Source organism: Juglans regia, chromosome 8 (genome assembly GCF_001411555.2).
Source record: "Juglans regia cultivar Chandler chromosome 8, Walnut 2.0, whole genome shotgun sequence".
NCBI classification, from domain to species: Eukaryota; Viridiplantae; Streptophyta; class Magnoliopsida; order Fagales; family Juglandaceae; genus Juglans; species Juglans regia.
In genome coordinates, this window is record NC_049908.1 from 19,972,381 (window position 1) to 20,099,899 (window position 127,519).

General features: G+C 36.7%; 5 protein-coding genes, 1 long non-coding RNA gene and 2 other non-coding genes across 9 annotated transcripts; 3 read left to right on the forward strand and 5 right to left on the reverse strand.

The window, feature by feature from the left end:
- Positions 1–13,389: 13,389 nt before the first annotated feature.
- LOC118349316 lies at positions 13,390–14,070 on the forward strand. Its single transcript, XR_004802290.1, has 4 exons — positions 13,390–13,428; positions 13,521–13,586; positions 13,785–13,854; positions 13,976–14,070. It is a non-coding gene; the product is annotated as an uncharacterized LOC118349316 (long non-coding RNA).
- Positions 14,071–24,100: 10,030 nt separating this feature from the next.
- On the reverse strand, positions 24,101–30,731 carry LOC108980734 (AAA-ATPase ASD, mitochondrial-like). The gene is made up of 4 exons (XM_035692804.1): positions 30,562–30,731; positions 27,258–27,260; positions 24,402–25,472; positions 24,101–24,200 (listed from the first exon to the last, which is right to left on the reverse strand). Exons 1-4 carry the CDS (start codon positions 30,729–30,731, stop codon positions 24,101–24,103), a joined length of 1,344 nt encoding a protein of 447 aa, XP_035548697.1.
- A 24,922-nt stretch (positions 30,732–55,653) lies between these two features.
- On the reverse strand, positions 55,654–59,228 carry LOC118349289 (sugar transport protein 10-like). Its single transcript, XM_035693423.1, has 4 exons — positions 58,972–59,228; positions 57,850–58,175; positions 56,693–57,322; positions 55,654–56,296 (listed from the first exon to the last, which is right to left on the reverse strand). Exons 1-4 carry the CDS (start codon positions 59,108–59,110, stop codon positions 55,847–55,849), a joined length of 1,545 nt encoding a protein of 514 aa, XP_035549316.1. The 5' UTR covers positions 59,111–59,228; the 3' UTR covers positions 55,654–55,846.
- A 10,945-nt stretch (positions 59,229–70,173) lies between these two features.
- On the reverse strand, positions 70,174–71,821 carry LOC108991277 (probable protein phosphatase 2C 72). Its single transcript, XM_035693556.1, has 5 exons — positions 71,648–71,821; positions 71,124–71,456; positions 70,892–71,006; positions 70,484–70,707; positions 70,174–70,347 (listed from the first exon to the last, which is right to left on the reverse strand). Exons 1-5 carry the CDS (start codon positions 71,819–71,821, stop codon positions 70,174–70,176), a joined length of 1,020 nt encoding a protein of 339 aa, XP_035549449.1.
- A 1,638-nt stretch (positions 71,822–73,459) lies between these two features.
- Positions 73,460–95,413, reverse strand: LOC108991377 (transcription factor IIIB 60 kDa subunit-like). 2 transcript variants are annotated; one of them, XM_018965608.2, is made up of 22 exons: positions 95,312–95,413; positions 95,083–95,206; positions 94,731–94,794; positions 92,016–92,113; positions 91,815–91,896; positions 90,456–90,531; positions 89,546–89,631; positions 89,387–89,463; positions 87,646–87,708; positions 87,350–87,462; positions 81,265–81,344; positions 81,097–81,183; positions 78,524–78,604; positions 77,507–77,656; positions 77,266–77,421; positions 76,892–76,955; positions 76,660–76,781; positions 75,898–75,978; positions 75,653–75,778; positions 74,924–75,004; positions 74,547–74,600; positions 73,460–74,002 (listed from the first exon to the last, which is right to left on the reverse strand). In XM_018965608.2, exons 4-22 carry the CDS (start codon positions 92,075–92,077, stop codon positions 73,757–73,759), a joined length of 1,887 nt encoding a protein of 628 aa, XP_018821153.1. In that variant the 5' UTR covers positions 92,078–92,113; positions 94,731–94,794; positions 95,083–95,206; positions 95,312–95,413; the 3' UTR covers positions 73,460–73,756. The 2 variants fall into 2 exon arrangements, with proteins under 2 accessions (XP_018821153.1, XP_018821161.1); XM_018965616.2 differs by lacking the exon at positions 95,083–95,206.
- A 16,051-nt stretch (positions 95,414–111,464) lies between these two features.
- Positions 111,465–111,571, forward strand: LOC118349354. Its single transcript, XR_004802324.1, has one exon. It is a non-coding gene; the product is annotated as a small nucleolar RNA R71 (small nucleolar RNA).
- An 8,497-nt stretch (positions 111,572–120,068) lies between these two features.
- Positions 120,069–120,175, forward strand: LOC118349348. Its single transcript, XR_004802318.1, has one exon. It is a non-coding gene; the product is annotated as a small nucleolar RNA R71 (small nucleolar RNA).
- Positions 120,176–124,473: 4,298 nt separating this feature from the next.
- Positions 124,474–124,866, reverse strand: LOC108991295. The gene has a single exon (XM_018965477.1). The coding sequence runs from the start codon at positions 124,864–124,866 to the stop codon at positions 124,474–124,476; it is 393 nt and encodes a 130-aa protein (XP_018821022.1).
- Between the last annotated feature and the right edge of the window lie 2,653 nt (positions 124,867–127,519).

A 127,519-nucleotide genomic window follows, 5' to 3' on the forward strand; every position in this document is an offset into this window, starting at 1 on the left:
ACACTTGGTTGATAGAAAACCCAGAAGTTGTTATGTTATATCAAAATGGAAAAGGTCTTTTACCAGTGAAAGTTTCAATGGACACAACTCAATATAGCATGCTATGCAGCTCATAGCCTCATAGAAGATCAAACCTAATAAATTTCACTGAGATGATGGCCTGACCCGAATCCACCCACGAACTCTGTAGTGCTTGTGTCCACGAAACCACCACCTGTTCAATACCAGAGCCACTCATTAAGAAAAATTTTAAAACTTATTGAATAAATCTGAAGAATGTCTGAAGAAATTCACCAGGAATGTTCGGAGGACTGAGTTGAAGAACCGACGATACTTCTCACGGAGACCACAAACCTCTCTCTCACCCACGACGCCGCGACTCAAAGATTTGTAGGCTGTGACAACGGCTAAAAAAACAAAGGGACGGCGACCCAAAAACGCATGACGGCGACGAAAGCTTCCTCAAGCAAGCCGACGAAAGATTCTTCACGTAAGCTCCCTCTCTGGTTTTGCTCTAAAGCTTGGTTTCGCTCTACAACAAGAGGACGGCTACCGCAACTACAGGACAACGACCCAAAGACGCACGACGGGGACGAAAGCTTCCTCAAGCAAGTCGAAAGCTTCCTCAACCTTGCTCCCTGGTCGATTTTTCTGAAGCTTGATGTCGCACCTTGAGCAAGCTTCCTCAGTAAGCTACAGAGAAATCAATTTCCCTCTTTTTTATTTTTTTTAATAATATTACCTGATGACATGGCAGTATCCCACATCAGCAGATTCCGCGGCGGAGACGCAGCTCGGTTGTATCTAGACTTATTGATGTGGTCCACAAATAAATGATAGTCGTATATGGTAGAGGGCCCCACTTAAAAAAAAAAAGTAGAAGAAGACCAGAAGGTGGTGGAGCCCCCACTCCCCAACGCCAAATTGAATCGTGGGTATCGGGGAATTGCCCCATATCGAACCGTTTTAAACGGAACAAAAAAGGAAGGTTTTTTTTTTTTGGATTGGGTTGAGAATTTGGGTCGAGCAGGTCAAAACCACACCTTAAAATAGATGAATGAGGCGTAAGAAAGAAAGAAATTACAATAAGTCAAATATGCTATTTGATAATAATTAATTTATACAATAAACTAACGATGTTAGAGAATATGTCATATTATCGTACATATGTTAAAATATTATGAATATATTCTATCGTAAATATAGTAATATTCTAACCAAAACTATGCTACAAGGGTATTACTTTTGATGACAAGATCCAACGTTGTTGTATTTATTTGGCTTCTAAGTGTAACAATTGCATGGATGGTCTGTGAACAGTTCTAATAATGTACTCTCTAATTGTACTCTTTTTGAAGAGGGTTGGCACCATTTTTCCAAAGCTTTTGGCTTCACCAATATTGTCTCTCACAATTGGAAAGAAAATACTTCTTAGTGGTTGTCTTCTTTTTTTAGAGGCACGGATCAATTCCATTTTACTGTGTTTGGGTGTCCAACTAGTTTGAGATATTCTGAGCAATTCTCATCTAGATGAAAATAGTCTTTCATCCAAATGAAAAAGGCTACGTGTGTAAACTCTACTTTCGAATGAAGGATAAATACGCAACACTTTTTTGCACCCCATCGTCCTTCGCACATGTCAAAGAATGCCTTTGTAGGAGGGAGTAAGGCTTCGTTTGGAACTTAAAATATCTCAACTCATTATTACAATTTTTTCAAATCTCAACACAAAATATAATAAATAAATTAATTTTTTTAAATTTTAAAATAATAATAATAATAAATAATAATATTCTAACGATATTTTATCATTTCAATTGAACTCAATTCATCATTCAAATACATCCTAAGAGTGCACGAGGGAAAACTCTTCAATGCCAATCGGCATCACTCCGTAATCGACTGGCCGACCTTATCCTCTTTCTGTTTTGGGACACTTTTTTTTTTTTTTTTCTAATCAAGCATATAATATATAAAAGTAAAATTTACAGAGTTTGAGGAGGGTCCTTTCCACTATCAATATACAAAAACCAACTAGGAATATTATCTATAGGTATGCTACCAAAAACAAGATTGGTAGCTGCCCATTGTGCAACAGAGTGCGCACATCGATTTTGGGATCGATGAATCTTGACAAATTTCCAATTTTGATGAAGATTTGATAAGTGCTGGATGTCCTTAATGAAAGTTGATATGTTCCAAAATGTAGAGATATTTGGGCATACGATGGAAGAGATTATAGATTGAGAATCCCCTTCAATGATTGCTAAATCTTGAGTTGATGCCATATTAGCTGCTAACAGCGCTGCTTTTGCTTCAGCAATTAGAGGGATAGTAGTTTGTATCTTTTCTGTTAAGATTCCCAGAATATCTCCATTGTGGTTTCTTTGAATTGCTGAGATTACTGAAAATTGATCCCGTATTGCTGCATCAAAAGAATAGCTTTGATAGTTTAGAGGAGGAGGATTCCAATTTTCTTCTTTTCTTTGTTGATCAATTTTTCCTTTCCATGCAGTTATATAATCTTCATAGATGCCTTTGATCTGAATGCTTGCTTCTTCAATTGATAGAGATGTGTGATTATGAACGATATCATTTCTTTTTCTCCAAATGAAATCTATCATTATGACTGCAAATAATTGGAAGTGATGCCGCTCCTCTTTTTTAAGTCTCAGTTCTCTATCCGGATAGATGATCATTTTGATCCAGTCTGATATAGAATCTATAGGCAAGTTTGCAAAGTTAAGAGGCCAGCTGCTTTGTTGCCATAGTATTCTATTGAATGGACATTCAACAAACAGATGCATTAATGTTTCTTTCTCAAAGCTACAGAAGACACATTCTTCAGTTTCCTGGTTTGATATGACTTCACCAATTCTTGTTCTGGTAGGAAGAATATTTGATAGAAGTTTCCAAAGCAGTAACTTATGACGATCATGGATTTTAAGACTCCACATAGGCTTGAATAGTACCATTGAAGAATGTTGTTGAAGTGAATCTTGATCTTGTATTATAGCTTGGTATGCTGTTTTGACTGAATATTGTCCATTGTGATTTAACACCCAAACCACTTTATCCTGCTCATATGCTCGTATTGGTATTGGTACTTTTTGAATTTCTAAAATGCTTTGATGATCAAAAAGAGCTTGCATTTTTGGAATATCCCAAATCCTTGAGTTATGTATGATAAAATCAGAAACTGTAAGATTTGGAAATTCTAAATCCATACCTCGTAATGGCTTTGGTTTGAAGTTGATCAGTGTAGGAATCCATGGATCCGACCAAATATTTACTGATTCTCCATTATAGATTTGGAAACATCGGCCTTTCATAAGTAATTCTTTAGATTTGAGAATTCCCTTCCACATAGATGAGTCTGTTGCTTTCTGCGAAGCTTCCCAAAATGTTGTGTGCTTCAGATATTTTGCAGTTAACATAGACTTCCATAAATTATCTATCTGTTCACTTAGTTCCCAACCTGTTTTTGCAAGCATAGCTTGATTCATCTTTTCCATCAATCTGATTCCAAGACCACCTGCTTTCTTCGGTTGACAAATAGATTTCCAGGATTTCAATGTCAAGTTATGCGTTTTGTCTTTCGGAAAACCCCACCAAAAATTTTTGAATGCTGTATCAAGAGATTTACAGACCGACTTGGGTATCAAGAATGTATTCATATGGTAAGTTGGTATCGTACTCACTACAGATTTAATTAACATGGTTCTGCCTGCTTGAGCTAGTAATTTTGACTTCCATCCTTCCAATTTTTTACCCACTTTGCCCAGCATTTCACTGTAGTTTTCTTTTTTTTTTCCGAGTAAAGGAAGTGGGTAATCCTAAATATTTCATTCTGGCTGATGATGCTTTGAAAGGTAGCCACAGAGAAATAGAAGTTTTTGTTACCTGATTTGTATTTCTGGTGACAAACATTGAAGACTTGCTCAAATTTACTTTCTGCCCTGACCAACTTTGATATTTTGTAAGACATTCTGAGATATTTCGAGCATTTTTTTCTGTAGCCTTAGCAAAAATGATTGTGTCATCTGCAAATAATAAGTGGGATATTATAGGACTGTTTCTACTGATTCGAATCCCTTCCAGTTTATGTTGTGCTTCAGCCTTTAATAAGATCCTAGAAAGTGCTTCAGTAATCAGTATAAAGAGAAAAGGTGAGATTGGATCTCCTTGTCTAATGCCTCTCTGAGATTTGAAGAAACCTCTTGGTGATCCGTTGATGAGAATAGAGAATGACACTGTTGTTATACATTCCTTTATCAGATTTATCCATTTGTAGTTGAAGCCCAGATTTAGCATAACTGTAAAGAGAAAATCCCACTCCACTTGATCGAAAGCCTTTTCCATATCAAGTTTAATAGCCATCAAACCAGATTTACCCGTTTTTTTTTTGAGGTGATGGAATAGTTCGTGGGCTATGATGGTATTTTCCTTAATGTTTCTACCTGGGACGAGAGCAATGGTATTTTCCTTAATTTTTTGGATTATTTGGACAGTTTGTCTTTGGGATGAGAGCAATGTTGGTATGATTGATCTGTTTTAAGAGCTTTCCACTGATAAAGAAATTCTGAACTGCCAATATAACATCTTGTTTCACAATATTCCAATAGTGCTTGTAGAATAAGGCTGTCATTCCATCTGGCCCGGGAGCTTTGTTGCTGGGAATTTGTTTTAGAGCCTCTAATATTTCCTCTTCAACTGGTATTGCACTTAGAGATTCATTCTCTATATCCGATACTTGCTTTTCAAAGAGATTATCCAGTTGTTCCGGTATGTTTGGATTTGAAGAGGAATATAAAGATTTAAAGTGATTGATAAAAGAAGTCTCTATAACAGTAGAATCCATTGACCAATTACCTGGCGCCAACTTGATTGAGTCGATAGCATTCCTTCTTCTCCGGATGGTGGTTGTTAGATGATAAAATTTGGTATTTAGATCCGTCGATGTAAGCCATGTGAGTCTAGACTTTTGCTTCCATAAGATTTCTTCATATTCTCTTTGCTTGTGAATTCTATGTTGCAAAAACCTTTCTTTTTCTTGATTAGAAGGATTCATATCGGCTTCCTGTACTTCAAGAAGTTCACTTTCAAGTTGATGTATGTTGTGGTTGATCCTCCCAAAGTGATCTTTGTTCCAGATCTTGAGAGCTTCCTTGGTTGTCTTGATTTTCTTGCATAGAATATAAGATGGATTGCCGAAGTGATGTTTATTCCATGCTTCACTGATTATTTGATGACTTAAAGGTTCTCGAGTCCAGAATTCTTCAAACTTGAAAAAGGGAGCTTGACGAATATTAGCTGTAGTGTATAACAGAATTGGATGGTGATCTGATGCTGAGGATGCAAGATGTTGTAAAGTAGCATCTGAAAACAGTAATCTCCATTCTTGATTTGCAATGACTCTGTCTAATCTCTCTCGAATGAGCGCTTGACCTTGTCTATTATTTGTCCATGTAAATTTTGGTCCCATATAGCCAATGTCTATAAGACCATTCCTGTCCATAAGAGCTTTGAGGCCCTTATTAGGATTATAATAGACAGGTCTACCTCCAGATTTTTCATTTTGATCAACGAGATCGTTAAAATCTCCCATGCAAATCCAAGGCCCTGGAAAAGTTTGATATAGTGAGTCCAAATGATTCCAAAAGCCAGCTTTATTGTTCCATTGAGCTGGCGCATATACAAAGGTTATCATCCAAGGTTGATGAGTAGGATCAGAGTAAACTAAAACAGAAATTGCATTAATATTTATATTTACAGGTTCGATTTCTACACCCGGTCGCCACAAAAGAAGCAGTCCACCTTTTTTACACACTGCTGGGTAATGAACAAAAAGATTGAAACCTAAACTATGTACAATAGAAATGGTGCGTTCATCCGACACCAAGGTTTCTGACAAAAAGATTACATCCGGGTTATATTTCCTAATATTAGCCCTTAGGTTCCTGATTGCTTTGGGTCGGGCTAATCCCCTGCAATTCCATGCCATTGTCCTCACTTGTTCTGTGGAGGCATTTTTAAGCTTGCCTCGCTAGCTAATTTGGATTTTCCTTTCGGATGAGTTGGTGGTCTACTATAAGGATTGAGTTTTTCTTTTCCTTTAGATTTTTTTTCTTTGCCTAGAGAACCAGACTGTAACTCCAGAAGAGCAAGAGCCATTGAAGTATCCTCAGAGTGTGTCTTTGGATCTGTTTGTTCCGCTTTGAGAAGACGCTGTGATTTTCTTTTTGGAGCTTCAGAAGATTCAACTTGATGCTGTCTTTTGGAAGAAATATTGACTTGAGAATGACGATGAGTATTAGTGGTACATGCAGCTGATTTCTCACTGAGTTCACATTGAATACTTAAGTCTTGTATCAGTCGAGATTTCTCTTGTTTTGGAACATCCATAGCCTTTCCAGACTTAGTATCAGAAGGAAGTTTAGCAGTGAAATTATAATGAGCTGTTGGAACGGAAGTATTGAGTAGAGGAACAACTGAGGCCGATTGAAAATACGCATTATCATTCTTAGGCTGATTGAAGTTGCTGGCTTTGGGAAGCTGCTGAGGCCGAATGAAATTGCTGGCGTTGGAAAATTGATGAGGCCGATTGAAGATAAGGTCCTGAGAGCCCATGAACAAATTGCTTGCGTCGGCGTTGGAAAGTTGCTGAGGGCCCATGAACAAAGGCCTTGACTCAATAAGTGGGTCAGATATAATTGCGGGCCCTTTACCCAAACCGAGCCCAAGTCCAATGCCAATATCCATATAATCTTGCGGTTTAATAAAAGGCTGCATTGTCGAATAAGTCTGCTGCCATTGAGTTCTCCATGTCGGTTGGGGATGAGATGATCCTATGGCTGTGATGGATGAAGCCGAACCTGCTGCTGCCGTGCTTAAATTTGGTACCCAAGAATTAAATTCCTCTGCCACCTGCTCCTTCAAACTTGAAGACAAAAGGGATATTTTACTTGGATCTGCGGTGATGTTGCTAGATTCGGCAGATGGCTGAACAGTGAAGAAGTTAATGGTTCTTGGTGAGGAAATTAATGAGTGTTGATCACTGTAGTTGTAAGGACGAACTGCAGTATTTCTCATGGAAGTTCCGCCCGGCTGAAGAAATTGCGATGGACCAAACAAAGTTTGCAAACTCAAATTATTGGAAGGAATTTCGTGAATTTGATCTCTGCTAAGGCCAATTGGTTCTTTGAAAATAATCCCTTTTTGTTGGCTTGTATTGAGTGATTTCTTTCCTTTGTTAAGCTTGACCGAAGTATCATTTTTGTTTAAATCCTCTGTTTCTTCAAGTTGCCCATCACCCGTTTGACGAAATGCTTGTGTGTTGTCAAGAGTATTTTGAAATTCTGCTCTTATCCATGGACCATGCGGAAGCTTTGTTGGGGGTGAATTAATGAATCCACAAAAGATTTGTGAGTGACCAAGCCTCCCACATGCATAACAAAAATCAGACAATTTCTCATATTTGATTGCAATCCATATTTCCCCATTTTCAGTCCTCGGCATTGTAAATCCTTGCTGAAGTGGCTCTGAAATATCTAACTCAACTTTAATTCTGATATACTTTCTGAAGGCTAGACCATATAGAGGATCTTCTTCCACTTTAATAAGATTGCCGAGAGAGTTTCCTATTGCCGTGGCATTGTTGAGTGTGATATGATCAAGTGGTAAACCATGTATTTGCACATTGAAAGTGGCATGGTTTAGACTGATTTCAGAGAGTGTAGCACTCGGAGACCATGGTTTAAGAATTAACAAATGCCCTCTAATATTCCAAGGGGCTTGATTAAGCACTCTTAGTTTATCATGGGAAGTTCGAAATGTGAATATAAACTTGTTTATATCCATCTCTTCTATTAAGAAATGTTGGATGAAATTCCAAGAGGCTTTAATACCAGATGATATTGCATACTTATTCAAAGGTCTGTCGGCTACTAACCTTCCTATCAGGATTTTGTCTGATGTTGCCTGTGCTATTTCTGGTGCAGGTTGTAGTTTGAGATCATGCCATGATAAAGCTTTGGTCTGGAGGATCAGCGATTCAATATCCATTTGGTTAAATCTTTTGGTAGTTGCTAGAGAAGAAGTAGAAATGTATTCTGATTGTAGTTGGAAGTTCTCTTGAATGTAACTTGTTTGCATGTAAAGGAGCAACAATAAGTGCAGAAAAGTGAGACCACCTCCTAGAGCGAGAAGCTCTGACTTCTCTCTAGCCGGTTGTTTTGGGACACTTGGTTAGCTAGAAAAGATTTTAATAACCAGCCTCAGGGCCAGGCCCAGGCCCACAAAAGTTTTTCAGTTTTTGAAGGCACCAGAAAACGGCGTCGTATTTTTTTTTACCTTTTCAGCTCTTTCCCCCGATATTCCCTCCCCACGCACAGAATTTTTCCTCCCCTATGGGTTTCTGCAAAGAAAAATTGTAGGTACATGTTTCATATCTTCTACTCTACTTAAAAATATATTAAAAATATATGATTTTATTATTTTATTTTTATGTTTTATATTAAATTAAAATATAAAATATAAAGATATAAAAATAAAATTACATATTTTTTAAATAGAATAATGGAGCTTGTGTAGCGCATCCCTTCTGCAAAACCAAAAAAAGCAACTCCACTCCAAAGTAACTGGCCCCACGTACCCACTCTCAGATTTCTTTCCCACATCAGTTTCCTTTCTACTGACCTCTCTCTGTGCAGATCTTTCTTCCCCTCCCTCTTATACGAAATTGTTTGATCGTGGGTGTTTTCTGTAGTGCGGAAACTGGCATGGGTATTCAAAGTATTAAAGTTGATGTAATTTTCATAATTACTGCTATGCATGTTCTGTTTTATGTTTTGTTATATTTAGCTTGTTATATTTAATTTACATGTATCAGGACTCATATTCTCATTTAATGCCTTGTGTGTATCAGCTTGACTATATATATTCTGTAACCAAGAAGTTTAAAGGACAAGAAATTTCCATAATCAATCCTACAGATTAGAGGATTGAGTTTTCCCTTCATTTTCTTTATTTTTTGCTCTTCATTTTCATTTTAACTCCAACAATTGGTATCAGAGCTTGTTTGATCTGAAAAAGGGCGATATGACAGCACCTAGTTCTTCTCCTACTGTTCCAATATTCAGTGGAGAAAACTATGACTATTGGAGTATCAAAATGAGGACTCTCTCTTCATGTCACTTGATCTTTGGGATGTGGTAGAAAATGGGGTCACTGTTATTGTAGAAGGAACATCCGAAACAAACCAAAACAAGAAAGACAAACAAAGAGATGCTAAAGCTTTGTTTACTCTACAGCAAGCTGTCAGTGAAGCTATCTTTCCAAGATTGATGAGGGCCACTACTTCAAAGCAAGCCTGGGAGATCCTACAACAAGAGTTTCAAGGTAATCTCAAAGTTAAAACCATTAAGCTTCAAAGTTTAAGAAGAGAACTCGAGAATCTGAAAATGAAAGAGTTTGAAAATGTAAAAGACTATTGTTCTAGGCTTATTGAGATCATAAATCAGATGAGAGTTTATGGAGAAGAAATAATAGATGCAAGAATAGTTCAAAAAATTCTTATTAGTCTCACAGAGAAATATGACCATATAGTTGCTGCTATTGAAGAGACTAGAGAGCTTTCTACTCTTTCTGTTACTGAATTAATGGGATCCTTATATGCCCATGAACAAAGAATTGATAGAAGAGGTGAAGGTTCCTTAGAGAATGCATTTCAGTCTAAGGTTAACTTGAAACATCAGAAACCAAGAGATTTAAAAAAAAAAAATACAAAATTGGAACAAAAGGAGAAGAAAGTTCTCAAAGAAAAGGAAACTCGAAAGGAGATTTTCCTCCTTGTGGTATTTGTAAAAAGAACAATCACCTTGAAAATGATTGTTACCATCAAGGGAAGCCTCAATGCACTAATTGCAAGAAGTTTGACCATGTTGAAAAAGATTGCAGATTCAAGAATAAAAATCAGCAAGCCAACTACACAGAAGAAAAAGAGGAGCAATTGTTCTATGCATGTCAAGCCACTGTTGACCAGAAAAGTGAAGAATGGTTCCTTGATAGTGGCTACAGCAATCACATGACTCCAAATGAAGGTATGTTTTCAAAGATTGATAGATCTGTCAAAGTAAAAGTGAAGCTTGGAAATGGTGATTTAGTAGAATCAAAACGAAAAGGCACAATCACCTTGGAAACTAAGAAAGGAACCAGATTTATTAATAATGTTCTTTTAGTTCCAAGTCTTGATGAAAGTTTATTGAGTGTTGGTCAAATGATGCAAAATGGATGATACTCTTTATTGTTTGAGAAAGAAGTGTGTACCATTTGTGATCTAAAACATCGTAAGCAGGTTGTGCCAGAAATTAAAATGGGAAATTGTAGGAATTTTCCCATACAATGGCAGTATCAAAAAGCTATGGTTGCTAAGCTTGATGATACAACTCTTTGGCATCGAAGGTTTGGTCACTATAATCTTAATGCCTTGAGAGTTTTGAATCAAAAGAATATGATCAGTAATCTGCCGCTACTTGATTCTAATATGTCTGTATGTGAGGGTTGCATGTTAGAAAAGCAACACAAACAACCTTTTCCTAAAGGTGAAGCATGGAGAGCTAAAAAGGTATTGAAACTTGTTCACACTGATGTGTGTGATCCAATGAGAACTCCTTCTTAGAGTCAAAACAGGCACTTTATACTGTTTATTGATAATTTCTCAAGAATGACATGGGTTTACTTTTTTAAAGAAAAGTCTGAAGTTTTTGGCATCTTTAAGAAGTACAAACTTCTGGTTGAAAACCAAAGTAGCAGCAAGATAAAGACATTGAGAAGTGATAGAGGAACATAATTCAACTCAAAAATATTTTATGAGTTTTGTGAAGAAGAAGGGCTTGAACATCAGCTTACAGTTGCCTATACTCCTCAACAGAATAGAGTTTCAGAAAGAAAGAATAGGACTGTGATGGAAATGGCAAGATCCATGATGCTTGAGAAGGGACTTCCAAAAAGATTTTGGGCAGAGGTTGTTAACACATCAGTCTATTTGCTCAATAGATGCCCAACAAAGGCTGTGCCAAATCAAACTCCAATAGAAGCTTGGAGTGGTCAAAAACCTACTGCAGGTCATTTAAAGATTTTTGGGCGTATGTGTTATATTCATGTACTACCACAGAAGAGGCACAAGCTTGAAGAGAAATATGAAAAATGAGTCTTTCTGAGTTACAGCTCTCAGTCCAAGGGATATAGAATCTATAATTTAGATTCAAAGCAACTTGTAACTAGTCGAGATGTTGAATTCAATGAAAATGCTAGCTGGAACTAGGATGAAGAAAAGATAAATACTGAATCTGTTTCTATACCAGAAGTGTTGGAAACAATGCCATTAAATTCTGAAGATCATAATGGAAGAAGAGAAGCAATAGAAGATGAAGAAAATGTTTGTCCAGTGGTAACACCAAGAGCTGAACCAGTATCTCCTTCACTTGCAATGTCCTCACCTGAATCCCCACCAAGAAGGTTAAGACCTTTGGCTGAAATTTATGAATCATGCAACTTTGTTTCAGTTGACCCTCAAAGTTTTGATGAAGCTGTGAAAGACAAAGTTTGGATTGATGCAATGGAGGAGGAGATTAGAATGATTGAAAAGAACAAAACATGGGAGTTGGTGGACTTTCCTGACAAAAAAGATATTATTGGGGTTAAGTGGATCTACAAAAAGAAGCTTAACTCTGATGGTTGTTTGAAGAAATGCAAAGCAAGACTTGTGGCTAAAGGCTATTCACAACAGCCTGGTATTGACTATAATGAGACCTTTGCACCAGTTGCAAGGTTGGATACCATTCGAACCATTTGTGCACTTGCAGCTCAAAATAGTCGGAAGATTTTTCAACTTGATGTCAAATCTGCCTTCTTGAATGGAGTTTTAGAAGAAGAAATATATGTTGATCAGCCAGAGGGTTTCATAAAAGAAAAAGGCAAGGTGCTTCGATTAAGGAAAGATCTATATGGGCTTAAACAAGCTCCAAGGGCCTAGTATGGCAGAATTGACAGTTATTTCAATGAAAAAGAATTCAGTAAAAGTAAGAGTGAGCCTACACTCTATGTCAAAGCCAAAAGTGGAGGTATTTTGCTTGTTTCTCTATATGTTGATGATTTAATTTTTATTAGAAATAATATAGAGATGATGGAAGAATTCAAAAGAGATATGATGAGCACTTTTGAGATGAGTGACTTGGGACTTATGCACTATTTTCTTGGAATGGAAGTTCATCAAGAAGGTGTGATTTTTATTTCTATTCTGAAGATATGTTGAAAAAGTTTCAAATGTTTGGATGCAAACCTATGGCTACACCTCTTATTGCTAATGAGAAACTCAGAAAGGAAGATGGAGCAAAGAAGGTTGATGCAGACACTTATAGAAGTCTAATTGGCAGTTGAATAGAATTTCTCTTGGCAGTTTGTTGTATCTAACTGCTACTCGACTAGATTTGATGTTTGCTTCTAGTTCGCTGTCCAGGTTTATGCAAAGTCCAAGTCAAATTCATCTTGGAGCAGCTAAGAGGGTTCTTAGATATGTGCAAGGAACCATGGACTTGGGAATTTGGTACAAGCCATGCTCACAGCCCAAGTTAACAAGTTTACAGATAGTGATTGGGCAGGATCACTTGATGACATGAGAAGCACCTCAGGTTTTTGTTTCAATTTGGGAACAGGAGTTTTTTCAAGGGGTTTCAAGGAAGCAACCAACAGTTGCTCAATCAACAGTTGAAGCTGAGTATGTGGCTGTTGTAGGGGCTGTTAGTCAAGCTATTTGGCTAAAGAAAATTCTGGAGGACATGGGTGAGAACCAACAAGCACTAGTTGATGTATTTTGTGACAACAAGTCAGCCGTAGCTATGATTAAGAATCCTGTTTATCATAGTAGAACAAAGCACATTTCAATCAAGTATTATTTTTTGAGGGAAGCTGAAGCAAATGGTGAAGTTTAATCTGAAATATTGTACCAGTGAAGAACAGATGACTGATATATTTACTAAAGCACTTCCTAGAGTCAAGTTTCAATTTCTTCGAATGATGCTTGGTATTTCTGAAAAATACATCAAGGATGAGTACTAAAGTTGATGTAATTTTCATAATTACTGCTATGCATGTTCTGTTTTATGCTTTGCTATATTTAGCTTGTTATATTTAATTTACATGTATCGGGACTCATATTCCCATTTAATGCCTTGTGTGTATCTGTGTGACTATATATATTCTGTAACCAAGAAGTTTAAAGGACAAGGAATTTCCAGAATCAATCATACAGATTAGAGGATTGAGTTTTCCCTTCATTTTCTCTGTTTTTTGCTCTTCATTTTCATTTTAACTCCAACACAAAGTTAGTGTTGCCGTCGAGTTTCTCCTCACCGGAAGTGTTGAACGGTGGTAAGGTTTTCTTTCATCCACTCTTTGTTCTTACGCACACACTGCGATTTCTCTCCCTCTTTCATGAAATTTTTGTGATTTTGTGTGTGTAGTCCATGGGTCCTCTTGAATCGGTGTCGCCTTCAAGCACCATCATCGGAACCACTGGTTGAACGCTGGTAAGCCACTCTCCATTCAAGTTCCTCTTTAAGTTTCGGATCTCTTTTTTTTTTCTCCTAGTTTCGGATTATAGATTATACATTCTAACCATTACCCATTGAAACTTCCTTGCACTCTTTGTTTTCACCCTCACGCACACATGGATTCCCGCATTACTCACGCACTCCTCTTATTTTCCCTCACGAACTCCTTCACAGATCACTCCACCAAGCCTTGTCGTGCCATCGCAACAACTTGCGTCGTCGTAAGTGGATCCTCCATGTACCGGTAAGGCCCACGTTTCTTTATCCCTCTATGTTCATTATTCCACCTAAATTATGGTATCTGATTTTTTATGTAATTTTAATTATGCTATTACTTGTTGGATTGTTGTTGGATATGTTGGAAGTCTCAAAGTTGTGGAGTTGTTGAGGGAGAAGACTTGATGAGTGCTGCTGTTGGGGTGGAGGAGTATGATTGTTTGGATGGTTATGTGTTGTTGAAATTTTTTAATGAATAATATTAGTTTTGTCTTTTAGCCGTCTCTTTTTGTTTGTTTCTTACGTTCGGTTTTGAAAGACTATCTTTGACTCATTCAACCCCATACTTGAGATTTTATCCTAGTCAAATTGATTTTAACAGATGAAAAATTAGCCGTTTTGTATCTCGGCAGTTTCTAAACTCTAGGAGCATATTTTAGAATGCACTTCTGCTTGTAGGTTCCGTAATGCTTGTTATTCAGAAGACTAAGTCACCAACGTTCAATTTTTGCCTTTTAAAAAAAATTCTTTATAAAGGTGGCAGGGGTTGCACGACGAAAGTGAGAAGAAAAATAAAATGAAAAAGAGGCTTGAAGCTGTCTTTCAAACTTGCTACGTATAGAGAGAAAAGAAAAAATAAGATAGTGTCTTGAGATATTAAGAGTTTTCAGACAAAAGAGAAGTGTTATTTTTAGAGGAGTTTTGAGCTCAATATCTTGTGCAGAGTTTATTCGAGCTATACGATAATAAGTTGAGCTGTTGTATTCTAGATAAAACAAGTCAAAAGAAGATCTGCTGCACCGATTCAATTGAAACTTTACATACAACAGAGGGCTTGAATCTCCTTAAAGAGAGCGATATTTATGTGCCTTAGTCAAAACTGGTTTCGTTTGGATTTTTCATTTTATTGTAATTTTTCATTTTGTTACTGTGAATTTCTCTAACAATTTTAAGGAGATTCAAACATGCAGCTTTCAAACGAAAAATCTACGGAAAACGTTGGAGATCTCAACAAGCCCTTCCGCTTGAAGGGAGCTCATTTCAAAAGTTGGAAGTGCAAGGTACTTTTCTATCTAAACCTTCTCAACGTCTCCTATGTTCTCATAGCAAACAATCCAAACAAGATCACTACCGAGAACATGACTGAAGCACAAGCCAAAGCTCATGAAGATAAGATTGAAAAATATACCAAAGATGAGCATAACTGTCGATGTTACCTTTTAAATTGTCTTACGGATCAATTTTATGATTTCTACAATACAACTTATTCCTCTGCGAAGAAAATTTTGAAAGCTTTACAGAATAAATATGATACAGAAGAAGCTGGAGCGAAGAAATATGCAGCAAGTCGCTTCTTTCGATATCATATGGTAGATGGAAAGTCTGTCGTAGAACAGGCACAGGATTTTCAAATGGTTGTAGCTGAAGTTCGATCCGAAGGCATCAAGATTGGAGACAATTTAATTGTCTGTGGCATCATTCACAAGCAACACCTTCGTGGAGGGAGTTTCAGAAGTCGATGCGCCACAAACAAAAGGAGACATCTCTAGAGGCCTTAATTACGTGTATTCGAGTAGAGGAGGAAGCTAGAGGCCAAGATGATTTGATGGTTCAAAATGGAAATGAGAATTCCATGATGAAGGTAAATTTAATTTCTGAAAATGGTGGCTTGCCCAAATGTCAGATTTCAAAAAATAATATTTGAAGCCGCAAAGAAAAAATTTCAAAAAATTTTGTAGACCTCACAAAAAAGATTTTTCAAATCAAAAGGATAAGAACCAAGGATCCTTTTCACAAATTCAAACTTGTTTTTTCTATGGCAAAAGTGGGCACTTTGCTCGAATTTGTAAATTTCGAAAGCGAGGAAATAATCCTCGAGAACGTGTAACTGAGGAGCCAATTATGGCAATGATTATAGATGTTAACATGGTTCAATTTGTTGAAGGGTGGTGGGCATATTCCTGTGCCAATAGGCACGTCTGCTATGATAAAGATTGGTTCAAAAAGTATACTCCCTTTGGAGAAGAAAAATCTATTATGCTTGGTGATTCAAGCAAAACAAAAGTCCTTAGGAGTGGTGAGATTGAGTTGAAATTCACATCTGGACGTATATTGACGCTCAAAGATGTGCTCTATACACCGCCTATGAGGAAGAATTTGATGTCAAGCTTTTTGCTCAATAAAGCTGGCTTCAAGCAAATTATGGAATCTGATCAATATAAATGGAGTTTTTGTGGGCAAGGGATATGTTTGTGATGGAATATTTAAATTGAACGTTGATAATAAAGTATCGAATGTTTCTGTTTATATGCTTTCTTCTTAAAATTTTTGGCATGCACGTTTATGTCATATTAATAGTAGATATGTTGCAATCACGAGTAGTTTAGAATTAATTCCCATACTGAAAAAAGATTTTAAAAAATGTGAAGTTTGTAGTCAAGCAAAAATTACAAAACGACCTCATAAAAGTGTTGAAAAGAATACCAAATTGTTAGATCTAATTCACAACGACCTCCACGAGTAAATTTGAAGGAATTTTTACTCGTGGAGGAAATAGATATTTTATCAATTTTATTGATGATTTTTCAAAATACACGTATGTTTATTTATTAAAAAATAAAAGTGATGCTTTTGAAAAGTTCAAAGAATTCCTCCACGAAATTGAAAATTAATTTGGTAGAAAAATAGAAAGATTTATAAGTGATAGAGGTCGAGAGTATGATTCAAATGAGTTTAATTATTTTATTCAGTCATTGGAATTATTCATGAAACTACTGCACCATATTCACCTGCTTCAAACGGTGTGGCTGAAAGGAAAAATAGAACTTTAATTGAATTGACGAATGTCATGCTTCTTGATTCAGGTGCTCCCTCAAGTTTTTAGGGTAAAGCAATTTTGATTGTTTGTCATGTTTTAAATAGTGTGCCTTATAAAAATTCAAAAACTACACATTTTGAATTATGGAGGGGTATAAGCCAAGCTTGAGATATTTTAAAGTTTGGGGCTGTTTGACATTTGTGAGACTCATAGATCCTAAAAGGCTCAAATTGGGTGTTAGAACTACCACCTGTGTTTGTCTTGGATATGCAAAAAATAGCACAGCCTATAGATTTTTTAATATTGAAAATAAAGTGATTTTTGAATCAGGCAATGCAATTTTTCATGAAGAAAAATTTCCTTTTAAATCCAAAAATAGTGGGAGTCAAGAATTTAGACAAAATATTTTTTCTGAAACTAGTTCTTCTACTCCTCTAGAAAATGAAGAAAAATTTGAATTAAAGAGTAAGAGAACTAGAATTGAAAAAGATTTTGGTTCCGACTATTATATTTATAATATTGAAGAAAACCCAAATACTCTACGAGAAGCTTTATCTTCGCCTGATTCTGTATTTTGGAAAGAGGCTGTGAATGATGAGATGGATTCACTAATTTCTAATAAAACTTGGAAATTAGTTGAGTTACCACCAGGTTGCAAAACCATAGGGTGTAAATGGGTCATTAGAAAAAAATTTAGACCGGATGGGACTGTTGAAAAGTTCAAGGCTAGGCTTGTCGCAAAAGGTTTTAAACAAAAAGTTGACTTTGATTTTTTCAACACTTTTTCTCCAATTACTAGAATAACATCTATTAGATTATTGATTGTCATTGCAGTAATCTATAATTTAAAAATTCATCAAATGGATGTTAAAACAACCTTTTTGAATGGGAACCTAAACAAAGAAATTTATGTGGATCAATCTGAAGGCTTTGTGGAGCCTATCCAAGAAAGCAAAGTGTGTAAGTTGACAAAATCCCTATATGGCTTAAAACAGGCCCCTAAACAATGGCATGAGAAATTTGACTCTTATATGATTGAAAATGACTAAAAGTCAAATGAAAGTGATAAATATATTTATCATAAATCTTGGGATAATTTTCATATTATTATTAATATTTGGTTCTAATTTGCATGTTATAGATGAAACAAAAAGCATGCTTAGAAACCATTTTGATATGAAAGATCTTGGCGAGGCTAATTTTATTTTGGGTATGAAAATCACCAAAACATGTGATGGTATTTTTCTTGATCAATCGCATTACGTAGAAAAATTATTAAAGAAATTTAATTATGTTGGATGCAAGATGTTGTTACCCCTTTTGATCCTAGTATTCATTTATTTTCTATTGAAGATGATAATGATGTGATTAATCAAAAGGAACATGCTAGCATGATTGGTAGTTTACATTATGCGACTGATTGTACTAGACCTGACATTACTTATGCAGTAGGAGTACTTAGTAGATTTACTACCAAGCCAGGAAGAGACCATTGGTATGCAATGGATCGGATAATGAAATATTTATCAGATACAAAATATTATGGCTTGTTTTATAGAAAATACCCTGCTATACTCGAAGGCTTCAGTGATGATGATTGGAATACCTTGTCAAGTGATTCCCTTTCAACTACTGGTTATATTTTTACCTTGGGTGGTGGTGCTGTATGTTGAAAGTCTAGAAAACAAATTATTATTGCTAACTCAACTATGAAAGCCGAGCTTTTCGCTTTAGCTTCAGCGAGTGAGGAAGCAAACTGGTTGAGAGATCTACTACATGAGATTCCACTGTGAGAAAAACCAGTTCCACCCATATTAATTCATTGTGATAGTACTGCTACTATTGGTAGAGTACAAAATCATTATTACAATAGTAAATCCATACCAATAAGAAGAAAATACAGTACTGTGAGATCCTATTTGAGTAGTGGTGTCATTAACGTGAATTATGTTAGATCATGTGATAATCTAACAGATCCACTGACCAAGGCCTTAACAAGAGAAAGAGTCCGGAATACATCGAGGGGAATGTGATTAAAGTCCATTCAGTCATGAACCACATATGAGGATACCCAACCCAGAGATCAGAGATCCTGAGAATTGGGTTCAATGAGAAGAACGAATCATTTGGTGGTCGTAAGAAATGCACAATTTATTTTAATTGAGAATTTTTCCATTCCTATGGTGTAAGTGCATTAATTCTGTAATGATTGAGATGATGAGTTGTTTTAAATACTCTTAATGAAAATCTGTAGCTCTTATGAGTAGAGTGTCAAAATTACAAGAGCACTCTTGACATATTTCATCTATGTGAGTGTGGGAGTAAGGCCGCTCTCTATGAGAATTGGACTTGTTCTCAAATACACTCATGAAACTGGGAATAGCACAAGGCCGTAATGTGCTAGCTAATAAAGCTCATGTCAATACCTGGACTGTTATGTGTGAGTAGTAATTTTTTATTTCCCTTTAGAAGTTATAGTTCAAGTCTGAGACTACTACTAACTTTGGAGTAAAAATTATTGTTTCACTAAGTGAGGATTCAATGCAGAGCATACCTTCATGATGCATAATAATCATTCTTTATCTAGAAATTATCTCTCTTATATATTTATTTTACCATTAACAAATAGTGGGGGAATGTTGATATTTTTTAATGAATAATATTAGTTTTGTCTTTTAGCCGTCTCTTTTTGTTTGTTTCTTACGTTCAGTTTTGAAAGACTTTCTTTGACTCATTCAACCCCGTACTTGAGATTCTTATCCTAGTCAAATTGGTTTTAAATGAAAAACTAGCCGTTTTGTATCTCGTCAATTTCTAAAATCTAGGAGCATATTTTGGAATGCACTTCTACTAGTAGGTTCCGTAATGCTTGTTATTCAGAAGACTAAGTCCCCAACGTTCAATTTTTGCCTTTTAAAAAAAAATTCTTTATAAAGGTGGTAGGGGTTGCACGACGAAAGTGAGAAGAAAAATAAAATAAAAATTGAAGCCGTCTTTCAAACTTGCTACGTATAGAGAGAAAAGAAAAAATAAGATAGTGTCTTGAGATATTAAGAGTTTCCAGATAAAAGAGAGGTGTTATTTTTAGAGGAGCTTTGAGCTCAATATCTTGTGCAGAGTTTATTCGAGTTATAAGACGATCAGTTGGGCTGTTGTATCCTAGAAGAGACAAGTCAAGAGAAGACCTGCTGCACCGGTTCAATTGAAACTTTACATACAGCAGAGGGCTTGAATCTCCTTAAAGAGAGAGAAATTTCCATGCCTCAGTCCAAGCTGGTTTCATTTGAATTTTTCATTTCATTGTAATTTTTTATTTTATTACTGTGAATTTCTCTAACATGTGTGACTGTTTTGGGCTAGTAATTGGGGTTGTTTAGTGTTACTAGTTGAGTTGAGTTGAGTTATTATTAAGTTGTACGGGTTGTTAAGGGGCGGTTGGGTGGAGATTACTTAGGTCTCATTTGTTTTCGTAGATGAGATTAGATGAGTTGAGATTAAAGTTAAAAAGTTGAATAAAGTACTGTTAGAATATATTTTTTAATATTATTTTTGTTTTGGGATTTGAAAAAGTTGAATTGTTTATTTTATTTAGATTGAAAGTTGAAAAAATTGTAATGATTAGATAAGATGAGATGAGATAAGATGAGATGTTTTCTGAAAACAAATGAGCCCTAGTGCTACTGGAGTGAAAATATTGATGGTTTGAAGATGGACTGTTGAGATTTACCTTACATTGAATTCTAGATTAAAAAGGGACTAGTTTGGGGTTTTATTAAATAAGCTTAGTGGCATACATGTTTGGATTATTAACTATGTGGTAAATGTTTGTTGTTTTAGGTTGTGATACTTTTAGAGGTTGGACCCAAGGCATATCTCATGCACAGCAAGAGTCAGGTAAGTGGGATTCCTATACTAAACTTTGCATAAAAGAAATAAAATGAGGTTGATTTTGAAAATATGTATGCTTGCTTTGAAAAGAAACCTAAAAACAACCTCAGTTGTGTGTTTTACATATTCATGGAATCTGTATATGAATGAAGTATTTTTTTGTCATGACTGATGTAGATATGACTTATTTTGTTGCATTCTGTTTCTGAATTGTGCGAAAAAGAGCGAATAAGAGATTCTAAAAAGTTTGTTTTGATTAAAGGAAAATGTTTTGGATTATGTTATTTTGAATATGTGAAACGATCTAAAGCTACTCAGTACTCTGTTTTGATATGATGTGCTATCTAAAAACCTTGGCATGAATTTCTGATTTTGTATCTTAATATGATTTGGTTTCGATGTTGCCTTTGTTCGTTCTCTGTTAAGGCCCGCAACCTGTATAATAGTGGTATATGGCCCCGCCACGGGTATAATAGTGACATACGGCCCCGCCAAGAGTATAATGGTAGTTTATAACCCTACCACAGAAGTTAAACATGGTATCTATCCTGATGTGATGCTCTGATATCTTACTAAGATGAGATCTCAGTCTGTGATATGCCAAGAGATTTTGAAATAAGAAAGTTTTTTGAAAGCTTTGCTTTGACTTTTTATAACATGTTTTTGATTATGCATTCTAAAAACAAATATTTTGATTCTGCATTTATGAAAGTAAATGTTTTTGTTCCACATTCTGAACTTGATAAATGCTCATGTTTACATACTAGTATATGTTTCTTGCTTACTGATTTGTTGACAACTTACCTCTTTATCTTCACAATATTTCAGATGACTTTGATGATTCAGTTGAGAATCAGTAATGGAGTACATGGGCAAGATTAGCTGAGAATAGTAGTTGGTTACCTCGAGGTTCCAGTTCTGGTGGTGGATATATTATTTAGTAGACGCATTTCAGTATGTTTTGGATGATTGTGGGGACTTATGTAAATCCTATTTTATTTTATTATGTTCAATGAGATATGTGGAGATGTTAATTTAGTTTATTTGATTTATGGTATTGCTGATCTGATATGTGGTTATGTGTAGTTAAATGATTTGGAAGTATTGATGTTTGATTTAGAGTTGTTGGAAATATATATATTGAATCCGTTGGAAAATCTATTAGCACTGGGAAAGTGATTACCAAGTGACAAAAGTTAACTTTCTGGACCTCTGGAGTTGGGCGTTACAATCATCTATAGATGACTAAATTATCTCATTCCCCTCCTCAAGCCTAGTATTTTTATGTCCTTGTAAATCTTCATATTCCTCGTTCCATCATCCAAACTAAGGACCTTTGCTTGTTAAATGGTTGCCCCCTCTGAAAGGATCCATTAAAATCAACCTTAATGGTGCTTCTAAAGATGATCTTGGGCTCTCTGGTTTTAGAGGGTCCTTCAATCTTAGATTTGCTCTATTATTGTTGATTGTTTTTACTATCTTAATTTGGATATTGATGCAGGAGGATTCGAGTCAAATAATGTTGAGTTGTCAGATTGCACGCTCAGAAATACCATGAAGTGGCAAATCAACGCAAAGATGGCAAGAAATCGTGATCTTTCCTTAATTGGAGTAGTTTTGGGCACGTTTCGGTATTTTGGCCATAACTTGGGCTACGGGTATCAGAATCGCGCATATGATCCCAATTCGGTTTGCATCTTTTTCGAGGCCAAAATCCAATGTTTTTCCCTCTGGATCCCTATTTTTAGTTATTTTTTGTCTTTTATGGTAATATTCCATTTATCGTTTAGGAAGTGATTTTGAACACGATTTGGGTCAGATTTTGGCAAATTACTTCTTTTATTACGTATTTACTTTTGGTGTGATTATTAGGATTTTGCTATTTTTGGAAAAATTCTGATATGGTCGACTTTCAGCTATTACAGCCTGGCTTGTGGGTTGATTTGACCATTCTTGAATTTTGATAATTTTGAATTGAACATTAGAGTCGTTTTCTCTGTGTTTTGGACGATTCTTTTGTCTTCCTTCCCTATGAATTATTTGTTAAAAGGCCTGCAGAATATTCATTATTCTGTCTGGCGTCACGTACTAACATTTTTGGAGAATTATCAACTTGAATGATCTACCAACTTAGTATTGAAGATCTTATTGTGGAAACAAATTCTCTTCTTGTTGTGAACTGATTTGATAATAATTTTCAACCTTCTTGGAATTAAGCTGATATTTGGGATGATTTCTATTTCAAAGTTTTTTCCCGTTTAGTATTATGTTTAGAAAGAAAAGTCTCTAATGGACAACCTTGCTACTTTTGGACTCAAGGTTGCATGGTAAGGCTTTCTTCCATTTTTGAGCTTCCCAAGCCTATGGTTGGTCTTTTTGTTTTGGAACGTGTAAGTATTCCTTACTTTAGGCATTAATGTGTAGTATTTTCGCTTAAGCAGTCTCTTATTGTATGTATTTTTTTTTTCCAATAATGTTTTTGTTAAGATGGGATCCCGAAAATGGGTCTCGAACATTTCTCCCGAAATATTTTTTATTTAGTGATTAAGGAAATGTTTTTTTAATGATGTTGTGAATTTTTTACTTTTTTTGAAAATGTTTATGATGATTAAAAAAATACATGAAAAAAAGAAAAGAAAAATGAAAAAATGAAATGCACTATTAGGAACGTCCTTTGGGACAATTTTTCAGTGGCTGTAGTGCCACTCTTTTGTTAAGAGCCTGGTTTTGAGATTTCTACTATAACTCCCTTGCTCTCTTTGTATAAAATATTTCCTCATCACAAGTGAGTTTATCTATCAAATTAGGGTGTGTGAATATATATATATATAAATATATATACTCATGATCTCATCTTATATATATCTTCTCAACTTTCAAATATTATTCAAATACAAACACTTTCAAATAAAAAAAATTATTATTTTCAAATCTCAAAACAAAAATAATATTAAAAATTTATATTATAACAATATTTTAACTTTATAGTATTTTTATTCAAATTTTTCTTCTCTCATTTTCCAAAACCTTATAAAACATGATCTTAACACAATCAATTTTGTCACTATTTATAAACTATCTTATTACTGTTCATAGATTTCTATCCATATGTAAACAAACAAGGGTTAAGACTGCGTTTGGTTTCAAGACTCAGTTGAATTCAGTCTAATTTTAAGTTGAGTCTAATATCCAAACACCCAACTCTCAAATTACTAAATTCATCTCAACTCAAAACTTTCTTACACTTGGGATTCACAATGTTTTTCAACTTAACACATCTTTATACATAGGATTCACAACCTTTTTCAACTTTTCATAAAAAGTATTAAACTCATCTTAACATCCAAACACATTTTAAATTCAATTTAGATGGACTCCACATAACTCCCTTTACTACTTAACTCACTACTATTAATAAAAAACTGAATTCAGCTCAGCTGAACTCAACATCCAGATCCAAATGCAGCCTAAGTAACATGAAAGAGGGTGATCATTAGGACGAGAAAACAATGGCAAAACAATACAATGAGTTACGACATACGGGTGCGGAATTGTTGGCTCCCCATGACTACTCTTCAACTAACTGTTGGATCTTTCTTGCTTCTTTCTCAGCTCTCAATCTCGCTTCTTCTTTTGCCGTTTTAAGACCATGGATCAGACTCTGCAAACTGGCTCGTTTGTTTTCGGAAATGAGTTGAGATTAAAGTTAAAAAGTTGAATAAAATATTATTAGAATATATTTTTTAAAATTATTTTTGTTTTGGAATTTAAAAAAAATTGAATTGTTTATTTTATTTTATATTAGAAGTTAAGAAATTTGTAATGATTAGATGAAATGAGATGAGATGTTTTCTGAAAACAAACGAGACCTAAATGTCGCGTCCCCTAAAACCACTTTGGCCATCAAATGATCCGCAACATCAGCGGGAGTCATATTTGTTTCTTCCAACAGAACACTGATTTTGGGAAACAAGTTATGTCCTTTTCGAATCAGAGCTGGATCCAAATTCTCTACGTAATTTGTCGTGAACACAATCAGCCTTTCCCCACCACAAGCTGACCAAATACCATCAATAAAATTTAGGAGCCCAGAAAGAGTAACCTGACTGGCGGCTCTGGTATCCATTTCTTCCTTTCCTAGCTTTCGCCTCGAAATCGAATCCTTCTTTGCTTCCACTTTCTCATTTTTCTTCCTCCTTTGACCAGTGAGATCAAGTGAACAATCAATGTCCTCAATCACAATAATAGACTTACTTGAAGTTTGAATTAACAAGTTCCTCAGCTCGGTGTTATCCTTCACCGCAGTCAATTCAAGGTCATAAATATCGTAGCCTAGAAGATCGGCCATGGCAGCAATCATGGTAGACTTGCCGGTTCCTGGAGGACCGTAAAGTAGGTACCCTCGCTTCCAAGCCCTCCCAACTCTTTCATAGAAGTCTTCCGCTTTGCTGAATGTGATGAGGTCGTCGATAATTTCTTTCTTCTTCTTTGGATTCATTGCTATTGTCTGAAACGTAGCTGGGTGCTCAAACACCACATGGCTCCAGTACGGCCCTGCGTTGCTGTAAAGCTTTCGTGACCGGTTTCTCATCTTAATCGCCTTACCCTCTTTCCGGACGCCATTCAGGTACGGCCCGAGAATGAGATCACGATGTCGTTTATGGAAAGTGAGTTTGTAGTATCTCTTCTCCTCTGATCCTGGGCGGAAAGACAGTGATATTGGTGCACTGGAAATTCTAATTTTCCCAGAAGCCCACCATATTTTAACCCCTTCAAACTGATCAGCAATCTCTTCGCCGTCATCCATGCTAAGACTAAGAGACAGGCTGTTCTGAAATATGTTCGCCTTCAGCCCCTTTGAGTGCATAAAGGAATTAATGGAGCTAAGGTAGTTGTCAATGGCAGAGTAAGCTTCGCTCCGCAAAACGAGATGGTCTGTGCTGAACTTGTTGAAATTAAAGGAAGAAAACTCTCAAACACTTGGAAGGCCACCAGACTAAACGTAACATGAAGATGATAATTTACATTGATGAGCTGTAAAATACAATTAATTTATTTGATATTCTGTTATTTGATTCTTTGTACTATAAATAGCAGTTGTACAAGACAAATCGAGTAGTACATTTTATTCACAAATTTATTCTCCACGTTCCTCTACTTTCTGTTATTCTCCAGTCTTCTGCACATGCTCGAGGCAGTTACTCCTCCTCTACCTTGTGATTGTATCATTCTTAATATGGTACCAGAGCAATGACAGAAAATACTGAATCATCGAAACACTCCAAAAATGAGAACATTCCTCATCATCCCGCTAGCTCCTATTACATTCAACTTGGAGAGGGAGCCTCATCTTCCTTAGTTCTTGATTTACTTACCACAGAGAACTATATAACCTGGGCAAGAACGATGTGTCGTGCTCTCAATATAAAAAACAAGCTTGGATTCATTGATGGTACAATTAGCAAGCCAACACTCACTTCCGATCCCCTTTTCGCACCATGGGAGCGTTGCAATGACATTTGGTTAGCTCAAAACATCGATCAAGCATTGCGCACACAGATACTATAGAGAGCGTTTGGAGTGATCTTCGAGAGAGATTCTCCATCCAAAACGCACCTCGGATCTTCCAAATTACCAAATCCATTTCATCATCAACACAGGACACTGATTCCGTCAGCCAATATTATAACAAACTCAAAGTATTTTGGGATGAACTGGAGATTTATGATCCCATGCCTACTTGCAACTGTGGAGCTATCAAAACCATGCTGGGCTACAACCATCGTAGCAAGGTGATGCAATTTCTTGTCGGCCTTCATGATTCTTATGACTCTGTCCGTGTGCAAATCTTACTACATGACCCACTCCCTGCTCTCAACCAAGTTCTCTCTCTCGTTCAACAAGAGGAATGACGTCGCCAACTTCATTCCGTGCCTTCACCACTAGCGATGATAGCTAAAGGACCAGATACTCGCAACTCGACCACCAGTCATAGAGAATGCCGTTTTTGCTCCCACTGCAATGTACCAGGCCACTCACTAGAGCCTTGCTTCAAAGCAAATCCCAATCTCCCAGTGTGCTCACATTGTCTCATACCTGGTCACACAAAGGATAAATGCTACAGATTAAATGGATTTCCTCCTGGCCATAAGAATAGCTCAAAATTTAAATCCTCAGCTAACCAATCTTCTCTTATGCAGGAGGAAATTATCAATGGTCCGCCTATTACTCGAGAGCAGTATAACCACATCCTTGCCTTACTCCATCCTCCTCACGATGATGCCAGCACACCTGCTGCAAATACCACACATACCAGTCCACCTCCCGTCTCTGGTATTTTCCCTTATGGCACAACACACACACACGACCCAACATTGAAAAGCCAAACACCTGGATTATAGACACGGGCGCTACAGATCATATGATATGTAGCCCCAAATGCTTCACCCATAATATCACTTCAATTTCCCTCATGATCAAACTTCCCAATGGATCTACCACTGCTACTACACACATTGATGATGTGTACTTATCAACTCATCTAATTCTTCGTCGTGTGTTATGTGTGCCTGATTTCTCTTTTAATCTCATTTCTGCCAAATCCTTGACACATCACTCTAATTGTTGTTTACTGTTTTTCTCCAATTCTTGCTATATCCAGGACCTTTCATTATGGATGACAATTGGAGTGGGGACGGTGCATGATGGATTATATCACTTACAACTGTCTAGACCCAAATCAACTAGTCTGCAACACCATTTTCATACTTTGTTTCCTTCAATTTCTGTTAATCACACTACTGCTTCCAAGTTTGATAAATTCACATTGTGGCATTATAGACTTGGACATAGCTCCATGGTTCAATACATATTGAATCATGTTCATTCTAGTTCCAATCATTCGGATCAATCAAAGTTAATTTGTGATATATGCCCCATTGCAAAACAACACAAACTACCATTTCCAGATCCAAAATCCAAAGCCAAAAAGCCCTTTGATGTCGTTTCAGTCAACATTTGGGGACCTAACCAAACACAATCATACAACGGTGCTAAATACTTTCTCACCATTGTTGACCAATTCACAAGGTGCACCTGGCTTTATCTACTTAAAACAAAATCTGAGCCTAGAAGCTCTCTTTTAAATTTTTTCTCTCTTATTGAAACTCAATTCAGCACTCAAATCAAAGTCATTTGGTCCGATAACAACGCTGAATTTCATATGCCAATTTTTTATCACTCCAAAGGTGTTGTGCACCAAACAACATATGTTGCCACATCTCAACAAAATGCACTTGCTGAACGCAAGCACCAACACATACTTAACATGGCACGTGCTCTCAAATTCCAGTCGGGATTACCACTTCAAAATTGGTCTAATTTTGTTACCACTGCAGTATACTTAATTAATCGGACACCTACTCAAACACTTGGCTACAAAAGCCCATTTGAGATTCTTTATCAAACAAAGCCATCTTACTCCCATTTTAAAATTTTTGGATGCCTTTGCTTTGCCTCCACCTTATCACATGCTAGAACCAAATTCGAACCTCGCGCTCGAAAATGCTTGTTTATTGGCTATCCATACGGTGTCAAAGGCTACAAATTACTGGACCTCACAACTCAGCAAATATTCCTCTCTCGAGATGTCATCTTCCATGAAGAAATATTCCCTCTCAAACAACAAAACCAAACTATACCTGTGTCACCCACTTTAATTCAAACACCTTCACCTTCACCTTCAACTTCATCTTCACTTTTCGACCCTCATGCATCCACTGACCATATCGACACATCATACAATCCAACCCCATCACTTGTTCCCAATCCCGCAACCCAAACAGACACACCAAACTCACCTTCCATTCAGGACTCTACAAACAATCCACCAATCTCACCTTCTCACATTTCATATGATAATTCCAGCAAAATAACACATCCTTCTGCCCACGATGAACCTTCTCAAGTTCTTCAAAAATCAACTCGACCAAGAAAGGCCCCTGCATTCCTCCGTGAATATCATTATCAACAAGTCACCGCCACTGATCCTCCCCAATCAGCATCCTCAATGATTGCTTCTGGATCCTCCTTCCCATTAGGTATGAATATCTCTTTTCCCCTTTCCACTGTTTTGTCTTATGCATCCTTGTCACCTCAGTTTTGGGCATTCACCACATCTGTTTCCATAAACATTAAACCAACATCCTATACACAAGCTATCCAACAGCCAATCTGCCATGAGGCCATGGATCAGGAACTTGCTGCCCTCGAGCTTAATAAGACTTGGACCATAGTTGATTTACCTCCAGGCAAGAGACCAATTGAATGCAAATGGATTTACAAGCTCAAATTCAAGGCTGATGGATCGGTAGAAAGAGCTAAGGCTCGGTTAGTCGCTAAAGGTTTCACCCAACGCGAAGGTATCGACTTTCACGATACTTTTTCACCAGTTGCTAAAATTGTTTCAATTCGTTGTCACTTAGCAATGGCTGCCATCAAAGGGTGGGAACTACAACAGCTTGATGTCAATAATGCCTTCTTGTATGGCGAGCTAGCTGAAGAAATTTACATGAAGCCACCCCCTGGTCATTTTGCAGCTAAAACTACTCAAGTTTGCCGATTGCAAAAAAGCTTGTATGGCTTGAGACAAGCGTCCCGTCAATGGAACACCAAATTGGTTTCATCTCTAGCTGAGTTTGGATTTGTCCAGTCAAAGGCAGATTATAGCCTCTTCACCAAGTGCACTCCTACTTCATTTATCGCACTACTCATGTATGTTGATGATATTATCTTCATGAGCTCGGACACCAAGTCAAGCAATGCTGTTAAGCAATTTTTGGAGACCAAATTTCACATAAAAAATCTGGGTGCATTGCGGTACTTTCTTGGCATGGAAATCGGTCGAACACAAGCTGGAATTCAACTCTGCCAGCGCAAGTATGCGTTAGATATTCTTGTTGAAACTGGCCTCTTAGCAGCCCAAGCCATCTCCCTTACCAATGGAACCAAACATCAAACTCAAACGGGATGAAGGTGAAATCTTTCATGACCTAGCACTCTACAAAACATTGGTTGGAAAGTTGCTTTATTTGACTAACACGCAACCTGATTTGAGCTATAGTGTTAACTTGTTAAGTCAGTTTATAGATACCCCAAGAGTGCCACATTATGATGTTGTTCTTAAAATCTTCAAGTATATTAAGGGAACCCTAGGACAGGGCATTTTTCCCTTATGCTAATTCCAACATGGAACTTGTCACATATTCCGACGCAAATTGGGCAAATTGCCCAGACACTCATCGCTCCACCATAGGATTTTGCGTATTCATTGGAAGTTCTCTTGTTTCCTAGAAGTCGAAAAAGCAGAATATGATCTCGCGATCCTCTTCTGAATCGAAATACAGAGATATGGCTGTTGTTGTTTGTGAACTCACTTGGATTCGCTACCTACTCACAAACTTTCGTATCACCATTGGAACACCTGCTACTCTGCACTGTAATAACCTCGCTGCCATGCACATTGCTGCAAATCCAGTCTTCCACGAGCGCATAAGCACATTGAACTTGATTGCCATTTGGTTCGTGACAAAATTGCAGCGGGAGAAGTTAAAACTGCTCATGTGTTCTCTTCAGCTCAATTGGCAGACCTTCTCACCAAGCCATTGCATTCACCTACCTTCGATCGACTATTGCTCAAGATGGGATCAATGTGTACTCTCCATGTTGTGGGGGGATGTTGAAATTAAAGGAAGAAAACTCTCAAACACTTGGAAGGCCACCAGACTAAACGTAACATGAAGATGATAACTTACATTGATGAGCTGTAAAATACAATTCATTTATTTGTTATTCTGTTATTTGATTCTTTGTACTATAAATAGCAGTTGTACAAGGCAAATCGAGTAGTACATTTTATTCACAAATTTATTCTCCACGTTCCTCTACTTTCTGTTATTCTTCAGTCCTCTGCACATGCTCGAGGTAGTTACTCCTCCTTCTACCTTGCGATTGAATCATTCTTAATAGAACTCGTTAAACCTGATTTCGATGTAAGGGTAAATGAAACTTGGCAATATTTGATGGTATTCCAAGACGAAGTTTGGCAGCCCATGAAGAAAGGATCGCTGAAACATAGCCCACGCAACCATCAAACTGGCAGTTATGGATCCTAGCTGAGCCAACCTGTCTCGTGGTGCCATCGTGATTTCTTTGATCTTTTGTTTTTCTCTACATGTTAGTCACGAAGAAATGTTGTAAAACCTTTATATAAATCTTGTGATACATGATGATCATTTATTGCTCGCGCGCGTTGGCATTTCTAAGAAACTCGATGGTAATAGTATCGTCGTTTCTCCAGAATTGACTTGTGCGCGTCTCATTAAAAACTATAAATTAGGGCCCCATGCATATTCATTAGAGCAATAGGACTGCATGTGCAGGCCTAGGCTATTTTAACTTTAAAATTTTGTAAAGTTACAAAATTATCCCTCCTAAAATAATGTTTTCTCTCATTTAAGCATGTGCCTGCACATGCAGTCCCCACTTCAGGACTGCAAATAGAATTTCTCTATTCATTATACGCGGTGAAGGCGACAGCAGCGAACTTTTCCAAGCTTCTTGTCACTCTCATTGGCATGCATGATAGATACACAACTTTTTAAAAAAGTCAACTTTATAGATTTTACATAATAAAAATAAACAATAGAAATATCAAAATTCCGAATAACAAAATAGTTTTAGAAGACAATTAATCCTTTTACTAATTAAAGTTTTTTTTTTTTAAAAAAAAAAACTCCATTATTACAGATTTGAGCATTTGATAGTTTATAATTAATGTTCAAGCAAAGCAAAATAACCCCCCTAAACTACAAAATGTTAAAATATTCTAATTCTATACCTCCATAAATCCACAATGCAAAAACTCAAAAAAATGGAAAAGTTAAATAAAAAATGAAAATTTTATTTAAAAGGATTCAAAAAGCTGTAAAAAAACACGTGAACATTAAAAAATAAATTATTTATAAAAAACGAAAATGAACAATTTCTTTTTTAAATATAAACTTTAAAAATGATAAAAAAAATGAACGATTTAAAAAATGTTTAATTCTTACAACTTTTTATTTCCTTAATAACTTTTTATGTTAGAAGTATTTTATAATTTATTTCTTATAAATGATTTTTAATAAGATTAATTTTTATTAATATAATGGGGGAGGTAATGGGGTTCCCCCACCGCTCCCAATTGATCAATATTGTAAGTGAACTTTTAGATATCGAGTTGAGATAAAAAAAAAAAAAAAAGATAATTTTAGATGAGTTTAATAAAATATAGTTAAAATATTATTTTTTAATGTTAATATTATTTTAGGATTAGAAAAAATTGAATTATTTTTATATTTCGTATAAAAAATAAAAAAATTATAATAATTAAATGAAATGAGATAAGATGAGTTTACATCACTTCTCAATCACAAAAAAAAAAGCACCAAACAAAATTTGAAGCCTCAAAAATAAATGCTCTATTTATTTTACAAAAGAAAAAAAAAATTGAATGTACGTTCTGGCATCAACCCGCCGTCATAATTTGACTTCAAAAAAGTAAGGCTGTGTTTAGATGTTGAATTGATCTAAATTGAACTTAGTTATTTATAAATAATAATGAGTTGAATAGGTAGAGTGAGTTATGTAGAATTCATCTAAAATAAGTTTAAATATGTTTGAATATTAATATGAGTTTAATACTATTTATAGAAAATTGAAAAATGTTGTAGGTCCAAAGGATAAAGATTTATTGAGTTGGAAAAGGTTGTGAGTCTCACATATAAGAAGGTTTTGAATTGAGATGAGTTTAATAATTTGAAAGTAAAGTGTTTAGATGTTAGACTCAACTTAAAATTAAACTGAACTGAATTAATCTCAATAGAGTCTTGCAACCAAACGGGACCTAAATTTCTGAATTTCTTCTAAAGAAAAATACCCAATGGACTCTCGTTTAAGAGCGCTATAAACTTTGCCACTTTGGTAATACTGTTGCGCGTCGAGAAGTCGTAGGAGGGAGTCTCCCTTTTTAATAATTTCCGAAGCCATGCCAGTTTTATATAATTGAAATTCATAGACATATTTCAAACCCTTTACAAGGTGCTGCTTCCATTGAGAGTAGGGGTGGGCAGCAGGACCCTTTTGCCCGTTTTCCCGTGTAACGCCCCGTCTTTGAGGGATCCGAAAAGTTAACTCATGTCACTTAAAAATTATTTTCCAATCACATAGTGCATACTCTAATTTTTCTCTATCGCACAAAATAATACTCATTAATTCATATCAATTACTTCAGTATAATTATTCTAAGACAATACAAAATCTTAATATAAACATCAACCTCGCAACAAATCACATCATCAAAACACAACAAGCTTACTAAATAAAAATCTTCAATATTCATATAAACCTTCTATGCTTAATCCATTATTCTTAACTCATCTCATTCATGCTCCATATTCTTGATGCTCAGCAGAAATATTCAAATTATCTAAAAAATATTGTGGAGATAAGGGGTGAGTTATCAAGAACTCAGTAAGTAGAGAACATATACTACTATGCTAACATGAGCATTTACAAAGTTCAGAATGCAAAACAAAACACTTTTTATTTTCAGAATGCAGAGTCAAAATATGTTATAAAAAATGTCAGAGCAAAAGTTTAAAAATAATCTTATTCAAAATTCCCTTGACACAGAATAATTGAAATATCATATCAGAACAAAATTACATATTTAACCCCCGTGGTGGGGTTGTACAAATCCCGGCTGCCAATCGAGTAGAAACAAAATATGAATCTTCCCCTTATCATTCTCGGAGCCCCGAGTGTGCACATAGGAAAGACCACGCAGAAAACTACTTCGTTTTCAAAGTGGGTGCAACAGAAACATAAAAGTTGGTACCAATCCAAACCGAGGCCACAGTTTTACACTCGTTGTAAGATCAGAACAAAACAGAAACAGAATGTCATGCCAAAGGTTTCAAAATCGCATCATATTATATCAGAGTACAAAATATTATCAGAATAGAACAAAATAGAATCAGATCACAAAAATATGATTTATGCACAATTTTTTATATTTGCTTTCTTTTGCATAGTTCAGAAACAAAATGCCAAAACTTTGCTCATGTCTACACCAGTCATGACATAAAGTACTTTATTCTTATACAGAATTTCATGAGTCATGCAGAAACAAATAACTGGAGTCGTTTCAAATTTCTTTTCATAACAAGACATGCATATTTTTTCAAAAATCAACCTCTGCTCATTTTATTTATTTTTATGCAAAATCTAGCATAAGAATCCCGTTTATCTGGACTTCTTAGTCTTTCAAAAATTTCCTCAACAATGCCGAATAAATATTAATTATCACCTATAAGATAATCACGTAATTTTCGTAAATTTACAATCAATCACGTATTTCGATATTTAAGCCTAAATTTCTAAAATAAGCTATTTTAATTCCTCAAGATCTAAAATTCTCATAACCTCAAAATATATCGTCATTTTTTAAAATCATCAATATCCACTTAATCGAATTCGTACTAAATAAGAAATTTATCGAATAAGTATCATGATAATTACGGAACTCAATAAATACTAATATTTAAAATATCTAAAATACCAACAACGTATTATAAATTAATAGAATACTTTGGCTACTAAAAATTTCCATAAAATAAGTCATGAAAGACTCCTCTCTAAAAAAATAGGTTTACTTCCTTTAGTTAACAATATTATCAAAATATTATCTACACAAATATAATATTTTTGAGACTTAAAACAAAACCCATTTAAACTAAGCTCTAAAAAATAAATCTGGAGGCATACACTAAAGGGTAAAAAAGTAATAGTAGTTCCTTCTATTAGGTTAATATCGTTACATATAAATATATATATATATATATATATATATATATCTCAATTAATCTCATCATAATTCATTGTCCAAATTTACTTGATTTAAGTCTAGATCATCCTTGGACTGCCTCACTCTGCTTCCTCACTTGCCCTCTCTCTCTCTCTCTACTTGATTTCAGGCTTGATAATCTGTTCGGAATCAATTGATAATTTTTACTTCATAACCAAGATCAGAGGCATATGTTTTAACAATTTTAAGAATATGAGATGTAACACCCTACTCCTTCTTTCTGACGTAAAAAAATTCAATTGTGAGTCTTGTTTTTAAAGATCTTAAGTGATTTCTAAAGGAAGTCCAGTGTTTTAAAGCCCTCGAATATTTTAAATGCCCTGAAAATATTTATATGAAGTATTTTCAGTGTTATTGAACCAAGCTTATTTTAAATAAGACAATTATAATATTTTTGAAGAGCTCCAAAAATATTATAATTGTTGGAAATTATTTTAATATCATTTTATTAAAATGATTTCAGTTATTTAAAATATTATGAGATTTAAATTATGTTGAAAACTCTAATATATTAAATGGTTTAATTCTTTTAAAGATATTAAATAAGACTTCATCATTTTATTAATGATAAAATAATATTATTTTATAAACTAAAATTTAATTTAAATAATATTATATCTTAATTCCTCTCAGTGCTTTTAGTTAAGTTAATATTTACGTATTTTCAAATCAGTATTTAAAGTCCACCGCTAGATCACTTTGAAGATCCCAAGATGAAGGGTCTGGATGAAATACCCAAGCCCCCTCTCTTTCTCCCTCACTTTTCCCTTCCCTCTCTCTCTCTTCCCTCTCCTTTACACGTACGCTGCAAGCTCTCCTCCCCCTCACCCGATTCTCCCTCTCTCAACCTGACACCGTCGTGCCTTGCCCAGCCTCACCACCACCACCAACGGCCTCCTCTCAAGCTGGCAAGCTCCCACCACCGAACCGACCCTCCATCTCGCAGCCACCCTCTCCCTAGATCGCAAGCACGTATCTCCTCATGCACGGGTTTACCATGCGCAGCTCCAAGCGCTGCCGTACACGGCCACCCAGGTCACCGAGCACCACCATGAGCTCCCCCTTCCTCCTCCCTTTTACCCAAAGCCAGTAGCCCTTTCTTCAGCCACACGGAGCTCCTCCAACGCACGGGTTCTCCATACCCACAACCGAGCTCCACCTCCCAAGGCAACCGCACCACCACCAGAGGCTTTTCCTCTAAGGGTGTCAAATCATGTTAACGGGTCGTGTTTGTGTCGTGTCAAGGTATGTACATTACACTTAATGGGTCGACACGAACACGACCCGTTAAGGATTTCGTGTCAAAATTCCAAACCCGAACACGACACGGTAAGATAACGCGTTGACACGACACAACCCGTTATGACCTGTTAATGAATAAGAAATAAATTGACATGACATGACGTGACACGACACGATCCGTTCTGTTTTAACCCGTTTACGTTAATGGGTTGAACAGACACGATACAATACGACACGACCTGTTTGACTTAATTGATTTTATATAAATATATAAATATAAATAATATCTATAAAAAATGAAAAACTAAATACAAGTCTAAAATTACAATCCAAAGAAATATGATCCACACAATTTATAATAATATTCATTATTAAAATTACATTTCAAATATAATAAACAAAACATACAATGTAAATATATTAATGTTACAATCCCAAATATAATAAAAAATTAAAAACACAGATTTAAACAAATTTAGAACTTGAAGAAGGAAGTGAAGCGTCCTCCTTGCCCTATAGGTCTAAGGGTATAAAGGTAAATTTAATTTTCTTAACGGGTCATAACGGGTTGACCCGTTAGTGACCCGTTAAGCAATCGTGTCTTAACGGGTCAACCCGTTTTGACCCGAATCCGTTAAGGCTAAACCCTAACCCGCTTTTATCTTGTCGTGTTCGTATTGGGTTAACAGGTCATGTCACATATTGCCACCCCTATTTTCCTCCCACCGGCGACCTCCACTAGCCACCCCAATGTCCAACCGAGCCACCTAGCTCCCCCACTCTCTCTCACTCTCTCACGGACTCTCCCTCACGCAAGGCCTAGATCTGCCACCCTAAGGCACTGTGCCACCTCCACCTCGCCACCATAGCTCCACCTACAACCCCCTAAGCCCCTCCATGCTCAGCCCCTTCTAGACTTGCACCTCTAGCCACCTCAAGTGGCCAAAACAGCCACTGCACGTGCCTGGCAGCCACTGTACGTGGGTTAGCCGTCACGTACGACCCTTCTGAAATCATTAACTGTGACAGTCAGCGAACAGTACATGGGTCAACCCCGACGATGGTATGACCCTCTATCCCTCGTTATTTATGTTAGATGTTAGTTGGATGGCTAGGTTGTGGACTATGCTGTTAGTATTGTGAAGCTCGTTGTATTGTGGAGTTCGCTGTGTAGTGTGGTAATGTGATGTGTTGTGTTGTGTATGTGAAATGTTGGGCGTAGTTGGGAACTGTGCTATATAGTGTTGTGGACTGTGCTGTATGGGTGATGTGGTGTTGTGTGGATTGGGAAGAGTACACATGGAGTGTACTCTGTGTGCCGTAGCATAATGTGAAGGGAGTACACGTGGAGTGTACTCCATATGGTGGAATAATGCATCATATGACGTGTATGCCGTAGCAGTGATGTGGCATAGCACATGAAGGGAATACACGTGGAGTGTACTCCATGAGGCAAAGCGATACACTATGTGGCATGTCGCAAAGATAATGATGGTTGCGTAGTTGATGGGCGTAAAGTGATGAGTAGTGTCAGGAACTACGGAAATGTATCCCGAAGTGGCTATGATGTGGCCTGTAGTCTGAGATGACAGGTGTCACAGTGTAGTTGACTTATGGCTAGGAGTATGTGCAAAGTGACATAACAAGAGTAAGAGTGCTCAGCGGAAACATGATGGGGCCATGTCACGAAGTGACATAGTTAAGCAAGAAGTCGTGCTTGTGATGAGTGAGGAGTTAGCGTAAGAGTGATGTAGCAAGATGTCAGGTGACGTGACAAGGTCACAGTGTAGCTTGAGAGTAGTCTTGAGCTATGACGTAACGTAAGGCGTAGTTATAAATGGAGTCTGGTCGTGTTAAGTGTTAGGATGAACAGTCAAGAAAGACGAGTAGCATGAAGAGTCATGCTAGTCGAGTTAAGAAAAGGTTGGTATCAGAGTATGGACTTGTCTGTACAAGCAGGTGATCAATGTGTTATATGTTGGTCTCATGTGATAAGGGGTAAGGCACGTGTGTAGTCTGGTTAGACACATGTGCCGGACAGATTCACTATATATAATGGGTAATCTATCCTAAGCATGGTTACACGGTGCTTAAGCATCAGAGTTGGCTTAGAGTCGTGTGGCGTGTATGGATGGGAATGAGGATTTAGTGTGAGCTAAGGTGAATGAAGGTAGTAACGGGTGCATTGTCTAAGATTGAGATACATGACTTCGTTGGTCCGAATTATGCGTCGGAATGTGGTTAATAGTAAGAGTAAGACGAAGGTCTTAGTGTCTTAATCATAAAGTGAATTGTGGGTTCACTTTAGTGGATGAGCACTTGAGGTAAGACCTTGAGTTTGGAAGATGTAGTGACCGTAAGTGGATCCCGAAGGTTTTAGCATAGTAAAGGGCACATAAGAGTACGGGATAAAAGTATAGTGTTTCAAGTGAAGTGTAGCTCTTTTTCTAGTTTAAGTTGCTTATGCATTAGATAGAGAATGACGTCAAGGTTAAGTAGATGCATGTAGGTTGCCATCTGACATGCATATGAATGGACTACGTGATATGAAAGTAGCAGTTCATATCATGCAGTCCAGGCAAGTATTATGTTCATACTATTGTAGAGTTTTCTAAAGGATATAAAAATGAAAACGAAATGCTTTTCATTTACAACGCTTTACGAAACGACACGAAAGATGTTTTACGAAAGTATGCTAAGTGTAAGTGTTCAAAGGTATACGTATGTACGACCCTCTTTGGCAGCCCATTTTTATGCAACCAAAGTATTAATTGTATGCATGTGAATGGATGACTATACGCAGTATCTATTGTATGTATTTTCTACGGAAAGAAATGTTGAGGCTTACGACGCAAAGAAAGTGTTTTAAAAGGTCTTTATGAACTGATGCTTTACGGATGCCATGAAAGATGATGTTTAAACTCTTGCTTTTAAGTGATATTTTTCCATGAATGAACTGTTAAATAAAAATGAATGAAAGGAAAGGACTGGACTAAAAGAAAGGACCAAACGTTTAATGTATGAAAATATGTAACTGCCATATGATTGAATGAAAATGGTACCAAAGGAATGGGCAGATTGTAATGCTGGGAAAGTAGTACTGGTAGTGCATCCAGTGCCTCCTCTGACTGAAAAGGGATTGCCAACCAGTGGCCATGGGCAGAGTCCAAGTCCAAAGGAAGACCGCTAACCCCAACACACGGGGCGTAACAGTGTGTACCGGCCAAAGAAAATGATAAGAAAAAATGTATGAATGCATCGCATTCTTTAATAAATGAAGGCACTAACGGGAGAAACGTTTTACGAAAGAAAATCATTTTTAAAGAAAAACTCCATCCAGTTATGTTTTCAAATGAATGCATGTATGCATGTACATATAGTATGTATGGAATGATGAATGTATGAATGAAAGCCTATGTTATTATATTTTAACTGTATGAAGTAAGGCTTACTGGGTATTTGACTCATTTTAGTTTTTATGTGTGCCCCTCTCCCCCACAGGAACTTAATGAGCAGTACGCGTCAGGACGGACACTGTCCAAGGGGAAGAGCATGGAAGTCTAGGCATGAGAGGCCTTTTTATCTTAAAATTAATGTTTTCCGCTGTAAACCTCTTTTATTCTCAAATAATATTTTATTTTATAACGTAGAGTCTTGCACCCTGGGTATAGAAGTAAAAAGTTCTAAATCGAAAGGTAATTCTCGTCGTCTTTTTCTAGAATCATTTTATAAAAAGTCACACAACAAAGACGGGCGTTATATGAGGTGATGAGAGTAATGTTTTGAATACCGTACTGAACGTCATACCGGTCAAGGCACTGGAATGAAATATTTCAGTACCGATACTGTTTCGGGATAGCGTTTCGAGATAATGTTTCAGGATAGTTGATATATAAATAAATTATATATATAAATATATATAAAAATTATATTCCAAAATAATAGTCTATATATAAATAAATTATATATAACATATATATATAAATTATAAATAGTCTAGTCTGAATTAGGGGTTAAAAAATAAGTTTGTAGTTTGAAAAAACGAAAAAAAAAAAAACACAGGCTAAAATATCGGCCGGTACCGGCCGAAATATAGGCCGGTACAGGCCGAAATTTAGTCCGGCATGACTAGTACTGGCCAGTACGACCGGTATTTTAACCGGTACGGAACAGATATAGTACCTGTACCGGCCGGACGGCCGAAACGAAAAATTTCGGCCGTATCGGCCGGTACGGTACAAAATTTAACACACTGGATGAGAGTCCTAAGTATGATAATTTCTTAACACACGACTTTATTTATTTATAATATTTGTATGCTTTTCTGTCCATGGAGGTTGATTCTTTTTTAATCTTTTGAATAATGATTTACATAATGGCCTGAGAGATTAATAAAAATCTGCAACATAATTAAGACTTCTAAAAAATCTTTATAATTGTTACTTAACTTTTATTTCATCAAGAAATTTATTAGCAAATTCTATTGCTCTACTAATTGATGTAATAGTTCCTGGATAGATATCATGTCCAAAGAACCTAATTTTATTTTTGGTGATGAAACAACTAATCTATTTTGTTTAATAACTTGAACAAAAATATTTAAATGTTTTCAGTGTTGTTAAATAAATGAGTAAAATATTAATACATTATCCATATAAACTATTGAAAAGTGAGTGAAATGAGTAAATATTTCATTCATAATATTTTAGAATTCATTAGAAGCATTTTTTAATCCTAATGGCATAATATTTCATTCATAATGTCTAAATGGGACTGTGAATGCTGTTTTATACCAGTCTTTTTAAGCAATTTAGATTTGCCAAAATCCACTATTCATGTCAAATTTTGAAAATGCAATAGTATTATAAAGACGAGATTATAAATATCTTTCTTATAGGGAATTGGATATCTAATCCATTGTCATACTTTATTTAATAGTTTATAGTTGATAGCTAGCTGAGGATCTCCTCCTTCTAATTCTGCATGTTTTTTAACGTAAAAGGCAGTACAACTCCATGGTGACTTGCTTTTCCTAATTAATCATTTTGTTAATAAATCATTAATTTTTTATACAATTATAATAATTCATTGTTCATCTAAATTGGTCTAGCTTTAGTATAAATATTCTTTTCAGAAAATTATTTTTTATAAGGTAATTCAACTATATGTTGTTTTTTATTTCAAAAAGTATTAGGCAAGTTAGAGCATACTTCTTTTTCAATTATAATTTTAAAATTATTAATTTTTTGAATTAATTACAGATCTTTCAATTGTTTTTCAACTCTTTTATATTTTAATTCTTGTTTTAAGAAATTTATCTATTTTTCTTTTCTTTTAATTTTATTTTTTGTTAAAAAATTAATTTATTTGGTTAATGAAACTTCATTAATTTCTTTAGTGGTTATTGAAGTGGTTTGATTAGTAAAAAATATCTTTTAGTTGTACCAAATAATATTTTCTTTCTTGTGGGTTATTAATTTTATCAATTAATTTTAATATAATATCTTCATATTTTGAGAGTACATTAATAGTTTTATTACAAATACAATTATTCCTATCTAGGCAATTACAAACCTATACATCATCTTCTTCTGATTCACTATCAAAAGATTGCTATGAAAAACTTGATCCTTTTAATTGATAGATTTATTCACCTTCTGAAGAGCTTTCATCTTCTTCACTTAAATGTATTATAAAGATATTAAATAATTTTTCTTTTAATGTTTCAGGTATATCTAATTAATTAATCTGTTGTTTGACCTTACAATTTGACTTGTAATGTCCAATTTTTCCACATTTATAATAAACAATTTTTTTTTCTTTTTATTATTATTTTTTTTTTGCATTTTTTATTCGTTTATTATATATTCGTTTATCTTTTATCTTTTATCTTTTTATAAGGTCTTTTCTATTTTCATTTTTTGTTAGAATAATTCTTATAAATCATTTTTTTCCTTTTGTGCCTTCTTGAATGAGCTAATAATCGAGTATAGCCAAACTACTCACAACATGTACCTAATTCTTTCTTGGCAAATTTCTTTTTCTTTAACTATTTGCTTTTTTAATCTTAGATTATTACACATAATTAAACTAGTTATATTAATAGTAGTTATTATATCAGCATATGTGAGATTAATAAAATTAATAGTACCATCTGGTTTTACTAATGATTCTCGTACCTTTTGAGCGAAGTAATGTGAAAGTCTAGCTATGAACTTTTCCTTCCAGTATGGTTGTTGACAGACATTTCTGATCATAATTTTAGTTAGAAATACATCTTTATACTAACGAAAATCAAATAATTGGGGACATCTTAAATTAATTAACAAATCACTAATTCTTTCTTTAAATTTAATAGGATCACCAACAAAATGCTTGGTTAATACAAATATTAAAGTATTAACAACATCTTCTAATGGTTGACCATCTTTTGTTTTAATGATTTGCATATTTTCATCATGTTTACATTGGGTTAATATTTTTATTCTTTGTTCATGTGAAAGATAATGACCCCACCAGCCTTTTAATTGGCTAGTAAAACCTATAATGATATATGAGGTACTTGATGATAAGTTTTTCTATTACTTTTATAAACATGATTAGCAACCATAATCATTTCCTGAAAATGATTTAATATTTCATACTCGGATAATCCATCTATATTTCATTCATATAATACATCTGATGAAAAAAATAGATCTTACTATATGTTCTCAGGATTTTTTCTACGTTATTGTTATCAGAGCCATTGATATTAGTATTTATTTATTTTATTGTTGTTATAATATCTATTTTTTAAGAAATATTATTTTGCTCATAGTGCTGGCTATCGAGATTTATATGATTTGAGATGTATAAATTATAATACAATACTTGAATTAAAAGTAATGATGGATAATATAAAAGATCTTAAGAGAAAACAACAATTAATGAAACAAAATTATACATTAATGATGACTAAATATCATGTATTTCAAAGTAGACAAGTGGCAATAGAGGAATGGGAAAATCACTTGAGTATAAGATACCATTTGAGTATCCTTGTTTAAAAAAAAAAAAAAAAAAAATCATTGATATAGATTTTTAACAAAGATAACCTATAGAAAATGAAAATGAAGTGTATTTAGAGGCTTGTGTTGGTAAGCCATGAAAAACCCGTTGGTCAGCCCATTTATGTTTGACAGCTTTAAGAGTGGACCCGGTGATGTTCCCTCAAGATCTTAATCTATTTATTTCTCTTTTAATATAGGGAATCTTTGCCTTAAAACCTGTCTCAATGAATTATTTATTCAAGTCCAATGCATTCACCACTAGTATTCCCATAGAACCTGATAACATCAACCAAGAAGATTATAGTATAATAGATATAGAAAGAAATTTACAAGATTGGACAATTCCTAATGTTCCAAAAAATCAAATATACAAACAATCCATTTTTTCTTCTAAATTATCATTTATTATTTATTATACTATTAAAACAGTAGAAAAAACCATTAGTTTAAATAATGATTATGAATAATTACAATTATTAACAAAAGAAGCTATTAAATATCATAAAGAATAGAAATATTCTTTCATACATCTGGTGAAAAAGCAGATCTTACTATATGTTCTCTTTTTTCGAATTGCATATCCAGTGGGGTAGGCCTCAGATACCAATTACGAGTAATTGAAACATGATGTTTAGAATCCCTAGTCAAAAAACTATTAACATGATCTTCTATAATCTTATTTATTTGTAAATCTAAATTTTTAAATTGGTTTTCAATATTACTAATTTCATAATTAGATAATACATGCAAGTTCGTCTTACTTAATACATTAATATATTGAAGTAGATGTGATATTAGTAATGTTTAATTTTTCTAATTTATTACATATTTGTTCTAATAAATCATTTTTGTTTTTAGAAAAAATAGCTTTTAGATGAGATGGGATTTAATGTGGAACAAATTAAGGGGTTTCTTTTGCTTCTTTAATATTAGGATTAATAGGAGATAGTTTCAATTATCTCTAATTGTTTACCCATGGTTTTTAGATATAAATTGTTATAATTGTTTTGTTGGATTATATAAACAGTGTTTTTACTTTCTGTTGTAGCATTATATTTTTTTATTGGTGAAGTTAATATTTGAGTAATTCTCTGGTTGTACTTAAAGGCTTCGAAAGGGGGGTATTCTTTATAAACGATTTGATTATTGTCTTCCTTAATCTATTGATTAGTAGTCCTGCTTATGGTTGATAATTGGTTTGATTTATAGATTTCAAACCATGTAAAGAAATGTATATTAATTTGTATACTTTTTAAGTACTCATAATATTTTTCTTGGATGTAATCTCCTTCTAATTTTGTAAGGTTGAGAAGAATACTAATCTTTTTTTATTATTATTATTTTCATATAATCTTATTTGAGATATTCTTTATTAAGGGTTGATATTTGAGCACCATCTCCAACTATTTGTGAATATGTTGGAGAAGAATATTATTTTACTTGTTTGAGATGAGATGTGGATGCTATAGTAGGATGATTAACAGTATATATTGGTGTGTCAATAATCTTTCCAAGAATAACTCCCCGAATCAGAGTGTCCAGATTCTAGGTTTTGGTTTCAAAGTTTTGAGATCTATTTCGAGAAATTGAAACTGTCATTCATTAGAGAGAGTAATTTGATTCCAATTAATTTGTTTAAGAATTTGTATATATATATATATATTGACGTGATATTAGATAATTAACTCCTCTCTCGCCTACTGTGAGTAGAGGTTTTTTCTCGCCACTTGCGAGTAGTTTTTTTCGTCCCTCTTTCTTCTCACGCTTTTATTATTGATTTTGTTTACGATCGGAGGGGTTCATGGCGGAGGATTTGGAAGGTTTGTATGGACGGTTGTCTTTGACGGAATCCGAGGAAGAGGTGGTCTTCATCGATGAAGAGGTTGTTCGTGATACTGTTCGTCGGGGTGAAAAGTGTTTGATAATTCAGTTGTTGACTCTGAAACACTATAATAAGGAAGCATTGAAACAGATGCTGCGAAGAATTTGGCGCCCTGTGAAGATGATGCGCATTCAAAACCTAGATTCAAATTTCCTGATTGCAGAGTTCGATGATGTTAAGGATAAGGAGAGAGTGGTCAGGGATGGTCCGTGGACGTTTGATAAACAGTTGGTTTTAGTAAAAGATTTTGAGGGTGATCAACAAACGCAAATGCTGCATCTCACTGAGGCATCCTTTTGGGTACGCGTTCACGATCTGCCTTTGATGGCCCGCAATGAGACTGTGGGAAAATTGATCGGTACTGCGCTGGGTATTGTAGAGGAAATTGATCTCCTGGCAGGGGAACTTGCATGGGGGGAATATCTGCGGATTAGGGTTCGTATGGACATTACGAAACCTCTGCTAAGGGGAAAGAAGTTGTGTGTTGGTACTCATGTGCCTTATTGGGTAAGATTCTCCTATGAGCGTTTACCTGATTTTTGCTACGTGTGTGGGCGACTTGGTCATGGCCAGCAAGATTGCGATCAACGGGGAAGTTTTGACCTGCTTCAGGGTCCTCTTCCTTATGGTCCATGGCTGCGAGGACTGGGTCGTGGAGGTAAAATCACTGAGGGTTCAGGGCGTTCTCCTCCTTCTGCGGCGGAGGGGGTGATGGACCCTGGGTCCCGCCACACATGCACGGTTGAGGAGGTAGTTACAGAAGCGACAATGTTGAGATCTTCGGGTGCTGATTTTGTGGAACGTTCCATCCCAGCAATTTCGGAAGACATTTCGGCTGAGTGTAGTATCCGGGAGTCAGTTGCGGTTAATGGTGTGAAGGGATTGAGGTTCCCGGGTGGCGTGATGAGTGGGGTACCGTTGGAGGGGTTAAGTGATAATACTGTGGGCTGGGTTCGGGAAGGTATTTCCGAGGTGAATGTGGGCCTTCTCCCACATAAAAATCATAGTGCTGTTTCATTGGGCTGTGGGAGTTTTGATGGTAAGGTTATGGGCTCTGATACGCTAGGCTTTCAGGGAGAGATGGGGCTTTCTGCATCATCCGTTGGGGATCAAGGAAAGTGGAAGCGTAAGACCCAGGTTTTGGTTCGGTCAGGGCACGCGGGCTCCATTTCGGTGAAAGAAAGAAATGCGAAGCGAAAGGCATCCTTATCAATTTCTCCGGAGACTGCGATTTTAGATAGGAAGAGGCAGAAGGGTGGGGTTTTCTCGCTGGATGGTGGAGACCAGCTCCATGAAGTTCGCATTGACGTATCGGCAGAGGCTGGAGTCCAGCCCTGCCGAAAGCCATGAAACTTCTGTGTTGGAATTCCCGTGGGCTTGGGAACCCTCAGGGAATTCGAGTTTTACGTGATCTGATCACAAATGAAGATCCCAGTTTGGTCTTTCTTCAGGAGACTAAGCTTAAGGCACGAGCTATGGAAAATTGTAAGTTTCGTTTGCACTTAACTCATTGTTTTATGGTTGATTGCGTGGGTAGGAGTGGTGGATTGTCCTTATTGTGGAAAGGGGATCTGCGCGTTAGGGTTCAATCTTTTTCACTGCATCACATTGATGCTTTGATTCAAGATGGGGATGGGCCTGAGTGGAGATTTACGGGAGTTTATGGCAATCCTGAGGTGGTAAACAGATATCTGACTTGGAATTTACTTAGAAGGCTAAATTCTGGGGTGGATGGTCCTTGGCTTGTAGGGGTGATTTCAATGAATTATTGCATTTTAATGAAAAGAGGGGGGGTAGACCCCGATCAGAGAACCAAATGGAGGCATTTAGGAATGTTATTTTCGACTGTTCTTTGCGTGACTTGGGGTTTAGAGGTCCAAAATATACATGGTGTAATGGTAGAGCGGGTTCTCGAGCTATTTCTGAGCGTTTGGACAGGTTCTTAGGGAACAATCAATTTTGTGCTTTGTTTCCTCAATTTGTGGTTAGGCATGGTATGGCAGCTTATTCAGACCACCTTCCTGTGTGGTTTGATTCTGAAGAGTTAGAGAAAAGAAATAAGGCTCCTAAACTGTTTCGGTTTGAAGCTATGTGGGTGGGTGTGGAACAATGCTCTCAGATTATTGATCAAGTGTGGCATACTGATGGAAATGGGGGGCGTATGGAGGATGTGTTGAGGTCCATGAAGAAGTGTGGGGAGCAGCTTTCGGAGTGGAATAAAAAGTCGTTTGGGAATGTTTCCAGAAAGTTGAATATGGCAAAGCATTATTTGAAGCAGATTCAAGATAGAGATTCGTTACATCCTGATAGTGTGGCTGTGACTAAAGCTCGAAGAGAAGTTCAGGTATGGCTTGAGAGGGAGGAAGTTATGTGGAAGCAAAGGTCTCGGATCCAGTGGCTCCAAGAAGGTGATCAGAATACAAGGTTTTTTCATTCTCAAGCAAACGGCAGACGGAAAAGGAATGTTATCAAAGGCTTGAAGGATGCACTGGGTGTTGTAAATGAAGGTCATATGCGGGATAGACTAATTGTGGATTTCTTTACTGATCTCTTCACTTCTAATCCCCAGAGACATCAAGAGGAAGTTTTGGCAAGTGTGCAGCAAAAGGTGACACCTGCGATGAATGCAGAACTGCTGAAGCCTTACCATGCAGATGAAGTAAAAGCAGCCCTTCAGCAGATGCATCCTACTAAAGCCCCGGGACCTGATGGTATGTCCCCCCTTTTTTTCCAAAAATATTGGTCTATTGTGGGTAACTCTATGACAACTGCTGTGTTGCATACTCTGAATACTGGACACTTTCCTAGAGATCTTAATCACACTTTTATCAGCCTTATACCAAAGAAAAAAACTTGTGAGTTAGTTTCTGATTTTCGCCCAATCAGCCTTTGTAATGTGGTTTATAAGTTGGTCTCTAAGGTTATTGTCAATAGGCTCAATGTTCATCTTCTTGAGGTTATATCAGATTCTCAATGCGCTTTTGTCAAGGGTCGGTTGATTACCGACAATGTGTTAGTTGCTTATGAGATGGTTAATTATCTAAGGCATAAGAGGCATGGAAAAAAGGGGTATATGTCTCTTAAATTGGATATGAGCAAGGCCTACGACCGGGTGGAGTGGAGTTTTTTAGAAAAAATAATGCTCAAAATGGGGTTTGCTTATGGTTTTGTGCAGCTGGTTATGAAATGTGTGACAATGGTGATTTTTTCTGTTTTGATTAATGGAGAGCCTCATGGCCCTATTTTGCCTACTAGAGGGCTTAGGCAAGGGGATCCTCTTTCCCCTTACCTATTCCTCTTATGTACTGAGGGCCTCACTGCGTTGTTAATAGATGCTGAGAGGAATAATTTAGTCCGGGGATTAAAGGTTTGTCGAGGGGCTCCTGTTGTTAGCCATTTGTTGTTTGCGGATGATAGTATAATTTTCTGCAAAGCGGATGTGCAAACTACTAGGAATCTTCAAGGGGTGCTTGAGAAATATGAGGCGGCATCGGGTCAAAAAGTGAATAAAGAAAAAACTGCTGTGGTTTTTTCAAAGAATGTGGATGCCGGAAAGCAGCGAGAGTTGTTGAGTTTGTGGGGTGTTAGGACTTTTCAGCAATATGACAAGTATCTTGGGCTGCCAAATTTGGTTGGGAGGTCAAAATCTCTTGCTTTTGTTGATATCAAGAGGAGGGTGTGGAACAAATTGCAAAGTTGGAAGGAGAAATTACTATCACAGGGAGGCAGAGAAATTCTTATTAAGGCTGTAGCTTTATCGATCCCTTCTTATGCTATGTCATGCTTTCAATTACCTTTGAGTTTATGTAGGGAATTGGAAGGTATGATGTCTCGGTTTTGGTGGGGACAGAGGGGTCATGAACAGAAAATGCATTGGTTAAGTTGGAGGCATTTATGTGAGTCAAAATTCAGAGGGGGGATGGGTTTTAAAAGCTTACACAATTTTAATATGGCTCTATTAGCTAAACAAGGTTGGCGCCTTTTACAAAATGAGGGTTCTTTACTGCACAGGCTTTATAAAGCTAAATATTTCCCTGTTCTTTTGGTTTTATAAGGGCCGGAGCCTTTGATAAGCAAGAAGCCAATGTTGTCATTCTTGAGGATGATTCTTTGAAGCAATAATTCCATAAGCAAATACATGAGACTCTTTGACTTTCAAGCTCCGAAGAAGACTGAAACTGACCCCACTTTCATTGACTAGTAAGTGATAGCTGTCAGGTTCGCAGAATGACCGATGAAACCAACTAAATCCACTCTCGTGACATGATCGAAGTTCGATCCACCACTTTGACCCTTCTTACGCTTGGAAGGGGATTTGTGTAGCAAAGACATGGTTATCCGAGGGCTGTAGATGGAGGGTTGGGTCTGGAGAATCTGTGTTTATTTGGAAGGATTCTTGGGTTCCAGGCTATAAATTATTAAGAAGGTGTATTGAGACTGAGGGGCTTCCTGCTTCCCAAGAGGAGGCAACTGTGGATAGGCTTATTTGTCCAGAAACAAGGAGTTGGAAATTTGATACTGTGAGAGCTCTCTTTGATCCAATGGTTGCTGAAGAAATTTTGAAGATTAGATTGCCTTTTGTACCTTGTAGTGATAAATGGATATGGACTGAGGAAGTAAGTGGCTGTTTTACTGTGAAAAGTGCTTATAGGCTTTTTCAGATGTTGAGGGGACGGGAGATGGCTGAATCTTCTAGTTGGGTGCAAGATCGACTCATGTGGAAGAAAATTTGGAAGATGAATGTACCTCGGAAGATTAAAACTTTTGCATGGCGAGCTTGTAGGAATATTTTGCCAACACTCCAAAATCTGAGGACTCGGAAAGTTGATGTGGAAGGCGGTTGCTGTTTCTGTGGAGAGAGGGATGAAGATGTTCTTCATGCTTTGTTGTTCTGTCCTCAGTTAAGGGAGATGTGGAGGCAGCTTGGTCCAATTGGTTTCAAGTTTCAACATGGTAAAAGCTTGTTGGATAATGTCAAAGGAGTGATAAGTTCTGGTAGTGGATCAGATTTTACAATCATGATTGTCATCTGTTGGGGTATGTGGTTTCGACGAAATAAAATGCAGATGGAAAGAGAGTTGATCACTCCTTTTGCAGCAGCAAATATGGCTCTTTCTTTGTACAAGTCTTTCTCAGCTTTCAAGGGTTTTAATCTAACGGAAGGAAAGAACCATTTCAGATGGTGTCCACCTTCTTCTGATTTTCTGAAGCTTAATGTTGATGGGGCGGTTTTTCCAGGGGATACAAAGGCTGGGATTGGAATGGTTTTACGTGATAGTACGGGAAAGGTGGTGATGGCAGCTTCTGTTGCTGAATCTGCAGTGCTTGAGCCATCTACTATCGAATTACTTGCTGTGTTCAGAGGACTGCAAATGTGTCTTCCTTTAGGCATCCCAAAATTAATTGTGGAGTCCGAGTTTGGTGATTGTGCAAGAATTGAAAGCTGTTCAGGAGTCCTTTTCTTTTAATGGAAATTTAAGTAGAGAGGTTAAAAGTCTAATGGGTCTATTCCAAGAAGTGAGTGTTGAGCATGTTTATAGGGAAGGCAATGGTGTGGCTCATTGTTTAGCTAGGCATGCTTGGAATGTGTTGAATGTTCATATGTGGTGGGGTGTTATCCCCGAATTTGCTGAACAGGCCTTGTGGTTTGATCATGCTGCTTTGTAAGGTTGTTCTAAGATAGTGGAATGAAATTATTTCTGTTTATCAAAAAAAAAAAAAATTTGTATATTAGAATTTCTTGTACTAGATTGTAATAATAATGTATATCCTTTTAGACTGGTAATAAGAGCTTGTGGCTCTAATGTTGTTTTCATGGTCCTATATACTACAATTAAATGATGTGATCTTTTCATCATATGATAACTATTTGTTTTAACATTTAATGTTAAAGCATTTAGAATATTAGTATCAAATAATAAAAGAGAATAATTAGGATAACAATTAAAATAAACTGGGTCTTGGAACAAGCTTGATTCTATCATGCCAAGTAATGAATCATGAAAATTATAGATCATAACTACAAAAACCCAAAGCAAGACATGATAAAAAAGATGATAATAAATTAATATAAATTTACTTACTAATGGAAGATTAAAAGTTTAGCAAACACTAGAACACTTCTATGCTAAAAGTTGGTACCCTATGCTTTGTGTTTTGAATATTTGGATTATTGTGTGTAGAGTGGGAGAAAGATAGACATATAAAGTCGGTCTCATAAAATTTATTTTGCATTTAATGCTTCCAGAGTAATTCACTCAGGCAGCTATAAATGCTTTAGAGTGTAGTTCATGTGTCTATCTATTTCTTACTCTAGGCCACAAAGTTCAGTCAAGAACTCTAAGATATCCTAATCCATGTTTAGCTGTGTAACACTCGGACCCAACCAAGCCTTTTTTTTTTTTAATAATTTTGGGCTTATGCATATGAAAAATCCAATTGAGTGTTTGAGTATATTTTTTTTATTAGAATACGGATTTAATTTTTTTTTTTTTAGTGGTTTATGATTTTTTTTCCCCACCCAGCACGAGTCTACCCCCATGCACGTGCACTTTTTTTTTCCTTTCTTTTTCATTTGTTCCTCATCACCTATATAAATACACATTCTTGCTCGGTCGCCTCCTTCAAGTTCTAGGGTTACAACAGCCCCTCCTATAACTTCAGCAAGCCGCAGCCCCATTGGAATCCCATGCACCGGCAGCTCAGCCAGTCCCACCTCCAAGCCAACCCTCCATGTCATGGTAAGCTTGCGCCACAGCCTCCACCCCACGTAAACTTCTACCCAGATCTGCACCACTTCAAGCCTATACCGGAAGCAGCCGTAGCCTTCCTCTCCACCCTCGAAAATAGCAAAAACGGTTGCCACCATCACCAACTTTCGTGGGTAGCGGAAACTGTAGTTGCCCTATTTTGAAGCCATGGAGACAGTGCATAATCGTCAAACCGAGAGCCATGCCTTGCCACAATTGGGCAGCGACGCTACAGTCAACAACACCAGATGACGCTGGAGATTAAGCCTCCACCGCCCAGTGATGTCCAACGCCACCGTCCGAAGCCCCATGCATGTCGCGTGATGCATACAACTCTCTCTCAGTATTATTCCACTGTAACCCACTGCAAACCACCATCTTTCGCGCCGGAAACCACCGTAAAAGCAGCAGCAATCACTGGCTGTGACACCCTCGTCACCCCGTGCCGATCGGTGAGGCCATTGACTCTCGTCTATATTTGTTTCCCTCACGGTTACTCTCTCTCACTCTCTGTGCTCTCTCGCTTATCACCCTCTCTCTCTCTCTCTCTCATTAGTTGGTCTCTCCCTCTCAGTGCCCCACCGCCATGACCACTGTTGTCCACCGCCCAGCCCTTTACCACACCGCACATTTCACTTCTCTCTCGGTGAGCCTCCGTGTGTTTATTAGTCTCTGTTTCTTTTCACAGTGTTAATAGGATGGTTTACGCGCGGAAGTTGTGATGCAAGTCTTTAGGTTAAAATAAAAACAAGTGTTTTAATTATATTATTACCCTTCGAGTAAGCTGTGTTAGTATGTTTTAAACTTTTAATATATATACTAGTAGACTCCATTTTATTTATGTTTACAGAGACATCTTAAGTATTTTAACATGTTATTAAGTAAATATTTATTTTAAGAGTAAACAATATTGGTGTAATGTTATTTTTTACACTTTAAAAATGATTTAGTCTATTTAAAAATAGTTATGGTTTATTTTAAAATATTTTGGGATAATTATATTATCTAGTATTAAACTTTATAGTTCGTTTTCAATAATAAATAGGTCAAACTTTTAAATGTTTTAGTCAAAGTTATTAAATCAATATTGATGATTTTAGAAAGTGATGATTTATAATTTTAGGTTATGAAATTTTAGGTTTTGAGGAATTAAATAGGTTATTTTAGAAGTTTAGGGTTAAATATCGAAATACATGATTAATCGAAAATTATTTTATAGGTGAAGATTAATTATTGTTCGACATTTTTTAGGAAAATTCCAAAAAACCTAAGAAATCCAAGTAAAAGGGATTCATATGCTGGACTTTGCATTAAAATAAAAAATAAAATGAGCTGAGGTTGATTTTTGGAAAATATACATATTTGGGTATGAAAAGAAATTTGAACTACCTCAGTTATTTGTTCTGCATTTTATAGGTATTTTCTGTCATGACTGGTGTAGACATGAGCTTATTTTTAAAATGTTGTTTCTAAACTTTGAAAAAAAAGTGCGAATATGAAATTTTGTGCATAAATTATGTTTTTGTGATCTGATTTTGTTCTATTTTGAAGATTTTCTGTACTCTAATATGAAATGATATGATTTATGAAAACCTCTGGCATAACATTCTATTTCTGTTTCTGTTCCGTTCTGACCTTACCACGGGTGTAAAACTGTGGCCTCTGTTCAGGTTGGTACTAACTTTTCTATTTCTGGTACACCCACTTTGGAAACAAAGTGATTTTCTGCGTAGTATTTCCTATGTGCACACTCGGGGCTCTGAGAATGAATAAGGGGAAGATTCATATTCTGTTTCTGCTCGGTTAGTTACCGAGGTTTGCACAACCCTACCACGAGGGTTAAACATGGTATCTGTTCTGATATGATAAGATAAGATATTATGTTTCAGTTTATGCTATGCTAAAGGGATTTTGATTATGAATATTTTTAAACTTTTGCTCTGATATTTTTGATAACATGTTCTGACGCTACATTTTGAAAACAAATATTCTGACTCTGTATTCTGCAAGAAAATATATTGTTCTGCATTCTAAATTCTGTAAATGCTCATGTTTACATACTAGTATATGTTCTCTTCTTACTTAATTGTTGATAACTCACCCCTTATCTCCTAATATTTTTCAGATAATTTTGATGGTTGAGCTGGAGAACAAAAGTAGAAAGTTTTAGCAATGTGTGATGATCGTAGTGGAATAAGTGTTTAAGGGTACAAGTGCTATTTGAGAGTCGTAGTTAATAATTTGATTTATTTTCGATTATTTTGATTTGATGAGTTAAGGATATTTTCGAATTGTTAGAGAGTTTTTTAATTTATGTTATTGAGAATTTCTTTATTGTCCACATGAAGGAACATAGATATTTGAGTTGATTAAATGGATTAACATTTTATGGAGTTTTATGGGCTTTATAGTTGTGTTATTGAAGTTGATATTAAGTATTAGGAGCTCATTCTCCAAACCTCCGGGATCGGAGCGTTACAAGCTGGCCCGATGTACCGTACATAGGTGAAATTAAAAGTTGCCCAGTGGCCAATATTGACAGCGTCATCCGGGATGTACTTCTTCCAGAACTAGCGTGCCTTCCAAACTCTATTCATCTCTTCTATTGGCATGTTCTTCGTCTCGGGTATGAAGAAAAACACAAAAATAGTCATTATAAACACAAAGACAACGACGAAAAAGAAGAGACCAAACTTGAGGTGGCAATGCATGGCAAGGAAAATTTGAGCCCCAAAAAAAGTGAATAGCATGTTGACAGATACATTCATGGCTTGGCCTGTTGATCGGATCTCCAGAGGGCAGATCTCACTCGGTACCAACCAACCCAAAGGTCCCCAAGAGAAAATATGAACATTTGTGCATAATTATATGAAGATGATCTGATTCTGTTGTGTTCTGAATATGTTCTATACTCTGATATAATGTGATCTCCAAAAACCTTTGGTATGACATTTTGTTTGTGTTCTGTTCTGACCTTGCTATGAGTGTAAAATTGTGGCTTCTGTTTGGGTTGGTACGAACTTTTCTGTTTCAAGTGCACTCACTTTGAAAGCAAAATGGTTTTCTACATTGTCTTTCTTGTGTGCACAGTCAGGGCTTCGAGAATAATAAGTTAAAGATTTCACATTCTGTTTCTACTCGGTTGACCGTCGGAGTTTGCACAATCCTATCATGGGGATTAAATATGGAATTATGTTCTAATGTGATGTTTCAGTTATGTTATACTAAATGACTTTTGAATATCAGTATTTTGAATTGTCGCTATGATATTTTGATAACATGTTTTGGTTATGCATTCTGAAAATAAAAATGTTTTATTCTACACTCTAAACTTAATAAATGCTCATGTTTACATAGTAGTATATGTTCTCTGCTTATTGAGTTGTTCATAACTCACCCCTTAACACCACATTATTTTTCAGATAATTTGAATGTTTCAATTGAGAATCAAGATTAGGGAACATGGATGAGATTAGTTAAGCACAGAGGAGTAAGCATAAAAGGATGCCATGGTTATTGGAGAATTTTATTCGGCAAATTTTTTGTATTCTGATGACCTGGTATGTTGAGAGGTTGACATTTTTATTAAGAATTTGTTGTGTTCCTAATTAATTATTTGGAGTAGTTGAGTTATAACAGTCAAATCTATGTTTAATTGAGAAATTGGAGTCTATATTTACATTGTCATGAGATGTGAGTTTAAGTAATAGAAGGTAACTCTCCGAACCCATCCAGGACCGGGGACTTACAAAGAAGTCTTATTTTTAGTAAGTACGGTTTTTAGCACATACTTTTGTTTTGAAATTTTAGCACAACATTGATGTCTTTTTAACACTTTGGAGATGCTGTGAAAAATAATATCGTTTTACTTATAACTAATAACTTTAATAGCATTCTCAAAAAAAAAAAAAAATACCTTTAATAGCATTCATTCAGCTAAGGTATAACGACCTAACCCCGAACTCTCTTATAAATGGAATGCCCATAATATATATGGAAAACTCCCAACTGTCCGAAAGACAATAACATTCAAATACATATAAGATCATAACTACAACAATCCAAAGCAATACATAAAAAGATGAAAATAAATGAATATAAAATTTTACTTACTAATGGAAGATTAAAAGTTTAGCAAATACTAGAACACTTCTATGCTAAAAGCTGGTACCCTATGCCTTGTGTTTTGGATATTTGGATTTATTGTGTGTAGAGTGGAAGAAAGATAGATATATAAAGTCCGTCTCATAAAATTTATTTTGCATTTAATGCTTCCAGAGTAATTCACTCGGGCAGTTATAAATGCTTTAGAGCGTACTTCATGTGTCTATCTATTTCTTACTCTAGGCCACAGAGTTCAGTCAAGAACTCTAAGATATCCAAATCCGTGTTTAGCTGGCCCGATGAACGTACATAGGTGAAATTAATAGTTGTCCCGGTGGCTAATATTGACAGCATCATCTGGGATGTACTTCTTCCAGAACCAGTGTGCCTTCCAAACTCTATTCATCTCTTCTATTGGCATGTTCTTCGTCTCGGGTATGAAGAAGAACGCAAAAATAGTCATTATGAACACAAAGACAGCGAAGAAAAAGAAGAGACCAAACTTGAGGTGGCAAAGCATGGCAAGGAAAACTTGAGCCACAAAAAAAGTGAATAGCATGTTGACTGATACGTTAATGGCTTGGCCTGCTGATCGGATCTCCAGAGGGCAGATCTCACTCGGTACCAACCAACCCAAAGGCCCCCAAGACCATGCAAAGGCTGCTACATAAGTGCATATTAAGAGCAAAACCAAATCTGCTTGGCCTTTTGTAATGGTTCCTTCGCCACTCACCCCAAATGTCAAACTTATCAAAACTCCTATTGCAACCTACAATACAATGAAACAAACATATATATGTACGTTATAGGTGTAAACCAGAAAATATACGTAGATGAGAGTTTGTACAATTGTACATATGCATGGGTCAGGATCTTCTTCAAGTAGTTCTTAATTACCGAACTTGAAAGTATCAAGTGGAAGGGAGATAGACATGACGTTAGGTAGTATTTTTTATGTCAATCTCCCTCCAATTATTATTCGAACGTACTACAAGAAATTTTTTGGTTGTTTGCAACCAGTTATTTTCAGTAAAATGATTATTTCCAATTAAAATGAATATTTTTATCGCAAATAGTCCATTTCGTTGCAAAAAACTGATGACAAATATCCGTTTTTCTTATAGTACTTGAGAGTATCTTTTTATGTGTTAAAATTTATTCGTACCTGGCATATAAACATCTGTGCGCCACCTTCGAGGAACAAAATCCTTCTCCCAAACTTGTCAACAGTGAAGATTGAAACAAAAGTAGCGAGGACATTAACAACACCGGTAATAACAGCAGACATGAGTGAAGCATTGTCACCGAAACCTAGAGTCTTAAAGAGAACAGGCGCATAAAACATGATGACGTTGATGCCGGTAAGCTGTTGGAAGAAGGGTATGAGGATGCAAATAATGAGTTGGGGTCTATATCTGGGCTCCAAGATGTTCTTCCATGGATGATCCACTTTCTTTGCAGCCTCACTCGCATCAACTAGGTCTTTGAACTCTTCATCCACGTTGTCGGTGCCACGAATTTTTCGTAACATCTGCTTTGCCTTGTCGGTGTAGCCTCTCTCGAGTATGGAATTAGGAGTATCTGGAAGAAACACAGATCCTACGGTCATCATTATTGCTGGGACAGCTGCAAGACCTAAAGAAACTCTCCAACCCCATCCTCCCTTGATTTGGGCAGTGCCATAATTGACAAGATTGGCAAACAGAATCCCAATTGTAATGGCCATCTGGAAACCAATGTTGAGTGCTCCTCTGATCTTCGCTGGCGCCATTTCTGAAAGATAAACTGGGACCGACTGCGTTTTCATGTATAATGCGTTATCAAACAAGTACGGATAGAACAAAACATATATAGGATTCCTAGATTTACTCCTTTTCTTTAGGTTGTTCTTGAAAAAGCCATGATCATATTAATTAACATCAAACATAGAGATTCAAACACATCCCTTTTTAGTAGTCGGCACGCAAGAAAAATCTAGTAATGAGTCTTACCACGTACATGTATTGAACATTTAATATTGTTAAAAAAATCCATACCAATGGCAATAAATATTATATGACCCACTTTATAACTTTGATCTCTCACTTTTACTTGAGCTCCTCAAATTCATATATGATATAAATTTGCAGAGATCTTTGTCTAAACTTCTGTGTTTTGTCGCCAAAGGCAAATGGCCTGATGGCATAACACCCACACCTCCAAAATGGAGGTCTTGAATGGGTTCGACCCCCCTCCCCAAATCCAAAAAAAAACCTTCTATGTTTTGTCATGGCACTAGAGGGAATATATAACATGCACACGGCCGGGTATGATTTGCAGTACCTGATTAGCGAATCCAACACCGACACCAAGTAATAAGCGACCAATGATAAGCATTTCAATGTTGATGGCTGCGCCGTTTAGGATAGAACCAAACAAGAAAACCAAGCCTCCAAAAAACATGGACATTTTTCGGCCGAAAGCCCTCGTAACAGCAGAAGCAAAGAAGGAAGCTATTAATGCTGCAACGTAAAGGGAAGAGGTGAACAATGTGAGCAGCTCGCTATCAAACTTGCAGTATTCACTTTCACGAGCTGTTTCGTCTATCATTTTTCTGTAGACGGAAGGGAAGAACTTTCTTAAAAAGTGTTCCATTGAAGTTACCCCTCCTGCCAAAAAAGTTTAGAAGCCAATCAACTTTCATAAATAAACAAATTCAAACGCAAATAGCTGTTTGATATTATTCATGTTCTCTATTTAATTTGTTCAAACATGTTTGTGACTGTTAAATGTTTGATATCATGTATTATTGGCTTACTTCCTTAATTATAATCCTTTATTTCTAAATAAGTGGATTTTTTTTTTTTTTTTAACCCGACGGCCTGTGGCCTTATGACACAAGACTCACATCTCCAAAATGGAGATCATGGGTTGGATCCCCCTCCCCCAATGTATCAAAAAAAAATGTTTCTTTTTAAAAATAAATTAAATTTCTAAAATATTATACACAATGATCCATGCCAGAAAGATAAAAGCATTAGCCATATATATTATCTGTTGAGATCAGTTAGATACTAAAAACATTGAGTATTGGACAAGCCTAAGTAGCACTGCTCATTGTTATAGCTAGTTATTTTTGTAACTTTTTTTTTTTTTTATATTTTTCTATTCAAATTTTTTTAATATATTTAAATATTTTTAAAGAATAAGAAAAATACACCAATACACTTAAAATTACTTCTTTATTCATTAAGAAAAAAATAAAAAATAATTTTTTTTTTTCCGAAGAAGTCAAGTAGAGCGGTAAGAAATGGTGGGTATAGTAGCTTTTTTCATGCATTATTATTAGTTGTCTCACTATGAAACAAAACCCAATTAGCCAAAAATAAAAAGCTAAAATAGAAAAGAAGGCAAAATTGCTGCAAACTGTTCTGCCTATATATAAATTAAAGCCAAATAATAAACCTGAGATTCCAATGTCATAGCCAAAGATGAGGCCGCCCATTGCAGCAACCACACAAGTGACCACCACAAAGGCAGTAATGCCGCCTGCATAGTCGACCGTCCTTCCACCTTGATCACTTACAAAACCTCCTCCTGCCATCTTTCTAGCCAATTAAGCACTAATTATTGGGATCAGATCAAGATTTCTCAGAGTTTTTTTCTCCTTGTGTATCTCTATTAATCTGAATATTGATTGTTGATCTCTCAAACTATATTTGCCTAACTACTTCCTTACATACGCTTGACAGTTGATACTCACTAAAGAACAAAAGAGATCAGATGAGCCATTTGGTGGGATTTCTTACTTATATTCATCTCTTTGCTTTCAGTGTTATATATATATATGGCTGTAATCGTGTATGCTTGAAAGTACTTCTGCCACGTTAAGCTATATCCAAGTGGTGTTAAGCCTCAAAAAGTGGTCTTTTACGTATTTGCGAAATGTAAGGCCTTTTTTATGTTGGGATTATGGTGTTTGTAGTTTGCACAAGTCTAGAGACCAGGAATCGACTGAGCTATTGGTCTTTCTTTTAGAACTCTAAACTCGGGAAGTTTGACCAACATGGATTCAAATCTAAGCGAGATTTCCTATATAGAAGTTACTATATTTGGATACATGGAAATGGTTTTGATCTACTGAAAACAGCCACGGATATATATATATATATATAACAATACAATTATAACATAAATTTAAGATTTTTTTTTTTTCATTTTAAATTTTATTATCTCCAATCACACTAGTCAATATGTCATATTATTTTAAGTGACTTTTTATTTGAATCATGATTTACCTATGAAACCATTTAAAAAATATTATATTTATGCCTCCTCTCATATATATAAATGAAAGGTAACTTTGAAAGAGAAATTGGTTTTTTTTTTTTAATAGGATTGCTCACCCGACCCGATTAAGTTGACTTCCGATCAACCGTTTGGCCGATTAACCAACTAAAATCATATCGGTTTTCGACCCGATTTTTTTTTTTTTTTTGGTAAAAAAAAATCAGTACACCAGAAAATTTTGATTATCATTCTATACAAAAAATAAACATCCTTCTAACCAATTCTTGCTAATTTCTAAATGTCACAAAGTCGACTCGAAGTGCACTCGTGGACCCATCAAAATGCATGGTATTTTGAATTCTTGGGGACTTTTTTAATCTTAAATATGACGTCACGTGACGACTACACAAGTTCTTTTTTTTGTGTGTTCAAAAACCGAAGAATCAATATCAATTCCCATATTAGCTGCAGTGCCTGCCTATAATTCTCATCACAGATTCAAAACTGGTGCAGTTCAAGTCTGGCAGCTTTTCAGCAATTGTGCGCACTTGTTCAATGGTGATCTTGCCCAATTTCTCTATCTTTAGGTCTTTAGAACCTTTCTCAACACCTGTGTATTATTTAGTATAAGCTCTTAATTCAGTAATGAGATTCAAGATTAGAGGAAAAAAAAAACATGCATCTACTTAATTAAACCTATGGTAACAAGTTACTGTCAATATTTTTACAGAAAATCGAGGTCATTGCCCCTCTATTTACATGCTAGAAGCATTAATCAGGTGTGGCAAGCTCCCAACTTGTAGAGAAGAGTAAATGCAAGAGAAACTTTTCTGTATTTCTTGGTATATGCTTTCTATACAGACTTGAGTATTTATAGTATTTACAACCTAACAACTTCTCTAAGGAATGTAATTGAGTACATGCTGTGCATTACAAATAGCAGAGTATTCTGCATAGTTGGTTACAAGCTGTCGGCCATGATACAGCATATAATCATGTAGTGTAGTGACAGTACAACAACCATACTCAGCGGGTAGGCATCAACCTATTCTAAGTGATTCCAGAAGATATTCGTTGAGTGTCTAGCTGACCACGTTCTTCTAGAGGCAGCTGCTGTGCTGGAGTTCTTGGAGGCTGAAGTGGATTTGTTCTTCTGGAGGTAGCTGCTGTGCTGGAGTTCTTGGAGGCTGAAGTGGATAGCTCAATACGCCCCCGCAAGTCTAACGGTGTGTCAACTACCGTGAGACTTGTTCGCAGTGAGTGAAAACGCGATGAGACAATTGGTTTTGTAAAAATGTCAGCAATTTGATCTTTGGAGGGGAGGAAGGCAATTTGAAGTGTTTTTGCAGCAACTCTATCACATACGAAGTGGAAGTCAATTTCCATGTGCTTAGTACATGAGTGAAGAACAGGATTGATAGAGAGGTCAGTGGCACCAAGGTTGTCACACCAAAGAGTTAGGGGTTTGGGAAGGAAAAATGCAAAGTTCTTTTAAGAGAGATTGAACCCAAAGTAATTCAGCAGTGGCATTGGCTTGAGCTTTATACTCAGCCCCGGTGCTTGAGCGAGCAACAGTTCATTGCTTTCGAGAACTCCAAGAGATTAAGTTTGGACCAAGAAAAATACAAAAACCACCGGTAGAGCGGCGGTCATCAGGGCAGCCAGCCCAATCCGCATCAGAGAAAGTTTGTAACTGAAGTGAGTTGGATTTTTTGAAAGAGGAGACCAAAATTCAGAGTGTGTTTGAGGTATGGAAATAGTCACTTAACTGCTTGCCAATGGGGCATTTTTGGATTGTGCATAAACTGTGCAATTTTGTTTATGGCAAAAGCTAGGTCTGGTCGAGTTAAGGACAAGTATTGTAGACTGCCTACAATGCTTCTGTACAAGGTTGGGTCATTGAAGGCGGGCGTATCTGAGGTGGAAAGATGAGATGAGGCAGTCATGGGAGACGTTATATCATTGGCAGACAATATGTTTGTGCGAGTTAAGAGATCACGGATGTATTTCCGTTGAGACAGGTGAATGCCATTGGTTAAGCAAGATACTTCCAATCCAAGAAAAAATAGGACAATTTACCTAGGTCTTTTGTTGGAAAAACATAGGCAAGAAATTTTATCAGTAGTTCAATTTGTGTATCATGAGAACTGGTGACAATAATGTCATCCACATATACAAGTACATAAATGAGAACAGACTGATGAGAGTAGACGAAGAGAGAGGGGTCAGATTTGGATGGGATGAAACCATATTCACAGAGTTTGGAACTTAGTTGTGCAAACCATGGACGAGGTGCTTGCTTAAGGCCATAGATGGCCTTTTGCAAGCGACAGACATAGTGTGGGTGGTCGGGGTGAACAAAACCAACAGGTTGGGACATATAAACAGTTTCGGTCAATTCACCATGGAGAAAGGCATTAGAGATATCTAGTTGTCTAAGAGGCCAACTATGGGAAACAGCAAGGGAAATCACTAACCGAATGGTGGTGGGTTTAACGACGGGGCTGAAAGTCTCAAAATAGTCAATTCCCTCTTGTTGATGAAAACCCTTGGCGACGAGTCTCGCCTTGCGACGTTCAATGGTGCCATTTGAATGATGTTTAGTCCGAAAAATCCACCTGCAACCAACAATGTTAGAAGAAGGGGGAGGGGGAACCAATATCCAAATTCGGTTTTGAATGAGAGCTTGAAATTCGGTGGTCATGGCATTTCGCCATTCAAAGAATTTAGATGCCATGGTAAAGGAGCTTGGTTCCTCTGGTATTTCAAGAGATGAAGTTAGGGCTTGTCGTGGTAGGGGGTATGGAATTTGGCCATCTCGAAAAAGTTTGGGACAAGAGGAGTTTGTTTTGGATCGGGTTACAATGGGTGATCGAGGTGGTGGTATGGATTGATTATTGTTTGAAGATGAAGGAGGCTATCTGGGTGTAGGAGTTGGGATGAGAAGACGAGGGTTTTCTGTGGGTGTGGGATGAGTGGACGAGGGGAGGAAGGTTGAGGGAGAAGGCGTAGAAGTTGGGCTTAAAGTAATTTGTTGGGTTCGGATAGGGGACGATGGGTTCAGGGGTAAGGTTGATGGGTCTGTCATTGTGTTGGTGATGGATGGGCTGATATGTAATAATGGAAGTAGAGTGTAGTTGGGTTGAGGAAACGTAGTGGGTGTTTTCTGGAGTTTTTCATACGGGAAAGAAGTTTCATTGAATATGACATCACGTGAAATGTATTGTCTGTCATATTCAATGTGAAGACATTTGTACCCTTTGTGAAGGGATCTATAACCAAGAAAAAGACAAGATAAGGAACGAAAATTGATTTTGTGATTATTGCAGGACCTAAGATTGGGCCAACATTCAGAGCCAAAAACCTTGAGAAAAGAATAATCAGGTTGTTTTTTGTAGAGAAGTAGATGGGGAGATTTGTTTTTGAGAGATGGAGAGGGGAGAAGATTGATGAGATGGGCCGTAGTTTGGAAAGCATCGGCCCAAAATTTATATGGGAGAGAGGCCATTGCTAAAAGGGTAAGGCCCGTTTCAACTATGTGACGGTGTTTACGTTCAACCACACCATTTTGTTGGTGAGTGTGGGGGCATGAGAGACGATGAGAAATTCCTTGAGATTGGAGCACACGAGTCAGCAGACGAAACTCCCCTCCCCAATCACTTTGAATATTTTTTATTTTAGTGTTGAAGAGGCGCTCAACATATTTTTGAAAAATATTGAAAACAGATGTGGCATCACCCTTTGAAGCTAAAGGATAGAACCAAGTAAAACGGCTAAAATCATCCACAAAAGAAATGTAATATCGAAAACCATCCCTTGATATATGAGGGGATGGACCCCAAACATCCACAAAAAGTAAATGCAGAGGTCTCAAGGACCGTGTATCAGAGGAATGAAATGATAGTTGTCTACACTTGGCTAGAGGACACTTTGAACAAAAAAACTTGTGTTGAGACGGAACAAAAGGCAAGCATTTGGTGCGCAATATGCGAGAGACAAGCTAAAGATTGGGATGTCCTAGCCGAAAGTGCCATTGAGCAAGAGTAGTGCGTTCTCCAATGAGGCAGCAGGAGCAGGTAATGAGGAAGCTGGAGGAAACATGTATAGACCATTATGGGTTGGGCCCTGGAGAAGTAACTTGCCCGTCTGGTTGTCCTTCACAAGAAAATTAAATTCATGAAACTCAAAGAAAACAAAGTTGTCATGACAGAATTTTTGTACAGAAATTAAATTTTTGGTGATTTGAGGAACACAAAGTAATTTATGTAGTGAGAAAACAGAGTTTGAGGAAGATTTTGGAGTCACCAATGTGTTAGATCGGGAGAGTAGCACCGTTTCCAACTTGAATTTGTTCAGACCCAAGATATGGTTCACTTGAAATGTTGAGGTTGTGAAGGTCTGAGGTTATGTGATTTGTTGCAACTGAGTCAGGATACCAGTGTTTGTCGGAGAGCTGTGGTGAGCTAGTATAATTTGCCGAAAGAGATCGAGGTGGCTCAAACTGATATGCCTGATCCAATCTATGGTAGCACTGAAGTGCTACGTGGCCGATTTTATTGCAGACTTGGCATGTGGGTTTGTTGGTTTGTGAAGTAGTGAGGGGAGAAGATATAGTGGTGTGACCTCCACGGTTACGGCTACCACGATAATTATTTCGGCCATTACCACGATAAGTGCTGCGGCTTCCACGATATGCATTTTGAGGAGAGAAAGAGGTGTTAAGATTTGCAGATGGTGTTGGGAGGAGACCATGTTGTATGGAGTTAAGTGATACTCGGCTTTCGAAGGTGAGAAGAAGATTGAATAACTCAGAGGAGTTTATGGGAGAGGCACGAGTTGTCACTGAAGTGACGAAGGTATCAAAATCCGAGGTGAGGCCATTGAGCAGATATGAGACTACCTCTGAGTCTCGAAGTGGCTCACAAGCAGCAGTCATTGTGTCTGAGAGTAGCCGAACCTTTCGGTAATAGTCGGTTACTGATAGAGCGCCTTTTCTCAAATTTGTGAGTTGATGACGAATTTGGAAGATTTTGGCCTGAGATTGTGAAGTGAACATGGTGTCGAGGGTGAGCCAAAGTTCACGGGATGTTCGAGAGGTAATAGCTTTAGCCAAGATTGGTTCTGTGAGGGATGAAAGCAAGGCACTGAGAAGCATTTGATCAGTGCGACGCCATTGAAGGTAAGCTGGGTTTGGTTGAGGAAGAGAAGGTCCGGTTGGGGATGGCGATACTGCGGGAAGAATAGGTGGGGGAGGAGGTGTGGAACCATCGATGAAGTGATATAGTTCTTGGCCATGGAGATAGGGAATGATTTGGGCCCGCCACAATAGGTAGTTATCAGAGGTTAGTTTTACGGAGACTACGTGGGAGAAGTTGCTGGGAAGTTGGAAGGTAGAAAGATGAAGAAGATCTTTATCAGAGGAGAAGCTATCGGAAGCCATGGAAGGAGAAAAAAAAAAGTGAGAGGACCAGGTAAGACGTTAGTCGCTATTGTTGCTCTGGTACCATGTAGAGAAGAGTAAATGCAAGAGAAAATTTTCTGTATTTCTTGGTATATGCTTTCTATACAGACTTGAGTATTTATAGTATTTAGAACCTAACAACTTCTTTAAGGAATGTAATCGAGTACATGTTGTGCATTACAAATAGCAGAGTATTCTGCATAGTTCGTTACAAGCTGTCGGCCATGATACAACATATAATCATGTAGTGTAGTGACTGTACAACAACCATACTCAGCGGGTAGGCATCAACCTATTCTAGGTGATTCCAGAAGATATTCGTCGAGTGTCTAGCTGACCACGTTCTTCTAGAGGCAACTGCTGTGCTGGAATTCTTGGAGGCTGAAGTGGATTTGTTCTTCTGGAGGTAGCTGCTGTGCTGGAGTTCTTGGAGGCTGAAGTGGATAGCTCAATACAACTCAACCAGACAACATTTGAACCAAATTCACATCCACAATGAAAGAAAGTATTATTACATCCACAATAATCGCATGTTCATTACATCCACATGAATTTAGTTTGAAAAGTTTGATGCTTTGGTGAAACGACAACCAATATTACAATGCCACAAAGTAGGGCCAATCCGAGTCATAGTACAATTTACAAAGAGGACAATAAGATATAATTTGGAGCTATTGACACTTGAGGTGGAACACATGGGAACATGGCAACTGCCTCAATTCTTCCTTGTCCTTGTACTTGGCTAGGAAAATGCAGCATTCTTGTCATTCCCACCACAAACACAAAGATTGTCAAAAGAAGTAAAGAGAATAAAGCAAAAATGTTGATATTATTACATTCAACACATTATGCCTAACACTTCTTGTCTGCAGTTACAGGAATTTTTAGAGAAAGGGAATGTGGCTATGGAACCTTTTGATGTCTAAATAATACAAAAACATAGCAGATCTCTAAAATGTACAGATTTTACTAAAATCTCAAACATGTAATTGCCGAGCGTGATGGCACATCAACAATCCCAGTAGTAACATAATTGCATCGATCATTTCATTGAAAATTAGCCTACTCTGGTTTCCCATGTTCAATTGGGCATACCAAGGTTTTCCACATTTTACACTTTGGGATTATTGATTTCCAAAATTTATGATTTTGAATTAATAACAGGATTCTATATATTTGGAAAACAAGCGATGAAGGCAACCCCTGAAGGGAAAGCAAAGGGGGTTTAGACTTCAGACACATGAAGAGAGAGTAGAAAAGAAAACAAATATAACAGCACTAGGTTGCATGATAGTGGCTCATAAAAGGTCATGCACACCGTGGACCCATTTTTTCAATGGTACGACATTCACAACAGGCACTGCACCCTATAGGACTATTAGCATCATTTGTAGCTAAAGCTAATACATGCATAAGACATATTCACAATCATATAGAAGATGCACATAATAAAGTGTGAGAAAGGGGGGTGGTCCCCAGTGATGGACCCAACCAAACAAGCCCAATCCATGAGGTACAGGTGGGCCTAAGGACAGCTCAGTAAAGCAAAGTCTATATGAGAATGGGATGGCCCAGGCCAAGCCCAAAAGGACAATAGCCCATGAAACCCACAAGGAGGCAACAAACTAGCACGCGTGGGGCATGGGATTAAGCCAGGAGGCCTGACACATCAACCGATCGACGAGTCATACTCACAGAGTCAAGGACACCCAGGTCCTCAAGCGCCAACGGTTGGACAAGACTTGAAAGGTGGGAGCACTTGACCAAGGTCATGCCACATTTAATGAAGGACAGAGGCGGGCAAGCCACGACAAGGGTCCAAGGCTGTCAGCAGTCGCCACAATCAGGCATGGCTAGCCTGTCACATGGCAGGGAACTGGCAGAAGGACACGGCCTTGGTATGAAGCTACACACCACGAGCAGTTTGACAAGGTGTCTTACAAGGGATTGCCCTTACCAGGTATAAATATCACCCCCTTTGGGGGCAAGACACACATATATACATTGATTAAGGTTCACACAAATGCGAGGTTAAGAATCCAAACTAATTTAGGCATATGAAGTATTCAGGGGCGTCTCAAAGGCAAGGCAACTAAGGCACTTGCCTAAGGCCCCCACTCCTTAAGTCCCCACCAAAAAAGCCCCTAATGTGGTTTATTCAAAAACTGAAATTGAAACTAGCCCCTGGTTTGTTCAAAAAAATTGACACAAGCCATTTATATTCTTTTAAAAAATAAAATTTATAGAAAAAAAGATATTAAAAAAGGTTAGTATTGTAATGAACACACCTCGTATATTCTTTTAACATTTTGCTATGAGTTGTAAATAAATTAAAGCAATATGTCCAATAGACCTCTTATAACATAAAAACGTAGTTATTTGAGATACACAGTAAATAAGAATAGAATAAAAAATTTGGAAACTTAAAAAATTTTAACTTTAAATAATATTGATGATCTGAAAAAGATAAGTGTCATGATTTTCAAAAAAAAAAAAAAAATCGCATGTTGTAGAATCAGAATGTCTGTTTATTTGTATTATACTTAATTGGAGAGTTGATTGAATTATTATATTAAAAGTTTTTAAAAATAATCTCTTCTTAAATTCTTGCCTTAGGCCACCGTGTGCATTGAGCCGCCCCTGGAGGTATTGTTTCTGACACTCGGTATTGTTTACCTACCCTTGCAGATTTCTCTTACAGAAGCTGTTTTGCTCCTTTCAATCATGTGCTCTGAGCTATGATGTCCTCTGGCTAAACTACCTCGTGATTTGCTATTTGTGTATGTTGATATCATTTGTATGTTTCTTCTAGTTTTATCAGTCAGTATGCATTTAAAAAAGCAATTACATTAGAGTTGAAAACATGCATCATCTATTACTACTTAACACGCTCCAATCGTTTTTTTTAATCACAAAATAGGTTCTTAAATAACTTTTTGTCTAAATAGGAGTATAATACACATTATGCACATTATACCTTGATCTCTGCTTAGGCTGTTGCCTAAGCTTAGGTGAACATGTGCGCCTTTTAGAACAATTGCCTAGTTGGTTGCACAATGCCTATTTGGCAAACCATGATTGAGCTCTATGCAGGGACAACTGACAAGAAATTTTATGTTGTTAGTTTCTTTGGCTTTGTTTACATTGTAGGAAGAGTACATATCTCAGTTGAAGTATCTTCTTTCATTAAATCTTTAATATTGTATATGTTTTCTATGCGTTCAGGAGTTGAAATTCTGATTGCTCATAGGGGAAACCTGGAAAGAGCGCCTTTTGACTCTTTTAATATTGTTTTAGTTCTCTTTTACATTCCCCCCAGTAGGTACCTTCTGCTGTTGGGGTATCTGTAACGAATGTGAGAGTTTCAGGTGGATGCAATTCAAACTTGTGGAGGTCAGATGACTGCTGATGGCAGCCGCTCTTGAACTGGTGGTGGCATATTATGGCGCATCATTAAACCACAAGAACCAAAAGCCTATAAAGTGATAATGAATATGGAAAAGGAGTTTGAGGTGTGCAACTATAGTTCATTTATTTTTATTTTTATGTAACATGAATTGCCATGCTTTAGCTTAACTGTATCTTTTCCCTTTCCTAGTTACCTGAGCATATGTATCACGTTTATGTTTGCCTCTATCTCTAGGCTGTGTTTAATTAAGATAATGGACCCTGGAAAGACTTACTGATAATCCCTGGTATCATGTGGTGGGTTGAGAGGTTTTTTCTTGAAGCAAATTCCTCAATTCCAATAGGTATAATAAAAAAAATGAGAACCTCGAACAATATGATGTTGGACAATCTGAAAATGTAAATTGAAGCGCCTTTCCCATTCAATCATGCTTTTAGTTGCCACTTTGGTGCATTCTCTCTTTCTAGCTCTCCCTCACTTTTGGTGATGGTTGTCTACATCTCATTATTTATATATTTTTTGATAATGTTTATTGACTAGTGTAAATGTGCAATTGCATTGACATGCTTTCCAAGGTCATAATGAAGAGGGTGATCAGCTTTTAAAACTGAAGAATCTAGGAGTTCTCTGTTAGAAATTAAAGTGTACTACCTTTCATGTTTGTATAATTTGGTTTGTTTACTTGCTGGACCACCTGCTTGCTGTCATTCATGAACTTTAACCTCATTACTTCATTGTAGATAGTGTGGTAAAGAATCTTTCCCTTGCACTAGCAGCATTGTATTGTTGCGGACCTGAAATTATGAGTCCAATAAATCTCTTGAGCCTTCAGCGGTATCATTGCATCATTCATGATAATTTTAGAGAATAGAAAGTGCTAGCTAATGTTACCTTATTTTTGTGCAGAAGCAATTCAAACAACCAAATATTAGGCAAGGAACAAAGCAAAAGAAAGATGGTGGTTCACAAGGAGCAGCCAATGCATTTATGAATGGGAATGCAGTCAGTTTGTCCGATGGTTCGCACCTCATATCCAATGTGCAGAATCAACATGAGTAATCGAATACTGGAATTAAACAAGTGCCTGTTCATGATAGGTGAAGGATACCTGTCTCATATGATGATGACCTTCTAGGACAAGATACCAAGGATGATGCAGCTTGATTGTTGGAACAAAATGTTCAATGCATTTCAGTGGGGATGGGCGGTGTTCCTTGGAGGCAACAATTAATTTTCCCGTTTGATGGAGGTCAGCAGAGTGTTGATAATTCTTGCATTATTCAATTACTTTTTGGTGCTTAACCAATAAGCTGATGATGCACCAGCAGTTTTATTGTCGAAAGCAATTGTTATGGGTATTCCTTTTCAACTCATATTGTTTTCTTAACTAGTGATTGCACATATTGGTGGCTTTGAAATCTCGAAAAGGGTTAAACTTAAAAAAAAATCGCCAAAAGGTCATTGCAGATACAGGAAGCATTAGAGAGGATTTGTCCACTGGCACGTGTTACTTCTTTTGCAAAAAGAGGCAAACCACACTGCAGTCATCTACTTTTGCAGTAGGGTACTTCTTCCTCCATGCTGTGGTAGCTGCCTCCACCACAACTTTTGCTGCTGCCTGTTCACTCTCTGCAGCCCACACAATGGCTGCAACTTGGTCATTACTGAGAACATCCCAGACCTACATTTTCAATACATTCAAAGGGAATAAAAACATTTTATTGATCTAGGGGTTCTTCATCCTAGAAGTTCAATGAAGAGGAGAATGAACACTTTTAACATGTAAAAACTGGTTCTGCATTCAAATGCCCCCTTACCCCATCAGTTGCAAGGATGATGAATTGATCATCTGAAGTTAGGCGGTGATAGTAGACCTCAGGGATGGCAATGATGCCATGGTCTTTGAGTACAAAGTCTCCAAAGGCTCGTGACATGGCTAGGCCGGAAGTGTCATCATGGGGCAGCCACACTCGTTGGATGTGTGGTTCTTGTTTCAGTGCGGCCACCCGGCCATTGCAGTTCTTTATTCTTTCTGCTTCACCTATGTCAATTGGAAATTGATCAATCACTAATGTGGCAATTTATCTGAAAGTAGATAACTCGGTAGAGACAAGGTGAATAAAAATAATATACACAACAATGATGTGTTGGGTGTCTCAATAACTAGACTTGCATTTAGATTTTTTTCGTTTCTCGATGCAGTTGAGTAGGAAATGAGGTCTTACAAGGTAAGCCTGGCTTTAAGTCTCTGGTTAACTGAAAGGCCGTGACTCCATTCTTGGTCAACATTCCTAAGACTGCCCTTGAATCCCCACGATTAGCTATAACAAGATCTTCATCCTGCTTAGTTTTTCATTCATACAAAATAGAAGAGAAAGTCAAAATCAAAACAAAGATTCAGTTAACTTCTCCAAATAGATTCAGAAACAAAATGGAAGAATTATTTGGTCTTGTTACCTGTCTTATAGCAACTACTGCAGTGGTTCCACTACAAGAGCAGTCAAAATTCTCTTGCAGCTTTATCTCCTTGTCCATCACCTTAAAGGCACTGATACAAGCCTCTTTCCATATATGAAAGCTCTTGCTTGTCATTGATTCATCATCTATTCCATCCATATGATTTTGCAAACTATCATCATCTGCTACTGCTGCATTAATCTTTGAGAGAGAGCTCTTTTGGGTTAATAAGAGTGAAGGCAGGTGGTTGCATACTAGCTTGCTCACTACATGACCATTCTTCCCATGCCCATCAAAAACTCCACATAAAGCTCCATCTTCCACTCCATAGCCCTTGCCACAGAAAAACACATGCAGTTTCAATAAAGGATCTTTTAACTAATAAATTCAGTAGAAGACACTAAGTTGAAAAGTGAAACTTTTCTCATGCGAATGAAAACCAGCTTGATTCTAATCTAAGAACAACCTGTAAAGTTAAAAGGATAATCATAGATACAATTTGAGAGAGTGAACCATTAACAAACCTGGTGAAGAATGGCAGCATCTTGGTTTAGTCCTTTGCTCCCTTGCTTAGAGTAAAGAGAACAAAGGACCAGAGCTCCATTAGAAACATTATTTCCTTGCAAGAATAACACATTTTCATTGCCATCCTCAACATCATGAATCTCCCGGGACACAACTGATCCGCAGATTCCCATTGCAACTGAAAATGATTTTATTCTATTCTGCACTTAGTATTAATGATGCAGTTTCCTTAATCATGAGTTTAAGGACCACAAAATGCGCATGTTATGGCAAAATACATACAGAAAGGATTAGAATTGTACAAGTGGCTCCCTGGGGTCTGAAAGCATGCTTTTAGTTGTTGGGGGTATTATTTTAGCTTGCCCCAAGATTCACTTGAGGGGCATGTGATGTGAGGTGTATTTTTTTATTGGCTGGTTCCTCAGATGTGAGTTGCAGCTCCAATCCATCTCAACCTGAACAGTATGAATAATGATATGCAATTATTTTACATCCCATTTTACAACCAACGAATATGATAGTGCATTTCATAAAAAATACTAAGATTTTGTTATTAGAATTTTAAATTTTACAAAATTACCCATTGTAAAGATGGGTTGGACATGCCATGGAAGAGTACAAGCGTCCTTTTTTTTTTTTTTTCCCTTGCTTTGAGGAAACATAAACATATGACCAACCGATTAAGGATTCGTTTGGATAGTGAGATGAGATGAGATGGTTTTAGATGAGTTGAATAAAACATTGTTAGAATATTATTTTTTAATATTATTATTGTTATGGGATTTGAAAAAGTTGAATTGTTTATTATATTTTGTATGGAAATTTAAAAAAATTATAACGATGAGATGAGATAAGATGGGTTGAGAGTATTTTTGTATCTAAACGGAGCCTAAATGTTCTCACGCCTCACCTTGACACTAGTTTAATAGGGAGATTCAATTTTCGAGCAATGATAAAGCATGATTATGTGAGGAGACTATACCCACTTGTGGCTCCAGCTACGAATAAAAAATGGATCACCTCTACCAATAGATGAAAAAGATAGCAGTTGACCAATGATCAGTTCCATCCACATTACTGGAAAGAGGAATTGGATCCATACCAGTTGGAATCTCTCTCTCTCTCTCTCTCTGCGTGTTAGGCCCTATGGCAGTTGGAATCAGCTACAGAAGTTTGGACAAATTAATGAAAGATGCAGATGGTCAAACTCTAAAAACAATACACAGTGATCGATTAGTTTTCATATTCAGAGTCTTAGCAGTGATATAATCATCCTACATTATTGTGTGCTTGCATCTACAATTGGATAGGGACCGACCTTTGATGCGTCATGCCGGTAGATCTTTTTTAGGATTATGAATGGCCAATCCACCTAAGAGCAAAAGGCATAATCGTTTTTTACATTTGACCTTGTACCCTCTAAACCTTTTTCAAAGAAATTGAAGGAAGCGTTATAGCTCCATAATAGTACAGAACAACAATCCCACCTTATTATCCTGTATGCAACACTTTCTTTTCTTTTCTTTTTTCGTAAAATAAAAAAATAAAAAAAAATATCCATAGTCGAATCCTTGAATGATCAAGACTGCTGATAATATATTCTGCCAAAACTCCATAATGGTACAGAACAACAATCCCATCTTGTAACTTGATTTCTGTTTTAAAACTCTTTTTTGTCTCAGTTAACACTGCTGATAGATAATATTACTCATAGGGTGATAAGTCATTTAATTCTTATTCCATCCTTTTGCATGAAGGGGTAATCTAAACATACACATTTGAGGAGCTTAATTATGTATCCAACTGATCAATGATGACAAACATCTCTATCTTGTTTGTAATGTTCCGAACGAGTTACCGTTCTTAGAAGAGTAATGATACATACACGACATTTCTGCAACTATACTTTTAAATTGAGGATACTTCTATAAAATCTCGTATAACTATTCTACTACTTATTTTATTAAAATACCCTCAACATAATGACCCATGCCTTAGAAGGGGAAAAATAGAAGAATCTTTAAATGTAATTTATGTTTCCTTCCTAATTCCTTACCCACTGATGTTGTGAAATCAAATCAGCCTTGGGAGAGTTGCATCTCATTGCATCAATATTCCTCTTCACCATTATCGTAGTTATAACCATAAACATCCTCTTCATTTTCGAAGTCCACATGCAATTCATTGCCATATGTTCCGTTGACATCTTCCTGTTCCAAGTTTCCATACCCTTGTCCCGGTTCATCATAATTGTCTGTGATATCCCCGTCATGCTCTTTCTCACCATTACTTTGCCCTTTGGCATCGCCATCATCATTTGATGCTTTGAGTTTTTTATTCGAATCAGAAGATGGCTGCCAGAAATAAATAAAGATATAATAAGTACAAACAGTAAAAAGATTTAAGAATGAAACAAAACAATCTTCAAATTCAAATCTTAAACAATCCCCCCTCGCACCCGACACTAATGATTCCAGCAGCTGGGATTGATTCTGCTCTTGCAAACTGTATCTTTTGTTTATAAAAAAAATTAAAATGGAGAGAAATCCTTGTGCTTACAGTTTTCCTATGTAATAAACTTAAGAAGAAAACCATTACGAGTGGAATGTATCCATGCACCTGCATGCACAAACGACAACTACAAAATATATATTTGTGATTTGTTTGTAACTACCGACGACTGATATTCAGATTTTGTTTTTGGATCATTCAGTTATTGTGAACTGGTGGATACAATACATGAATTGTAAGAGTAAGTGGTAATGTATATCATACCCTCTCCAAAAGCTTGTTTTATTGCTACAGCCAGGTTCAAGAAGGAATTATGTGTGCATGAGGATATATATCACATCACAATTTAGACTTTTTACCATAAAAAATAAAAGAAAATAAGCATACCTTTTCTGCAAAGAGTGTCTCCAATACATCGTAGTTGATTTTTGAACTGAGTCTCTATTAACATGAACAACGAGTGCAATCAGAACAGAGGCATTACCACAAGTAATTGAAAAAAAAAAAAAAAAACCAACTAAAGTAATAACCATAAAAAAGTTTATGTCCGAATACAAGACCACCACTGAAATGAATATTAAAGAAGAAAATATGGCGCCAAATCAAGCTAAGTGGAAACAATAGCCATAGATGAACCAGTAAAGATAGAACTCTGATTAATTCGATTGAGTTGACTACTATGTGATCAAAATACCACAGGCACCATAGCTATTTTACATATTGAGTACTCAGTTGCTTCCAGCACTGATCTTTACATGACTTACCTTCTTGATCAGCATTTGATGAGCTGCTTCTGCAGCGGTTTGAGCAGGATTGGCATTCATATCTTGTTTTCGTTTCCGCTCCTATTTTATAGGAAACCAAACATGTTAAGGTACCATTAGAATATAAAGAATTTGTAATAAGAATTACAAGACAAACAAAACTATTATTTCAACACAATCATAAATAAATAGAGAGGATATACAAATGAAGTGCAGGCAGTTGATAGGAGAGTACATCATGCTCAAAGACTATTTAGGCAGAAACAATCATTTTGTGTTTAACTGACAAGCAGATGTTTGAAGGAATCTTAACAACGGTATAAGCCGCTGTCAAGAGAAACTGCACAGGGTCAAGCTCTTTTCATTTTTTAGTTGGAAAAAAAGTGCAGTGTTTAGAATCAGCGGATCACATATGCCAGGGCCCTGCCTGCAGGATCAACACAAGGTAGTGCCCTATCTAAACTTGACAAAGAAGCAAATAGAAGTATTTAGTCCAGAATATTGGCTACAAATTAGCCAAAACTTGTAACAGACATTATTTGATCTCATTCATTGTGTTTGATATGAAAATTTCACCTAACTTCAGTCACATAATGCATGAAATTCACATGTAAAATTCTAACAAAATCAACCACACTTCAAGATGTCTTTTCACTGATATGAGCGATCAAAATTGAGGAGTTCTATGAATTGAAAATGCGGTGCAACATATGACATGCAAAAGAGCACCTTTCTTGACTTTGCAACAGCTGCCGCAGCTGCTGCAGCTAGTTCATGTGCGGCTCGCAATTCACCAGAAGAGTTCTGAAAGCTGGCCTGACTTTCCATCTTAGCAGCAGCAGCTGCTGCTTGTTCCTGGAAACCATAGAGACAACAGTAAATTTTATAATCAAGCAAGATCAACATATAGTGTCAGAATATTTATGCTTTGTTTTCATCAAAAGGTATATTCAAAGTGGCAATGAATCTTTAACCTGAAGATACTCTTTGTTCATTTCCTCCCAGATAATCTTCTTAAAACGCATCTCCTCCTCATTGTTGAGGTAGCCACTCACCTAGCAATACATACATTAACACATTCCTACCATAAGTAAATATTACTATGCATAATTTTATGGGTAAAAGAAAACGCAACATCACCGACACAATGACTTTGGTTACTTGTCAAAAGAATTTTTTTTTGACTGGTGCCCATCTAAAAGATTTTCAGACCTTGAGAGTTAATCCCTTACGGTTCAGACTCACGAAAAAATAGAATTCCTGACAAGGGATATTATTATTATCCCACAGTTCAAACTAACCAAAATTAAAATTCCTGACAAGTGATATTATTATTGATGGGATGTTTTTGTATTTATACCATATCTTGGACATTCTTATATTTAATAGTATATACATATTTTATAGCTATAAAATTCAGAATTCATAATACTTCTAGTTGTAATTCTTATTAGATTTTATGTCATCTTGTTTTCTTTCACCACTCTATATAGGTACTCCTCTTGTATCACCTTGTGTTCTTGGGTTGCACCCCTTTGTGATGATATTGTCGACCCAAAGCTTCCTCATAAAGAATAAAGATACTCATATGACAACTGTAAGTACATAAAGGGCATATATTGTTCCACTCCTGCACCTAGTTGAAAATCTTTGTGCGGCATGTACACACCCCTCATGAGAAAAACATAATTTACAATGAGGTACAAATCTATAGGTAAATACAATAAGCTCCATACCTCAACATCATCAATATCAGAAAGGCCATCTGATTCATCATCACTGACCAAACTTGTATCCATGGATTTCTGGCATGCATCAGAAACACCATCTATTTCAATCTGATCTTCAATGGCAGCAGCTGAGATTGAATATTACTCGATATAAATTGATTGCAGATGTGTTGTACAAAAGTACAGGACTATGATCAACTTTTAACTTCTGTTAAAAGTATTTTCATGTAACACTTACAATTACTATCATTCTCTCTCAAATCCAATTGCTCATTCTTGGTTGCCTTTTGGCTTCTTTCAAGCTAGAAAATAAATCAGATAAAAGAAGCAAAAATTAAGTTATTAATAATAAATTGGAATTAAGGCATAAATGTTGATAAATTCTGAGAAACAGTAATAGCTAGAAGACAGACATGGAATAGATCCAAACTAGTACTCCAAATTGTTTATTTTCAGTCTAGATGGGAATATAAAACATGAGCCTTCACCCTCCATTTCTTTCTAATACATAAATTACCTACTGACTTCAAACTCGTTAACAAAAACATAAAAAAAAAAATAATACAATAAAGAAGTTAGAAATGGCAAGATAGGACCAACCATTCCAGTTACCTGTTCAATGTTTTCTGACCCTTGCCAAGGCTTTAAGAAAACACTTGATTCGTCCCCCTGCTTATTAGCAGATTCCATGGCTATTCTCTCCCTTTCAGCCCGCTGAAATGCAGGAGGTTCTGACCCACCATGCAGTCCCCCAGAAAGTTCAACAAACTACAACAACAACAAACAAGCATGAACATGAAGAAGCAAAGCTTGATGAAGAGCATGGATAGATGAAAAAAGAGAGAGGAGTTACATCTTCGTAACAACTTCTGCAAAGTCCATGGGCAAAATGAGGTTTCCCACTATTTTTATGCTCACACAGCACTTCCCCAGACTTGAGGGACCTATCCTCTGATAGCTCGCATGCCTTAACCTCTGAAGCATTCTTAATCAACTCCTCAACCTACTAGAAAGCAATATACAAATAAAACTTTCAACCTCATACTATAGCAGAATCAAGTTCCTGCAAGCACAACATTTTATCTAAACAATGATGTTGGTTAACGACTTGTAAAAACTAACAAGCTGAACAATGGTGCATTATCATCAAGAATACACTCCGGCAACTGTAACAAGTACGCAGCATTTACAACTGGTAGAGACAAACTTCTCAGAATTAAGTTTACATGTTAAAAAATGTAACTAATTCTTCGCTGTTAAGGTCAATGAAAGGCCAATGCTAATGGCATGTCTTTTCATGACTTCCTTGTATCGCTATACTAGCACGCATAGGCGAAGCTCTTGTATATGTCCCATATACTTAGGCTTTTGTCTATTTCATGATCAATAAAATTGTTTTTATCGATCAATAAAAATGAAAGGCTAATGTTTTGATGTAGGAAAGCAGCACCAGAGAGCTTCTATGACGTTTTCTTGAAAGGTTTCACGGGCTGAAGGTTAAAGAAAATGTGAAGGATCAGGCTTATAATTTAAAAGATTTATTTAGTCTTGAAGGTTGAATCTTAATGGCGGCTGTTATTCTGCTTACTAGAAATTGAAGAAATAGAGAAGGCCAAATAAAGGCAATGCCCAAACTTCCTCCTCCAGCCATTTCCGGTAAGCAGAATAAAAGCCATTGAAACCCATTAAGATTGACAAATACACACTAACTTGAGGTTACAATTGACAAAATCTTCTTATGACTTTGCATATCATGACACGTTATAGCATGTCTCAAAAGTAATCACTGAAGAAAGTAACAAATATAAAAAGTTTTAAAATGTGTTCAATAAAGCGTGATGCATCATGTTCTAATAGAAGTGAGACTTACCGTTAAGCTCCCTGAATCTGTATTCTCAAATTCCATCAATCGTTTTGTCAGCGTTACCTCACAAATATGTACAATTTTTACCTATTCAAAAGAGCATGAGAAGAGATTATCAAAAGTGGATCATGCTTGAAGAAACTCTTTGAGACAGATTATTGACCACGTCTATTAAAGAAAGGTGGAAGAGGCTTGAATCATGATGTAATTCAATATATATATATATATATATATATATATATATATATTATATATTTTTTTTTTTATAGATAAGAGAGTTATATTAAGACAAGTAAATAGGCATAACCCAAGTAAGGAAATATAAAAATGCAGAAACTTAGTTACAAGTCAGGAACTCGTAACATCCCAATAGAAGGCCCAACCACATGGCCTATACTCCAAAAGGACTAGTCAATGATACAATTGGAGCTCCATTAGAACACTATAAAGAGCAAGAACTTATCCTTTCCAAGCAATGTGGGATCCCATATGCCACCTACCCTTACACATCATATGGGGGGTATCACAGAACTAGAGAGATGATGTAATTCAACAATTCATCATAATCAACTTATTTGATGATAGCAATTTATAAATTCCTTGTAACTTTAAGAAAAGAAAGATACAAACACAAAAAACAGTTTGCTAAAATTACACAATATTGAAGCAACATTGTTAAACATAATGCCTCTAAAACTAAAGATAACATGAGAACACATGAACAACAAATCTTTGGGTAATGTGGCCGAAGTTTGAGAACAAATTTGCAATATAACAGCATAGGGGAATAGTTTAGGATTCTTTGACACAAGAGCAAGACAAATTGGGGTCAGGAATGCCTATCCCCAAAAAATGTAGATGTAGGGACAAGGTTGAATCTTAGTTGACTGATTGTGTGTCCTCGCACACGGAAGATTTAGGCCATGTTTGTGAAATAAAAAAACATCTCATTTTTTTTTAATTACAAAAAAAAAATCTCAAATCTGAGATGTTTTCACTCCCAAACATACAACATACACAACAAAATCTATCACAACTTTTTTTAGTTCACCTTCAACATTTCTTCACTGCATAGTGCTTCCCTTAAGTATACACGCCTAAATGAGAGAAAATTATTTTTATAAATATCTAAAATAAGTTTAAAAGAAAGTGAAAGTCTTCAAGCAAATGATATGCAAATTACTACATAGGAAATGTGTTAGACAAATCAATGGGGAGTGGGCATACAAAAAAAGACCCAAGCTAGAAATCTAGAGACTAGATTTTGAAAAATGCAGAATGATTACACATAACACTGAGAACAACTTTACATGATTCAACCATTGACTCACACATGAAATGACAATAACAATGATAATGAGAATGCCATTTTATTTTTATTCCTACATTATTATCATCCTCATCAGCATCATCATAATTATTATAAGTAATGATTATAACAATAATAAAATCTCAGTAAGATGAAAAACACAATGCAAAAACAACTACCTCACCCTTATGTATGCAAGGCCTCACATCTTTTCTCTTTTGGCTGATAAAATGCCAACCATAGATTATAAAAGAATTAAAATTTTATAAGACCCTCAACTCGACTCAAGTAACCTTTGATTCTAGTTAAATTAGCTTTACTTATCCTTTTTCAAACCACCAGTGGATTCACCTACATGTAGCCTTTTGTACAACGTTATCTTATCATTATTAAATCTCTTATCCTTCCTCTATCTTTTTTTTTTTTTTTTTTATCGGTAAATACGAATTTTATTAAAGAAAGGCGAAGCCAAGTACACGGGACACATACACTCTTATCCTTCCTCTATCACTTCTCTAGACTCCATAATCATATATTTCTACATCTACCAATGTCATTTTAGGCCCTCACGTTCCATCTTTTCATTCCAACTTGAATTAAATCATTATTATTAGCATGTTAATCATTATCCTTTACACATGTCCAAACCCTGTTTAAGCGACTCCCCCCTCATCTTTTCTCTAATAGCAATCATCTCACATTTAAACATATGACTCCATTACTGAATTCCAACATACTCATCTTAAATAATTTCCCATTCAAGAAGAAATATTAAAATAAAATATAACCATGAATACCATGGAATATTAGGCAGGTAAAAAATACCCTTATTAAGACCCTACAAAACATAACTGTTGGCTACAAAAGGATCAAACTCCCACGATTTAGATCTAAAACATCTGTGCGTTGATTAGGACTCTTTTAGGCTTCTAGGATTGTAGAACATGATTTCAGATCTATGTTGGAATTCTCAAGAAATCATTCTTTCATTCACTCCCTATATACTTTTTTTTTTTTTTTTATAGATAATCATAGAGATTTTATTAATAGAAAAAGGCAAAGCCCAGATACACAGGTAGTATACATGAGTACTCCCTATATACTTTTTTCTTCTCAACAATCTGCTTGGTACTGGAAAAAGTTCAGAGTAAAGGTACACTAACTAATGGATCAATGCATCAACTTTTTATGTAAGCAATCCTAGATGCTTAACGTACAATGCATCAATTTGCACACAACAGAGAATTCCAATGCGGTAAGCTGGACTTACAATGTCAGACTTTGAAAATCTGTACCCATGTGATAGGGCAGATATATATAATGCTGCACCACACAGCCCACTAGGTTTTCTGCCTGTCTGTGAATGATATAAGATCCCAGTAAGTTTCGCAGTCATCAAACATAGAAAAAATCAGCTGCCATATATAAGTGCTTTTACCTGAATCCAATCTCTTTTCATGCTTGCTATAATGTGTAATGCAGTTCCACAGACCTTCATGTTCCTTTCCTTTAATAGTTCTGCAAAAAAATAAAAATTGCTTCTTCAAAATAGTTGGCAAATATGTTTTGTTTACATTTGAAACAAATATAAAGGTCATACCACTTTCAATGAATCTGCTAGCTCTAATCCCTAAGAGTGTATCTAATGAACTATGTGTCGTATCATATAACTCCTCTAATTACATATCCTTTTTCTACATTCATTCTAATATACCATGTCTATCGCCTAATAAACAAAAGTAATGTCTTCTTCAAAGTTTTCAGATGTACCCATTATAAATACTCATTATAAATATTTATCTCTTCTTCTTTTTTGTCTTCATTTCTTTTCTTCTTTATCTTAGCTCATTACGAGAACATGTAGTCTTACACTGCTTCTACATTCTCAGGATCTTTTGACATACAAAACTATAAGTTTTAAGGATTGAGTTTGTTCCAAGGATAAAAGCAAAAAACAGATGAACCCAAAAGATGCAACAGGCTTTCTTCAGGAAGTAGGTTTTAAAGCATAAAATAATCAAATACGGGATTGAAGTTACCAAGTATACTATATCCTCATTTCTTACTGGAATGAGAGTCAAAGACTCTGCAGTTCCTCTTTTTTATCCTGTATCCTCTAGAACCACACTTAGGTCTGCTAATCTAATGCCAAACAATTACGCAAGTTAAAAGGACGAAGGCCACAAACACTGGAAAATTTCAAAATCAGAGATGAGGGGCAAAATAAATGTAAAGGGATATGCCAAAACAAGTTGAACGGAGAGAGAAAACCCTAAGGTACCCAATCCCCGCCGTCACCCTCCACCCAAAACCTAAGGCACCCCACAACCGCCACAGACAAGATCGACGAGCTCCAATGACACCGCTGAGGGCAGTCCGGAGTCGGTCCTCCCTTCGGCGACCTGGACTGTTTCGCTGGGGCTAAATCGACGAGATTCTCAGTGACAAGAAGATCTCTCGAAGGCAACATCGACCGTCAAACCTGTGCCTCCGCCACCACCACAGACAAGACCGACGGGCTCTAGTGACTCCTCTGAAGGCACTTCGGCGTCAGTCCTCCCTCCGGCGACTGGGATTTTCCACTCCTTTGGTTCGTCGACCCAAATCTAGGGTAGTTCTATAACTCTTTTCTCATATAACATCTCAGATATGCATTTCATTCCCGTATAACATCTTCTCTCCTTGAGATGACGAAGCGAGATGATACTGGGAGATGATCCTGGGATTTGGGATCGGAGGATGACGACGAGTAACATGGATTCGTCTCAGATGGATGGTAAGACGTGGTTCAAGGTGGAATAAAAAAACTTTCATTTTTACGAAAGTGGGGAGGGAGGAAATAGTTTTCACATCTCTGAACGGAGTAAAAGGATGGCTAAGTTCATGTCTATGTGAGACGACAGCTTCATGAGTAGCTATGGGGATAGAGGATTGTTTAGAACTCACCTGTCATGAGGGATTCTTCAAGGAGCTAAGGATGGGTAATAGAGTTCTCATCATTCAACATCATATTAATGCAAGGGGTAGTTTTTTGCAACTCTCAAATTTTCAGAATGGGAGGAAAGGTTTGTTGGTGATCCCGAAAGGTGCAAATGGCATTAGATGAAAAGGTTTTCTGCATTCCATTCGAAACATCATTGGGTCCAAAGCCATTGTTTTGAAGCAAGCAAACAGGGGGGAGTTTGTTGATGGAAAGACAGTGGGAAGGCCTCCCTCAGTCAAAGGTGCCTTGTACGCCTCGGTGTTGAGGTCACCATCAGGTAGTCTGGCAGAGAATAGATCCATGGCGGAAGGAAAGGGTAAGACACTTGTAAGAGACAAAGGTTGTTAGGTGATATTGGGAGAAGTGGAAAGTAAGCATCATGTGTTGCAGGGTGGAATGGTTGCCTCTGTTGGGTGTTTGAGGGTGGGAGAAGTGAAGGGGGTCTTGTGGGCTGTCAGAGCTCAATTGACGGGAGTTATGGAATATGTGAGAGATCTTATGATTAAAGTGGATAAGGGGTTGAACCTAGTCACGGATTTGGGTCGTGGATCGAAAACCAAAGAGGAGGGGGGGGGAAGGGGGTAGATCCTATGGGTTTGAAGGCCTCAAATGCACTGACACAGGGCATCTCGAGTTGGTACATTTTTCCAAGGTTCACTTTTAGTTGTAGATGGGGGTCCTTCCAAGGTTTTGAGTACTTTGGAAGAAGCAGACGAGCCTCTTTCAGAAGATGAAAATGGGGCAACAGAAGGTAGTGCTACCCCTACCTGTTCTATGCCTCCTGAGGGAGCAGTAGGGTCTGAAAAAGTGGCACAAAACAAATTGTCGGGGGATGGAGCACCTACAAGCAATGTCCTCGTTGATGGAACGACGGCACCTATGTCGAAATGTAACATACGGGTCCAAATTTAGGGCTTAAAATTAGTATTTTTTTTTTATCATTATTTTAGGAAATATGCTAACAGAAAAATTAAAACAGTGATTCTTTCCCTATCAAAATCTTCGTATAGTCATCCATTAGGTTCCCATATTAGATTAGGTTCCTAGTTTGAAACTAACTCCCAACTCAACTCTTCAAAATCCTTTCAAAATCTATATCCTTGTATGAATAAGTTCCTAAAGTCTAGACAACTTCAAACTATAGCCAATCTCCTGAAGACTCGCATTATTCCTTCCCATTGTCAATAAGAACCCCACGGGACCCTCAGAAATAAACACAAGAAACATTATACACACTAGCTGAACGTAAATAGCCTTTGCAAATCGAGAAAACCACTCTCACAACCAACCGAGACACTCACCTCACTGGAATCCACCACAGAGGATGTTGGAGCACTACCCCGACTGCCCAGAAATTGCCGACCAGCCCAACCCCGTTGAACCCACTCATTTCCGATAAGTCCCCGATGGGATCTCTCTCTCCTCCCGTGATTTTCAGTTCTCAGTATAACTCTCTCACTCTCTCTCTTGTGTCGCACCACTACCAGAGGACCCAGTCGCATCGCCGGTCACTTCCAACCACCCTAGAGCCGCTGTCGCCTCAGCCTCCTTCCCTCGGTGAGTCCCCTGTTATCGCACGAATCCCTCCCATATTCAGGAGCTCTCTGTGTCTTGGCCTTGTGCTTTCCAAAGAAAGCTTCTACCTCTTAATCTGGAAATGGGCCCTTGGGCCTTAAGCCCATTCAGCCGAATGCCTCCTTATTTTTTGAGTGGGCTGAATCAATGTGGGCCTGATGTTTATTTTGGGCTCGTTGTATTTCACAGGAAAACCCTTATATTTGCCTTACGATGGTCTAGGTCTTAGATTAGGTTCCTAATTTTAAGGGCTTTAGTATATATTACTAAGTATTGAATTATGATTATTAAACTTACTTTATAAATTTAGTTTCAGCAATTTATCTAGCAGATTTCTATTAAACACAATTATACGACTAAATTATTTAGTCATGATTAATTATATATTACAAGCATTCATTAATTTTGCAAGGAAACAAGATAACTACTATGTTAAATTCTAATTTTGTATTTAATCACATAAAGAACCACGACACGTTTATCTAGAAAATTAGTAACGTCGAGTACCTCGTATAGGTAACGCGCTACAAGTTGAAAATCAGGAAGCAGCACTAAGAGGTAAATAGTATGATCATATAAATGCATGCGTACTCTGAATATTATTGTTATGTATGAAAATATGATGTGCTTATGATGGTTATCTACGCTACGCTAAGAGACAAGTCAAAGTTAGATTCCTTTCACGATCTTTGATGAAATATGAGATTATGCTTGAATGAATGAATTTGTTGTTTTACGGATTGAATGTAACTAAAATCACATGGAAGCCATGGGATGTTCATGTAGTAATTTAAGTCAAGTATGCCATGTAATAAAATAGCCAGATTATGTATGCCATGCTCATGTAATACTTAGATTATGTATGCCATGTTCACGTGGTACTTAAATCATGTATGCCATGAAATGTCACAAAATGTTCAGATCATGTTATGTCATGTCATGTTATGCTATGCCATGTACAAGAAAATGTCATGTTATGCTATGCCATGTACAAGAATATGTCATGTTACGTTATGTCATGAACAAGAATATGCCATGTTAGAAAAGTTCATGAAGCCTAATAAATTCTCATGCATTAAGAAAGATAAGAAGTTTTAAGACAGTGCCACGGACTCAAGCGTGGTTAACCACAAATTAAGTGAAACACGGATTCAAGCGTGTTTCACTCTATGTAATGCAAGTTAAGTGAAACAAGGACTCAAGTGTATTTCAATCCATGTTATGACAAGTTATGCAAGTTAGGTGAAACATAGACTCAAGCGTGTTTCACTCCATGTTATGCAAGTTAAGTGAAACATGGACTCAAGTGTGTTTCACTCCATGTTATGACAAGTTATGCAAGTTAGGTGAAACACGGACTCAAGCGTGTTTCACTTCATGTTAAGACACGATATGCAAGTTATTATGCATTCACATTACATGTTTGCCATGATTATGCATGATTCCACTCATGTTAATAATGAATTGATATGCTATGTGAATCTATAACGATATATGTATGTATGTAAAATTTTTCAGAAAGTTAGGTTACGTGTATGATCGTGAATCTGTGATGTTGTATGCATGTTGTGAAGAGTCTTCAGAAATTAAGTCTATGCTAGGCTAAATTATATTTTACGGTATGATGTGCTACTTACTGAGCATTCAACTCATTTTTGTTTATCTTCTTGTTTTCTTCTATGTCTAATTCTCATAGATGGTGATTATGATGACGCGTAGCTAGATGGCCAGGAGTAGATCTAGTACAAAGACTTAGGAAGAAATAAGTGATATTCACACAAGAATTAGATTTCTTTTATGTCATTCGTAGGATTAGTTTATGCACTTTTACTTTATGTTCAGTTTTCGAAACAATTATGTTCAATTCAGTTTTCAGCCTCGTTTGTTTTCGCAGATGAGATAAAATGAGATGAGTTGGGATAAAAGTTGAAAGTTGAATAAAATATTGTTAGAATATACTTTTTTAATATTATTTTTGTTTTGATATTTGAAAAAGTTGAATTGTTTATTTTATTTTATATGAGAATTTGAGAAAGTTGTAATGATTATATGAGATAAGATGAGTTGAGAAGTTTCCTAAAAACAAACGAGGCTTTAATATTTTGATGCTTTTCAATAAATGAGGTATTTCAGGATATGAATCTCTTTACCGGGCATTATGTTATGTATGTTTCGTAATATTCCTAACCTACGGGAAGGAGTGTAACACGAAATTATGGTGACAACAACAATGGATGCAACAATATAGCTGTTGAGGAGGTTCGGGATTTGAATGCAAGACATGGCAGGGAGGAAATTATGGGTTTGTGGTTGGTGCCTTGTGAGGAGGAATGTCTAAGGTTGGAAGTGCAGTTGGGAACTGTGTCTGGGGATAATGTTGTTCCCCTAGTTTCTCTTCCTTTGAAAAACAATATAACGGGTTCACCATAGAATTGGGTTCTACATAAGGTTAATGAGATTCAGCATATTGTGGCGCTTTCATATGGAGAATGTGAAGACCAATTTAAAGCACTACTCACTGCGATTGAGGCGGGCCACTCGCTTGAAACCAAATCAAGTTCTAAGAAAAGTAGGAAGTTAAAGTATCTTTCTTGGGCAATCAACTATGACACTAAGGGAGGTAGCTCAAGTCAAGGAATACTAAAGGAAGGGCATTATGAAGACGTCCTCGTAGAGGGAGTTTAGGGTGGAGTATTAGTCTTACGGGAAACAAAGGGTTGGGGTTGGGGAGGTGTGTTCTATTCCAATTCGAACTTAGTGTATTCCATTGTATTCAGGCTTGGGGTCATTAGGAGCTCTCTAGTATGGGCTAGGTGTTTTCTTGTATACGTCCAGTGTACTTGGTTATTCTTATTGATATGTATAATATTTTTACTTATAAAAATAAATAAATGTAAAGGAAACAAGAGCTGGAAATACAATTTTCTTGGAATGTGACAATCAACAGGGAATAGTAGGTTCTTACTTTCTGCAAATCGAGGAATATAAAGTGAAGGATCAACAGGTTTTACAATAGTAGGATGCTCTCCAAGGCTTAGAAGTTGGCAAAGCTGCAAAAATACAGCGCCTAGCACATAACTGCAGAATTGTTTTGAAAAAACAAAAGCTGAGGTTACCGATAAAAAAAAAAAAAAAGCTGCAGTAAATAGTACAAGTCAAAAGACACGAAATCAAGATTGTATAATCAATAAACTATTTAATCTTAATACTGACTGCACATAAAAAATCAAAAAGTTGATACTAAAGTAGGTTCTCTCTTACACATTTATCCCTAGAAACTCTGAAAAATCAATAAGAAGAAATGGCTTTGGATCTCTAGCTACACTGCAAAAAACATAAAAAGTTAGCATTTTTTACTGAGTCCCCATTCATGAAATGTAACACATGATACAATCATTTTTCCATGCAAATCAAAGCACCAACTACTGTCATCCAAAAGAAATAAAAGCTATGAAACAATTGATAGGTAAATTTAAAAGCATACATTTAATTCAATAGTATTCGCAGGTACATACACTGTTTCTCAAGTTGAGTAAATGGTAGCATCGTGAATTTTGGTAACTATTGAGCTCATAATTCACAACAATGTTTTTTTTTTTTCTTTTTCTTCTCTTTCTTTCTTCTTTTTTTTCCTTGCCTTGGGGGAGGGGTTCCTCAATTTGCCACTGTAGTCAATGGGTATTAAGTTTTCACATTGATTGGGCTATAATCTAGATAATAGACCAAATGGAAAATTACAGCATTTACTTAATATCATGGATTCGCTTTTACCGTTTCAGTTTCTGGAAAATACCAAAAAACATTTCTCAATGCCTCTACTGCAATATTTCTTGCCTGGTCGAATAACAGATAACAATGTCTTGAAGTTTGCAGTTTCAGCTTGAATGGGATAATCATATCTTTAAAAATGCTGAGCATTCATTGAACAATAAAACACCTGTCTTTAATAATGTTGAGCAAACATATTATTCAATGACTTTTTGGGCTGTTCTGGTGCTCTTCATTTTTGTTGATCTTATTGATCTTAATTATAAATTGTAACACAATGATCAATGATGTCTACCCCCAGCAAACTTTTTCTGTTTTTTCAATATGTTTGATGCTTGGAAAAAATTATTTCAAAAAGCATGTTTGAGAAGCCACAGATTCATTTCATTTGACTATATCGCAGGAAGACCATTAGTGAAAAGATTAAAAAAAACAGCGTAAATAAATTTTGGAAACTAACTCTGATTTGGTTCCTGCTATATGGCCCAACAAGGGCAAAGATGATTTACCCAAATAATTTCCCATAAGTCCACTTAAACCCAATCACAATAAACTACAGGAAAGATGCATGTGTGCACAAGCACAAAATAAAATGATAATGTCAACTTCTTACAATGAGAGCATGACAAGAAGTTGGGGCATTTAAGTTCACATCAATGTTTTTAGATAAAAGCACAAGGAACGAAGACTTGGTGCAACTATTTCATATATTCTGATCACTAAATATATCAATCACCTCCATATGTTAGGCAAGATAACTCATGTTTAAAAAAAAGGAGGTATCCTTCAAATGATTTAGCTCATAAAATAGAGGCCACTGATTTGAATCTCCTCCTTTCCCCTCTCCTTTCTGCCTTAGGGCCTCTCATCCAAAAGTAAAAGTAAAAAACCCTCATTGGCCAGATAAATAGAACTCAAGCAGTGTACTTTGTTTCGTAGGATTATTTACATTCAATACTGCATTTATTAATTCATTCCTTCCGATCCAAGTTCTTAAATGTCAATTAAATGTTTCAAGATTCTTGACAGCCCACCTTTGTCTCGGTAGAGTCTTTCAATGGGCATGTTTTAGTCCTCTTTCCACATTGTTGTATAAGACCCTTTGAGTCTTTCATGACTATAATGTCGGGGCCGTCTAATTTTAAATATATAAAGACAAAATAATGTAGAACCTAGTTTTGCATGGCCTAACCATAATTTCTCAATTTAAGGAATTACATATAGAGTCGCTTACCGACATGCAATATAAAGGCAGGCAGCAGCAACTTGCTCTGTTCTACGCCCCCTAGTAAAATTCCGTTCAACTGCTATCTGCAAAAACTTACACCCAAATTAAATGTTTGACAAATAATATTCCATTGAGGACACCATAGCAACCGAAAAAATTACATACCTGATAAAATGAACAGGCGGGATTAATTATAGAGTCGCCACCACTTATATTAAAGGCTGTAACCATACGATCTATCTCATCTCTCCCTGCCATATAATAAAAAAAATATGTTTGATTAGAGATGAACTATCTCGTGAGCCAGAAAATATAGGCCTTCCTGGACAGTAACAGAAATATCAAAATAAATGAGATTTATATGCATATAACACATGCGTCATCATATTACAAAAATCCCTAGGAATATCATGCATGGTAAACCCATACAATGTTTCCTCAAAGGCTCTCTCTATAGAAATCATTATATCCACTAAACTGTTAATGTATACCAAAAGAATATTGACATGCGTCTGAATAGTAACAATCCAAGGAAAAACCAAACCACATATGGGCCTATTCTCCAAAAAGACTGATCAAGATTATGATCGGAGCTCCTTGAAATCATTAGGGCAAGAACCTATCTTTCCCAAGCAATGTCTATTTACCACCCTCTTATACTAAACATGGGCTATTGCAAGTATAATCTAAACATTGCTTAAATAAAACCTCAAAAACCAAATTCCCAGAGTTTGAGAGTGAAAATTGTATTTTTTACACTAAAAAAATCATAAACCAAAAGTGCAAAGCTTATGAACTATAGTATTTACTTCCAGAAAATAGCTTGATACTAGCGTCACACATGGCTTACCAGTCCAAGCTCAGTTGCCTTAAGCTTTGAATTTTATCTAGGATATTGTACAAAACGCACTATAAGTTTATGCACACGACGACTTGTCAAAAAAAAGTTTATGCACACAACAATATTTCTTTTACAACAATGTTGACACTCTGAAATTGAAACTGAAGCTCACAATATGATAAACTAAAACAAGAAAGATGTACAAGTAAACATTTACAAGTCATAATAAGATACCTTTATCTATGGTCCTCCTAAATGATTCTGAATAACCACTTTGAATGGATCTTACATAGGAACCTGCCACTCGACTCTGCAGATAAAGATTTCCACGACAAAAAAATAAATATGGAATAAAAACCAAAATGCAAGCACAACATACTTTCAATTGATCATAAGCGTTTAAAAAATAATGCAACTCTAATTTATAAACTCCAACACACAAGTGATCTATATTTCACTAAAATATGGTATAAAAATCAAAAGTCAAGCAGAATATACATTACGATTCCTCGAGTTACTCATGTCTAGTATTAAATATGGACAATGCTAGTGTGCACCCCAAATATGCACACTAGTGCAAATGAGTGTTTTTGTTTTTCTTTAAGTATTTTTTAAACAACCTTAACCATTAAGATATATATATATATATATATATATATAAATTCACTAATAGTCATTTCCTTAACCACTAAGAAAAAAATAATAATAAGAAAAAAAATATATGAGTAGGCATAATTGGTGGGCATATTTGGGAGTCATACTATCATTTTCCTTTATATATATATAAAAATGAATAGATAATAAATTACTGAAAGCAATTCCTCTTCTTTTTCGATAGGGAAAGCAATTCCTCTATAATTTGACGGTATTGTAATTTATGCACATTTTCAGCATACAAAATCAATATGAGAACTTAAATAGTTCATCGGGAAGGAGGTCAGACAAAATTGAAACAATAAAAATATAATTAAAATGTTAAATGCAAATATACGTAACAATGGAAAATGAACATCAACTGTTTTCTAACAAAAACAGCCCAAAATTTCCGAAATCCATGCTCCAATGAGATCAGGTCCATGAAGAAACTACAAAATCATTTTGATTATGAAGGGCTCAACTCAAACAAAATATGACTATCCCAATCAGTGAAAATTCAAAGCTCTCAACATTTTATTAAAAAAAAAAAATGCTACATCAGAGAAACTGGCCCAGAAGGGCCTTATTCAGGGACCATCCTCCTTACCATTTCCAAATCTTAAATTTATGCAACGAATTACTCATGATTTTAAAGCACCAGCAACTCTATTAGTTGGTCCAAATATATGCCAATAGGTGATATTTCTAACATGCTATGGTAGTACTGAAATAATATAAAACTAAACTGTGGCAGCTAGTCATCAAAAAGTACCTATGCAACTATAAATTGTCCTAACAAACAAAACCTGCCCAAAAGCAAGTGCACAAAAATATAGAAACAATATCAGACTCAATTCAAACTACGTTTCTATACTGCTAACTCCTTGAAATGTGACACCTCATCTCATCAACTCATTGAGTTTGAATAAGAACATTAACAAGAAAACAATGGCATACCTCTCCTCCTGCACCCTTGACAAAAGTAGGTTCTTCAGTGAACACATCTTGATGGAGAACTTTTCCACAGACCTCACAACATCTAGGGAAGGGAAAAAAAGACGCATGTAGCAGTAACACACAACCATTGTCATAATGCAATGAAAACACATTAAAATTAAAGAAATGAATTAGTGGAGAATAGTGAGATAAATTACTTACACACAGCCATTGTCGTAATGTACAGTAGGCTTGTGCCTAGCACAGCTAGTAATAAAAACCATAATTCATGCAAGTACTAAGTACCAACTGTAGCCAATCTGATTGAAAATAGGAGTTCAGACGTCAAAAAACACACACAAAAAAAAAAAAAAAAAAGAGTGATAAGAATAAATAGAAGCACCAAAAGAAATGACAGATTTTCATTGAAGAATCTCAAAACTTTTGTTTTATAAGAAAATGACCGTATTAATAAGAATAGGTGTAGCCCAAGTACACAAGATGGTATATAAAAAGTAACACCTATCTAGGAGGAAGACATGGAAACAAAAAAATCATGAAAATCAAGGGCATTGAAGTCAACAGCTTTGAAATCAAGGGAAAACCAAAGTTCTAACAAAAAATAATCTAAGCTCCCCTAATGAGCGCTCCTTGTTCCCAAACGTCACTCTTGCCATACACACCACAGAATACAAATAAGTATTATCTTCCACATAGTTGTAATTTGCGGAATACCGCTTAGATTTGTCCAACTGGCCAAAAGCACAACTACTGTAGTAGGTATAACCTAGGGGCTCTAACCGCCTAGAATTTCAAAACAAAAGAATTCATTCTCTCAATAAATCCGAAGCAAAAACCCACAGAGAAATAAAGTACACAAAAAGTTGAATAAATTATCGTCAGCATGTAAAATTTGAAATTACGAAGAAACAAACCAGAATAGACAAGCTGATAATGTAAGGAGAAGAGGTACAAAGAGAGCCGATGGTAACACAGGCAAGTGGATAGGGCAATTAGAAATAACTTTCCTCCGAAACGGTGGTTGGGTTTGAGGGAATTGATGTTGTGATAATGTAGAACTCAATAGGAAAAAATGAGAATGACAAAAATCGAGAAGGAAAGAAGAAGGCGAAAAAATGGAAGAGATAATGTACCAAAGGCCGGATTCTAGGACGAGAGAGACTGAGATGATAATGATGAACAGGATAAGAGACACCAAAATACATGATTTTCTTAAATTGTCCCAAACATACTTGTATAACCTCTGCTTCTTGAGGAGCTGGAGTAGTGCGAGATGAAGCAGCTACATACCATCCTAGGCCAAACTTCAAAAGAAGCAATATGTGGAGCTTAGCGAGCAAATCACAAGTGTGAATGAGCATAATTTAATCACGAAGCCAAGAGAGAATGAGTAGGGAATGGGAAGGCAAGTAAAGGGTATGAGGATGAAGATTGATCTGTACTCAATTCGTGTAATTGATGACAAAATGAAACCAAATTTCAAACAAACAGATTTATTTAGAATTTTTTATTTTAAGAAAAAACAGAAAAACTGAGAAGGCTTGTAGTCAGGACATAAACGCCGATTCAAAGATGAAAAAAAAACCGAAGTTCAAATAAAGAGGACAAATAAGAAGCAAACATACACAATCCAACAGAACCGAATCATACACCCAACAAAAGTCGGAGGTAACCGGTGCTTACATAAGAACTCAAAAAAGTGAGTTCATCGGAGGCTCTAGAAAATAGAAACGGCAGCAGATAAGCCGGTGAGTGGCAGTTTGGGCCACCTGCACGAGAGATGTTAGAGACAAAGAAGGGAAACGAGGGGAAGAGAAGGGACGAAGGGGATGGAAGCAATAGTCATTGGTCAAGAGGTGTTTCTTATTAAAAAATAAGATGTCGTCTTAAGTCAAGATTCATTCCCTTTTTGTTTCTTGTCAATTTGAGTTTTTCTATACATAAGCCAGTCAATTAATACACCACTATATAAGTATTTTTCTAACGTTGCAGCCAGATTCTCCAACATTGCAGCCACATACACAGTTAGGCCTCTCTCTCTCTCTCTCTCTCTCTCTCTCTCTCTCTCTCTCTCTCTCTCTCTCTCTCTCTCTCACACACACACACACATTGTTGAGGAGCGGTTGAAGGCTGGGTTTTGTGAGTGCTACTGCCTTGCCCGAGCTTGTTGTTGCCTGACGACAACCCAAGGGATGTCACTCAGTTTTATGCACTCCCGAGTAACCAAACGAGCTCCACCGGGATAATGCCCTAGCTCGGCTTAGGATCGCGAAACACACACCCACAAAAAGCCCTTGAATACAAAAATCCAACAATTTTACAGAGATCAATTTCCACGCATAAGTCCCAATTCAATAATAAGAAATTCAGCAAACAATTATAGATATGAAACAGGCCAATGATAAACATTCAACAAATAATTACATGATGAAAACAGGGCACGTGGGGAAATTTTCCAGCAAGCATTCACAATCTGTAATTTCAATGCAAGGGAGGGGATTTACAGCACACATTCACAAGCTGTAAGCCCGTGCAATAGTGGGAAATTCCGACTCCCCATTGCGACTAAACGACAGTGTGATTGAGGGAAAATTCCCCTCTTATGAAATAACAACAATGGAATTTAATATATACAAAACACCACAGCACTCGAACAACAAAATAAACACTTCACATGGCATGTCACAAAACTACATTGTTCATCCCGACACTTCACACAACCACATCATAACTACACATATGTCCCATCACTTCACACAACACAAACTACACAATAATTCCATCACTTCACACAGCACACGGCCACATCACAAACTGTACAATATTCCATCACTTCACACGGCACACGGTCACACACAGCACAATTGCACAATTCCATCAACAATCATTTTCAAGGTTAGTCCGAGAGTCACTTACCTCCGTGCGGTGGTTGATTGGATTGGATAGCAAGATGCCGCTGTCAAGGGATGATCGAGGTGCTCTGTGACAACCAAAAGAGAAGTTAGATCCAAGTTGAAATGATGAGGGACACACGGAGGAAAGACCGGACACAGAGAGAGAGTGAAAACGAGAGGAACAGAGAGAGTGAAAATGAGAGGAACAGAGAGTGAGGCACGGAGGCGTCGTGACAGGGGTCTGCGCTCATGAGGAGAGAACGGAGAGAGAGACAGAGGGGCGGCGGAGACAGAGAGGGGTAAAAGGAAGAGAACGTGAGAGAGAGTGAGAGAGAGAGAAAGAGAGACCGACGGGAGAAGAGAGAGGCGCTTACCTGCGGCGAATGGTGGCCGGAACGACAAGGAGCAGCGTGGCGCGGTGGAGCAGAGAGCAACAAGAAGGCAGAGGGCGACAAGGGAGAGGAGGGAAATCGGAGGGATAGTGTGTAAAGAAACTTTCTACGAAGGAATACAAGAGAGCACAGAATATTACAGGAATGGGAAACTGCTCATACTCATTCAATACGGATAAAGGATTGTTCAAGGCAACCCTAAGTTCCTAACCTCCGAATGCAAACCCAGAAATTCAGTACAACTCAAGGTGAGATTCCTTGTTCCGTTCTTCCTCATATACGCAGTGCGCCCCCCACGTTCCCCTTCGGTAACAGACTCTAGACTTCTAAGAAAAATTATAGAAATAAATCTCACCATCCAATACACCCATTTAAAAACAAATCATTTTACTTTTTTACTCATATAATAAAAATAATTTCAGATATATTTATGAATAAAATAGGATAAAATATAAAATAACATATTTTTAAAATGAATGTACAGGATGTGAGGCTTATAGGTAGCATAGCTCTTTGCTAATATCACCTAATGCTAAAATAACAGTAGTTAAAAAAGCCCCGCTTGATGTCAACAACACGTTGCGTCTGACCTACTAAAAACGATAGACCCATAATAAAAAAGGGCATTGCTTAATTTATTATTAAAAAACGACAATACTAGCAGACTCAATGAAACGCTTCGATCTCCCTGGCCCAAACGTTGCACTCCATTAAACCCTACAATGGCGTCGTTCCGAGATCTGAGCCTATTCTTCCACTTCACTTCGTAAACTGTCTTCCCAAATTACTTCTCGCTTCAGTTTTGCTTTCTCTCCCCCAAATTCAACTTAGGGTTCTTAACAAATCTCCCTTCATTTACAGCACCTTGCCCATAAGGTGCTAAAATCATTGCTGAAGTTTTCACAGGATCTCCCATGTGTTTTCTTTGCCAGTGGCACCTGTCCTTTTCACCAAAGCTTCTGTCACCGCCTTGTCCCCATGACGTTTCATATGCCAATCAACAATTGACTCTGGCGCCGATTGTATCTCACCATGTGCATCCATTGGAGGGAGAGTTGCTAAGGGTTGAATCTGAGCTCCCACCTTTTGCTTAAGACATGAGACATGGAAGGTGGGATGGATTTATGATATCGTCGGCAACCTGAGGCGATATGCCACCTCACCAATCCTCTACTCCACTTGGAAGGGACCATAATAGCATGGGGGGTGGGGGGGGAGTGGCAGCTTCAAATTTCGGCGACTAACTATGGATCGTTGGTGGTATGGTTATAGCCGCAAGTACATCCATTCATCGACGTCAATTTTTCTCTATAATCTGTGCTTATCTGCCTATACTTTAATTTTGTTTCTAGCTGCTTCCAAATTCTCCTTAATGTTTTGATGATCTGATCCCTAGTTTTTAATGTTTGGTCCACTGAATTGTTTGATGATGTTCCTGGGACATAGGATAAGAGTCGGGGTGGGGTAGCCATACAAGGCTTCAAATGGGGTCAACTTAGTTGTCGTGTGATACGAGGTGTTGTACCACAATTCTGCAAAGGGTAACCATTGTACCCATCTTTGAGGTTTCAGTCCTGCATAACATCTTAGGTAGCCCTCCACACATTTGTTTAAGATCCCTAATTATCCATCTAATTGGGGATGGTAAGCAGAGCTGTGATAGAGAGTAGACCCCTGTAATAAGAAAAAAATCTTCCAATAGGAGCTCACAAAGATAGGGTCTCTGTTAGTGACAATAGTTCATAGAAGTCCATGTAATTTGAAAACATGATATCAAAATAAATTGGCCACCACAGAGGCTGTATAAGGATGAGATAGAGTTATGAAGTGGCCAAATTTTTTAAACTCGTAAATCACCACTAGGATAACATTTTGACCATGAGACAAAGGTAGCCCCTTTATTAAATCTATAGAGATGTCGGTCTAGGCTTGTTGAGGTGTTGGCAAGAGTTGCAATAGCCCTACTAGTAGAGTTGTCTCATATTTCACTGCTTGGCATGTGTCACACTCCCGGATGAGCCTCTTTATGTCTTTCTTCATTCTCTTCCAATAGAAGTCTCTCTTAGCCCTTTGATATGTCTTTAAATAGCCAGAGTAGCCCCCAAATGAGTGATTGTGAATAAAATACATCACCTTACTCTTAAATGAAGAGTCAAGCACAATCACAATTCTACCCTTATTCAATATTAACCCTTGTTGTACTCGATACCCTCTTGGTAGTGATATGTTATTCTACAACTTCTCTAGGATTTCCTTCATTTCAACAGACTTCTCATAGCTCCTTTAGTTCAACTACCCATTCAGGATTAGGGAAAGAGATCATAGCTAGGGAACCCTCAACCAACTCCTCTTCCTCCCCTTTTCTTGACAAAGCATCAGCAATAAGATTTTCCTTACCCATCTTGTAAGTAATTACAAAATCATACCCTAGTAGTTTACTTACCAACCTTTGTTGAGCTGTTGTTCCAACCCTTTGTTCCAGCAAAAATTTCAAGGTCTGCTGGTCTGTCTTCACCATAAAGGACTGCCCTAAAAGATAAGGCCTTCATTTCCTCACAGCTATTACCAAGGCCAGAAGTTCCTTCTCATAAGTAGAGAGAAGAAGGGTCTTCCCCTTAAGTGCCTTGCTCATATAAGCAAGGGACTATCCTGACTGCATCAATACTGCTCTCATTCCCCTTCCACTGGCATCACATTCAATGAAAAATGGTTTAGAAAAATCTAGTAACCTAAGAAATGGAGTCTAGGTAATTGTTGATTTCAACTCAATAAAAGCCCTCATTGCTTCCTCATTCCACACAAATGAATTTTTCTTAAGCAAATTTGTGAGTGGGGCGGCAATGGTCCCATAATATTTTATGAGCTTACGATAATATCTTGTCAATCCCAAAAAACCTCTTAAGGGTTTCACATTCACCGGTGTTGGCCAATCAAGCATTGTAGCCACTTTGTTGGGGTCTGCCATTACCCCACTTGCATTTATGACATGCCCCAAATAATCAATTTCAGACATTCCAAACTTACATTTTGATGACTTCGCATATAGCTGATTTTTTAGTAAAACTTCCAGCATCTTTCCCAAATGCTCTACGTGCTCTACCTAGCCTTTATTGTATACTAGTATGTCATCAAAAAACACCAGTACAAATTTCCTCAAATATGGCCAAAACACATGGTTCATCAACCCTTGAAAGGTTGAAGGGGCGTTAGTCAACTCAAAGGGCATCACCAAAAACTCATAGTGTCCTTCCTGAGTCCAAAAGACTGTTTTGGCCACATCCTTTAGAACTACTCTTATTTGGTGGTATCTGGACCTTAGGTCTAATTTTGAGAAAACCACGACCCATAGAGCTCATCTAATAACTCATCAATAACTGAAATAGAGAATTTATCTTTCACTGTCTCTTGGTTTAATTCCCTATAATCCACACACATACGCCAACTTCCATTCGCTTTACGGACTAACAATACAGGTGAAGAAAAAGGACTGGTGTTAGGGCTCACTACCTCTGTTTCTAACAACTAAGCTACAATTTTTTCGATTTTTGCCTTTTGATAGTGGGGGTAATGATATGGCCTTGCATTTACAGGCTGAGTACCTTCCTTGAGTGTAATCTTATGGTCTTGTACCCGTGCAGGAGGTAACATTTTGGCACTTCAAAGACCCCTTTAGACTTAGATAGGATTTTTTGCACATCCCCTCCCCACTCAGTTTGTTCCTCCCCCTGCTTCTCCACCACAATTTGCAAAATCAATGTCTTTCCCCTATTGACAAAAGTAATCATAGACTTATTACTTCCCTCAATCGAGAGTTCTCTTAAACTCAATTCCAACAATTCTACCCTCTTTCCCCCATACAAAAATTTCATGGTGAGTTGGGAAAAATCCCAAACTATTGACCCCAATGTTTCCAGCCATTTAATACCCAAAACCACATCACACCCCCCAATGGGCAATATATAGATGGAAGGTTCAAATCGAGTACCTTGTATCTTCATTTTGACTGTGTTGTAGTAACCCATACTTCTGATAATATTGCCATTTGCAACTTTAACAACAATTTTCTAAGACTTATCAATCAGCAAGCTATTGTTCTTGGCAATATGGGTCGAAAAAATTGTGTGTGCTTTCTGAATCGACCAAAATCACCACATGCTCATTCCCCACCTTGCCAACTAATCTCATAGTTCCAGAGTTTGGTGTATCTGTAATTGCATTAAGGGAAATCTAAGGTTCCACACAGTTAAACACTGGTACTATTTTCCCTTCCCCTTCAGAGTCATCAATATCTTTTTGAGCTTGTAAAAGATAAATTCTAGGAGTTTTACACACATGAGTTGGGTTCCACTTTTCCTCACAATGATAACAAAAACACTTTCTACGTTTCTCATCCATTGTCACTGATGGAACTTTTTTGGTATAGGAACTGAATTTATGGTTTTTAGTATTCCCTTCTCCCACATGGCTCACTACATTAGAAAATGTACCTCCAGACCTAGTGCCATTTTCCGTGTGTAATTTCAAGGGTTTCTTAGTGCTAGTCAAATACTCCTCTTGAATCCAACCTAAACCAAAAGCAGCATTTAAGTTAACGGGGTTAAACATCCGAATTGGTAACTTGATTTCATCTTTTAAGCCGCTTAGAAAGCAACTTAACTTGTGGTGTTTCGAGGGTCCCCGTAGTCTGTTGGAGAGTGCCTCAAATTGAGCCTTGTAACTTGCTATTGTTGATGTTTGCTTAAGACGAGTGAGTGTCTCCATGGGATCGTCATAAGACGTTGGTTAGAACCAAATCATCATAGCTCAAGTAAGGATCTCCCAATTGAGAAACTGGCCTATGTGTAAGGCATCTTGGTACCACACAAGAGCTTTTCCTTCTATGTGATAGGAGGCCATTAACAAACGTTGTTTGGGATTTGTTTGGTGGAATTCAAAAAACTGATAAGCCTTGAATATCCATCCCAAGGGGTTCTCCCCATCAAAATGAGGAAAGTCTAAACGGATCCCTCTCTGAGTATGGCCCCTTTGATGATTTTGATCTATGTCATTTGTGACATAGGTCTATGTTACCCATTTCTTGCAGTTTAGCCACCAACGTGCAAACCATAGCAGTGAGCTACTCCATTTTTTCCTCCAGAGCATCCACCTGCTTCTGAAGACCTTCTTGTTGCTGTCTACCACGAATACCCTCCGCCATAGAAGACTAGCGGCTCTAAGCTACCAGTTGTAAATAAACTTTCTATGAAGGAATACAAGAGATCACATAATATTACTAGAATGGAAAACAGCTCATACTCATTCAATATGGATAAAGGATTGTTCGAGGCAACCCTAACCTCCAAATGCAAACCCAGAAATTTAGTACAATTTAAGACGAGATTCCCTTGTTACATTCTTCCTCATATACGCAGTATGCTCCCCACGTTCCCCTTCAGTAATAGACTCTATACTTGCTAACATCACCTACACAAACCCAATGCTAAAATAATAATAGTAAAAAACGTACCGTTTGATGTCAACAACATGTTGTGTATGACCTACTAAAAACGACATTGCTTAATGTATTATTTAAAAATGACAATACTAAACAGACTTAATGAAACGCTTCGTTTCTCCCTAGCCAAAACGCTACACTCCATTGAGCCCTGCAACGATGTCGTTCCGAGATCTGAACTTATTCTTCCACTTCACTTCATAAACTGTCTTCCCAGATTACTTCTCACTTGAGTTTTGTCTTCTCTCCCCCAATTTCAACTTAGGGTTCTCAACAGAGTGAGACAGAGATATGAGACTTACAGGCTGATGGTGTGCAACGGCGTGCTCATGGTGTAGGGCTTGGTCGATGGTAGCACCCAGTGAGGCTGTGATACAGCGGGGAGGTGTGTGAGAGAGAAAGAGAGAGCGAGAGAATGATAGAGAGAAAAAGAGATGGAGGAGAGAAGTTACCAGTGGCTTCGTGTGATGTCGTGAGCTACGGTGGGGCAAGGCTTGGGCTACGACGATGAGTGGCAAATGGTACCAAACAGAGGGAGAGAAGAGAGCTATTTGGGGGGTGGGGATTGGAAGAACGTCGCGGGAAATGGCAGTCGGTGTGACGAATGACAGTGGCGAAGAGAGAAATAGAGAGACATCTGAGAGAGAGATGGGGGTATTTGGTGCAGGAGGGGAAATAAAAGAGAGAAAGAGAGAAGGGAAAAGAATTGAGGGTTTGGTTCAAGATGAGGTCATTTTAGGCTACATTTGGATGTTGATATGAGTTGAGTTAAATTGTGAATTTTAGTATTTTATAGGCCTCATTGTGTGATACCCATATGATAAGGATAAAAGTAGGTGGTATATGAAATCATACGTTACTTGGAAAGGAGAAGTTCTTTCCCTTTATAAGGTTACAATGAGACTTCAATTGTATCATTGACTAATCCTTTTAAAGTATAGGTCATGTAGTTTGAGTCTTCTATTGGGGTGTTACAAATTGGTATTAGAGCTCAGGTTGAGAGATTCTCTAGATTTATAGAGAAAAGAATTCTAGGATAGGAAATACCTACGATGACTCCTGACCAGCTCGAAGTTCAAGAGAAGTTATTTACTGTTACGTCTTGATGCTTATTACCATATTCTTGATTGACTAATATAATTGATGAAGTATTTGTATTATTATTTGCTTATTTACACGAACTATATTGTGTAACGTTAGTTTAGAATGGCACCAACCACAAGAAAGAATGTGTATCCTGAAGTGTCTGCAGAATTACAACCAAGCGAGCCTGAGATTTTGGCACCTGCTGCTACAAGATTTTTCCCGCATTTTGTCGACGGACAAGGCGTGGAAGTCAGGACTCCTAGAGTCAATTGCACTCTAAATTAGTTTACTTAGCAGCATCCTCCGACCTTTGATGGCAAGTCGGAACTACTCAACGTTGAAAGTTGGATTAAAAGGATGTAAAAGATATTTAGGGCTCTTTATAGTACCAATGAGCAGAAGGTGAAGTATGCCACCTACGTACTAGTGGATGAAGCAGATGAGTGGTGGTCTTCTGCACGGGAATTTCTGTAGCTTGAACTTGGCGAATGAGTACCCATCACCTGGGATCGCTTCAAGTTAGCATTCTTATACCATTTCTTCTCCCCGACACTCCAAGAAGCAAGAACTAGATGATTTGCAGAGCTAGTTCAAGGAACTGTGACTGTAGAGCACTGTCCTGCAACATTTGTGGCACTATCATGTTTCGCTAATTACCCGATTCCAGATGAAATGAGGAAAACATAGAAGTTTGAGTGGGGACTACATCTGAGGATTAGTTGTCGTCTTATACAACTCAAGATCCATAAGGGTGAACATAGAGCTATTCAATTAGAAGAAATGCCAATAAACACTATAAGAGCCTTACCACAACAAAAGCCTACTTCAAATGATTGTCTAAGGCCAGCTCATGGTAGTCAGTTCTACCCAATTTGCAAGACATGCAGAAGGATGCATTTGAAAAACTGTTTGCAGGGCCAAAATGCTTGCTTCAAATATGGAGAGCCCAACCATACGGCTCAAGATTTTCAGGAAAAGAATACACTAGTTTTAGCGGAAGAAAGTGGGTAGAGGGCTACAACACCAACTAGAGTGTTTGCTCTTACTACTGATGATGTGGTAGCAGGTGATGATCTTGTGAGGATGGAGCTGCATGATGAGATTTGAACCAGGGAGACGAGGTAGAGGCCTAGACAGTTTATGACATGCTCGTTTCATGAATTATTTTTATTTTTATAAGCTATTTATTAAGCACGTGAGACTTGGTTGATTTTAATAAGTGCTTCTGCAGACTGTCATTTGGATTTTTATGTATTTTGTTTTTAATAAAGATTGATTTTAATTATGAAATTTTTTGTATCTAGCATTTCCCTTGAGAACAAATTTTGTTAAGGTTAGTAGAACAACCGTTTCCTTAGAATTGTTGAAGTATTCCTAAAGGTGGCATCGATGAAGAGTATCAGGAGGTTGGAGAGAATGGCGAATAGAGTCCGAGATATTTAGTATGTACTGTTAACGTCGTGTTTCGCACACTTTTGGGCCAAACTCGAACAACTTAGGTCTTCCAAAATGAACCTTACACAAGGTAGAAAATACTGCGACTTTGAGAGGGCAGCCTTGGGGCTGGGGAGCTTCTGATGCCTAAAGTTAGTAAATATTTTTGGAGTGTAGTAAATAAGTAAGAGAGTTTAAGGATTAGAGAAAGTTTTCTCGTACCTGGGATCAACTATTTATACTATAAGTTTTAGAGGGCAGATCGTGTTTGCTTCCTTGAAGGTCGTATTCCTTGTACTGTTCCTTTTGTCAAAATCTTTAAATGCTACATGACTCTGAGACGACGTCATTAATGGGGCGTGGCTCTGCGACAGTGCCATTAATGTGGCGCGTTTGCCCAAGAGGTGGAACCATAAATGCAGCGTGGTTCTTCAGTCCCCTCTTTTCAGTTTGCTTTCCCTTTGGTCCGTGCATGCCTCTCCTGTCAATATATCAACGATTCTTTGCATATCACGCCTACTATGTGGGCGGGCACTCGAGGACTAGACACTATCCGAGGGGTCTCCAGATCGACGTGTCTCATCCCCTGCAACACCATCCCTCCTATAGGTCATGTACAGAGGATTCTTTTAGGGGCTGTATTCGTGGCTTTCTATCATGGGCTGGGCTTGATAAGGCATTTTTGGTCCTAAAGGGGAAAATCTCCGTACACATACCTTCTGACGTGATGGAAGGGATTTGAGTACATTACATCTTGAGGACAAGATTTCTTTTAAAGGATGAGATTATAACATACGGTCATAAATTAGGGCTTAAAATTATTATTATTATTATTATTAATTTTAAGATCATCTTCACCTCGTATTCCATCTGTTTGAGTTCCTAGTTTGAAAAGTTTCCTAATCAGTAACCAACACACACCTAAAAAACCCTCTCATAAAGTCCTCTCTTTTCCTCTTCATCAAACCCACGATATCTTGCGGCCAAAACCCCCAGCGACATCAAATTTCCCTACGCAGATAGCCATAACACCATTCTCACAAACCAAGCACCCACTCGCCGAAAATAGCCACAGAAACTGCCAACCCAGCCACCTGAGGCAGTCACACAGCCTTTCCTCTCTCAGTAAGCCTCTAAACTCATTTTCCATCGTTCTCTCTCCACCGTGAATAATAAAACAGTCGTGTGTTGTTGCTCAGCCCACCATCGACCATACAAGATGTCGGAGCACCACCCAAGCTGCCCAGAACCCACCGACCAGGCACACCCCACCACCTCGCGCCATTTCGGTAAGCTCATACTGAAATCTTCCTCCTCTTCCTCCCTTACGTCATGGTTCTCGATCTAACATACCATAAAATCTAAACTCTACAACTCTGCTGCCGGTCACTCCCAGTCACCCATATCCACTGTTGCGCGATCAGTCCCTTTTGATGAGTGGTGCGTTTGGATATTGAACTGAGTTGAGTTAAGATGATAAAATATTGTTAGAATATTATTGTTTATTATTATTATTATTATTTTGGGATTTGAAAAAGTTAAATTGTTTATTATATTTTGTGTTGGGATTTGAAAAAGTTGTAATGATGAATTGAGATGAGTTTAGGTTCCAAACGAAACCTGAAACTTCTTTGTCACGCTACTTACTCCTCTGAATGTGTATTGCACGTCTTGACCCTTTTATGTCCCAGATGAATGTGTTATGTCTTAAATTAAAATAGGCCCTTGGGCCTTAAGCCTGCTCGTCCAAGTATCTCCGTGTTTCAGTCCTTGCAAATAAAAAATGAACCCTTAGTGTTTTAGCCATTCGGTCTAGTGTATAGACATTACCCAAAAAGCCTTCTTAATAAATTAAATTATTTTGGGCTTAATATTTTAAATTGGCCTAGTTTTCATTTGAATAAATATGAGCCCACTGAGCTTATTTTTACAAAAAATGTTTAAGGGATTGAAACATATATTGATAGGTATTAAACTGTGGTTAGCTTATAGTATTATTAGACCTATTTTATGAAATCATTATTTACACTGTTATTTTATAGAATAGATAATATATATTACCTACTAAATTATATATAAAGGACTAGATGTGATATTATTGTTTTAATAGCTATATGATATTAGTATTTATTTAATTCAGTATATAACTGAATATTTTATTTGATTAAAGTTCATGATATGTGTTCAATTGGGTAGAATGCTATGACATGTTTTCTAGAAAGTTAGCAATGTCTATTACCTCGTATAGGTAACAAGATACGAAATAGGAACCAAGAAGCAGCGCTAAGAAGTAAGTAGTATTATCATACCTTTATGTGTGCAGTAAATATTATGAGTTTACATGAAAATGAGATGTTTACCTACGCTACACTATGAGCTGATTCAAGGTTAGTCCCTTTCCACGAACCTCGATGAATTACGATGATATGCTTGTGAATAAGACTATGCATGCTATACTGATATGGATTGTTGTTAGATGGATGAGATGTTATGAAAATCACACGTATGCCATGTAATTTCATGAAGTCAAACATGTTCACATGCATTACGAAAGTTAATAAGAAAACACATGAATGACAAGTAAGCTTTAAGATTGGTCTTAAGTTGTTGGTGGATGTGCAAGCCACGAACTCAAGCGTGATCCACCACATCTAAGCTATTATGTTTTGAGGTGACATGGACCCAAACATGTTTCACCAAAGGCTATGACATGCAATGCCTAAGACTCAAGCGTGGTTTACAATATGCTATATGATAGCACGGACTCAAGCGTGTTTCACTACATGTTATGACACGTTAGACGGTGCCACGGACTCAAGTGTGGTTTACCATATACTATGTGATAAAATGGATCTAAGCGTGTTTCACTACATGTTATGATACGTTACATGGTGCCACAGACCCATGTGTGGTTTACCTTATGTGTTTTATACGGTCAACGACAATTGAACCAATGCATACATGTTATGATGACCACTAAGTAAGCGAAAGACAAGATGAATAAGTTATGTATGAATGATAGGAAATGCATGGAGTCAGTTATTCATGCATCCACGTTACATGTATTGCCATGATTATGTTTGATGCTACTTATGTTACTAGTGAATGATCTATACGTTATGTGTATGTGTGACGATGTATGTAAGCTTTCAAAATTAAGCCTAATGTTAAACTATGTTACGTTTACAGTATGATGTGCTATTACTGAGTTTTCGACTCATTTGTTTGTTTATCTGTTTTTATGTTTTATTGTCCGAGTTGATAATTTCGTGGATACAGAGCTTGAGCGCTAGGGGTAGAATAAATTTTCAGAGGCTTAGTGTATGATTTAGACATTTAAGCAGTGCTGGTATCACATAGAACTAGTTTATGTTATTTCTTTTATTTTTCAACATTTATGCTATGAGAGACTGTCATGCTAGATAAGTTTTATGATCCAATAAATGAAGTATTTTTAGGACATTGAATCTCTTTACCGGACATTATGTTATGAATATACGTAACATTTCTGACCTACGGGAAAGGGTGTTACAAATTGGTATCCGAGCCAGGTTTCGATCTTGGAACCTGTGGGTTATAGGCCATGTGGTTTTGGTATTCTATTGGGGCGTTACACATTGAGATGAGTTGAACTTTTTTAGGTTAAGATAAGTTTCACTTTCTAGGTTAAAATGTATGAAGTAAGTTGAGATGAGTTAACCTTTTTATGGAAAGTTGGAAAAGTAGTAGGTTCCATCAATGATTAGTTTGATATGAGTTGAGTTTGGTTTAACAACCAAACACAACCTTAGTGGTGGGTTGGGCAACCTTCTAAAGACTTGGGGCCCTAGTTGCGGGCTGGGCTTGAGCATTTTGGGACTAATCTCCAGTGCTCCACAATGTTTTATTAGTAAAGTTTGGCCTGAGATTTTATTAGTAAAATAACGTTCCAAATCATTACACAACAATAATCAGATGTATGTACCACAAGCTGGCCCATTTTGATTCTCATTTAATTAGTTCTCTATAACACTAATTGATCTACAAATGATTGTGCACAAACCAAACCCATAAAATCCAAAATTAATCTCAAAATTTGAAATTCATCCCAAAGTTGAAAACCTATCACAACTGGATCAATACTAGAATTAAACAGCAATGTTCATTAATAATAAGAGTAATGTTAGATGTAGTCGTGGAGTACGCAACCACCGCACAATTCTTTTGGAAAAGATTGTGGTTCACTATTAAAAAATTTATTTTTTTCATGTGTGTCTTGTATTTACTCATTTTTTCAAAAATATTTTGCGGCATTTGCACACTCATGCATGTAAATATAATTTCTCTAATAATAAAATTCAAAACAAATTGAGTGGAAAAACTTGATATCACATTGACTCAAAATTTTGATGAGCAATGGAGAGGAGATGCCATGACATGATGAAGCGCAATAGATAGGCAGAGTGGCCACGGGTGGCTGAGAAATTGCAACAATAGACAATCTTCAGTGTAAACATATATATAGAGGGAGAGTGGACTATTCATCAGGGCCGAGAAAAAACCCGGCCTGGTCTGAAACCCGGTTATTGGTTGTGGGTTTCGATCTGGATAAACCAAAATGACATCATTTTTCCTTCATAATAATAAGTGACATACCCGAGCCGAAAGTTAACCCCCTTCTCTCTCCCTCTCTCTCTCTTGTTGAAACCCTAGCTACTACAGTATCGCCAGACCACCACTGTTGCTCTCTTGTCTTGACGTTTATCACCACCTTTGACAGAAACTACCACTAGCCTTTTGGGTTTGTTTTCTTCTCTCTCTATTGAATCTGTTTTGTTCTCTGTTGATTTGGGTGTCTTTTTTATGAGAATGTTTGAATGAAATCATCTTTGAGGAGTATTTTTATGGCTTAGTTCCGGATTTTTGAATCCTTTTGCTGGTTTAATTTTTTAAGTAGGGTCGTCTAACACCCGTCTTTGTGGTGGGGCTTTAATAAACAGTTTTAGAAAATGAGACGGAAATTACTAAACTTTTCTTTCCCTTCCTAGGATATAATAGATTGCATAGTTAAAAATTGAAATTTGCTTTTTAAATCTAAAAGAGTGTTTTGCAGCGTAATTAATTTAATTAAAAATATAAAGCCCTTTTACAAAACCGGTTTCATGCATTACAAAAATGCCTAGGCTTCTGCACCTCTTCCTTGGGCCGTGTCTGTCCTGATGTTTCATCCTCATTTCAATCTTGGGTGGGGCACACATAAAATACAATGAGTCAAATACTCAGTAGACATTACTTCATACTGTAAAAATATACTAACATACATTTCATTCATGCATTTCTCATTCAGATACATATTTTACATAAAACATTTTTTTTTCTTTAAAAACATTACAAGTTGGGATTTTTCTTTTAAAAAGATTTTCATTACTCAAAAAATTTTCAACCTTGTCCATTCCTTCATAAAACTAAAACATTTCATACATCCAATTATTCTTATCACTTTTTATTTGACCGGTACACACTGTTACACCCCGTGTGTTGGGGTTAGCGGTCTTTTGGACCCGATTCCGCCTGTGGTCATGGGTTGGTAATCCCTCTCAGGGGGCAGCACTGGGTGCACTACCAATACCACTTACCCGACATTGCAATTTTCCGAATTCATTGGTACCATCATTCATTCAATTAGTCATGGCCGTTACGTAGCTTTATACATTAAAACATTCATTTCTTTTCAATCATTTCCTTTCCTTTCATTCATTCCTCTCATTTCTTTCATTTTCATTCTTTTCATTCATTAACCCATATCATTTCATAAAACATCATTTCATAACATAAAACATAAAATCTCATCATTTCATTTCATGGAATATACATACAATACCTACTGTGACGCCCCCAAATTCCGTTTGGGATCGGACGAACATTTGAAGCGTCAAGACATGCAGCACAAGGTTACTTGCCCCTCGTTCATGGTATATAAGATGTAATATTCCTAACATATATATAGTATTATGTAATATTCGCAGCAGATAATTTTTTTTTTAGCAATACTATGAACCAAACTGAAAATATACCAAATACTTAAAAACATACTTCATACATAATGACATACTAAACAACTGAGATCACAACGCTAATAAAAAATGGTTGTGATCAAAAGAGTACTAGAGATTCATCTCCATAGTACAAGTAGTAATTTAAATTAACTACTATATTATCATCAAAGTCATACCGTCACTTAGTCGACCGTTTTCAGTTGATCGATTATTGGCTCTCCTTCAGATCTTGTAACAAGATCCACCATTCAGAAGGAATGGTAGTTGAGAATACCACAATGAAATTTGATTACAAATCTCAGTAAGTTAACAGAAAACCTCCACACAGGTTAACAATGCATGCATGACAGTAAAAACATGAATGCATAATCAAAATCAGAAGTAAGCATAACATAATTTTACATACAACATAGCATAACTGACATGACTTAAACTGAAACATGAATTGAACTTGACTTGCTTGACATGGACTTGATCTAAGACTTGACTTGACATGAACTTGATCTGAGACTTAACTTAACATGAACTTGATTTGAGACTTGACTTAATATGAACTTGATCTGAGACTTGACTTAACACGAACTTGGAATCTTATTCATTAACTAATTAAACTTAACTTTATGGGTGCAACATGGGTCCCTTACCATGTGTCTCTGCCGATTACTGCATCACAACACAGGTATCTGCACCAGTTATGAATGCATTGTATGTGCCATAATCACTGTGGACCCCATACTTCATGCGCCACACTGACTGTGGGCCCCATGAGAACTGAAATGTGGCTCCATCGGCGTTAGTGCCTGGTGCGCTTTGGTGACCAGTTAGCTAGGCCTCGCTCGCTATCTGTTGACAGTATTTTGTCAACTCATGAAATTTCACACCGATTTAGACATTCCAGCGTGAACAAAAGAGTTTCACTAGGATATTATTTCATTCTAACACTTGCCCCTAGTTTTCGCCAACTGTAGAGAGATGGTGGTCGGCTTTGCTTCTCCAAGACCTAATTTCTTGAAAATAGAAAGAGGCATTAGATTAATATTTGCTCCTAAGTCGCATAAAGTTTTATCAAAATAGGAATTTCCTATAGTGCAAGGGATCAGGAAACTCCCTGGATCTTTCAACTTAGACGGCAACTTCTTTTGTAAAATTACAATGCTCTCGTCAGCCAGCATCACAGTCTCATGCTCCTCCAACTTTTGCTTGTTTGACAATATATCCTTAAAAATTTTTGCATATTTAGGCATTTGCTCTAAAACTTCAATGAGAAGAATATTAATATGCAGTTGTTTAAATATACTAAAAAATTTAGAGAACTGATTATCAACCTTATTTTTTCTTAATCACTGCGGAAAAGGAAGTGGTGGATCATAAATTGAAGGAGAATAAGTTTCAGAAATAAACTCTCTGGATTTCTTGGGTTTTGCAGTCCCTTTATTTTCTCAAGTCTTCTTAGCTTGCTAGTTGGTCGCCTCTCAATCTCCTTCTTTCACCTCGTACTCAATTTCTTTCTTCTCGAACTCCACATTTTCGGTACCTTCTGCATCTTGCTCGGTATTTACTAACTAGTCATGTGTTCGCCCACTTCTTAATGTTATGGCTTTGGCATGTTCATTCGGATTGGTCACAATGTTACTCAGTAAAGTCCCTGTTGTCTCTCAGAAAGTATGTTTGAGAGCTGACCGATTTGTGCCTCAAGATTGCGGATTGAAGCCGAGTTGTCTTGGGTCACCATATCAACCTTTTGCATTATAATATCAGTCTTTTGCATGTACTGCATGAACATATCCTCAAGTGTCGGCTTCTTCTCTTGCTGTGGAAACTGTTGAAGTGGTCTAGCCGGCACTTGGTTATTACTCCAAGAAAAATTATGGTGATTTCTCCATCCGGGATTGAACGTGTTTGAATTAGGATTATTTTGACGTTGGAAATTGGACACATATTGGGCTTGTTCATGACTCCGTTGGACAAAAGGATTCCTCACTTGACAATCTACACTTGAATGATTTCCTACGCAATGATCACAAACAACATTAGTTTGAATAGCATTAACGTTCATTTTACCTATTTGTTTGGATAGATTTGCAAATTAAGCCGCAATTGCGAACATAGAGTCAAGTTCAAAAACTCCAGCCGCCTTTCTTGGCATTGCTCTCTCCGCAGACTATTGATAATTGTTGGGTGCCAATTCTTCTAGAAGTCCATATGCGACTTCATGGGTCTTACTCATTAATGCTCCTCCCGCAGCCGCATCAACCATAGATCTATTTCTGGGTCCTAAACCATTGAAAAATGTCTGTACTTGAAGCTAGGCAAGGAGGTCGTGATGTGGACACTTGCGCAATAAGTCCTTATATCTCTCTCATGCCTCATATAATGATTCAGTCTCAAATTGGGCGAAGGTAGTGATATCATTACTTAATTTTACTATCTTGGCTAGAGGGAAACACTTTGCTAAAATTTTTTGTGCCAACTCCTCCCAGGTGGTGATGATGCCGGGCGGCAAAGAATTCAACCAAACTTTTGCTTTTTCCCTGAGTGAAAAATGAAAGTTTCAATCGGATCGCATCATCTATCATTCCGTTGTGTTTAAAATTATCATAAATTTCTAAGAAATTTACAATATGGACTTTAGGATCCTCTTGTGACAACCCTTCAAAACTGGACAGTTTGTTGGATCAATTGAATGATGGCTGTCTAAATCTCGAAGTTATTAGCTTGTATAGCTGGCCGCCTTATATTAGACGTTGCCCCATTGACCGAGGGCATCGCATTGTCTCATAATGTCTTGTGCTCCTGGTCGGTCATATTAACTACAGATGCGGTGACCTATTTCTTTTTCTCTTTATTGATCTGACGTAAAGTTCTTTCAATCTCGAAATCGAAAAGTGTATTCTTTCAATCTAGCTAGTATCAATATCAATAACAAATAATTATTGCCCAAAAACGGTGCCAAAAACTTGTTCGCATAAAGATATATCTGCAAGTGCATAAAATCATAACAAGTAGTAAAGTGTTTTAAAGAAAACGATTATCAAATCCACATGGAATAGTTATACTATTCAGTATTGAAATTGACTAAATTAATTACTATTTGGAAAACCAAAATTTGAAGAATGGTTTATCTAAATTAAACTGAAGAAAAAAACATTAAAATTAAGATTTTAAAAATAATAAGAATAGATCTAGAGCATTTGACTTCACCTAACAAATCCCACACAACTTATTCTTCATTTATTTAACTAATTGGAGACTCATTAAGTTCTTTGGATTTTTCTTGAAAATCACACTAGTCGTGATAAACTATCTCTGCTTTCGCTCAACTAATGGTGTTTAATCATAGAGTTTTAATAAGAAATTACATCTTGGTCTCATTGCAATCCAAAAGATCTAATAACAGTTAGCTAGAAAATTGTAAGCCTTAAGAACAAGGAATAAACACTCAATCATGAAAATATTGAAAATAAAATAACTTGGAATATAAACTATGTGTTCAATGCTAGGCTATATTAAAACTCTAGAGAATAAATTAGTTCATAATGGAATTGAAAAGAAAAAGAATAAAACTAGTCTTCTTCATTGAAGTCGGTTGATGAAGCATACGTCTCTACCCTCCAGCTCTACCTTCTTGAAAGAACATTTAAATAATAAATTCTGGAATTCTAAACTCACACTCAGACTCTAAAATATAAAAACTCTCAACTTCGATTCAGAACTCTCATCTATTCATCCCATAAGTTGAGATTAAACAGATGTTGAAATTCAAATATGGAAAGAAGATAATTGCGACTACAATCTAGCATAAAGATATGGAAAATAGTTTCTAAAGATAAATGTTAACATAAAAGAAATTATCCTAAGAACAACGAGATTATCTAAAATGGAAGATTCAGTGATATGTGGCTTGAATTGCAGAGCTCGGAAGGATTTAGTCGCCAACAGATTGATTGTTGAACTCGGATTTGGTGGTCAATAGTAGATTGATCCCGGTTGTGATGAATTATCACACCGAGTAGATGTCGTGTAGGCTGAATATAACTAGCGTGAAGGTTACAAATGAACAGGCGTGGAGGTCACAAAGACCACACGGCCCTCTCCTCGCCTACCGAGTGGAAAGATCCTGACTAGGATGAAGACTCCTCTCACCTTTTCTAGTTGTTGCCCACGATGTCATTTAGGTTGATCTTTTAGACTTGTCGCCCAATCTAACCACCTAGAGCCTTGTCACCAAATCTTCGCGCCTTCTGTTTGCGAGTTTCATTGCCTATCAAGAGGTAAGTCTTCTCGCCTTTGAACGAGATAAATCTCTCTGCTACCCATGGGATAAGGCTCCTCGTTCAAATCTCATCGGCTCTCTTCAGATCTCACTGCCTTTCATCAGTCTAGATCTGTAGTCTCTTCTTTTGTATCAAAATACTCTCATTTTGTACTAAATCTTTTCGTTCATTCAAATCCCAGAAAATAAATAAAATATGTAGAAATAAAATAAAATCAATAGTATTGAAGGGAAAATGACACTTTTAATAAATAAAAGAGTAATAAAAATCATATAAAAATAACACTTCTCAAATACCCCAAACTTAAACTTGGCTCACCCTCAAGCAAAGAAGAAAAGAAAAGACAATTAAAACAAGCATTAGTTTGATTCATAAAATTTATTGCCTAAAAAATTGTTTAAAATCTTTAATTCAAACGAATCACTCAAGATCACTCAAGTTCAAAAGTTAATTCAAAACTCAATTACACCGCATTATCCATCCCATATTCATGCATACCCATCATTCTCACTTCATTATTAGTTCCCCGGATAGTTTTATACAAACAAGTAAATAAATAATGGATCTCTAAAAATTTCATAGGCTTGCTTTTCAAATCACTCTTCACTAATGTAGAACAAAAGCTATCACCAGGAATCAATAGGTCTTTATTAAGCTTGTAATGTAAGGCTAGGGTAAGGGCTACAAAGAAAATATAGGATTCAAATAAAGCAAGAGAACTTAAGTTTGAACATCAACAGAATAAATAGAACATTCTCACTTCTAACACAAGCATTTATTCTCAATCATTGTAAATCTCTCAACATACCTCTTTTTACTGTACTTTTAAGTACCTCTCTCTTTATTCCTCTATTCGGCAGATCGGATTTTTCTTCTTCTTCTTTTTGTTTTTTTCTGGAAATATTCCATACCTTTTCGACCGCCTTTGTGGATGACTCTTGTCGGCCTTTTCTTCTTAGCCACACAGTAGATGAGTTGACTTTTCACACTCCCAAACTTATGATCTTGATAATATTACTATCATTGTTTTACTTGTAGACCTTCTACCTCTCTTGCCTTTCATGCTCTTGTGAGTCTGTGACTTTGTATAAATTTAGTTCTTTTGAAATGTAAGGATATCAATGTTTAAGCTCAAGTAGGGTAGAGAATATGAGGTTTACAAGAAAGAAGAATATAAGACCAAAATATATTTTAATAAAGCTCAAATGGGCTACTAGAAATAAAGAGAATAAACATGTAAGCTCGAAAGGCTCAATCGGTCCAAATAATGTCTTAATCATTTCCCCAGTAATATTCTGTCTAGCATTTCGTCTCGAATGTAAGCAAACAAGTTCTAGAGTAAGTTGAAACCATACAAATTCACAACATTTACATAAAATTTCTCTAGGTACTCAAAACAATTAATGATCATAAGAGATATTATTGAATATAGGAAATATCAAATTAAGTAAAATCAAGTAAAAAATTAACAACTAGACTTAAGCAATGAGAATTTTTCCTAAAAATTATAATCAATTTCAATCATATTTTTATCATAAGCTTTTTTTATTAATCAAACCATACTGTTTTTATCATCATCGTCATCATCATCTTATTATTATTATTATTATTATTATTATTTTATTATTATTTTTAAAATAAATAAAATAATATCATTTTCCCCAAACTTAAATATCACATTGTTCCCAATTAAAGCAAAAAATGAGAGAAAGTAAGAGATGCTCCCTGATTTTTTTTTTGTTCTTCTAATTGAATATTTTTCTTGAAGGTGCAGCCGTGTACTCCTTGGAGATCTCATCGCCTTTTCATTCATGCAAGATGAAATAAAAAGAATAATATTAAACAAAAATAAAACTTAATAAAATAAAATAAATAAAAAACTTGGGGTTGCCTCCTAAAAGCGCTTTATTTAAAATCTATAACTAGACATTATCCTCTCATCATTTATTACTGGCGAAATCGATGAAACACTTTTCTGAGTTAAAGGCTCCATCTATATAGGGTTTTAGTCTCTGTCAATTTACTTTAAATGTGTCTTTTGTCTCGTGATGGACTTCAATCGCCCCATAGGGAAAGACACGGGTCACCACAAATGGTCCCGACCACCAAGAGTGCAATTTTCTCGGGAAGAGTCAAAGTCTTGAGTTAAATAATAAAACTTCTGCTCAACTTCGAATTCCCTTCTCAAAATATGCTTATCGTGCCAGCTTTTCGTTTTATCTTAATAAATCCGAGCATTCTCATAAGCATAATTGTGTAACTCATCCATCTCGTTGATCTGCAATATTCTCTTCTCTCCAGCCGCTTGTAAATCAAGTTCAGTGCTCGTCACCCAATAGGCTTTGTGTTCTTGCTCCAAGGGTAGATGACAGGCTTTTCCATAAACGTGCCGATAGGGTGAAATCCTGATCGGTATTTTGAATGATGTCCGATAGGCCCATAGCGCATAATCTAACATTCTCGCCCAGTCGGTCCGAGAGCCACTCACGGTCTTCTCCAGTATGTGCTTCAGCTCCCGATTAGACACCCCAACCTGCCGCTCGTTTGAGGATGGTATGGTGTCGCCATGTGTTGGGTAATGCCATATTTAGTCAGTAGTGCTTCAAATTGGCGATTGCAAAAATGCTTCCCGCCATCACTGATTATGGCTCTCGGAGTGCCAAATCGAAAAAAAAATGTTCTTTCACAGGAAATTCACTATGACCCTCACATCATTGGTTGGCAAGGCAACATCTTCTACCTATTTAGAGACATAATCTACAGCAACCAAAATAAATTTGTTAGAATATGAGGATGGAAAAGGACCCATGAAATTTATACCCTAAACATCAAATAATTCAATCACTAAAATATTGTTTAAAGTCATCTCATGTTTTCTAGAAATGTTGCCAACCCTTTGACAATGATTACAAAAATTAACAAAATTAAAAGAGTTTTTGAAAATAGTCTGCCAATAAAAGCCACATTGTAAAACTTTCATTGCTATTTTTGCTCACCAAAGTGGCCGCCTGCTTCCAAAGTATGCTCTCAATCTCTTCCTCGGGCAAACTTCTCCTGATTATCTGGTCTGTGCAGTGCCGATATAGAAAATGTTCCCCCAAAAATAATATTTCAAGTCAGAGAAGAACTTCTTCTTTTGCTGATATGTCATCTCGACTTGTAGAATTCTGGACATCAAATAATTTACCATGTCGGCATACTATGGAACAACTTGTATGACCATTCATTGCTCGTTCGAGAATGTCTCATTAATTGGAAAATTCTCCTCGTCAGTTGCCTCTTCAAGCTCAAGGCGAGATAAGTGGTTGGCCACTACATTCTTGATACATTTCTTATCTCTTATTTCCAAATCAAACTCTTGTAGTAGCATAATCCATCTTAACAGTCTTGGTTTGACATTCCTCTTCGACAACAAGTATTTAAGAGCTAAGTGATCGGTGTAGATGACCACCTTTGAACCTACCAAATAAGAATGAAATTTTTCAAAGGCAAACACAACTGCTAACAATTCTTTTTCAGTAGTAGCATAATTAAGTTGAGCTCCTGTTAAGGTCTGACTTGCATAATAAATAACATGAAAAAGTTTATCTTTTTTTGCCCCACATTAATTCAAAAGATAAATTCCAATCCAGTGATACAATGATAGGGGCTGAAATTAATTTCTTTTTTAATGTTTCAATAGCATGCAAGCATTCATCAAAAAATTCAAACCGAGTATCTTTAATCAACAGAGTGCAAAGAGGCTTAGTAATTTAGAAAAAATCCTAGATAAATCAACAATAGAACCCAGCGTGACCCAAGAAGCTCCTCACGCCCTTCACATTGGTCAGTGGTGGGAGTTTGTCAATAACTTCTATCTTTGCTCGGTCGACCTCAATTCCCTTGAAGGAAATGCGATGGTCGAGCATTATTCCCTCCTTGACCATGAAGTGGCATTTTTCTCAAATTAAAACAAGATTTGTCTCCTTGCATCTCTACAAAACCAAAGATAAATTAGATAAGTAGTTATCAAAAGAGTGACAAAAAATCGAGAAGTCATCCATGAAGACTTCTAAAACCTTTTCCACCATATCCAAGAAGAATCAAGATGAACATCATGCATCTTTAAAAAGTAGCTAGCGCATTGCAAAGACCAAAAGACATGTGCCTACATGCAAAAGTGCTATAAGGACAGGTGAAAGTGGTTTTCTCTTGATCCTCGGGTGCAATGGCTATTTGATTGTAACTAGAATATCCATCTAGAAAATAGTAGTAGGCGTGGCCAGCAAGTTTTTCTAGCATTTGATCAACAAACGGTAAGGGAAATGGTCTTTTTGAGTTGCATCATTCAATTTTCAATAGTCTATGCATATTTGTCATCCTGTGACCATCCTCGTCGGTATGAGTTCATTGTTGTCATTCTTGATCACGGTTATCCCTCATTTCTTCGGGACAACTTGCACTAAACTTATCCATGCATTATTTGAGATTGGATAAATAATCCCGGCATTTAAAAGCTTTAATACTTCTGTATGCACTACTTCTTGCATAAATGGGTTCAGTCTCCTCTAAGGTTGGACAATCGGTTTAAAATTATCCTCCATTAAAATCTTGTGCATGCAAATTGAAGGACTAATTCCTTTGATGTCTGAGATGGTCTAACCCAAGGCCATTTTGTGTTCTTGCAAGACTCTCAACAACTTCTTTTCCTCTACATCACTCAAAGAACTGTTAATAATGACTGAAAAAAGTAGATTCCTGGCCTAAGAAGGTGTATCTTAAATTTGATGGAAGCGGTTTGAATTCAAGCTTAGGTAGTTCCTTACTTGGTGACCTCGGCTGAGATGAGCTTAGCTCTTCCACTTTTGGTTTTATTGAAGGAGAAAAGGAAGGTGTAGCTTCCAAATATCTCTCACACTCTTTAACCTTTTCATCTTTGGATTCAATAGACGTAGAGTGAGTAAGACATACCTTGAGTGACAGTTTTGAAAATTCAGCTCCATACGTCTTGTTGGCCTTGACCATGTCTCGATTGCTTATTTGAAAACAAGAATATACCTCGGAGGGCAATTCCATAGATTTAAACACGTCAAACGTGACTTGCTCTTCGCCGACCCTCAAAACGAGCTTCCCTTTCTGGACATCAATTAAAGTTTTTCCCGTCACAGGAAATGTCAGTCCAGTATCAAAGGAATCTCCTCATCCTCCTCCATATCAAGAAAAATGAAGTCAACCGAGAAGCTGAACTTATCAACTTTCACCAGCACATCCTCAATGAGTCATCTTGAGTATTTAATAGATCTATCTGCCAATTGTAGAGAGATGGTGGTCGGCTTAACTTCTCCAAGGCCTAATTTTCTGAAAACAGATAGAGACATTAGATTAATACTTGCCCCTAAGTCGCATAAAACTTATATCAAAATCAGAATTTCCTATAGTGAAAGGGGGATTGTGAAACTTCCCGAATCTTTCAACTTAGGCGGCAACTTCTTTTGTAAAATTGTACTGCTCTCCTCGGTCAACATCACAGTCTCATGCTCCTCCAACTTCCACTTGTTTGATAATATATCTTTCAAAAATTTTGCATATTTAGGCATTTGCTCTAAAATTTCAATGAGAGGAATATATATGCAGTTGTTTAAATATACTCAAAAATTTAGAAAACTAATTATCAATCTTATTTTTTCTTAATCTCTACGAAAAATGAATTAGTGGATCATAAATTGAAGGAGAATAAGTTTCAAAAATAAACTCCATGGATTTCTTGGATTTTGTAGCCCCTTTATTTTCTCTAGTCTTCTCAGCTTGCTGGTTGATTGCCTACCGGTCTCCTTCTTTCACCACATACTCAATTTCCTTCTTCTCGGACTCCACATTTTTGGCAGCTTCAACGTCTCGCTTGGTATTTACCGACTGGTTATATGTCCACCCACTTCTCAATGTTATGGCTTTGACATGTTCCTTCGGATTGGTCACATTGTTGCTCGGTAAAGTCCCTGATGTCCTCTCAGTAAGCATGTTTGAGAGCTGACCGATTTTTGCCTCAAGATTGCAGATTGAAGCCGAGTTTTTTTGGATCACCATATCAGCCTTTTGCATTGCCATATCAGTCTTTTGCATGTACTGCATAAACATATCCTCAAGTGTTGGCTTCTTCTCTTGCTGTAGAAACTGTTGAAATGGTCTAGCCAGAACTTGGTTATTACTCCATGAAAAATTAGGGTGATTGTCCATCCGGGATTGAACATGTTTGAATAAGGATTATTTTGAAATTGGAAATTGGACACGTAATGGGCCTGTTCATGACTCGGTTGGACAAAAGGACTCCCCACTTAACAATCTACACTTGAATGATTTCCTACACAATGATCACAAACAACATTAGTTTGAATATCATTAACGTTCATTTTCCCTATTTGTTTGGATAGATTTGCCAATTGAGTCGCAATTGCAGACATAGACTCAAGTTCAAAAACTCCAGCCGCCTTTCTTGGCATTGCTCTCTCTGCAGATCATTGATAATTATTGGATGTCAATTCTTCTAGAAGTCTATATGCGGTTTCATGGGTCTTACTCATTAATGCTCCTCCCGCGGCCGCATCAACCATAGGTTGGTTTGTGGGTCCCAAACCATTGTAAAATGTGTGTACTTGAAGCCCAGCAGGGAGGTAGTGATGTGGACTCTTACGCAATAAGTCCTTGTATCTCTCCCATGCCTCATATAATGATTCACCCTCAAATTGGACGAAGGTAGTGATATCATTCCTTAATTTCATTGTCTTCGCCAAAGGAAAATACTTTGCTAAAAGTTTTTGTGCCAACTCCTCTCAGGTGGTGATGATGCCGGGCAATAAAAAACTCAATCGGATCACATCATCTGTCACCCCGTTATGTTTAAAATTATTACAAATTTCTAGAAAATTTACAATATGGACATTAGGATCCTCTTGTGATAGCCCCGCAAAATTGGACGGTTTGTTGGATCATTTGAATGATGGCCGGCTTGATCTCGAAGTTATTGGCATGTATAGCTGTCCGACTTATACTAGACGTTACCCCATTGATCGAGGGCATCCCATAATCTCTTAACGCCTTGTGCTCTTTGTCAGCCATATTAATCTCAGATGCGGCGACCTCTTTCTTTTTCTCTTTTTTTGATCCAACGTAAGGTTCTTTCAATCTTGGGATCAAAAAGTGTATGCTTTAATAATTTAGATCGGCGCATGCACTTCTAATTCCTGGAAGAAAAAAAAAAAAACAAACTGAAATCTAATTTAAACAAACAAAATAAAATCCAAAGTAGTAAAAATCTAACTAGTATCAATATCAATAACAAATAATTATTCCCCAGCAATGGCGCCAAAACCTTATTCCCATAAAAATATATCTGCAAGTGCACATAATTATAACAAGTAATAAAGTGTTCTAAAGAAAATGGTTATCGAAATTGACTATTGAGTATTGAAATTGACTAAATTAATTACTATTTGGAAAATCAAAATTTGAAGAATGTTTTATCTAAACTAAACTGAAAAAAAGAACATTACAATTAAGATTTTAAAAATAATAAGAATAGATCTAGAGCATTTAACTTCACATAGGAAATCCCACATAATTTATTCTTCTTTTTTTATAGAATCCCAATTATCCTATATTGATGATAAAAATTCCTTAATTATTTAATATTTTCTCTTGAAAAATACCAAACATATCTCCAACTAATAACTCCATATCTCTATGTGAATTTAACTAATTGGAGACTCATTAAGTTGTTTGGACTTTTCTTGAAAACCACACTGGTTGCGGTAAAGGATCTTTCCTTTCGCTCAACTAATGATTCTTAGTCTTAGAGCTTTAATATCAAATCACTTCTCGCAATCCAAAAGATCGAACAATAGTTAGCTAGAAAATTGTAAACATTAAGAATAAGGAATAAACAATAAATCATGAAAATATTGAAAATAAAATAACTTGAAATATAAACTATGTGTTCAATGCTAGGCTACATCAAAGTTCTAGAAAATAGAATTAGTTCATAATGGAATTGAAAAGAAAAATAATAAAACTGGTGTTCTTCGTTGAACTCGGTTGATGAAGCATGCGGCTATCGCCTCTGCCCACCAGTTCCGCATTCTTGAAAGAACACTTAAAGAATAAATTCTGGAACTCCAAATTTTGTCTCAGACTCTAAAACATAAAAACTCTCGACTCCGATTCAGAACTCTCCTCTATTCATCCCACAAGTTGAGATTAAATAGATGTTGAAATTCAAATCTAGAAACAAGATAACTGCTTTTACAATCTAGCCTAAAGATCTAGAAAATAGTTTCTAAAGATAAATGTTAACATAAAAGAAATTATCCCAAGAATAACATGATTATCTAAAATGGAAGATTCAGTGATATGGAGCTTGAATTGCGGAGCTCGGAAGGATTTGGTCGCCAACAGATTGATTGCAGAACTTGGATTTGGTGGTTAGCAGCAAATTGATCCCGGTCGGGATGAATTATCCCACAAAGTAGATGTTGTGTGCGCTGAATATAACTGGTGTGGAGGTCACAAAGACCATCAGCCCTCTCCTCGCCTACTGAGTGGAAATACTCCCAACCGGGATGAACGACTCTTCTCGCCGTTTCTAGTTGTTATCCACAATTTTGTTTAGGTTGGTCTTTTAACTCGGTCATTTAGACTAGTCATCCAATCTAACCACCTAGAGCCTTGTCTCCAAATCTTCACACATTCGGGTTGTGCCTTCTAGTTGTGAGTTTCCTCGCCTTCCGAGAGGTAGTCTTCTCGCCTTTAGGCGAGAGAAATCTCTTTGCTACCCACAGGACAAGACTCCTCACCCAAACCTCATCGGCTTTCTTCAGATCTTGCTGCCTCTCATTAGTCTAGATCCGTAGTCTCTTCTTTTGTACCAAAATACTCTCCTTTTGCACTAAATTTTCTCATTCCTTCGAATCCAAGAAAATAAATAAAAATATGTAGAAATAAAATAAAATCAATTGTATTGAAGGGAAAATGACACTTTTCATAAATAAAAGAGTATAAAAATCATATAAAAATAACACTTATCACAATATAATATACAAAAATCAACCCAAGATATTTCTTCTTAGTGGAGTGTAGAATGAAAAGAGTGAGGTGACCTTGTAGTCCTTCACTTCAAGTACCTTCTAAGCCCTCTTGAGCAAATATGTCATCCATGTGGGGGTGTAATTATTTAGCCAAGAAGCAATGCTGAGGTGGCCAAATGCGTGGGCCTTAATGGGCCTAAACCAAATGGGCCTCAATTTCGAGTTTTAAGATGGTTTGGGTTGCTATCAAGCCCAAATCCAATTTGTCTTAGCCTAATCAAATATCCAAGGTTAAAAGGGTTGGATAATGATGTCATAACATAAATTTGAAAGATTAATAGCATATGAAAGAAATTTAATCAAGTGATTAAACACAATATTAGAAACCGATTCAATTAGCGTTTGGAGGTCAACTTTAGGGTTTGTATAAAATCATTTAGGATTTCAGTTTCAACTATACTTTTGGGTTCTCAGTTGGATTCCAACCATATAGGGTTTTACTAGAGTGTAAATCCTATTTGGTTTGGCACAATTTGAGTGGTCGGATGGAATATAATTTTTATTTAGGTGGCATGATTTCACACCTTGATTCCTTTAAATCCATCAAACGTTCTTCATGGTGCCAAGTGTCTAATATTATCCACTATGTGTGGCTAAGATCTTGCCAAGTGTCTAAATAAAACTTCTCTAATCTAATTTGGACATTCCACACTGTAATTTTTAAAATACTGCATTTCGTTTGCTTATCGAGATTATTATTCACTCCAAAAAAGTATATAATAAACTTAGTAATGAAAAGTCTTAAATATTCATATTAACTTATAGTGAAAATCGTTTACCGAAATTCAACCCCGAAGTATCCTTAAAAATAATTTCACAGTTTCAAACAGGCGTTTCGCCCGAAAATATGAAAATGGACTTATTGCACCATAAAATCCCAAATGATCAACTAATTCTAATGGTGCAGACCATAATTAAAATCACACTTCTGGCATCATAGTGAGTGATAACACTAACTATGTTGAAAGACTAAAACCTATGCGATTGGTTGATTCATAAAAACTTATAGAGTTTTTACGAGATTTCTAAAGCCAATAGAAATTTCACCAATGAGTTTCTAGCGGGTTGTTACAACCTTCCCTAAAAAAAAGATTTCATCCCCGAAACCGACACAAGTACAAACATCAAATTAAGGAAGAGATGTTGCTTACCAACCTACTATCCATCACTGGACGCCTCGTCATTGGTCGGATCTGGTGGTGGTGCATCGATGTCCATCGGCATGTCTTGCTGCAGTAAGTAGTAGAACGCATCATTCTCTGAATCGTATGCCATATTGCTGTAGTAACCTGGGTCGTGAAGCTGCATGACTTCTTCATCGTCACTCTCGGGTTCCTAACCTTCAACCAGTAAACATCTCAGTGAGTGGATGACATGGATGAGCCTGATGTTGCGGGCTCGGCGTTGGCGGCTACAGCATGCTCTTCTGCTACCCTACTGGACTCTGCTTGGTCATGTGTCATCCTAGCTCTGAAGTTATCCCTGTCCAACCATGTAGTCAGGTGAAGTGGCGGGTAATGCTCCTCATGAGGTAATGCTCTCCTCTCGTAACCCATTCCATTACTATCAATATCTAAAATGTGCGTACGGTGGTGCTCTAAGCATTCATTTATTGCCAATACGCATTTACTTCCTTATGCAATTGAGCAAGTCGTATCCTACGACGTTCCTCTCGCATTTCATGCACTCGTTGTGCAAAAAGGGTATATTTTTTAGCGGTCTTGCGTTGTCGTGCCAAGGAACTGCAAAAGAATACAATCAAGATGGAGAAATAATCTACGACATGCACATTGAAGAATGGTCTACCACATTCTAAAATGGACACATATTGATATCCAAATAATGAAGTACAACAATTGGTCTAGTCAGTCTCATACAAGTGAACCACAAAATATCGACTAAGCTGAAACCAAAACAACTCTACAAGATTGAATTTAGGTGTCAAATAACTGAGGGTACTTGGCTCGCATATCGACTTCTTTCTCCCAAGTCACCTCTTGAACATTATGATTTTGCCAAAGTAGTTTGACCAATGGGATCTTACGGTTCCACAACTCTTTATCTTTCCAGTCAATGATCTGGATCAGCTTTTCATCATAGGTTAGGTTGGATTGCGAATGGATACTATCGGGATCCACCACTACTTGTGTTTGATTCCCAAAACTTTTCTTTAAAGAAGACACGTGGAAAACATTGTGAATTTCTTGGAACTCAGTTGGCAACTCCAAACGATACGCAACTGCTCCCACTTTCTCCACTATCTCATAGAGTCCCACGTATCTCAGACTTAACTTGCCTTTCACTCTGAAGCGGCTTACTCCTCTCATAGGAGATACCTTCACATAGACCTAATCTCCAACTTCAAAATCTATACTCCTCCTTCAATTATCAGCGTAGCTCTTCTGTCGACTCTGTGTTGTTTTCATCATTTCTCTAATCAGGTGGACTTGGTCCTTTATCTCTTGCAAGACTTCTGGTCCAACCACTTTACTTTCCCCTACTTCGTCCCAATACAACGGCGATCTACACTTTCTACCATACAAGGCTTCATATGGTGTCATTTGTATGGTGGCCTAGAAACTATTGTTGTAGCAAACTCTAACAGAGGTAGTTGCTTCTCCCAATTCCCTTCATGATGCAAAACACAGGCCGCCTGTTTGCGGATGGTATGCACTACTGAACTTCAAACTAGAGCCTATCAAATCCTACAAACTTTGCTAGAATCGTGACGTAAAACGAGGGTCTCTATCTGACACAATCGTCTTAGGCACTCCATGTAATTTGACAATTTCTGTTATATAAGTTATCGTCAATCTTTCTAGAGAATCTGTATTCTTGATGGGTATAAAATTAGCCCTTTTCATCAGACGATCAACTATCACCTAGATAGTATTATTTCCGGCTGAGTTGGAAAACCCACTACAAAATCCATCGAGATATCCTCCCATTTTCATTCCGAGATTGGCAGTGATTGCAATTCACCTGGCTTCTAATGTTCTGCTTTTACTAATCTACAGATAGAACACTTGTTCATAAACTCTGCTATGTCCTTCTTCATTCATTCCCACCAGAAATGTTGCTTCAAATCCTAATACATCTTTGTACTACAGAGATGAGCAGTTTAAGGTGTGTTATGAGCTTCCTTTAGCATCTTTTCCTTTAACTCTTGGTCTGCTAGGATGACCATTTGGTTCTTGTAATACAAAGTCCCATCCTCTCTAGCTTATTATATATGATGTTTTATTTATTGGTTTATTTGATGTCTGGGATGTTTTTATTGAATAATTGTAAATCTCAAGTGCCATGCTTGTTACCACAGTATTCATCTGCCATAAACGAGGACAATCAATAAAATTTGGGATACCATCATTTTTTAAAAAATAAAAATAAAAATAAAAATCTAGGAATACCTAGATTTTGTGTTAGTATTTTTTCTTCTAAATTAACTACCATTGTATCGTTACAAAATTATTGCAAATTTGATAAGCATTTACAACATTAGGGTGTCGTTGGATGCCCCATCGTCGTGAAGTAATGTAATACTTTTTATTGCAACGTGTGAAGATGAAGTAATGCTATGAATAGTATTAGGATCGGTTTAGATAGTAAGTTAAGATGAGATGAGATAAAAATTGAATAAAATATTGTTAGAATATTATTTTTAATATCATTTTTATTTTAGAATTTGAAAATGTTAAATTGTTTATTATATTTTATTTGAAAATTTGAAAAAATTATAATGATGAAATGAAATGAGATGATTTCATTAAACAAACCAAGCCTTAATGTTTAAAAAGTTAGAAGTAGTGGGCCATCTCAGCTGCCCATGCTAAAATCCGTGAAAGGTACTTGCAAATTACTTGTAAGGTTTTATTTTATTCTAGTTTTTTTTTTTAAGAGTAATATTAGATATAAAGTCTAGTGTATATAAATTTCATAATTTTTTTTTTTATTTATAAAAAAGTAAGATACACCAATCATTTTCCATTTTGAGATTCAACAAGTCATTTTTTTCTACGCGTTGTTAAAGTAAGTGGTAAGTTGCAACGAAAATCTTTCGTGGAGGGTTTCAGGGGAAAGTGCCAATACGCTGGGGAGCTGCACAAATACAGTTTGCACTCAAGAATGATGATGGCAAAACTAAGTATATTCTTTTTTTTTTTTTTCCCAAACAATCATATCATAGATATAATTAATGGTTATAAGATACAAGACTCAGTAAGGTGGAAGCCCCCAACAATTGTTCCAAATCAGCAATTACAACAAGAAAAATAAAACAAAAAGAGATCTAGAGCCAATGACTGGACTCCCACCCATTTCCCACAAAGGAGAGTCGCTTGAAACCATTTTGACACAATTTGATAAACAGACTGTAAAACTACAACTAGAAGCCACAGTGGATTGTTGTGCGCTGCAATTTGCTAGTTTTTCTAGATTGACAGAATGAGACTTTCACTACCACCTTTATCTTAATCATTGGTTAAGAAAAATAGAAATATAAAAAAATAGCAACTGAAAGATGGGTCGAATCGCTGACAGACGATCGTCACTTTCATTCTAAATGCTCTTGGACCAAAATATAGTTTGCACTCAAGAACGAGGATGGCAGGCTTAATTTTTGTGCAGCCATTTGTAAATGAGATATAAACTGTAACTTTAATTGCGGTTCTTAGTAAAAGAGACGTTATCATACAAAGATGCTAAGGAGATAAGAGTCATTGGCGATGATCAGAGCTATTGGCGATGCTAATTTACAGCCGTGAATGCTATGTAATGAGAATGGTTCAAAAAATTGGGAGTTTCAGTACATAAGGAAGTCTCAGAATGAAGTGCTAGCCGTAAATGCAAAGACCATAAATGATGTTTTTGCACGCTCACGAGAGATCGTATGGCTTGAGAATGCTGTGTCAATTAATAGTTTGCTCACATTTTAGTGTATACTTATCAATATCATCATAAAAAATTATAACTCAACATGAA

Bases quoted from the DNA above. Each gene is read 5' to 3' on its own strand.
- LOC108991295 (XM_018965477.1), bottom strand. From the start codon at position 124,866: ATGAGAGGAGTAAGCCGCTTCAGAGTGAAAGGCAAGTTAAGTCTGAGA.
- LOC118349289 (XM_035693423.1), bottom strand. From the start codon at position 59,110: ATGGCAGGAGGAGGTTTTGTAAGTGATCAAGGTGGAAGGACGGTCGAC. The intron at 58,176-58,971 runs GTTTATTATTTG...CTTTTTTGGCAG, and splicing joins CTATGACATTGGAATCTCAG to GAGGGGTAACTTCAATGGAA. The intron at 57,323-57,849 runs GTACTGCAAATC...ATGAAAACGCAG, and splicing joins GTGTTGGATTCGCTAATCAG to TCGGTCCCAGTTTATCTTTC.
- LOC108980734 (XM_035692804.1), bottom strand. From the start codon at position 30,731: ATGGCACCACGAGACAGGTTGGCTCAGCTAGGATCCATAACTGCCAGT. The intron at 24,201-24,401 runs GTCTCGTTTGTT...CAAACGAGCCAG, and splicing joins TTAGGGGACGCGACATTTAG to TTTGCAGAGTCTGATCCATG.
- LOC108991277 (XM_035693556.1), bottom strand. From the start codon at position 71,821: ATGGGAATCTGCGGATCAGTTGTGTCCCGGGAGATTCATGATGTTGAG. The intron at 71,007-71,123 runs GTAACAAGACCA...AAAACTAAGCAG, and splicing joins CAGTAGTTGCTATAAGACAG to GATGAAGATCTTGTTATAGC. The intron at 70,348-70,483 runs GTAAGGGGGCAT...TTGAAAATGTAG, and splicing joins TCATCCTTGCAACTGATGGG to GTCTGGGATGTTCTCAGTAA.
- LOC108991377 (XM_018965616.2), bottom strand. From the start codon at position 92,077: ATGGTTTTTATTACTAGCTGTGCTAGGCACAAGCCTACTGTACATTAC. The intron at 87,709-89,386 runs GTAAGCGACTCT...TGTTTTTTGCAG, and splicing joins TGCCTTTATATTGCATGTCG to TGTAGCTAGAGATCCAAAGC. The intron at 77,422-77,506 runs GTAACTCCTCTC...TTGTTGTTGTAG, and splicing joins GCAGAAGTTGTTACGAAGAT to TTTGTTGAACTTTCTGGGGG.